The sequence below is a fragment of the Lonchura striata genome, chromosome 6 (genome assembly GCF_050655825.1).
Source record: "Lonchura striata isolate lonStrDom1 chromosome 6, ASM5065582v1, whole genome shotgun sequence".
NCBI lineage: Eukaryota > Metazoa > Chordata > Aves > Passeriformes > Estrildidae > Lonchura > Lonchura striata.
In genome coordinates, this window is record NC_140708.1 from 22,363,903 (window position 1) to 22,505,337 (window position 141,435).

Genomic DNA, 141,435 nt, shown 5'->3' on the forward strand with positions numbered 1-141,435 from the left:
CTTTCCTGTGATGCCCTCTCTCAGCATAAGCCACGCAGTGCCACACAGGAGACATGGTGCTGCAGAACCAGCAGTCCCAGCCATTGCTGCTGTCTTTAAGTGTTACAAAACACACAGAACTCATAGGAAACCTCTCAAAACTAAGTACAACATGAAAGATGAAGCATTTGAGTGCACACAAGCTACCAGCTCCATCCCAGAGAAGACACTGTAGGAAGAAACTTCTGATGTTAGGAAACCTGAGAACAGACTTGTTCCCAATCTAGAATCAAGCATCAACCAGAGGGCCTTAATTTCCCCTGGAAACACCACCCTGGGCTTGTGCCATCAGGCTTTTTTAGTATGCTGTGGCTCCTGCCCCTGTCCATGACACAATAATTCTGTTGCTGCCCCTTCCCAGGAGGAGGTGCTTCAGGGTGGTGACCACACTCCTCTGCTCTCCACCTTTGTGAGCCTAACCCTGTGGGGTCTCATATTCCTTTGAAACCTGAGTTGTGTTGATGGATATATTTGCTGGGTGCCTCCCGTCTCTCCTGGGCTCAGGCTGCCCTGTCTGGAGGTTCTGTGAGGGAGAGGGGTCTGGACTTTAAGAGCGTTATTGTTACCGGAGGAAGGAATTTTTGGTCCTATAAATCAGAGGCAGGCAGGAGTAGGGCCAGCATACTTGGGCTCTGTGAACAAACTTCATTTCCTGGGAGACTGGCCTTCAATCACCCTCTGTCATACTCCACTGATCAGAGGTGGACATGAGAGGAGTTCATTAAGGTGGAAGAAAAATAATATAATAGGTCCTCCCCATGCATGCACTATTCCCGACCCCTGGGGGTGGCAAGACATCCCTTCCTTGTGCTAAGATCCAAAACACATACACACACAGAGCCACTCACCCTGAATATGCTGGTATTCCTCTCCCTAAGCAAATTTCCTTCTAAAAATGGACACCTCGAACACAGACCGAGGGTTTTTTTTCTGGCTACTTTTCAGATGAACTCAGTTCCACTGTCTGTTGACTCGCTTTGTAATTCTTGGCTGCACTCTGTCGGAGAAGAATCAGGTCCAGCACTTGAGGCAAAAGGAATCGACAATTTTCTGAGCAAAACAGAACACTCAAAGCTCTCCTTGTTGATTTGGTTTCCTGGCTTTCTGAATGGATCTTTTTTTTTTTTCTTTAGGAGATTATCTCTTCTGTTTCTCTTTACCATCCTTCAGCACTGATGGTTTTGATTGGAATCAGGAAAAAGGGCAAGAATGTTAAGTAGGCAAAAATTAGAAAAATAAATACATTTAATTAGAAGATAAAATATTTTGAGTTAAGGATATGGAAAAACCTCGAAGAGGAAAATTGTTTACAAAAAGTTTTGTGTTTTCAAGAACAAATTGTGAGCCAACCTGCTGTATGGAAACACAGAAAATAGCTCTAGTAAGGACCGAGAGATTGAGCTGGTGTCTAACATGGACTGGTGCAGTGGTGATACCACATGGAATAAAAGCCTTTCAGACTTTGAGCTTGGCTGGGTTGGTGCCATCCATTTATATGCTTGTCACGGAAAGCATAACTGAAAGAAAGATATAATTTATTGTTTTAACCACTTTGAAAACATTTTTCCTAGCAGTTCTTAAAAGATACAAATACAAACCAGAGCTTGCGCCACAGGACTCAGGAAACTGATACAAAACAAATACTGTTAATTTGGAGGTGCTGCCCAAGTACAGCTTCAGGCTAGTGGACAGCTGGTGCTCTCACCTCCTGTGTGACAGAGGCACACATTGGTTAGGGAGATCCTTGGAAGCAGTTTTAATCCATGTCTAGTTATGCTGCTGGACTCAGCTCCTGGAGAAATTTGTGGTTCTTTCCAGGCAGACAAGGGAGCCCAGGGACTGCCATCCTTGGTTCCAGTGTCTTGCCTCTCTGTCTGTGATGCCTAGAAAGACCAAATCCAGCAGGAAGTGAGGAGGGGTTTGTGTGAACTGGTCCTGGGAACAGAGGACTCTGGAACATAAAGAGTGCACTGTGGAGCAGGAGCCTCTTACTATTACCATGACTTCACGTGGCAGTGCTGCACGTTCCTCACTTTAGCACAGTTCTGCTGTTGACCTTTGTGCACATCCCAGCAGAGGTGGCCAACTGCAGCAGGAGCACTCCTTCAGTCTTTGCTTGTTAGGGAAAACCCAGAGACCTGCATCTTCTGGGGAACAAGCAGAAGGTTGGTGAGCTTACAGGGGCTGAGGGATACACCGATTCAGTGAATCCACTGTGAAGATCATACAAAGATAATTCTTCTTCCTTATGATCTCTTATGGTCTCTAAGGAAGGTAGGAAGGAACATCCACAAGCAGATGAGCAATCCTGAGCAGTAGCAGATTGCTCCTGGTTTGAGAAGTAGCTCTTACATTGTGGGGTATAAAATGAGTCATTCCTGGTTAATATCCAGAGGCAAAACAGGTATATTTCATCATCCCAGAAAATGCTGGAGGATATTCTCAGAAGATTTCTTGTAAGGACAGTTACTGCATAGAAGACATAGAACTGTCTGGTGCTAACATCTCCTCTAAAGAGAGAGATCAGACATTTCAGTGGCATTTGATGAATAGGCACTGAAGGATTTTGTGGGCCTCCCATATGAAAGAGGTTTTTGGAAAACAGGACTATGGGGGCTTTTCCACCCTGGTTGTTCATCACCAGAAAGGCTGTTTGCAAACCTGCCTTTTTATTTACTGCATGAAACCTTTCTGAATGGATTTTTTACACTAATATCTAAAAGGGAAGTTGTACATTTGTTAATGGACATAGGCCTCTGTTGGCTCTGAAGCTTCTCAGCATATCTGCATTAAAGAAAAGTTCACTGTGTTTGTTGAGAAATGTCAGAGAACCAGGATATAAAAATTCTATAAGCTCTGCTGGACTGAAATGCAAAGGGGATAGAACAACTGAGCTAAAAATCTAAGGCCATCACTGCAACAGAGAGGAGAGAACAATACACAATGCTGATAATGCACTGGCTGGGGTCAAGGGACTGTGGCTGGAGATACGCAAGAGTACTGTCAGAACGAAGTATATGACAGAGGTGTACCCTATACCAAACACAGCTATATGCCCCAGCCCACTCCCACTACATCAGAGCTCTCTTTGGGTCATTAGTGTTTGTTTTAATTTATTTCGCCAATTTTATCGCTGGAAACACAGTGATTTACAACCCTTCCTGAGTGCACAGATTAATAAGTCTTCTTCTCACTTCCCCTAGAGACAATTAGCACATAGCCATGATGGGAAATGACTGTGAGGAGCACACAGGCAATATGCTGTGAGAGTTAGACATGAGGCTGAATTCTGCTTACACACAAGGTCACTTGAAAGCCACTACTCATGCTTTCCTCACCTGGAGAGAAAAGCCACCCTCATCACTGAGCAGAACACACAACAAAATGGACTGAACCATCTCTGGGACACATCTGATCCCAGGGTACAGTTTGAATGCAGAGTCCTCTGGAAAGCTGGTCAGGAGGAGGAAGATACCCCAGTCTCCTGCGTGTTATACCACTGATTTTGTGTGCCCTCAAAGCTGCTTCTGCCTGTCTTTTTGAGTTGACCCTTTAGGTGGAGGTGAATTCAGACACCTCCGAGAGTCTCTTCCAATCTGAGTTTTTTTGTGACTGGGACACTGCTCTTAGCACAACAGGACCCCAAGTTGTAACTCAGCCTGGGAAGGAGTTATGGCAACTGCCCTTAAGGGTACAGACTTGCTTTCCAGCTTCAGAAGGCTTTACTATTAGATGAAACATAAGCAACAGATTGGGGGGGAAAAAAAAAGTTATAATCTTCCTCTTCTTTTTCAGGTTTGTCTGTTGCTTTCTTTACCAAACCATCACTCTCTCTCACTTCCAGGCAGCTCCCTCCCTGCAAGCACTCTTGCAGACTTGGCTTTTAAATCAAGAGCCAAAAAACCAAAGTCATTCTTTCAAAATAAAAGGGGGAAAAGATGGCAAAAATATGCTGACAATTTTCTTTCTTTTTTTAGCTTACTGAAACATCTTTTCTCCAATTCTGGTAAGTCAACAATTCCTTTATTCTTCAAAACAATTTTATCAAAAATTTTAACAAACTTGCAGTCCTTTTTATACCCACAGGTATTTTTTAAGTAATCCTTTCCACATATGTTATGATGAAGATGAATGTGGTAAACCCCATTTTACAAGCAGGAAAACTGAGTCAGATACACATAAAACCAAATATGGTACTTCTGCCTCACTGAGGAATCTTCTTTTTTTCTGCAGAGTCCCATAATTATTTACATAGTGTGTTCTGATCAGCTTGCATAGCTGGGGTTGTAAAGGTGTTAATAACCCAATGCTTCCACTGCTCTGCTGACCAACACTCATCACCTCGCTAAAGGGAGTCCTGTAGGAAGCTGAGCGTTCAAGAGCTCTGAGGCACCGTGTAGGTGGTGCAGAGCTGTGAACACAGGAGTCACCAGAGATGACAGAGGAGTGTGTCCATCATTGTCCCTCAGCGAAACCCTTGTCTGCACCTTCCTGTTCTCATGCTGTCTTCCTGAGCAGTTCAGTCTTGGTTCTCTTCTGAAATCCCATCTCGGAGCATCTCAGACTAAACCAGTATGGTTTGGGAGAGACTCAAACTCCTAGAAACTCCTTGGAGTTTGCTAGTCTCCTCTATCTCCTGTTCCCTTCCTATGCCCTGGTGAACGTGGCCATTGCCCACCAGCACTGTGTGCTCGCTGCCTCCCCAGCAGGTGCAGCTCACAGGTCTTGGGGGGCATATCCCACAGCAATTTTATCACCTCTTGAATAGCACTGCTGCGATTTTGCTCCCCCATTCAGGTTCCAGTGTCAGCATTGTCCTGCAGATTGTGCATTGGAACTCATTGCCATGGCAGGGTTCATATGGAGGTCTGTAAGGACAGTTTCTAGTACTTAAAACATCGCCGAGTAGTTCAATTTCTCTTTGCTCAGACAGAGCCTGTCCTCTCCTGGGAGTGTGTCATCTCATCTCTTTGCTACGGTTGCCCAGGGTTGCTCCCACCCTTGGTCTCCACAGATCCCCTTTTCCCTTCCCAGAGCAGCAGTGAGGCTGAGGCAGCAGCAGGACTGCAGTGTGTTTCTGCAGAAGTTGATGGGATGGAGAAGCCAAGGGGAGCGACTTTTAGGGTGTAACAGTGCTGACTGTGTTGCCTTTCCCTCTTCTCTGAACCCAACCCTGCTGATAGACATTAGTGGGTGGGAGGCTGGCTCACTCCAGAGAGCCTTTGACATAAAGGGAGTTTTCACCCCACCTCTTCATCAATCAAAACTTAAACTTATTTGTGCTTATATGCTACTTCTTAAGTAGAGAAAATAAAAACTGGGTTTAGGAGAGTGCAAATATTTAACAATAAAAAAACCACATTAATTTACCCTTTTTCATTTCTACAGAAGGATCCTTAATGGAGTCACATGACTCTTATTCTAAGTGATAAACCACAGGTCATAAAGCACCACTTTATCACTCTGCACAAGCAGTATAAATAACAGCTATTACCCAACCTCACTCCATCTGATAAGCTCAGAGATTTTCTAATATACATTTCTGATTTTTTTAAATAATATTCATGATCATTTCCTCTTGAGCGTTATGAGTCTCTGGCTATGTGGCCCTTGAAACCAGGGCCCGCAAGCCCTTGTACCATCTCCCTGATTTATGGCCACGTTGGTCGGGACTGACGCCCTAATGAAATCTGTGACACTGCATTAATGGGGCTGTTTGTTACCACCAGAGTTCAGCAGCTGGCTGTAGTCTCGGCGCCGTGCTCAGGATGGTACACGCAGAGTCTATAAAACCCACGCAGTGGGCAGCAAACCTACCCTGCTGCACACACCGTGGCACCAGAGCGCAGGGGCTGCCTGGCCGGCCCACTGGACCCTGGAGGGTGCAGGTAGGGGGTCACGGCTCTGCACCTCCCGCCGCAGCTGCACGAGCACACGGAGCGCGTGACAGGCTCGAGGTCTTCCCCGGCCCACGGCTGCACACACGGCCACACGGCTCTCAAGCGTGTAATTAACAGCCAGCCCCCGGTGCGGAGTCATTGAGTTGCACCAGCCACAGCCACTGTGCACCATCAGATTAGCCGCTAACAAGCGCGTGCGTATGGAGTGCATCCGACACACATCCCTTGCACCTGCAGCAGCCCCGCAGCCTCAGCGCGACGCGTGGGCGAAGAACCGCTGCCCGCACCTCTCCACCATCCTGCCCAGGCCTGCCTCCCTCTGGCTCCAGAGCAAAGCCACAGGCCAGCACCAAACACCCTCCTGTGATTGTGTGTGCTTCCCCTACGTTTTACAGTGTGATCTACTTCCATCGACTGAGACATCTAAGTCAAATGGCCACCCAGTTCTCATCAGCTCTGATGGCAGTTTGGAGCATGATTCATGTCCTCAGCTCAGAAAAACTGAGCCAGCATGTATGCAACGAAGATCTTTCGTATCCACTGCACAATAAAACACACCTGCAAGACAGTTATTTTAATACCAATATGCCGTGTATAGAGATACATTATCGTGAGCTCAATCTTGGACCTACCACAGCAAGCAGAGAGAACTCCAGCTTTCTGTAAGCAGGGAGTGTTGGAACCTTTCCTTGGGCTAAGTAATCACCCTGAAGTTTTTACCACAGGTATATGCTTGAGTATCTAGGTCTAGTAATAGACCGATTGAATAAGCCCTTTTTTGTTGCAATCAGCTACCATCAGCATATGCCTTCTCTTGAGTTTTATTTGCTCTGTTCATCTTTGTTTCATTTTTCCTTTTTTAAAATAGTGTAGGAAACTAATGCAAATATTCATGTTCATGCAATGCAGACTCCTATGCAACAGGAAATAAAACATGCAAAAGTGAATATTTTGCCTTAATTCTGCCCTGGAATAAAACTCTGTCAGCTGCTATAACTTTATATTACCTATCAAATAATTCAACACAGTACACACTTTCCTCCACCTTAGGTACATACAAGGAAGAATATTAGTTCCTGTGTGCTTTATTTGACAATTTTAAATGCAGGTCTATTAATTGAACTGAAAGCCTTCTTCGGAAACATTTTGATATGAAAAATGGCAATGTTATGTAATATATTGTTGTGCCTTTAAAATGCAATGCCTTTTTTCAGGATTGCTTCTGTAGTATTTTTAATAGTCAAAATGCCTTAACAAAAAAATGGGTTCAACCAATTCACATCTTCTGGAATTATTAAGTAATTATATAAATAATAAAGCATTGAGCTTAAAAATGACAATTTAAAATCAGTAATATTGATATGGCTGAGTTTCATTTATACTGGAAAGGAAACAGCTTTGACATGATCATATTTTTTAATAAAATGAGTGTGATATTTTTCTATCAAGTCTCTTTAATTCCAGTATCATAAAAATGTGGTATATCTTTATTGATAGACTTTAGATGGTGCATTCTCTTCTCTACAGCATATATATGTTAATGATTTTCTCAGCACTGACATACAATATGTTTAACCAGATGATTTTTCCTTTCACTCAGAGTTATTTCTCTGAGCAGTAATTTAGTGGGCAGTTCTCAAATGACAACTCTGAGAAATACACACACCATGTCTTGTTAAAAATGTATTTTAATGATATCTTGCTTGACCATGTTTCTTTTTTGTAGAATTGTAAATAATTCCTACTTTTTTTTTGTAGTATGTAGCTGTAGAGACACAGGACTGGAGGAGACCAGCTATGCAATCAAGTCCAGTGCATTTGCAATCACTGCAGCAGGTGTTTAGTCAGAAAGAAACCACAATTCCCTCCCTATGCTGCAAACCTCAGAATAACTCAAACCTGCTTGTGCTAAAAAGACACACACACATGCACACAAAAACCCAAAACCAAATGCTAAAGCCCCTAAGAAAAGTAATAACACATCACAGGAAAACAGCAGAAGATACCTGGAGCCAGAGCATCACCCACTGCTGGGAGCTGCATGGGCAAGGGAGTGTGGTATGTGAATAGGCACAGCTGATCTCAGCACATTGCAAATGTAACTCTAGTCAGGCAGTAGATGTGCTCTCTTTAATGATATTACTAAACAGATTACATAAATGAGTGAGAATTTATGTACAGAATTTGCATGTGTTTGCAACTGATCTGAAACTTATAAATACATTTCTGTATTTACACGCACAAGTAAATTAATATTGATTTCCAACCAGCAAGCACCACGAGAATAGCATTCAAGTGCATGTTTCCAGGTGCAAAGTATTTAGCTGGAGAGCAAAGCAAGCAAGTTTGCAATGAGAACAGTGAAAATGTGGATGCACTTCTGGAAAGAATAACTTGAACTGTTTGTGTTGCAGTGGTGCTGGAGGTTGCAGGCACCCTGAAGATCTCCTGGGCACAGCACTCTGCAATCCTACTGCAAAAGAGCTTCTCTCCAGCCTGTGCTAGTGAGACACGTGCCTCAGTTTAGCAACATGGATCTAACTCCCAAGTGGCTCATTCCCTGCCCAGAGAGCTTTATTGGTGCACAGCTCAAACCTCTGGGTAGGCCATTGAAGGTTTACAAGCCACTGGCCTGAGCTAGCTCTGGGACATTGTGGCTATTGCACATACCAAGTCTGCTCCTACATTGCTTCATTTTCAAACCCCTGCATAGCCTCCATCTGCACACCCTCAGCACCCCTGACCCCCAGCCTCTCACTCCCCAAGCTGTAACACATTGATGCATTCTCCAAAGAAGAGACTCTCCCTGACTACCCACATTCCGGAGCCTGTATCCACTCCTTCCCTCATCTCCCAGCACTGCCTCCTTCCTATGCTAGAGCAGGGCCACTACCCTGGGCAGACATGCTGGGTTCCAAGGCACCATTCCTCACTGACCGCCCGCAGAGTGCCCAGTCCAAATTGAGGATTTTGGGCCAGGGCTGTAGAGGGTAGGGGGCAAAATAGCTGTTGGAGCTGCAAGAATCAAGTCTAAACCCTTCTCTTCACCAGAGAAGGCAATTACTTTACCAAGGATTGGGTTTTTAACCAAGGTATTACCATATCTCTCTGGATTTGCTTTTGTTTTTTCCTTCTCCTTTCCCTGAAACTTCTCCTGATGTTTGGTGCATTTTTCTTGGGTATGCTTTGTTGTTTTGGGGTTATTTTGTTGCTATTGTTGCTTGCAGCCACCAGAGAGTTCCCTTCCGCTGGTTAATGGCTCATTAACTAGCTCTCTCCATGCAGGAGTAGGGCCTGGGAAGTGCTGAATTCTGGAAAATCCTCACCAGGAAGGAACCATTTGCCAACAAGAAAATCCTCTTTTCAGAGGGGGCCCTGTGTCATGGGGCAGCAAGGGGAGACAGTCCGTGGATGGGAGGGACAGGGACAGAGCCCACAGGAGTGTGGGGCACAGGCATTGTTGCTGTTTCTTGAAAAAAGGCACTGCCTCTTGGGAAAAGGGGGGAGAAGAGACAGGAGCTGGATTGTTAGAGGATTCAATGAGCTGTGCCCAATGTATTCGAAAGGTGCTTAAGACAGCCAAAGCTCCTCACCAAACATTCACTGCTGTGAGCAGCACAGCAGTGCCCACAGGCTGCAGAGAGGCAGCCCAGCTCCCCCGCCCCTCGCACAGCACAGCCCAGACAGGCACCATCCATCCATCCCCTGCCCCACACCACCACGGCATGGCAAAGCTGTCAGAGCTTCCACACATGCTCACACATGCTGGACTTCTGACTATCCCAGAAGAGGTGTCCACCTCAAACCCTCCCCATCCTTCCCATTTGCACCCTTCCAGGTAGAAAATTACTTGCAGCTTTAGATTGCCCCAATCAAGCAACCCAATGGCTAGGCCAGAGAGGAGGTAGAGGATTTTCCATAGATATAAGAAAGAGAATTCAAAGCAAGTCTTGGGACTGACAAGACTAGTAAAACCTGTTTTCTGATAGCTTTGTGTCCTGATTCCTTTGTCCTCCCTCCATCACCACTACAATACCTGCAGAGGACAAATTCTCCAGTGCCTCCCATTGCCGGAGGAGGACTCTCAGCTTGCGTGCTGTCACTAGCTCCAAGCCTCAGTTTGGTCACTGGGCATGGAGGGGTGCTGAGGCAGGAGAGAAGACCGAGTAGTCCTAGTGCTGACATCAATGTGCCAGCTTCTTTACCCCATCATTAATTTAAACACATTTTGTAAGCATAGAATAGTGGTCTCCATCCATGTGTCAAGTATGGCTGACATTGACAGGTAGGTTAAACATTATGGAGAGGATGGGGACAAGTGACAGACAGTGCAATTGCCTCTGCTGGGTTACCTGAGCTTAAACTTAAAAAAGGTGATAGTTTCATTTCATCAGTGTCAAAAAGTACCCTCACCTACAGCTGCAGAACAAAGCACAGCTCAGGCTCATGAACATTAGCAATCAGTTTGTCACACTTTAATCAGGTAGCTCCCATCAGCAAAACTGCAGAAATCACTTTTCTTGGGGGTCTTGTGGCTCAGCTTCACTGCAAAGATGAATTTTCTTCACCCACAAGGGCTGGCACCTCAGGGCCTTCTGAAATACCCTGGGGCAATCAAAATTGAACCTACTTCCAGAGTTGCTCAGCTTGCCAAGCGAGATCCACAGACACAGTAGAGATGTTAAGATCTTGATGTCACACATGCAGTGACTGTGGCATTGCTTATGACCAAGCCCTGTGGCCATAGTCCCATCAAGGCCAGTCACCTTGTTACAGGGCATTTTTGGTCTGTGTGGTACCAGCTCACCTACCAGATTACCACACCTGATAAAAGCAACAGTTTCTCACCATGCATTTTTCATACACCTCCAAGTTCATTACAAATGAAGTACTGATGAGTACTGCCATTTTAAAGGCAGGGAAACTGAGGTATTGCATGATGCGTGACCCAGTGTCTCCCAACAGACAGGGAGAAAAGATACAAACAAGTTCCCTAAATTTCAGTGCAGGAACTAGATTATCATGTGGACACTCTTCACTGTGTGATGCTCACACTGGTCTCAGGGGAAGCTTTGTAAAACCAGCTTTACACCCAGGGTGGTCTAGGACTTGAGAGTGGCAGGGCAGGAAGGAGACATTCCCTGTTAAGCTTTTGCCTCAGAGAAAGACTTGAAAAAAGTTCAGCTCAAGGTCCTTGTAAAAAGGACGCCTGCAGGGCCACCTGCACCGCTCTCTAGTTGCTCCCAAGCAGTGAATTCATCTGGCCAAAGTTCTGGGGAAAGTGAAAAAAAAGTACATATGAGGAGACAGAAGCTAGCCCCATCGACCACTCACACTGTTTGACATTAAAAAGTGCTGACAGCAGAGAGGGAGGAAAGGAATGGACGAGGGGACACTTTCATCTCATGACAGTCTCCTGCCAGCCCCAGCCACTGTGTCTCCCTCTCACCCCCCCCTTCTGGCCCTTTGCTTTCCTAGGCATTTTATTAAATGGGGTCACAGCCTGCATTAGAGTCCCTCCCACAGCCCTGGCAAAATGAAAACACTCGCCCATCCCCATGACCCCCACCCTCCCAGATCTCCGTCTCCTTCACCGTTTCCCCCCACTCCAGAACTGAGATCTCCACCCCACAGCAACCTTGGCATTTCATAGCCAAACATCAAGGCTAAGGGCTCAGGGGAGGATGAAGGTCTCCCCCCTTTATTTTTTTCCCTCTACATTAATTATCTCATTTAGTTGAAAGAAAAGTCCAAAAATTGAGCTTTACCTTGGCAATTTATGACGCTAGATGAATAATTTATGGCTTGATACAACTTTATTTTGTTCCTTCTTTACACACACACACACACACACATACACAGACACACAGACAAACAGACACACACAGATAAACACACACATACATACACTTAAGGAGACACTGAGCTGAATTTATCACATTAAGTACCTGCCTGCTAAAAGGACAGGGCTGGACATAATTTACAAGGCAGGATAGGGAGGGGTTCACATGTAGGGGGAAACATTTAGAAGAGTTAATGTTTGAAAGTTGGGCTTTGAAGGCAGGAGGCTCCTCTAGACAGAAAAAGAAAACCTAACTAATTAAAACTGATGTATCAGTTTCAGAAGAAAAATGTGCTGGGAATGAAACTGTGCATGGGCAAAAACAACAGTCAGCCGGGTTAGCCACGACAGTGTAGATACCCCCAGGGAGAAGGCCTCAATTCCAGCATCAAACCAACAGGGTGTGAGATCTCACTCGCTGGGGCAGTGGCCAAAGCCCCCTGCCAAAGTGGCTGGTCTGATGCAGGACACAACTTAGGTGCAGAAGCAAATGTGGGTCATCTGTAGGGTTTGAATCATGGCCATGGCATGCCAGCAATGTGACCCACTGAGCTCTGCTTGGAGGAGGAGGGAGGGGACCTTGGGCCACAGATGTGCTGCCGGTTGTTTCATTAGCAATCCAGCACTGTGGATGGCCAAAGGAGAGGACTTGCCTGTCCCAGAATGCTGACCAACTGCACAAGCACCAAAAACAAAGGAGGGCACAGAGGGGTAAGTGACTGGTCCAAGACCAGTGCACAGCCACAGCTGTGCCAGCATTCACACCTTCCCAGCCTCGCTGTGTCTCTCTTAGTGAGTTCAAGCAGGAACATCCTGGCTCCATCTCTGAATTTTACAGTATACGTTCCTGAAGCATCCTCCTCCCACTTAGGGATACCTGGGAGGCCTCTCCTAGCACCTTCCCCAGTTCTCCAAACCTCTGTAACTGAGGTCTAGGGGGGAGGTGCCTCCAGACACTAACCAGGAAAGATGAATTTCAAGTAGCTAAGTATACTGAGATAAGAAGCACATGCAGAGCATCTCAACTGATGTATGATTCTCTTTTGTGCATGTGAATTTCCCTAATTTCACAATGGATCCCTATCTTCCACATAGGAATCTGAGCCATTGAAGACATCCAGTGACTTGGACCTGGGTCACAGTGCAATTAAATCTGTCAGCCAAGTGCCAGGTGAGCCCCCTGCAGCCAGCCAGTTCTTCTATTCCAGGGACCTGCACCTGATATGGTTAGGCACTGACTTTAACCCCTCTTCCACTGCCTTTGTCCAGGACTGCACACGTTATTTTCTTTGAGTCATACAATTCTATTACTTCTACAATCCTCAAATCCTTTAAATTATTAGGAGGAAAAGTAAGTATGGGTGTGGGGTAAAGAGGCAAAAAAAAAAAAGAGAGAGAGAGAATCATAAAAGTATTTCAGAAATGCCCCTTACCTAAATGCAGATTCTTTAATTCTTTCCAAAATGTGTCATGATGAAAACTGGTCAAGCTGCGAGTTCCCTTTTATAGTGCTGGGTCTGTGCATCAGGCAGAGGCACACCAGACAATAAACAGCCTCTGCTTGTCAGTCCACATAGCAAATTTCTGGAGCCCACTGAAAAAAGCCCCAGAAGGTGATTTGTATGTAAACACAGAACACCCACTCCCTTTGGTAGGGAAGGTGTTCTTTGTCTTACAGCTTTCCCTGTAGACATCAGCTTGTTTACAAATCTTACAGCAACCCACAGCCGTGGCATTAAACAGGTGAAGAGAATAACGCTTTTTTCTTATTGATCTAGGGTCGGTTTCATTTGTAAGCAAAAGGGCAGCTGTCAATAGACTGCATGATCTAAGGCACCAATCCAGAGAAATCTTAAGCACGTGAACGCCAGGGAGCAAGGATGGGATTCAGGGTTGTTGAACTGGGGCCAGGAGCCTAAACCAGGCTTTATTTCATGTTGCATCATAATTCTATTGTGTGAATGAGAGGGAAGCATTAATAAATGGGAGGATGGAAGGAGAAGAAGAAAACATGTCTACTTCTTGTCCAATAATGTTAGCAGTGTATTTATAAAACTGAAACAAGACTAATCTTCACTCCTCTGTGCCTCTCAGGGAGCCTTGTCTATGTTGTCTGTTTTGTTTAGATTGTGCACTCTTCACGACAGAAATTATCTGCATTTTGTGTCTCGTAAAGCACTGGGCACTTTTATATAATAGTAATAATCTATAAAATGCACAAATAAAAATATCAGAGGCAACAAATGATGTTGCAGAATTGTTTCTGCCTAAAAGGAGCAGCAAAATTCCAGTTAAAAATACCCATGTCTACCTTGATAATAAAATGTGTGTGATTGTGCATGCACATGCAGACACATAGGTGCATACAGTATGGAAAAAGAGTCAAGGAAGGAATAAGTTCATCAAATCTGTAAGTATGTGGCACCTCAGCATCATGCAAGCTACCCTGGGTGCAATCAAAGCCTTCCGACACTCCGAGGGACTCAGTGGAAGTGTGCAGGATATTAAGAGTGACAAGCCATCAGGACTGCACTATCAGACCAGTAGGGAAGGAAAACTGAAGCAGGGTGTCAGTTTGAATTGTTATTATCCCTGTTCAGGAAACAGCATTGGGCAAGGCAAAGTAATCGCAGGAAGAAAGGAGGTTGGGACATCTGGGGACTAATCCCCCATCCCCCAGGAATTCTGCACCCATTCAGGACCCAGAGCTAACTGACCTCTGCATCGCTCCCTGTCCTGCCTTTGTCATCTTGAGAAGGGGGTGACTGCTCCCGGGGTGCTGGGGTGGAAGAGCAAGGGGGCAAATGCATCCCTGTGCCCAGGGAAGGGTGTTGGGGCAGTGGGAGGAACTCTGTGGTGCAGTGGGAGTGTGCAGCACTGGGCAACACCAGGGATGGAGGGGAGGAAGGGAGGGTGGGGAGGGAAAGGCCTATAATCCCCTTGGTAAATCCATGCCTGAACTATAAAAGGATAATCCATGTGCAACCCTGGCCCCACTTATAGGATTTAGCTCTTAGTGTAGAATACTAATATTTGGCTGTTTGTTTACCCCTGTGAACTAATTTGGCAGATTCTTATGATTCTCACAGGGAGAATTTATTTCGATTTTGATATTACTCAAAGCCTTGGGTCCTGGAGTCATAGGATTATATGCAAAGCTCTGAGCAGACTTTTTTAATCCTTTTTCTTAAGAAATAACTATTTGTTGTGGGTGCAGCAAAAAGCTTGAAAGCTGGCCTGCTGTTCCACAACACAATGGCATCAGAAAAGAAGCCACTTGCTAATTCTCTCTTTTTTTTTTTTTTTTTTTTAACATGGTGATTTTTAAGCCAGTTTTGCAACTGTGAAAGGTGAATGGGGATCAAGCCCATGATTTTTGTAGAGTCGGCACAGTCAAGCCGGGCTCTGCTTGTAGATTCACACTGGCTTGGTGAGCTTCAGTGTCCACTTTCCTGCTCTTAACCCAGTGGCACTGCCTTGGGAGAGAAGTATCGCAGGCAGAAATTAGATCCTTGAGCAAAAAATAATGTGCAGAGTCTGGGGAAGAAAAAGAGTATGTGTTAGGATCAGGAATTCAGCCTTCAATTAAAAAGTAACTTTCTAACATTCGACAATGCAGAGAATGGCTTGAAAATGTGATGCATGCATCCCCTTTGCACAGAAAGCCAGTACAAGAATCCCAACTATGTTATTTTTATAATCTTGCTGGTTTGAGGGCTTGCTCTAGGATTCTTGAACAGTTAAAGTTGTTAATACTAGGGGAGAAGTGTCCTTTATTTAAATGCCAGCTTTTTTTTTTTTTCTTTACCAGCCTTTGTGGTAAGGTCTAAAGAAACAGAAGGAAAACAACAGTTTTCTCTAAATGTATTTGTGGCTGTTCCTCTCCCACTCACTGTTCTGAAAGAAATTAAAAGTTGCAAATGTAATTCCAGCTAGGATCAAGGCAAAACTGGATATGTGATGAAGATTTGACTCTCAATTTATGAAAATATTTATTTTAAATTCTGTGCCCAAGATAATTTCTTCTGAGATGATTTAAGCACATGCCTGGAGTGGAGTAACTGCAGAGGGAGTCCACCAAATCAGGGCCTTGAGGAGAAAGCTGACAGTAAACCCAAAATTTATTATAAGAAAAAAAATCTCTCCCTCAGTAAAACCAGAAGCAATGCCTAAAAAACCCAAACCTTCATAAATCAGGCAAACAAGACAGGCAGATGAGAATCTTATCAGGCAGTGGAAATGAGGCAAAAATAATTCAAATTATTCACACATTTTGAAACTTTGCTGGACTGAGAAGAAAGGGTGAAATCTTGGTGAATAAGAAAACAAGTGATATTTGTGCCTCACAGTTTAAGCTGGAAGTGTACTAGGCACAGATCCTGGAAGTCCAAGAGCAGAAAGTTTTTAGAGGATGTATGTGCATCATTGGTAGCTGCCTGATATTCCTCCTTCTCAGGTCCTGCTGTGTCTGACTCTTGCACAAGCCCAGCTTCTCGGGCTGCCTCCCTCCCGAGCCGAGCGGAGAACAAGCTCAGCTCCTCAGCTCCGCCAGCTCTGCCACAGAGAGGGGAGGCCTGGGCACTGCACAACCCCTCCTGTAAATCCTGACAATACCCTGATACCTACATGTGCCTAAATACACTGATTTGTTGTCATTTTACCTCTCACTCAGATGCTGATGGCCAGTTCTAGCTCTGGTTATAGCTGTTAATAATTAGTCTATAATTATAGAGATTGAGAAAATATCTTTTAGATTAGTGGTATTTTCCTAAATTTGTTTCAAAGATAATAGGAAGGGAAACAATGTGTTTATGCACATTGAGACAAAGAGAAGGGAAGGTTTGGCTATCTGATTTTCTAGTGGTTTGGACTCATTCCTATGTCCCCCTCTTTCTGTTTCAGCTTGTATTCTGGTAACAGGATAGAAGAACCCCAAACATTACCCATACCTGGGGGGAAAATGCACTGTACCAAAGGGAACCATTTATTGAGTTTATTAAAAGGATCAAGAGGTGACTTGCTTCCTATATATAAATGTATTTCTAGGAAAGAAATACCTGATACTAAAAGAGTCTTTAATCTGCCAGAGGAATCTGTAATAAAAGCCAATGAATAAATGCTGAAGCCAGACAAGTCCAATTAAAAATAAAGTGCTGGACCTTTTAAAATTTTGTTTCACTTTGTCTGAGGAAGTCAGGGTGACTAACCATCAGAGCAGCTGTTACGGGAAGCACTGGAGTTTCCCTTTCTCAACTTCTTCGGCTCAAGACTCATATTCTTCCGGGAAGGAAGTTATTGTATTCAATAAAGGGGTAGCATGGGGACAATCTCTGCTCTGTTTTATGCAGGCAATCCAGTCAAATCATCAAAAAATGTTTTGTAAGCTTAAACTGAATAAACAACTTAGCACCCCTCAGCTTATTTTTAAGCAGGAGGCTTATTTTTAAAAAACTGGGGAAGGGAGAATAAAAATCCTCATCAATTGAATAATTTTTCTTGTTACAGAAAAAGAAAAAAAAAGGTGAAAATTTTGTAGAAACAGAGGTATCTGGAGCAAAAAGGATACCAGGATCTGGGGCAGAGCAAAGCTGAGGGCTCACTGCTGGTTGGGGCTGGTGGGGTTCTCCCCCAGCACCACGAGCCTTTGGGGAAGGAGCTGCTCAGGCTCCATGGAGAATCCTCCCTCGCTGATTTCCAGCTGAGCAGCTTTCCACACTCAATGGCCGTCCCTGCTGCTTTCATGCAGGGATGTACTGTAGCTCGGAAGAGAGCGGTTCTGTTTAGATAGCCCCCAATCCTAGCTTTACCTCATCCCTTCCAGCAGAGTCACTGTAATTAAGATTTGTTAAGGTTTGGAAGAAATCTCATTAATCAGATAAGATCTGAACTTTATTTTCTTTTTAAAGACCCAATTTGATCTCTCTTGCTTGTGGTAATTGCTCTCCTCTTCTGACATGGAAATTCATTTTCCAGGCACATAAAACACAATAGATTTCCATTGTCAACAGCAGCAACCCCAGGAGATTTGAAAATATTCCTCCAAAGGCTAAAAAGAGTATTGGGAGCAAATCCAGACACAGGCAGGGAGAGGAAGCATGAGACAGGGTGCTGTCAGAGAGATATGGGGCAGAAGAAAGGGGTTTGTATGGTCCAAAAAAGGATGAGGGATGCACCAGGGGCGGGAGGGGCAGCAGGACCCCACTGTGACCCTCAGTAAGTCAGGCTGAGCTGGCAGGGCCCCTGCACAGAGAGGAGAAAAGTTGTTCCTACTCCTGGTTCCTGACCTGGGTTGGTAAAAGCATCTTTCTCCTGAGTTTATCAGAAACCAGTACTTCAAAGAGCCATCAGAAAAGCGTCCTGGACGGCTGACATTTCACATGAGGTAGCACCAGGATAAATGACACAGTGTGAAATATACTCCACCACATCAAATCCTATCCATCAGCAGGATTCCTGGTTTCTAAATGTCAGGTATAGAACGGGAACTCCTCAGGAACATCTGACAGAGGGTGGATTCCTTCTCTGCCACCTACTCCCCAGCTCCCCAGCTTCTCATGGCCTCCACCATGCTTTGGTGAGCTCTGCTTTTTCTTCCAGGCAAGCCCAGGCAGCTGGGTGCTGCTGCCAGGCCGGGAGATGTGTATGGATAAGGCACACACCCTGAACAGGGCTGGGTGTACAAGCAGCACTTCTCACCTGGGAGACTGCAGTCCTCAGGAGAGACAGGACGGGGACACATGGCAGCCCACTGCTGAATCCTTCAGCTGGGTCACAGCATGTCAGCCCAGTGTGTGGCCATCAAAATTGGCATCACCATTTTCCCCCTGCCCAGGGCCCCATACCCTGCCACCCCTCTCGTTCCCCCCAGCCCCTGCCCTGCTGCTTGCACCACACTATCCTTGTGTTTGACCTGACCAGCAGGGGCTGAGCCCCAGCTGCACCATGAGGCCAGTGGCTACAAACAGCCTCCCTTGTCCTGAACTCACACAGTGAGAATAAAGCTGAGCCACAGTTTCCCAGCACTTTCAGGGGGTCACACAATCCTGCAGCAGCAGCAGTCCCTGTCACAGCTCAGCCTGGCCACCTTCCGGAGATGCTGAAACTTTGGTGAAGCAGACAGAGACAGGAACCACTACCAGGCACAATGTGGGCTCCCAGAAATGGGCAGTCCTGGACAGCTGCCCCACAAGGATGGCTGTGGGTGACTGGGGTGGCCAGAGCAGGGAGAGTCCCCTGCACCGCCGGCCACGTGGAGGCACAGACTGGGCACAGTGAGTGCATGCAGAGGTACTAATAGAGACCTAGAGCGAGCATCCCAGCCCTGCCTGCCTCTCTCATTCTCTTTGCAGAGAGAATCTGCAAACATATTAATCTCATCTCACACACAAACCCTCCGTCCTGATCCCAGAATCCATATATTAGGAGATTTACATAAATTACCAGCTATCAATAGGGCACATGAGGTGCAGGGGCTGAGAGCCAGCACCCTTGCCAAGAATACAGTACAAGAGGATTGGAAAGAAGGGAATGGGAGGGGGCTGCAGAGGAGGGTTAGGAGCACAGACCTGGTGAGCAGAGGTCTGGAGTGACAGTATCTGGCTGTGCTCTCTGGGTCTCTGAGTAACTCACTGCCGCCACTGTATTGCTTGGCTGCAGTGGTAGGTACATAACTAGCAGGGGAAAAGGTATGAGCTCTTTCACAGCACTGCTTTGCTTTATTTGGGGCTTTGCATTTGCAGCCTAGGTCAGAGCTCACCTTAGCCACTGGCATCCCCAGGTCTCAAGAGCATTTGGGAATCAGAGCTGTGTGGTTCACTGCAGAATTCAACATATCCCTGACTCCCTTGTTTCCGCCTGAGGGGCTTTTCCTCTGCAGAGAGAGGAGGAAGGCACGAGTTCAGCCACTGACCACACCACCTGGCCAGAGTGAGGATGCTCTCTCTTTAGATGCACTGAAAACGGCATTCAGGCTTCTCTGAGCCATCAGAAATACAGGTGATGCTTAGCAAGCATTGTGAGAGCCACGTACAGAGCCCTGGCATGCACACGCAGAGAAAACCACCAAAACGGATTTCCTTCCAGTGTGTTTCCCGGGACAGATCCCTGCACAGTGGGTGATGGCCAAGCATAGGGCAGACCCAGACGTGCTCCAACTGACACCAGGGCGAGGACACAGCCGTGTAATGCTGCGCATTTCTAGATCCATCCCCTTGACATCTACCTGGGGCACAGCCCCATTCCCATGATCCGAAGTCTCAGCCCCTGGGCAAGCCTGGGGCGAGCCCTGGTCCCAAGAGATGGGTCCTTCCTTCCCTAGACAGGCAGTGTGCCTGACCTTTTCCGCAGCATCTTCTGAGCGTCCTAGGCAGCAGTCCCGGACTCCCCTGCCTGTGAAAAACCCCGAGTCGGGGTCCCTTTTGTCACCAGCCCGCGGCCACCTCGGGCTGAGCCCGCTTCTCCCGCAGTGTTCTGCTGCCCTCGTGGGTCCCGAGCGCTCATTGCAGCCCCGTACCTGCCCTGCAGAGCCGGCGCGCAGGGTGTTCGCTCCCCTGCCCCGAGGAGAGCAAGGCGACACAGGCAGGCAGCTCCCCGTTTTGGGTCTGGGCCGAGGGACGTGGGGCAGGGAGCGCTGAGAGGGGCCACAGGACGCAATTCCAATCCTGCCGGTGGTGTAAAAAAGGGTGCAGAACAAGAACCCCCTGCACCGGCAACAGTGATCACAGTAGTTAGAGCAACCCCCCATCGGAAGGGCATCACGCGTCACCTGTCCCTCCGCCTTTCCTGGACAGGCAGACATCGCAGCTGAGGCCAGTGTGGCCACAGTGCTGGGGCTGTTCATAGCTGTGAGTACAGAGAGGTACTGGAAGCTTCTTCCAAGTTGAGGTGAGGCACACACCAGTGTTTTTTTCCAGTTCAATTTCCAGTGCAGAGAAAGATAGAAAAGTAGCCAGTGGGCCAAAGAAAAAAAGACAATGCAAGCCATGGAAAACACGTCTGGATTTGATTTATCTGCTAGAGAATTGGATTAAACAGAGGGAAATTTGTCTTTTGCTTTATGATAGTGGCGGGGGGGAGGGGGGGGGCGGGGGGAAGAGGAAGGGTGGAATAAGGAAAATGGAAATAACAAAAATTAGAGTTCACATATACCAAAATTAGATACAAGATCTGGCAGTGTGACTAGAGTACACACAGACCTCAGCAGGTTTGGTTTGTGTTGGTATATGACAACATATGTGGCACAATGAAAATACGACTTGCACCATATGCTTGTATTTGTACAGCATCTAGCACAGCAACCAGCATCCTTCCTAATGCCAGTGTTCAGGTGTAGGCGCCTGGTCTCACGTACATCCCCAGAAACTCTAGGTATGGTTGAGAAGAGGCAAGTCCAACCCAGGACTAGCAGATAAATTCCAAACTGAGGCTGAAACTGGATTCAGATTCATGCCTGGTGTACCTGAGGCAAGGGCTCTGTGCCAAGGGAGATTTCCATGGGAAAAGTGCTCCTAAGGTATCTCAGCTCAGAATTAGATTTTTGACCCTCCTGACGGCCCAGCCTGAAGCCCCTGCAGCGGCTGGCGCCGCTCGGCAGCCGAGAGCATCGCCGCCGGGCGGGCGGTCCCGCGGCAGCCCCGGGCCGCCGCACGGAGCGCGGGCTCCACGGCGCGGCCGTGCCGCGGCAGCGCAGCGCAGCTCGGCCCGCGCTGCGCTCCCCGCCGCTCCCCTGCGGCTGAGCCGCGCTCACCCACCGCCTCTCGCTGCGCGGGTCCCTGGAGCTGCCCGATCCCTGCCCGCTCCGATCCCTGCCCTCGCCGTCTTTCTTACAAGGGGTTGGTTTGGGTTGGTTTTGTCTGTCTGCCTTGCTTTTAGCCGGGTCTTTCCATTGCTCTCCCCCTGCACTTACCTCAGACACCTTCATTAACACCATTGTCCCCAGATTAGATCACAGTCCAGACACTTCAATAACCCGGCCCCTTTGCGTCTGAGCTCTCTTTCGCATGCACAGGATGGCTCTCTATTCACTAACTGATTATTTGTCTGCCGTAAAGCACTTGGCAAGCACTGCCACTGTCAGATCCCAGGGCTTTCATTTTCCACCCCAGCCACCCCCTTTCACTGTAACCCTCATGCAGGGCCAGAACATGGGAATTTGCTCACCCAACCCTGCTTTTTTGTTGTCCCAGTATGCATAGGCACTTGCAGACACATCTAGCATCAGGTAGATACATTTTGTCCAGTGCCTGGGAACGGCTGGGCAGTGTTTGTCCAGCTCTGCCTTGGGTGCAAGACCAGTATTTGACAGAACCCTTCCAAGGCAACATCTAAGAAACCAGCAACCACCATCCAGTCTCTTGGATGCAGGAGGCAATCCCAGCATCAGCAGGCATCAGCATCAGCTCTGTCCTGCTGGGGAAGGAGAGAGGGAGTCTGACAGCTGTTCAGCAGCTGCCAAAGGTGACAGCAATGCCTTGGCCACTGCACCAAGAGAGAGCTCATCACAGCTGCTCCTGAGGAGTGAAGTCCTCCCTTGCAGACCTGGAGAGTCACTTTGGGAAAGGCAGGTTGTCATCATAGCATCAGAGACTGCAGATACGGAAAAGGCAGCAGCCAGCCTGATGGCAAATTCTCCTGCAGACAGGCCAGGCCAACCAGCAAGGTCTAGCTGCTGTTCAGCAAGGGCAACTGCAGCCCAAATAAACAAAAAATCAGCGCAGCAGCTGGAGCAGCACTCAGAGGTCAAAGGCAGCTTGAGTATTGGGCGCCAGGGGAGTGTGACCCTTTCCATACAAGTTTCAGATGCTGACAGAGAAAGATAAGAGCCTATAGTAAGCACAGACAAATTTCAGTCAAAAATGGGATTCGGTGATGGGTTTTATATAAAGTGACGGGAGCCTTTCACCTCTGCAGCAAATTCTTCAGAGCAGCAGTAGATTTTCTGTCCCAGTGCCTTCAAACCCTGACAGGAGCCCCTTTGGGAAGGAGGGGTTTAGACAAAAGAAACAAGGAGAATTCCCTCAGTTATCCACCAGCTTACACCAAGTGACTGAACAGCTGCTTTTTGACTTAAAGCTCTCTCCCTGGCTGTGCTTGAGCTGCACAGCTCTTTCAGGTGTGACAGGCAGACCTGCCTCAAGTACCATAGCTTCCATGTGAGTGGGGACAATGGGACAAGTGACTCAGGTGGTTTCATAATCTGTCACAGCAATAGCCAGCACATGCACTCTAGCAATCCTACCATCTCTAGTTTGCCTGTTGAGCATCAAACCACCTGCTACAGCAAGCAAGTAAAGTTTGCTGAGGAGCATCTTTCTGTTCTTGACCTGTGTAAATGGCACCACCATCAGTTGCCGGTCTCAGAGAAGTGTTTGAGTCACAGGAGCAGTGGAGATGACTGTACCTACTCAAAGAGAGCAGTCTTCTGGTTCAGCTGATAATTGCAGTGTCTCTCACACAATTACTCATGGACTTTCTCCCCTCCTGGGGTCATAAAACAGAAGGCAGATCCATGGGTCATCCTTCAAAGGACCTTCACCAGGGTGACAGCAACAATCCTTGGACACAGAAGCAGGTGCCAATGCAGGTAGGACCTTCAGGGCCAGGACAGATACCAGGTGTCCACTGGGAACCATAAAGCCTTCCCTCTCTTAGTATTCCTCAGAAGCACCTCCCCTTGTAAGCAGCACAGCAAAGGATCTCCCGACTAAGCCCACATTTTCCCAGCAATTCCCTGGGGAAACTGTGCAGGGTCCTGCATCAGCCTGTAGTTCATTTGCTCATGCTGAAGAGCAGTTCCATGACTGAGAGCTCACCTGGAAGCCTCCTCTGATGCCAGAGACCTCTATCTAGGCCAAGGCATGCCTCAGGCAAACACATCATAATAAATACTTACAAGAAAATCCAATCCAGCCATCACACATTTACTTCCATCTGCACTTGAATCCGCTCAACCCGGGACCACAGCTCTGTTTTTTTCATCCAGAGGCTTCATACCTGATCTGACCCAGGGCAGGATGAATGAAATTACCTCTGATGCATCTGAAATCCATCTGAAGCAAACACAAACCAGAGTGGGGGGCTTTGAGTAGTCCACAGGTCCTGAGGATAAGTTTTCATCTAACACCATGCATGCAAGGTTCACAAGAGTATTTATGGGTAGACAGAGAAGAGAGCAGAGAGTAGCAGGACTAATGATACCAGGGTACCCAGAGAGGGAAAGCCTTAGTGTTCTTTAGTCCTGCCCTTCCCCATGGAAATTGGATGGTACATCTCCACCCAAAACCCAGCAGACATGATCCTCTCTCCCAGCTGCCAGGAGGTAAGAGTTGCTGTTCTCAGCAGAAAGCTGACGTAGGTAGGTAGGCAGGTAGGCAGGTAGGCAGGTAGGTAGGTAGGTAGGTAGGTAGGTAGGTAGGTAAAGACTGCTGCCCTGGACATCAAAGGTACCTGATCTAGGAGACCTCTGCCTCCAGATCCATGTGCAGACTGATGACATCAAGCTGGCAAAGGACAGGGATTAGCAACCCCTTCTTTCATGTGAGGGAGGGAGACTCAAACCCACTGGGTTTAGTGCTGCAGGAGCATGGAAATACCCATGCCAATACTGCAGCTGGCAACAAGCTACAGCCTACAGATAATGAAGCAGAGAGTAGAACAGGCAGACAACTAGTTCAAGAAAATGCAGAGTCTTTGAAAAGGGATAAATCTTGAGAAGAACTTTACATTCAAAACAGACCACAGCAGAGAGCTTTGTGAGTTTCCTGGACAATCTTTGGAGGGCTGGCTTCATCTGATTGTTATAAGGACAGGGGAAATCTGTAGGTAAATGTATCTGCACTCAGTAGTGCTAGACATGCCTCATCAGCTTGATTTCCTAGTTGTATGACTTCCCTATGGTATTTATGTACCAGAAAGAACAAGAATGCTTACAGATGTAAACACCACAACTGCGTAAACCAGCAGGTGACACAAGGCAAGAAATACAAGCTTTCTTTCTAATACACCACATTTAAAGAGATAAGATTAAAACCAATAATGTTTTAAATGGATAAAAACATATACTGAAAATAAACTTTATTTAATAACAATTCATTAAAAGCTTCTCCCACCATTATTTTCACCAATTTTATACAGAGTTGAATATGCAAGTGAGGCAGGCATGTTGCCTTACCAAAATCCAGCCCTAGGCAGCCTGCTAGATGAAGCCAAGGACACCATCACAGCCCACTGTGTTACTTGGATTCCTGGAAAACAGCCACTTATGGCCAAGAAAAACTGATTTTGTCTATTTTTATTTCACTTGGGTTACTCACAGGTTAGTTTGAGAAGATTTCTCCCCAGACAGCATTGGAATCAGCCAGGCTTTGCTGGGCCAAACTGCCAATATCCTTGGTTTTCCTAGTTGGTGCCCTCTTTACCCTTTCAGAAGCTGTTCTCCATTAACTGCTGTGCAATTTTGTCTCCCAGATCCAGGACCTCAGGGCAGTCAGTAGAGCCACCAAAGCTATATTCCTCCTAGTATTCCAGCTACTTTCCTGTGTCCTTTGGGAAAAGTACAGCCAGGTGACACTGGCAAGGTGCTTTTCTCCCCCTACTCACAGGTAACTTTTTTCCTGTCAGAAAAAGAGGAGTCAGCATTTGGCAAGAGAAGAAAAACACCTTTCTGGTACTCCTGTCACTCAGGTAAAAATCATTTTCACATGCTGGCATGTTCCCTGTAAGTGGTGGGAGCAAAGCAACAGGTTTGGAGACAGACACCCTCTTCAGGCAGCGATTCCCATGCTTTTAGATGTGCAAGATCCAAGTGCAGTTCCAGTAGATGACAGAGCTCCTTGGCAAGATGGAAAATAGTTGCCCTGAGGAAGGATTTGGACTGCTGTGTTTTCTGCTGGAAAGGTACTATCCTGGGCAGCATAAGCAGATGGAGCCTGAAGGCACAGGAGATGAACAAGACCCAGCTCTCCCTTTCTGAGGGGCCAAGACAGCCAGTGACCTGCAGTGCCTTCACAGCTCCCAACCTGAGCCAGGCCTGATCCACCTCGCCCATCAGTTCTGCCTCATTGACCACACACAACCTCTTCCAACTGCTGCTGTAAACAGCAGGCTCTTGGAGAGGCTGGAAGGTGGCAATGGTAAGGTTCATGAGCCACCTCCTGGCTCTCTCCTCTCCAAGCACTGCCATGTGGAGGAAACCTTTGGCAGCTGTTTTGTGCTGGGAGACAGGGCTTGTTGAGCTTGGCTGAGTAATCCCAGCCACTCCTGTCACTGCAGCTGCATGCATCCTTGTTCTCCCAACCCAAGGATCGCTGCCTCGCTGAATCACCCCATTAAATTGCTAATATCTTATTGTTCTTTAAGATTTTGAAACTTGCTGCGAAACGTTTACAGATAATTTTTTTTAGCCTGCAGTCACTGTGCCTAATGCCCAGTCATTGAGTGCCATATGTGTTTATATGCACTGCAATTTTCCACTTGATTACATTTTACCACAAACACTTTCATCCACTCCGCAAAGACAGCAGCAACACATCCATAATGCTCAGAGCAGCCCAGACAGACAGAGCTCAGACACAAATGTCTCCACTGGATGGACACTGCAAAATGGGAGATTCTTAAAATCAACTGACCCAGTTTCCAATTCTGAAGTCTCCAAGGGCACAAACACCTCAGTCACCTAACAGAATGTGCAAAGTTAATGTCATGCTCCAGCTTTCCCATTAAGCACCAGGTGCTGCTTGTAAGTCTGGAACAGCTATACAACATGGACATGCTTGCCAATAACCAAGGGTATCTCAGATTTTCCAGGAGACAGGGGATGCCTGCTACAAACCCAGACTGCTACAAAGTGCTTAACACCTAAACCTGAAAAAATCCATTGGGACAGCAATGGGACAGCAACGGCACAGCACGCAGCACAGACAAGTTCTGAAATTAGATCCTGAACCTCGAAAAGTTCTCCTTCAGCCTTCAACTAACTGGACATAGTCCAGCTTGTCCATTGTGGGGGATTTCAGTTCCTGATGGCTGCACCTTCCCATTTGCAACTAGGCAAGTCACCTCGTCACCTCAAATAGTACAAAGCATCCTGGCCAGAAGGTCAACCTCTACCTGAGGACAGGGGTCCACTTAATTCTACCTGGCTCAGGGCCACAGCTGTACTGGTGCAACCAGGTCAGTCTTCCAGGAGAGGAGAAGCAACATGATCTACACAGCAACAATGGCATCCCCGTGTGAGCTTGTACTTTTCACCAGTTCAGCACAGCACAGAACAGGGAATGCTGGCTCAGCTGCAGCAGCGAGCCAAGCCTCAATACTGTGCTGATGTGGCAATAGTGCTTTTGCTTCTACAGTCCTTGCCCTGCCATGTCCCACCCTCTCCACTGCCTGGTGTGGGCACTCACTGTGGGGAAGTGGCAAACATCTGCCATGTAATGATCAACAGCTCTCAATCCATTACCATCCACCTGAGCCTGCATTGCTGAGCAGCTCTGCTGACAGACATAAGGCTAGTTTGATGAGGAAGCTCTTCATAACTCTGGAGACAAAAGAAAGTAGCCTACAACATCCACAAAAAAATTTTACATAGAGAAATAGAATAACCTGGTACTTTCCTTACATCCTGGGTTATCTGGGATAACCTCTGCCTTCAGATCTGTGTTCTGCCTTCAGACAGTTTCTTGTGTTATGCCCAAGAAAGAAATGTTACTACCTCTTACTGGATGCAAACTGTTCGGGGACAGGCCAGTTTGCATGTCTGCTGCTAATGAACATCCTTGATCGAACTCATGGGAGCAAACATAACCACCCTACACTGGAGAAGAGGCACTAAAGCTGTTAGTGGTCACTAGTCAGGCAGCCCAAAGCCAGTGTTCCTCACCCTGGACCCATGAGCACAAGTGTGCAGAAAACAAGGCAAATGAGTGAGTCTAGCTGCCAAGAAGGGCCACCATTGTTCTGCCAAGCATTTACAGCCTCTTTTTCAACAACACTGATTAGCACCACCAGCACAAAATCAATATTTACTTGTGAGAAATGCTGGTTGAGAGAAACCCAGCAGTGACCCTGGCAGAGGCCACTCCCAAGACATGGGGCAGCATGTCTGTCAGAGGGAGCACACACTGCCTGCTGGAAAGTGCCTGTTAACTCCTCTTTTGTTTGAGACTTCCTACCTTCCAGACATCTGATTCAGTCAGCCCTCAAGGGGCACATGTGTTTATTCTAGATGAGCTCATTGCCCTCCCTTGGGACTCAGGTTATATCAGTTTTTAGGTCCTTACCTAAAAGGCAACTTTTTTGAGGAGAAAACAAACAACAAGAGGTGTAGGAGTGAAGATTGTGATTTTTTCCTTGGCTGCTTCACTGAACCCATTCAGCATGCTGCTAAAACTCCCATGCCTTTCATGCAGGGCAAGAACTCAAGCTCACATGGCAAATAGTAAGAGGGTCTGAGCTGCCTAGACTCAGTTGAGAGCTACCACCTGCCTGGCTGTGTCTCACAGAGGAGAAGCTGCATTGAGCTTTGGGGTTTGGCCCTGTGTTGTTGCCTCCATCCCACTGCAAGATGTGGTGACTTCAAAGCACAGCTCGTTCTATCTACCACGCTCCTTGGTCTAATAAAGAGTTGGAACAGTCTCATGCTGGAGCCTTTTATGTGGGATGAGCCTATTAACTCTCTTCTAGGCTCAACTCTGGGCTTATTGACTTGTTTAATGCACGAGACTAGAGAGGATCCCTTGAGTCACTGTATTCAATCTCCTGCCTTATGATACTTGACCACTTTGTCCCAGATCTTTCTATCACATTCCATCTGAATTCTAGCACATCACCTACAACTTCTTTCTCTCATTCACAATCTCTTCTACTTCTGTAAATGTTAGTTACAATCCATCACCCTGCACAAAGGGTCCCTAGACATCCCCAGAGCCCTAAGGAGAATGGTTATTATTATTTCTCATTCCCACTGTGGAGGATATCAGCTTTCATGCATACAAGGGAAAAAATTAATTCTATATGTACAGCTTCCATGCTGATGGGACAGTGGGTACTGTAAAGCTTGATAACAGCAGATGATAAAATCCTTTTGGGAACATCATGCATCTGATATACCACATTTTCATCCTGGTCAGGTGACAGGGCATTTGCAAGAGCAGGTACTGTGGCCTGTGAGCTTCTCAGGCTGCAGGTGAATAGAAGGCATCCTTGTGACATGACAAGTCCAGGTGAATCATGACAGAGACTTAGAAGCAACTTCCTTCCTGCACATGACAAAAGGGAGTTTTCCAGGAATACCTCCACATCCATCTGCAAAATCATCACCATCCTTTTTCACTTGATGATCTCAGCCTGCTCTTCTTTCTCTTCTGGCAGCTTTTCCCTCCAGTCACACTGTTGGAGGCTGATATTTTCCTGAGAAGCCAAATTTCTTCTCAACTGTGTTTGCACTGAAACCAAGATTTGAAGGGGAGCCTCAGGAGAGTGAGGGAGCAAAGTATGACACATTCAAGCTATAGTGAAATGACATATTCATCACAGCTAATGGGGGCCCACATGGCACCCCAACTGGATGCTGCCCCACTGGCCATTTCCCAGCTGACTCTGCTGGAGTTTCCCCCCTGCTCCCCTCTCCATGTTTCTGACGGTGTCACTCCAAGCGAAGTGGCTGATCTGACTGGCGAGAGAACACGAGGGGTGTCAGAGAAGGTGCTCACAGACATTTCTTGGCTGCCTCAAGGAAATAAAGGCCATTGCTGAGCCTGTCAAAATGATTAATCGCTTACAGAGAATGAGGGGGAGGAGGGAGAGGGAGGGAAAAGGAACGGGAGGAAGGAGAAGAGATAGACAGATGGGATGGGGAGAGCTATAAACAAACAGCAAAAGCAGGAGACACAGGATTGCTTCTGTGCTGGAGAGGAATTGGAAGCAAGAGGCCCCAGGCTGTGCTTGGAGTGAACTGGTGGCAGATGAATGGGTCCTTCACAGCCCCCAATTCCACTTGGAGATTTCTTCCTCAGGTGTGCACCTCTCCCAAACACAGGCTCAAAGAGCACTAAGGCCTGCTCCACCAGAGCAGTGTCAGACCTGACAGCCCAAGTAACACGGTCCTGTGACACCCGAGTTCCACAAATCTCTGCAGTTCCCGTGATATGACAGACCAGAAACTCATTACCTCAAATGCCAAGCAAGGCCTTGCCTCCAGCTCCACAGCCTGTAGTGGCTGGCATTTGACCCAAATACCCACCAGCACCAGTAATTCTTTGCTGCCAGAAGGATTTTAACCCAATGAAACACAGATGGTTGGGAGCAACTTCTGAACATCAGAGGTCCTGGCAAGGGAGCTTGTAGCAGAATCAGCCCATTGCCTGTGGTACTAATCTCTTCCACAGAAACTACCCCCTTGGATGCTATTATAAGCCTGTGTGCCCTCTCTGTGGACATGGGGACTGTCCTTTTATAGAAGCAAACAATTTGACCTCACCCCTTTAGTTGCTTTTAGCTCCCTACATGAGGCCAGTACGGCTTAAGCAGTTCAAGGGGCACAAAGCATGCAGCAGATCTTGTAACACAGATTACCTACACACAGGAGATCCTCCCTTCCTGGCTTCCCAAGAGGTTAAGTAACATTCAAAGGTCCTCCACATCAAGGCATTCAATGGGAAATCCTGACTATCCAGGAAAAAAAAAAGCCCACAGCTGACACTGAGACAAAAGTCACACTTGTGCTCCTGCCATCCAGTAGTGACATTTCTTACAGAAAGGGCAATGCCCTGCCATGTCAAAGTCTGGGATTGCTCAGGGTTTGCTTCAAGTTTGTGAAGTGAATTCTGACTCCACTACCTACTACACCACAACTTACCTTCCCCCTCTACAAAGAGCATAAGGTGCACTCCAAATGTAAACACACATTTTAAAAAGTCCTGTAAATGAGAAACAGCCTTCCTCTTGTGTTCAAGAGGGAATAAAAGACACTACCTGACATACCATCCTAAGCAGTGTGACCCTAACTGCTGTCATGATGAGCTCTGGATGAAAAACCCTGTTAGATCCTGTCCTGAGATCTACTGTTTTCTCTTTCATTTGAGTTCCTGTGGTGAACACTAGCCACGGGAAGAGGCTGAAAATCCAAGCTGCTGTCATTTGTCTGAGCTAGAGCCAGAGCCAGCTGGGAATGAGACAACATTGCTTCAGTTCTTCCCTTTTGTTCTGGTTTAGGGCAAATTTGGGAGAAAACCTTGAAAGGGGTTCCTCTAGAAAGCAGATTCAAATAAGCCCCTCCCCCAACTGGTCCAGGAAAATATTTCCTTGGAGAAAAGTGGAAAAAAAATGTTTATTTAACAGGCAAAGTATTCACGAGCACAAAAATGAACAATACTAAAAATCAAAACCTCTTGCTGCTCTGAAGAGATGGCAAATTCAGAAAGTCCTCTTCGTGGGGCTATAGCTCAGCTCACTCAGTCTGTTAGTCCCTCCCGTGCTGGAATGCAGTGTCCTGGGCCCCATGGGCCACAGGTGTGAGCTCTGGGGTTTTACCTTTGTATCTGCTTTGATTCCCAGTCACAGAAAGAGTAATCACCCTGATGGAGACCTTCACCTCAAGTAAATGACCCAGCCTTGCAAAGACAGGAACTGCCACTGAAGTCAATGGATCCAGTAAGCTTAAGTCTTCAGACGAACCAACCAACACTGTATGCCCCGCAAATCATCTGTCATGCCCCCTCCCAGGTTAGAGCTGTTGATTTAATCAGAGGCAATGTCTCTTCGTGCAAACTATACCAAAGTTTTTAACCTGACAAGACCATGAATGACAGCTGTAGGAAAAACAGGTAACATACATTTCATAGGTACGATAGTTTGATCAAAGCCAACGAAACCCAAACAAAAGCATATAGTGGATTGTGCATGACTGGATGATAAGACAGCAAATGACAGACACAGAGAAGTCACCATTGCCTTCTTTTCTTTACCTGTCATGTAGTCCATCAGGTTCTTCCTCACTCTTGTAGAAAATGACATTATCAGGAAAAGAGCCTGAAACTGCTTTCATGTTGGCTATCTATCCTAAGCTTTCTGTGTGCCAGTCAGCTTTCTTGCCTGCTCTCTTCCACACCACAAACTGCAGGCAAGATGTGGAGAAAGGAGACAGAAAATGTAAGATGTTGTTTCTATGTTTTTTGCTGTCAGTTTGTGGTCAGGCACTGAGATGGAAGCGCAAGGTGTCAGTGGGGAAAGGATTGGTCTCCCAGATATGCTCTCTCCCTTACTAAGTAGGACTGGAAGGATTTTGCTATGCTGCCTTCCTCCCCAAGCTTTCCAAGCCAGACAAAACCCTCTTTGCTGCTCTGTACCTAGGCAGAGATGGCTCTGTGGAGCAACATGAGCACTTAGTTATGCATCTTGTGGACTTGACTGTGGCTCTAGTGGCTGCCTCCATTGTTTGTGGGATATTCTCCCCCCCTTCCCTCCTAACAAAGATTCTGATTAATGATCGCTCATTCCTAATTGTCAAATTTCTTTTCCTTCATCCTGTGTCTAATCACCAGTGACAGAAGCCATTACGCAAATGAGAGCAGACGACTTCCCACAACTGTTCTCGTTGGTAAAAGCCTTGTAATTTAAAGCTCTGATTTGTAGAGGAAAGCTGCGTTTCCCCAAGGCGTCCGGGCATCTGTTCCACTTACACTCCAAGAGCCTCGACTTCCGCTCCCTCCCCCCACAATTAGTCCTCTGCTTGCAACAAATATTTGACTTTTCAAGGCAGTAATTAGAACTTACTTTGCATGTGTTTGTCACAGTAACAGCATCTTTCCCTTTCCGTCTAGGCAGAAGCAATGCAGAGACATGCCCAGGGAAGATGGTGGCTTCATGGCTTCCAAGGACATTGATGGGAGAGGTGCTTTCTGTTCCAAAACGGGAACAGAAGATGAAAACAAGAAGCAAGAATGCAAGGAAGCTTCTCGCACGCAGGGCAGAAATGCATTTCTCTAAGTGCAGAAACACACGAGCAAAGGCAGTACCTCTGCTGCAATTGCTGCTATGCTTCCAGGGCTGAGACCGTGCATTAACAAAGGCCTGCTAGGAGATTGCTGAGACCCTGAGAGCACTACCCCCATTCTAGGCTTTACAGCACAGTTTTGGCTGCGTTCAAGGTCAGCTTGGTCATTGATAAGAGCCCTTGCAAACAAAAGAAGTCTCGGCCTAGGCCTGCCCCTCTCTCTCAAGAGCTGCTTTGATGCCAAGGGTGACCCCTTGCCCTCAGCTGAGTTAGATTGCACTGCAGCTGTGTCTGATACATCCTCAGCCCAGGCCTGATTCTCACCTCCTGGCTTCACCTTGGATCTGATTTATCACTCCAAATTTCCCTACAATGAGCATGACCCTGCTCAACAAGGATGTGAACAAGTGGATCAATTCAAGAACCCATGTGCTTCTTCTTACACAGGAAAGATTCTGCAGCTATGATTTATAAGGATTAAGACTTCTCCTCAGAATAATTCCGCTTTTTAAAGAGCAGGGAAATGAGAAGAAAAAAAAAAAGAGAAGAAAGGTATTAAGGGACCTAAGTTAATAAAAGAAAACAAGACTATATGTAAAAGTGAAAAATCTTGGCCTCTGACCTAGTTTTCAAATGACAACATTCTCATCCCTCAGTTTCCTCTGCTCTTTGCACCTAAATATTTCTAAGCTCTGTGATGCCACCTGTACATTATCCAAGAGGCAATGCAGAGCTGAAAGGATCAGACATAGCAGAACACAAAGTTCAGCGGAACACAAGCAAGGGTGTTCAGAGATGATGATCCCAGCAGGCACAGCAGGGAAGGGTGAGCACTCACAGTCAGGCTTCCTGCCCTTGGCTTTCCTACTCCCTTCACATTCACCCTGTCCCCCAAGGGTCTGAGGAGAGTGCCATTTGCAGTGGCCCAGGCTGAGGCATCTCTCTCTCCCACAACACCAAACATCCCTCACCTACTATTCAACTCTTCCCTGTTTTACTACATCTTAGCCATTTGCTCAATTTAGTCAACATTTCACCAATGGTTAATTTCAAGATCGCTGTGGAGTTAATATTACTGTAAAATAACTTCTCTTTACTAGGTAGAGAGGACTCCAGCTCCCAAGGCTGCTAACATACAGCACAGCACAGGTACACACAGGAAGCTTCCCCCACAAAATCTCTATGACAATAATTGAGTTCATTAGGCCTGCTTGTGTAGTTTGCTCTGTCATCCAGTCAGAGTATGGTGACACCAGGTCAGCAGGGAGGGGAATTCTTCCCTTCCCACCAACACTTCTTGTTGACAGGGTACAAGCACACCATCTTATTCCCAGCTTTCCTTTCAGGCTTCTGAAGTAGCTGGAAAAAGTTGTGAAGACACATAATATTGCAATTGGTATTGCTGTATTGAAGGCAATTCTGGAGACCAACAGCCTTCACCAACAAAGAACACAAGTGAAGTTGTCAGACTGAAAGGTAGCTTTATACACACATATCCTTATGGAACTCTTCTACACAGCCACTCACAAAATAAAAGCCACACCATTCTGTTGTTCAACATTGGTTGTATTTAAGAACTACACTTCAGAAGGTACCATGTGTTTGTCACACCCCACCCCCTGCACACACACCCCTAGCAGAGAACACACAGCTTCCCAATACCATGGCAAGGGGCATTGAAAGCACAAGGTGAAAAGGGAAGGGGGAGGGAGTCAGTCCATCAGTGCATTGTAAATGAGCTTTCACAAAGTCAAGTGCAGCAAAACCTGTTCAGACACTTTAAAAGTTAGACCTTTGGCAAATAAAAGAAAAAAAGGGATCCTAAAAGTTCTGCAAGTACCATTCTCTCTCCACATGGGATATAAACTCCCACCCTGAGCTTCAAGAGTTGATGGTGTCTAACAAGCAGTACTGAAGACTACCATGTGCTGAATAAATAGCACAGAAATGGGATTTAATTTGAGCATCTTTCTACAAAGGGCATGTGCCCAAGATTCCTGGGAAGGCCTTGCTTTTGGCTAGTCAGAAGGCTCTTCCCCAGTGTCCAAAGGCTGAGCATTAATAAGCATTCAGCTGAGTGACCTTCGTCTGGATCTACCCACAGCTCTGGAGAGACTGTAACATGACAGTCAGACTACTCAGTGACACACATTTCTTGAACAAGGACCCTGTAGCTGCCAACTAAACTTCATTTATTCTGACCAGTAAAGCAGCCAGAAAACTTGCCTCAGGACCTCCTGTTTGAGAAACATTTCACTTTTGTGAAACACAAGCCCACTGCAAGTGGTACATGAACTGTCCCAGCAAAAGATGGGACCTGAGACCAAAGATGGAGCACTTCTCAAGTAGCACATTACACTTTCATCAGAACCCACATCAGAAAAAAGCCCAGCACAACAGGAAAACACTGGGAAAGTCTCAACAACACAAATTTTACATTTTCTGGGATGAGATATGTGGGCTATGAAACAGCTTCTCCCACCTCTAGCTTTTAGAACCCATTACAACCGCATCAAAAGTACAAGACCTTTGCACCACCCCCCAAACCAGGGACAGCAGTGCAGCACACCTCAGGGAATAAAAAGCCAGCTTCCACATGAGCCTAAGGCTTCTGCATGGAAGAGAAGGAGAGCCAAGTTATTTTTCAGAGTGATTACTGAGGACTCAAACAGAGGCTTATCTGGTTCCTGTGCTCTGGTCTTGTCACTTCCCAGTCTGCCATGTCAAGTCCCAAAACACAAAAAGGATCAAGATAAACTTAATCACATTTAAACAAAAAGCCCTGAACTCTTTCACATGACTGTACAAGGAAGAGAACCACACACTGGCATGGATTTAACTGATGGACAGGAGCCTCACAAAATCACACAAACATGTGCACCAGTGCGCAGCCACACACACTTGAGTTCTTGCAGTTTCAGTAAAAAGGGCACTTTCCTGTATTAGTCTCAGGAGCCAGCACCCTGCTGGGGAGAAGTGAGGCTCTGTACCTATCTGACACTGTGTTTTGAGCTCAGCATCCCTTGGAAACTTAATTTAAAAATGTGGCTTAATAATTCAAGACTTGGAGAGTGCCCTGGCATTTATGCATCTCCCTTCATAATGCTACATCCTCTTTTAACCATACTGCAGCTTCAAAAGAGCAGGAGAGAAAGCTTCACTCCCCAGAAAAAGCTGTCAGAAAGGAGGTTTATCTAGACTCATACAAGACAGATGTTATTTGGACAGCATAGGATTTGGTGCTCACACACAAGATAAATTCATTCTAATCTCTACCCTGTACCACATCCAAAGCATTGATGTCTTAGGTTGAAGTAACTGAATCATTTGTCCAGTTGCTCAGTACACACAGGCCATCGTACATGTTCATTTCCATTAATAGAAAAAGGTGCCAGAGTTGAGCAGGGACAGGTCCTCTAACAACAGAGGACTGTGAAACCTAACATTTCCCACCTTATATCCACTGCCACCACCAACACACAAACCCAGCCAAGAGGTCCAAACCCCATGAGGCTGAGGAAACAATATTGCTCCTGGTTATCCTCCAAGCTCTTCTTCATATGCCTGAAAATCCTGAAGTAACACATCCAAGTGCCAGAAGCCATGCTCCTTGTTGTGGCAAACAGGGCAGAGGGAAGAAAATAAACAAGTTAGTGAGCATGAATCCAGCTTCCAGTAAGTGCAGACTCTTTCTTGGGAGGTTCAGTTAGATGAGAGTGGAGGATGAATAGGGTACTAATGGTTTTGCAGTTCCAGTAGCCCCTGTAATGTAGTGGGGCCAGGATAGGCCAGGAAACCCATCAGTCTGTTAAGTGCTGCGTGCAATACTAGCGCTCAGTATCTTCCATTGCTTGTGAACAAAGCAGCTCCAACATCAGCCAGGGGCACCAGGCATTAGTCATACCGGCCCTTAATCATCATATTCAACAAGGGACCCACCTGTTCAAAGCAAAAACAGGTCATTAGCCAGGACAGTTACACAGAAATGACAGTGCAGAGCCTGCTCTCTCTGCATCACAGAGGCCCAGGATACACCTAATCACTTTCAAAGTATTTTCTAGAAAAACAGTGGGACACCCATGAACACATTCTTAAAATACCCTACCAAAACTGCAGGGTTCTCTGCCAACACGTGACTTCAGGTCACAACAAAACATTCCATCCAGAGTGGAAACATGCTTGAAACATTTTCACTTGCCACCCAACATTTGTGATTTCTAAGTAGATGCTATTAAAAGGAGTCAATAGTCATCATGGGTTGCTTTTTTCAGGGAGAGATGCAATGTTCTCACTCATTGAATCCTCTCTGGTCCCTGGGGTCAGTAAGAGGTAGGGGCTACAACTGATGATTTTGCTAAGGGGTTTTTTTCGGTCAAGACCATTCCCACGTCTCAGGACTGCCTAAGCATAGAGGGAAGTTCAGAATACTATGGCAGTAAAATAATCTCAGGGGAGAAGCTAAAAAAGAAGTATCTTCACAGCGGTAAGGATTACAGACCATGAAAGTATTTCTATCCTTGACCTGCATTCCCACTTTCAGATGATCAGATCTTCAAACACATACTCTTAGTACCTCAGTCTTTATAGACTTAGTACCTCAGGGCTTTTTTTTTTCCCCAGATAGTTAAGATTGCAAAGAAATCAGAGATGAGCAAGAGATATGCTAAAGATGAAGCACATGAATTAATAGAGATTTCTGCTATTTAAGACACTTGGATTCAACAGGTGAAACAATTGGGGTTTTTTGTTTGGTTGGTTTTTTTTTTTTTTTTTGCAAATAATGGGTATCATTGCTGCACAGAAGACTAAGGAGTGTTTGAAAACAACACTTTCCTGGAAGTGTCCAAAGTCAAAATACACCTTTTCCCATATACAAGAACAACTACTTCATTGTTTGTAGTGGTCCTTCCCAGAATTATAATTTTAAGAGCTTGCATTTTTGTAAGCAAATGACCTTTAGAAGACTGCAGGAGGAATCAGCAAAAGAGCAATCCTGCTTTCTCCCACCCTCACTGTGGCACCTAGAGAGCCAAGTAGCTGTCATCACAAGTTTTGCATTATGCCTTAACGATTTCAACAGCAGTGACCACGTGATTCTTTCCATACCTCTTGTGGATTTCCTAAGGCTTCTCCCAGCATCTTCTCAATGTTCCTCATTATTGCCACTTTCTGATGAGCCTTTAATGGATACTCAATTCTCTTTGGGGTTGGGGCTCCCTGAAATATCAAAAAGAGCTCATTTGCATGCTTCCTGTATTGGCAGCTTATTCCACTGTACCCCAGACACCCAGTTCTTCACACACACAACTCTGAAGAGGAAAAAGAAGCTTCCAGAAGCAAAGGACTTGGTGCCATGAAGTTCTCATATTGACAATGTGCGCCAATACATCTCTACCTGAAAAAATCATCTGGAACGGAGCTATCCAAGCTGTGCTTGTACTCACCTTGTACCAGAAGTTCACAGTGATGGTAATCCCCCCATTCAGGAGAGACTCAATGTGGTGCCACCTGCATGGAAATCACATAAAAAAAAGAAAAGAAAAAAAGAAACTATTGCTGAAGCTTACAGTGAAATACCTTGGATGATGAGTTCAGACAGCACTAGACAAGTCTGGCCCTATACCTCCTGCATCAAGACCTCAAAACTTCTGGAAAGCTCTCCTTATTCAAATATAGATCCTTTTATCACACATGTTAGTGAGTACATGTACAATTAAAGTAGATGTTAGGGAGAATTACTATTCCCATCCAACAAACAGGAATTAGAAGCATGCTGGCCCAAGATATCACAGAAAATATCACAGTTGCTGGAGAAGTAAAAACAAAATACTCTTAAGAGCCAACCCAGCACTAAGTATAAAACATTTTAAACCTCTGGTTTTTTTCACAGTGCAGTCCTGCCATCCTTCTTACCAGTACATAGGTATGTACAGCACGTCCCCAGGACCCACCACTGTCTCATAGCCAACCACATTCTGGAAGTTTGGAAACTTTTCATAGTCAGGATTGTCAAAGTCCACCTAATAGAAGAAAACATTAAGAAACTCAGAACAATTTCCTGCAATGACAGTCCTCATTATTGGCTCTCAGTGTCAAATCATCCTGGTTTTCCTTACATGGCTTTTACATTTCTGTTTGTATCTAAACTTTATTGTGAGGTCCTGCAGTACTCTCCAAGTACCATGCAGGTAGGATCTTGCAATTTGTCTGTCAGCTAATCTGTGTTTGACCAAATGAGCAATGAAACAGAAGAGAGAAGGTAGCCAACTGCAGACTTGTTGTGTATCAGTAAGAAGGTTTTTATGGCCCTAAAACTCGTGAGTCGGAACCAGATACAAACAGAAAACCACCAATGCATTCCTCACTTAACAAAACTGAGCAGAGGTTTTGCAAATGCTCAGCAAGTGTTTTTACAGCTTTAACTCCAGTGCAGCTTCCTCCCACCTAGCATCTTTACAAATGCCCATTTTTGGCATGGAGCAGAGAACAGATCTGCTACTCTCACCTGGCTCTGTCTGTCACATGGATGGTGCACAGGATAAGGGTAGAGGCATTCAAACTGATCAGGAGGAAACAGGATACACCTCTTGTAACCCTTAATCTGAGCAAAGAAGTTCTGTTGCTCGTCATAATGAGCTGGTGTCACATTCCCTACACAGAGAAAAAAGATAATCAAGACACTTTCAGGTATGAAAGAGAAACAAGTTATATTCCTTGCTGAAGACAGAAAATATACTCCCACATATTAATAAACTAAACAAGGAAAATGACAATAGGAATGTTACAAACACCCTATCAGTCAGCCTTTATTGAGGAGTTGCTACTCCACTTAATTTCCATTCTAAATCCATACTCAGCAATTTATGCTCTACAGGATTAGGATTTCCAGCTTGTTTCAATGAACAGCAGATGCTGAATGTTGATAGGAAGCTTTTTCATAAAGCACTTTGTTTAAATGACAAGTTGTGGAACAGACTGTCTAAGATTATTAGTCTAGAGAAAAGGAGTTCAGTGGTCGGATTTGAAGTCCCAGAAGTTTTTCAAGAAAACAAGTAAACAATCTCTATCACTGGAGCTCCCAATAGCACCCGCTCAAGTCTGATTAACAGTGCTTGACTGTTGCCACTAGATCTTAAATTTAATCAAATCTTTAAATACAGTGGCATCTCTTTTGTACCCCTCACAACTGTTTTTCAGGCTGTTTGCCAATTCAGATATTACTCTCTTGGCCTGCAAGAATTAAAATAACAGCTAACCCATTAACTGTAACTTCATTAAATAGATCATATGATCACATGCTGCTCTAAAGACATTCCTCTTTCTAGCACATGCTGCTTCAAGACAATTCCTTGGTTCTTGTGCTAACCTGTTAATAGGATTTCAGTGATTATATGGCCTGTAAGGAAGTGTTGGTCCACTGATTTTATATTATGTTCTTTCAGCTAGTAAAACAAGTGGCAAAGACAAATCAATGTAGGTTGAGTATGACTTGGTGCAAAGGGAAGAAAACCACCCAAGGTGTGTAACTGAACAATTATAATTGGATATGTTGGCTACATTGAGTATAGGCCCTCCCACTTCACAGAACAGTGTACATTTCTTCCCCAGTTATTGAGATTACTTTCTAAAAGAATGTTCTCCTTGTCAACAGCCTACTGGTACCTCTGTCTTCTGAGGCATCTGCCTCTAAGTCAGGCTCCACATAAATTTGGAATTCTATTCTATCCAAATACTTTTAGAATTTACCCATCTTCAAGTTTCCTACTGTCCTCTAGCCTTTTAAGAAAAAAAAAAAAAAATCAGGTCTTAACCAAAAGAGAATTCTTCCTCACAGTGTACTAGCTCAAATAAAAAAAAAGCCTTCACAAAATAATCAGATTTCCTCCTGGGCAGACATTGGACATACTCAGAAAAGCCCAGAAGTCTAACACTGTTCAACTTGCAAACCTTTCTGCATTTGAATCTGCAGGCTTCAAATCTACAGAGCTTTTTAAATCTATAGTGCCTGAAGCATGCAAGCAGCAAACAGATCCCAAGGTATGATTACCAGCTACTAGAAACACAGTCCCACCAGCATCACACAGAGCCTTTCCATGAGCACTTTACATTCAGGCATTCACAGTACATCCCTGGCAAAATGCAGATTATTCCTTTCTTTCTTTTCTCTTTATAACCCAAGTTAAGGTGTGACAACAGTCTCCTCCCAGCACAAAGCTTTACACCACCTCCTCTTCAGGAACACAGAGAAACTAGGGGAAAATCCATTTGAAAGACCTTCTGGAACTAAAATACAGAACTGCTGATGCAATCTTCTCTCTTTCTCCTCCAGTCTGAGGAAGCTATTTACCTTCCATGCCAATAAGAAGCAAGTTAGAAGTCAGTTGACCCCAGCCACGTTTCCCTTGCTGCTTGTTAATCCAGTTCCAGTTGAAGCCAAGGAAATCTACTACAATCTTCCTTCCAACTGTGTCATTCAATGTTTGCTGTAGATATAGCCTGAATTGTCCAAGAGAGAAAGCAGAAATCAAGTATTAAACTTTGTCATGAGCACAGACATACTCCGTCTCTTCAGGAAGATTTCAAAACAGAAAAGTACTTCCTAGAGATTCTGTTCTATCACTACACAGCTTCAACACCTGTGGAAGGAAACAGTTTCAAAAAGTCTACAAACTTTGCTGTAAAGTTCCCCAATACAGAAGAGAACAGATCTTGGTTCAACTTGAACAATTACAAGGGAAAAACATAATTTTAAGGAAGAATAACCCTCTCACAGGGCAGGAGGAGAAACCTCTAAACAGATTGGCCATTATCAAATATCTACTCCCTAGACGAATCCCTCTAACTCATCTGCAATATCAGCTACCTCTTCTAGCAGAACTAAATGAGGGCTGAGAGGGCTCAGGAGAGCCTGCATATTTCAGTATCCAGTTACTTAAAGCCATGGTTACATTCAGACATAGAGGATCAGAGCAATCTAACATCTGCAGCAACAATCACAGTATTACAGACTGTTGTCTGCAATGCGGGAAGAAAACACATTTTTAAGAACAAGGACTGACTTCTATCTTGGAAAAAACACACCCAAACCTGAGAAAGAAGAGAAAGGCATAGATGACAAATGGGCATGGGTACAGTGCTGCTTCCAGTCAAAACACAATTAAGCACCTGTAAGTCCTTTTAGAGGGCTGTGACTGGAAACACTAAGGGTTTAAGTACAGCTGCTGATAGTTATATTCCATGTCCAGTTGAAGCTCATCTCAGTAACCTACAGCTCTGTTAGCTGTGAGTGGCACAGGCCATCACCCCCAGTACACGGCCCGTGCACAACCTGGCCTCGTATTTCCCAAAGAGGGTTAGCTCCAGCTGCCCTGGGATTCTGTGGGAAATGCCATAGCCTACACCCTTTACATCAGACAACAAGCTTCTCTACAAATACCACAGTCTGACAAAAAAAAGGTGAAGTTTAATTCTTTCTCTATACAAATCCTGGCTCACACAGAGGAAAAAAAAAATCCCACAGCCAGTGTAAACAGTTTGTTTGGTAAGACTTTCCTAATATGGTAATAAGGCTGCTGTCAACTAGAAGCCCTGCAGGAAAAGCAGGATTATTAACAAGAAACAAACAAAAGTCCAAAAAGTTCAGGATACTTTAATCATCAACACCCACTGAAGAGAAACTTAGGTTTGACAAAAGAAAGAAACCTCCAGACTCCACTTATCACTTACCTCTCAGCACTCCCTTTTTGTTGTATTTCTTTGAGTCTGTCCACAAATTCAGCAAACTTCATTTCTTCTCTGCTTGACTTGGGTTTGAAGTTCTTAAAATTGGCCATTTTTTTCTCATCATAGTACAAAAACTTGTGTGTGCTGGCACTATACACTGAGAAGTCCCCATTGCCAATGTTTTCCTGGAGGTAGTCCAAGTCCCATTTCAGGGCAGGATAAACCAGATTTGTATCTGTCAGCACCACTGGCTCCTGGAGAGAAACAGGAAGTTTATTAATTCAAAGACCTCTTGAACTGAAGAGCAAACACATTCATTACTGCACCCACAAAAACTCCCTTTCAAAATGGGGAATTGGAAAAGGCATTTGAAGTAATCATATACCTTGTTCTGGGGAGAAAACCAAGCAAGACATGATAGGAAATTTTAAGAAAGTGGTGGCCTGGGGCTACAGTCAGCTCCTGGTAGCAATGGGACAACAGATTATATTATCTACTTAGCCAATCTCTATCAGCAAGATTAGACAAACAATAGCTGGCAACACTTCTGGGCCTGCTTGGCCCTGCCACGTAGCCAGGACACACAGGAGATTCTGGCTGGTCACTTCCAGCCTCAGCTGTGAAGGGGTTCGTGCCAGCAAAAAGATCCCTCTGAATCCAGAAACAGGACTCATCTTTTTTCTCACAGGACTGCAAATAACCACCATCAAAAATCTAACCATCTCTTCTACAGCAAAAGAAGAACCTTTGCAAAGGGAAGACAAAGTACATTACCTATGTCCTCATCTCCCTAAGCAACCTAACCGAGGCAGCACTGTGTTTCCATGCTGTGCATACACACCTTGCCTTCTTGCGGATTTTTCTCAAAAAAACCAACTACCAAACCTACCAAAAGGAGACAGAGCTGGTATAGAACCAATACGAGAGCCACCACTGCAAAGCAATATTTACATGTGTGGTCGCTGGCACTTAGAAAACAATCAGTATGTGCCTAGGGCTTTACACAACGTTCCCACAGCTTCCATCCCGATAACAAAGGGCTTAAATCAAACGTTTCCTGCAATTTCACAATTCAACGCTGTAGCACCGAAGAGAAATGTCCAGTAGAGCAGAGGAACGGGAGAGCGCCTACACCAGAGCCCGCGCGGTGCCCAGGACGGACAGGGCCGGGATGAGGAGGTGACCGCCCCCGGGACCCCCTCACCTCGTTCTCGATGAGCTCTTCGGCGCGGGGGTCGCTGTGGCTGAGCCGCGGGATGGGCCGCGTCTCGAAGGAGTAGCGGCGGAACTGGGAGTCGCTCCAGCCGGGCCCTGCCGCCACCGCCGGGCCCTCCCGGCAACCCGCGTGGGCCGCCGAGGAGGAGCAGGAGGAAGAAGAGGAGGAGGAAGAGGAGGAGGATGAAGAAGAAGAGGAAGAAGAGGCGGAGGAGGACGAGGCCGCCGCCATCGCCGCCTCCACCGGAGAACCCGTACCAGGGAAGCCGGAAGCGGAAGTGCGCACCCATGGCAACGCCGGAAGCGGAGGGCGAAGGCGGAGGGCAGAGCGCCTGGAGAGGGAGGAAGGGAGGGAGCGAGGGGCGGCGGCGGCAGCGCCCCCGCGCGGGCGGAGGCTGCAGGGGCCCCGCTGCCCTTGGCCCGCTCCCTTCCCTCGGGCACCGCTGGGAGCCGGGGGCGCGGCAGGGCTGGCCCCGCTGCAGGAGCAGAAAGGATGGTTCCTGCACTGGCCCCGCTGCCCTTGGCCGGCTCCCTTCCCTCGGGCACCGCTGGGAGCCGGGGGCGCGGCAGGGCTGGCCCCGCTGCAGGAGCAGAAAGGATGGTTCCTGCACTGGCCCCGCTGCCCTTGGCCCGCTCCCTTCCCTCGGACACCGCTGGGAGCCGGGGGCGCGGCAGGGCTGGCCCCGCTGCAGGAGCAGAAAGGATGGTTCCTGCACTGGCCCCGCTGCCCTTGGCCCGCTCCCTTCCCTCGGGCACCGCTGGGAGCCGGGGGCGCGGCAGGGCTGGCCCCGCTGCAGGAGCAGAGGATCGTCCCTGCAGGGCGGCGGGGCGGGCGCTCCATCGGCCCGAGGGAACGGCGCTGCCCCGGTGCGCCCGCGGGGCTCTCGCCTGGGAACCAGCGCCGTCATTTACACCTGCTGAAAAACCAGTGCAGCACTGCTGCTGCAACCCACACCCGGCCTGTGATAGCGGCTACATCGTTTTAGCAGGATTTCGTGAACTGTGTGACTGAAGCTGGAGCTGTTGAATTATTTTCTTACCGTGAAAAACGCCAATCACTTGGTTTTTAACATTTTTAAAGTTTAATAATGATAAAATGGTTATAAAAATAGTAATACAATTAGATAAATAAAGTTTAGAGTTAGGACAATTGTAAGACAATAAAAAGCAAAGAATTACGGACGTTTGGATGCTCTTGGATACTAAATCACGAAAAGCATACTTTGTGAACAAAGGAATAACTTTAAAAGCAATAGTCTGTTGCATATTCATGCATCTTTCATGGTTATGCATACATTTATTTAAAACAAGAACTCTGTTGCATGTCAACTGTTTCCTTTAATCCCCAAGGCGTCTTTGAGTCTGAACAACGCCTGAAGAAATTAGCTTCTGATAAGAAAACCATAAATTCCTTTTCTCTGGAAGATTTAGGTGTTCTTTGAAACGAGTATCTCATTCCTAAAACAAACAAACAAACAAACAAAACAACTCCCCCCACATACATAGTCTCTATTTTGACATTATATTAAAGCCTAAAACTATATTTAACACACTACTTAGGAGAATTAATACAACATAACTTTCTAACATTGCACATATAATATTTATTGTAATATTTACAAAAAGCCAATCACAAAATATACATTTTTCACAATATTATATGTTTAGTAAGTGAGAAAAAGTCTACATTTGGCTTTTAATCTGCAAACAGCAAGACTGATGATCGCTGTTTCCCAAGAATGCGCGCCACATTAGGCATCAGCTCTGGAGAAAATTTTGGTCTCTGGCATACAAGGGTTTTCATCTTACAGTAGCTGGGATTTGTTCTGCCTGCATAGATCTTTGCCTTCATGAGAATAATGCCGTTTCCCTTTGTCCTCGCAAAATTTATTAATATACTTAATTTCTGGGGAAATGAATGCCCTCCCATCTTTTAAATCTACAGCATTTCTGCTGTACAGGTTAACAACATTTTTACTATGTATTTGCAAATATATTTGGGTGTTTAGGAAACTTGAAACACAGCTGTGGAAAACTCAAACATAATTTAGAAAATAAATACCCAGTGGTGAAGAGCTGATGTAACCCCAATCGAGGCACCAAATGCTGCTCCATGGAAAACAGCAGCAGCATCTGCACGGGAAGGTTGGGCTCTGACTTTATTAGATAACTGAGTAACTTCACTGCATACTCGTTTGTAAGGGAGTTGGCTGAATTAAGATACTGTCCCTAAATTGACATCAATAGGCCTTTCTTTGGGGTAAGTAAAAGGATCCTCTTCTTTATCTGCAACAAAGCCCCCACCTCAGGCAAGCTGTATGTCAGCTACAGTTTTATGGTTCATCACTATCTTCCTTCAATTGTTAGGTTTAAAAGTAATGTTGTTATTAGAAGGAATGGCTTAAATGACAAACTGTCTGTGATAGTTTTTGAGCTGCAAAGCTTTATAATGTAAATCGTTATAGAGACATTACCCATAATAGCTGATGCGAATAACTGAAGGAAAATGAGTTCAACTGCCATAGAGTTTACATAATGAAGTAAACTGCAAAATCCTTTAATGCTCATATTGATTTTATTTACAAAAATACATCGCTTACATTTGAAGAATCCCATTGCTAAATTAACATGCCATTTCTGCTGCCCACCATGGAGAAAAGACGATTACATTTGGGTATTGACTTTAATAATACTGATGCCGATACAAAGAAGGCGATTTGCACAACGCCGCCGGGCACGGCATCGATCCGATGGAGCATCGGCGCGGCTGCTCCGCAGTGGGCTCCGCGCGTCTGCAAGGCAGTTCCTGCCATACGTTCCTGTTGCCCCGCTCCAGACGGTGATCCACAAAGCGGAATATCGCCCCGGTGCCTTTCCCGTCCATTCGGCCCCCGTCAGTGGTACACCCACGGCCAGCTCACAGCCGCCCCGGCGGGGGCGGACGCGGCCCCGGCCCGAGCAATAGCCCCGCAACGCGGCCCCGCCCCGCAACGCGGCCCCGCCCCGCAACGCGGCCCCGCCCCGCAACGCGGCCCCGCCCCGCAACGCGGCCCCGCCCCGCAACGCGGCCCCGCCCCGCAACGCGGCCCCGCCCCGCAACGCGGCCCCGCCCCGCAACGCGGCCCCGCCCCGCAACGCGGCCCCGCCCCGCAACGCGGCCCCGCCCCGCGCCGCCCGCGGCCGCGCCTGCGCGCTGGGGCGATGGCGGCGGGCGCTCTCCGCGGTGTCCTCTGGCCCCGGGCGGCCGCCGGGCTCCGCGCGGCCCGGGCCGCCTTGGCGGCGCCTGCGGGGGCGCGGGCGGGTGAGCGGGAGGCGGCGGCTGGAGCGCAGGGCCGGCGGCGGGTCGGGGTGTCTGGGGCACGGGCCGGTGGTTGCGGGGTCGGGGCGGGAGGGCGGCGCGACCTCCCCGGCCCGGCTGGGCCCGGCTGCCGGCGGGGCCCGCGCCCACTGTGCCGCGTTGCTCTCTCGCAGCCTCGGAGATGTCCAAGGACATGATGCCCGGGCCGTATCCGCGGACCCCGGAGGAGCGGGCGGCCGCTGCGAAGAAGTACAACATGCGGGTGGAGGACTATCAGCCCTACCCCGACGATGGCCTGGGGTGAGCTCTGTGGTACCGTTGTTCCGCAGCCGGGAGCGGGCCGGGGCCCGTAGCTCCTGGCTCTGTGGGGACGTGCTGGAGGCTCGTAGCTCCTGCTGAACGCCTGCCTTTGCTGTACTGTGAGCTTAGAGCTTTGAAGACAATTCAGTGTTTTAAAATAGGAACGAATTGAATGAGGCTTGTGTGAATAAAACACAAGAGACTTCGTGAGAGAAACTTGAGACACTTCATATGCTGTTGTACCTTACGCTAAGTTGGATGAACTGAAAGCCGTGTCTAGAATAAAGGTTTCAGGAGATGTTTAAATGTTGGGGAATACTTTGACATGTGCTAAGATAACTACGGTTCCATATTTTAGTTAAGCTTGCATTTTCTTTCATCTAGTAGAGCCCAATAAGGCCAGTTTGGCGAATGCCATTTGTTATGGTGTCTGGTGTCAAGGTAATTACTGTTGTGCTAGTTGTTCTAATGTATTTCAGAAATATATATACATAAAAGCTATAAAAACAAAGTAGTGTTTAATTCTATTTTCTGTCTTATCCTGTCTCCTACGAATTATATCTAAATTAGTACAGATCTCTTTATGTTTGGTCTTTTGTTTGTTTCTCATAGGTATGGTGATTATCCCATGCTCCCGAATAAGTCACAATATGAGAGAGACCCCTGGTACCAGTGGGACCAGCCAGACATGAGGCACAACTGGGGAGAGCCGGTAGGAGCAGCAATTCTACTTCTCAAGTTGCTCATCAATACTCCTGTTACTAAATTCTAACATGTGCCTCTCATTAGTGCTTTCTGTTGAATCCTTTGTGTAATTTCATCACCAGTGCTGGTGTGTGTTTCCTGTGCAAGCAGGGACAGTCAGTTCAAGGCAAAGTTAGGCTTTGGCCATCTGGGTAAATACTGTGACAGTACTGAGGACAGTTAGCTATTACATATGAGAAGGGAGACTTTACAAACTTAACTTTCCCTGCAGGAGTAATTTTATTTGTCTGATTAGACTCAGTACGAGAACCTGGTTCAGAATTGTTTAGCAAAGAAGCCACTGTTTGAATAAAGTCCTTTTAGTGCAATGGAAGTAGCTACTGTTGCTTTATTACTCCAGGGCTTTTTTGAGGTAGACTACAAATAAGGATGTCCTCTCTAAAGGAAGTTTGCAATTTGTCTTTAAGATAAATGTGAATAGATCATCTGTGTTAACTTTGAGCTTAACTTGAAAATCTAAGCTCCTCAAAATCCTTTCAGGAGTAGCTCTTCTCCTAGTGCATGGTCTTTTTGTGAATAACTGCAATCTGACTGCAGTTATTGAGCTTGGTAATTGACTTACGATCTCTTCTACTAAAAACAAGAGTTCATCTAAGTATGTGTGCTTAATATAGCGTAGTAAAAACGTGTCAGAGCATTTCAACATGCGTATCACAGCAAAGTGCATGTTATAATGACTATAAAAGCACATAAAAGAAACCATGTTGATCCTGTGTTGTTGTAGTGATTGCTGCAGGAAGGCTTGTGTGCAAGCCCTTGCACATGGTGTGGCAATCAGGAACGCAGAGGACTATACTGGTGTTTTCCAGGTGTCAGCAGATGCCTCTGTTGAGGCAGCTTTGATTTCTGCTCATTCTAGCTCTGGGTTTGATAGGAAATGGCTCTGGAAGAACTAGTGCTGGGAATCTGGAAGCAGTACTTGAGCTGCAAATTAATAAGTTCTCTGCATTTATTAATGTGAAAGGAGACTATGGGCAGAAGATGCTTGAGACTTTTCTATTTATAGTTCTCAGGGCATTAGCTTGCTATTAACCTTGCTCTTGTCCTGGAGTAACAGCAGCAGGTCCTCTCCCTCTTTTGAGGGACCAGCTTCCAAGTGTCAGGTAGTTGCTTCTTTGTTTGAAATAGCACCACTTCTGTTTGGGTATGTGATTGAGCTTCCATTAATGAGGGTTCCAATTAATACCATGCCTTGTGGTAATTAATACCACTGCTCCTGCGGAACAAAGCTGAGGTGGAATGATTGACTACCCATAGAAATAAAAACTGCTGCTAACCTATATTTCAGTATGTTGTGTGGTATAAGGATAGGATTAAGTGTAGAGTCTTTTGGGTTTTACTGTAAGCAACATTTTTTTGTGACTGTAGGTAAACCATATACCTCCTATGTGGCTTTATCTCTACATTTGACGTGGAGATGAAACAGTTTCTTGCAGTTTTGTGAATGCTGTAATGTGCTACTTCCCTTGAGAGAAGCAGCTTGACCACTGTTGGTAAATGTGCACTTGTTTTCCTTTGTTTTTTAGATGCACTGGGATTTTGACATGTACATTCGGAACCGGGTTGATACATCCCCCACTGTCGTTCCCTGGCACACCATGAGCAAACATTTCTTTCTCTTTTTGAGCATAATGCTGATCATGTTTGGTCTTGGAGAAATCTACCCATCCTACAGGCCTGTGGTGAGTGAAACTTAAGGGTAAAGGGAAGAAAAGTAGCTGTATTTCTTGTCATTGCCAGTGCCCATAAGAGTGGTTTTGCTGAAGTGATGGGTGTGAGTGCAAAAATGCTGCTGGCAGTGGATTGGCCAAAGGATATCCCTGTGGCCTTATCTAGCCTGAATTGTTCTCTTGACTGGCCTGGCTCATTTCACAGATGCTGCTTCATAGTGTGCATTTCCTGTTCACAGGGAACTAATTTGAACTATGCTCTTACAGTATCCTATCTGTGGTCTAGGTATTCTCCTTCCCTATGTGTGCATCTACTCAAGTGAGATGCTTTAATTCTTCTCTTTCTCTGTGTTTTAATTATATCTCATGAGCTATATCATTTGGGAAATGTGCTCTTGAAAAATGTGTCTGAATACACAAGCAGCTTTTGCAATATATTATCCTCATGCTGTGAGATAAAATGTTGATTAAGATTAAAAGCAAGACTGCCTTGATGTTTCTGTTAAATAAAATAATGTATGCAAGGAAGCCCATATTTCTGAATTAACTTTCCTTATACTCTAATACTCTAGCTGAAACACTTAAGAAATAGAAATTTAGGTCATAAATTACAAGCCTTCATTTGGGTGGGGATGGGATGGGATGAGACATTTTCCTCTTACCCCTTAATTTGCTTGGTGAATGTGGTGAATTTACCACTCTTTGTCTCTCCTTATAGGGACCGAAGCAATATCCGTTCAATGACCTGTATCTGGAGAAAGGAGGAGACCCCAATAAAAAGCCACCAGCAGTGATACACTATGAAATTTGAAAGTTGTTCAAGTGCTACATTTCCGTCAGTTCTGCTGGGGAAGGAATCTTGTCTAGTGTTCACTGGCATATGTTAACACTTGTTCTTCAATGTTCGTCTGCTAACTGCAGTGAAATATATCAATGACACCTACTGTGCTAGTTGTCTTCTGTTGGTTTGTGACAGCTGAATTATAGCTAATGAAATGGAGTGACTTTTGCTATTTTTCTAAATGAGAGAGTATCTATAGGGCAAAGTTATGAGTGCAGACCTAGGACTGCTGGTCATTTATGTATCTTGTGCACAAACATTCCTCAGCTGTGCCTGTTTATGTAGGCAATACTGCCTGTAACCAAGGCATTTAATGCAGATGCTGCTGGGATTTGAACTGGAGTGTCACTGTATACTGTAAAACGACAGAAATAGATTGGCAAGTGCCAGTCCTTGGGAGTCTGGTACTGTGTCTGCCCTTACTGGGAGCTGACTTTGATCTCTACCAGGTCTAGAAGCCCTCTCAAGTGAAGTCTGCATAACCAGTAGGAAGCACTTGAGAGGCACAGAGCCTTGCAGTGTGTAGATGGAAGCTGCCAGCAGAGCTGTGTGGACAGCAGCTGTATGAAAAGGCTAATGAGCAAGTTCACTGTGGCCAGATCTGCTTTGATACAAGTGTACAGGTGCCCATAATTATTGCTTTATGGCTTGAGTTCATCCACCTGGCCTGGAGTTATATCTGACCCATGAAATTTGCCTGTTTTGCTGCAAACCACTGGTCTTGGACCTCCTATAGCTTCAGCAACAGTGTGATTGGGAAACTTATACATACAGTTATATTAAGTTCCTAAATTTGTCCAGCTCCGCTCTAACATAAGGGTTTTTCCTCTTGTTGCTGGAGGAAACAGTACCTTTAGTACTAATTTACAGTGAATCTTCTCTCAACTCTGCCATGCGATGTCCTAATGCCACTGTTGAGTTGCAGGAGTGGGTGGTCACAGAAGGCTGAAGGCTTGGGCCATTCTAGGTGCTTCCTATAAACTGGGTGCTGTGCTCTGCTCTCTGCACCCTGTCACAGCTCATAGTTTTGTGCTTTAAGAGAAGCAGGTGTATAAAGACAGTGATTCACAGTTTTTCCATCTGTACAGATTTTAAACCCTAAATTCTAAAGAGACTGTTAGCTTGCTTTTGTGTAGGGGTTTTTATAAGGATATATGTTAAAGGGAATTACAGAATTGAATGCTAGGACATACTTTTATTTACACCTAAATATTTACAACTCCTTTGGAGGTGGTGAACAATCAACATTCCTCATAGTTTTTGTAGTGTGTCACCTTCTCTCCTCGTTACAGAAATTCTTGCTTTTAAATTATAGTCAAGGATGTTTTATCTCAGAAGGGGTTTCAAGTGTTTTTTATGAGCTATGGGGACCTTAAAACTGATTTCTGTTTTGCAGGGTAAAACACTCCTTAGGGACGCTTGAGTCGAGAATTACCATTCCACAGCACTTACATGACAGCACTGTATACAATGTTGTGAGAGTGGTAAGAGTCTTAAAGTAAAATGGAGGTGATCAGAGCAGTACTAGGAGCCTTGGTGTGTGTGGTAGTGTAGCACTCGCATTGAGGCAGGGCTAGCCCCATCCAGCTCATTGTGCAGCGTTCCAGTGCTGTTTGCCGCTGTCTGCTTTGGGGACTTCCAATCCCAGTTTGTTCTAAACTGTAGCTTAATGATGGTTTTCATCATGGGGAAGGAATAATGGGTTGGGCAAATATGCCTCAGAAATCCTAAAAAAATTGAGTTTATAATGTAGGCAATTTTTTTCTTAAAGCAGGAGAGATGTAAGGGAAGAAGGCCTATGTCCTTCTGCATATTTTTTCCTGTCAATTAAAATACTTTTAGAAAAACACGTTCCATTCCTTTCTGCACACCCTCAGCCTGCATTACATTTGTAGCTAAGGCAAAGTTCTGAGGGGGGCCATGGCAGCCGCAGCAGAGCCCGGCTCCAGCAGTGGTGTCCTTGGCCTCCGGCGTGAAGCAGCCGGTACCGATGGACGGAGCCGATTCGGGTACCGAAAGAGGGTGAAGCTGCCCGGGGCAGCGCCGTGCCGGGCCGGGCGCGGAGCGGGGCCGCGCTCCGGGGCCGGCGGCGCGGAGCGGGGCCGCGCTCCAGGGCAGCGCCGTGCCGGGCCGGGCGAGAAGCGCGGCCGCGCTCCGGGGCCGGGCGCGGAGCGGGGCCGCGCTCCAGGGCAGCGCCGTGCCGGGCCGGGCGAGAAGCGCGGCCGCGCTCCGGGGCCGGGCGCGGAGCGGGGCCGCGCTCCAGGGCAGCGCCGTGCCGGGCCGGGCGAGAAGCGCGGCCGCGCTCCGGGGCCGGCGGCGCGCAGGCGCGGCGGGGCGGGGCGGGCGGCGCTCGGGCTCCCCGCGGCCACCGTCGGAGCGCCGGGCTGCGGAGCGAGCGGCGCGAGAGGCACGGCAGCCAGCCGGTAAGGGCAGCCAGCCGGTAAGGGCCGCCCCCCGACCCGGCCCCCGGACACCGAGCCGGGACTGGCCCTGCCCCGCCGCGCCCCGTCCCCCCAGCCCAGCGCTGCTGTGCTGCCCTGCCCGTCTCGCTGTCGAGACTCCGCTCCCGGTTCCGTAGCCCCTCCTTGCCCCGGGAGCCGTGGCTCCCCTCTCCCGTGTCTCCTCCGCCGGCCGGCGGCGGGGAGCGGCCGGGGGAGCTCAGCTGTGTGACCTGGGCCGCGGAGAGGCCTCTGGCGTGGCCCGCAGCCCGCGTCTGACACCCGCTGTCCGAGGTCAATGCTTTCCTCCCAGACCCTTGCTCTTTTTCACCGTCCCACGGGGAAATGCTGTTGTGCGGACAAGCGCACTTGAGACGTGTGTGCGCCGCCGTCTGAGCAGCGCTGTGCAGTGGGCAACAGCTGCTGAAACTGCGCAGAGCGCAAGAAGTTTCTTTATATACCACTGGAGCTGTCATGGAGGAATGTGCTGAGCCCTGCCCTGCAACAACCCCACCTTGCACACACCAGTGATTAGCTGAGATTAGCTGAGTGTGGCTCTGCCTTCTTTAATCGGGGTTTATAATAAGCACATACGAAACAGCCTGGCTCTGGGGTGTTGGGGAGCTGCAGAAGGAGCATGTCAGAACAGTGCAAAGGGAAGGGACAGTACAGAGACTTTAAATCAACGCTGGGATGTGGAAACTCTAGGGACAGTTTGTGTCTTAACCATTGTGTCATGGCTGGGAGATGTTTTTCAGGTCTTAGGGTGTCTACTTGTCACCCAGGTGACCTTGGGGAAAAAAAATCTTTTTTGTTCTGCCCAAGTTTCACTTTTTCATTAAGTGTGGGGAGATCAGCCTTTCAGGTCCTTTGTGTGCAGTCCAATATCAGCGAGGAATGGTTGAGTGCCCTGTGGAAGGAGGACTGGGAAAGTCAGTGGGAGGGGATTTCTGATTGACAGTATTTGGGTGGTGCAAGAGAGAGAAGGCCTCACTAGAGTGCTATCAGGGATAATTATTATGGCAGCTTTGAGGGTCAATTAGTTCATACAACAACCATGGTCTTATTATAATGTTCTATAAGTATTTCAGGTTAGCAAAGGTGAGAAATTTTTGCCTCAGATGGCATTATTTGCATGCTCTAATGTAATTTGGGAATTTTCACTGTTTAGCTGCATACTCTCTATTTCTCAGTGGTGAGGTGTGCTCTGACCTGTCAGGTTTTGCTTTGCAGTCGTTGTTACCCTTTGAGGTCTGTGGAGGAAGCCATTTCTGAGGAAAGCCATAGGGGATTGCTACTTCTGTCCACTCCCTTTGAGGCTGAGATCCATTAATATATTGGATCTGTAATTGGATGGGTGTTTGTAGAAGAAGGGTGAGGAATTGTTATGATTAATTAATAAGAAGTCCTGAGAAAAGCATGAGAATTCTTGGAAGTCTTAGATGCTATTTTGAGCGATGACAGCAGGTGGCAACCTCTCCCTAAAAATTCTACTTTGGAAGAGTTCAATACTTGCAAATTTTTCTCGGGCAGCCAGAAGAGTTTGCTAAAGAAGGGTTTTTTCCTTATTTAAGGATTATGAGTACTTTCCTGGATACACATATGCATAGTGTATAGAAGGATCACTTCTCTAAAAGCAAGACTCAAATCAGGCTTTTTTTTTTTTCTTTCAAACTCACTGACTTAAGGAGGAGGTGCTGCTGTATCTCTGCAGATCCTCAGCTGCAGTGGACCTAAACTGCTCGGACAGTCTTAAGACACAGTGTGATACTGTGATCCTTTAGCTTCTTTTGCATCCTCTGTGGGCCTCCTCAAGTCTGTTGGAAGCACTGCTGGTTTGCATTTAGGGCCAGGGACACCTCTTTGGTACCTATGATCCAGCACTTCTGCAGTTGTTCTGTTGACATTGAGCCACTTTAAATGGAGTGTTGTTTGGTTTCCTCCATTTGGGTGGGTTACCATGACCAAGACACTTCACCTTCACATTCTGACCAAAGTTTTCGAAAAGAGAACAGTAATTATGCAGGAATTGACTTTCTTATGTAAAATGCTCTATTGACAAGAAAAGTCAAACAATTGATCAGTACTGTTCCGCACAATTTTTGCAGCTTATCTTTATTTGCACATTAAAGGTAAATTATTTCAGGCATGCAGTCAGTCCATCACAGAGGTAAGGAGGGGGAGCTTGTGCCATTTACCCAATTGAGTTTGTGATAGTTGTATTCTTCACTGATTCCTTACGAGCTAATTTTGTGTAGGGAAGAGGTCTCTTGGCCATTGTCTATTAATGTTATCAGAGAAGTTGCTCTCTCAAAAGCCAAGAAGCAGTGAGGCCTGAGTGTACAGCCAGCTCCTACAACTCATAGGTTGTAACTGGAGGAGGAAGAGGCAAGGAAGGGACTTGTAAGGAACATGGCAGTTGTCCTGTCCCCCATAGTGGTGGAGTCGGCTAGAACCTTGTGCAATTGACTGTTGCTAGAAGATTCGCCTAAATTCTGTGGATATTTTCACTCGCCTCTGCCAGCGAAGGGGGAAGACCTGGACAGGGTTTCTGCAGTAGTATGGGAGGCATGAGTAGGTGCTGGAACATCTAGAGATGCACCACAGAGAAAGTATGGTAGACCTCTAACGAGTACCCCACAAAGTGTGTACTGGAAGATTGGAAAGTAAGCTTTAGAGATTTGTTATAGTAATGAGGAGATGACCTTTCTACCTCTATTCATAGGGGGCATGAAGAAATAGTTGCACTTCACTTTTTTTGTATAAGAGTTCTGTTCAGATTCTGTTGAGCTTTAACTAAGTTGGGATAAGTTTAATGTGTGAATAGCAGTTGGCAGTTTGAGCTTTTGGAGCTACTGCTGCAGACTAATGCTAAAAAAGCATTAAATAGATTTTAGTCAATCAGCATATCCTAATAGTGCATGGAGGACAGAGAGAGAGGATGTCTTTAACTTCTGACTCGTGAGGCAGAAGAAACCCTAAAAAGAGGTGTAGAATTATTAGCTAGGGGGTCCAAGGCCAAGAAGTAATGCTGACCAAACTTCCCCCTTTTGTGGGCCCCGGGAGGCCACTGTTTCTTATAAGCCCTGCATCTGAACAGAGGGCCATGTGATGCACGTTGTAGTTTACAGTGTCAAGTAATCAGGAGAGGTTAATCACAGCAAACTGACAAGATGCAGAGAGTTTTGCTGTGCTGCCTGCTGACAGTTTTACTTTATTCAGCATGGTATCATCTAAGCATACAGTTCTGTTTAGCTAGAGTTAAAAGACTGCAGTGCAGCCAACCTCAAAAAGTTTAGGCACTGCTCATGAGAGTGACCCCACTAGCCTGTGAATGTCCACACATCATTTATGATGCTTAGAAGGCCTGTTTGTAGTCAGGAATGGAGCACAGGATACTTTCTCCTTAGTAAGAATGGGATCTTGCTCAGAACAGTCATTATTTGTATTGTATTTAGTTGACTTTATACTCAGTTTTGCAGCCTCCCAGCTGCCTGCTGTTGATGTTTGATTTTCAATTAGCCTGCTATATTGTTGCCCAACTAATCTCTCTCCAGAGACTTGGGCAAATTTTGGTCTTGTTTTACAGGTGTCGCTCCATCTATCCTGAGTAAATAAAGAGTTGCTGTCAGTGCTGAGATTGAAACTCAGTAGTTATTTGTGGATTACTTCTCACCTTGTACCATTTGCTGGCTTAAGGAGAAAGTCAAATGATTTTTTTTTTCCTTTTGCTTTTTGGAGGAGCAAGAACAAAGTACATTAACTGAATTGGCACACGATAGCATTGCACTTTGTTTTCTGTTGCCACGTCACTTTTCTGCTTGGAATTTAGCCTGCCCTGAGATTCTTTCTGCTCCCTCTTTGCTGATGTATATACATAACATTAGCTTGTTTGGAGAGAGCAACTAGTGCTAGATCAAAATACATTTGTTTAAATAATTTCTGCAGCTGATTTAAACCAGCCTGCAGTGAAGACTTGAGTATGTTAATTTAGATCCCCGTCTTTTTTCTGAAACTCTCATGGGACACATGAAAAAGAGAGCTGTAAAATCTGGAGTCAGACAGTGGGATTTTGGGTGGGGTTTGGGGGGGTTTTAAAGAATTCTTAAATATCCTGATTTATTCCAGTATTCGCTGCCTCAAGAAGTAGCAATTAACTTCACTGTTTTGAGAGCAATGTGTTCTCATCATGTTTCTGATGTGAATATCTTCACATCAGCTGTATCTCACTGTTCTAAACTCTGTAAAATTTCTTTCAGAGTCTAGAAAATGAAGCTAAAAGAAATTGAGAGAACAGCTGTGCAGGCATGGAGTCCGGCAAACAACCACCCTATTTACCTAGCAACAGGTAAAGTTCTTCACAATTTGTGAGTATTAGAGTATGAATCACAGAAAAATTTTATGTAGAGTTGTATGGATGTTAGCTTTCAACAGTTTCCACCTTGATAGTCTCTGGAAAACTTACAAGCAATATACCAAAAACATTACAGCTTTTATGTTTTTTTAAAGTAAGTGGTAGAGAATTACTTCTATGCCCAACTTTGACATTTTAAACATGAGTGATTTTTCAAAGGTTGAATACATGATTTTTTGATTTCTAATTAAGACTGTATGGACTCCAACACTGTTTGCTGTTCTGTATTACACATATCCTGTGCCTGTGGGGGAAAAATGTTAACACAAGTACTGTTTGTTTAAGGTCACTTGTACTTGTCTGTCTTCAGTCATAATCATGTGGCTTGACAATCAAATACTATATACCTCTTCTCCCCTAAAGTTGCCTGTTTTGGTTAATATTCCATTTTCAGTACTTTTACAAGACTTCAAGTTTTATTTTGTTGATTTCATTAATTAATCACTCCTCTTACAGCAATTTTATTTCCTGAAGCAGAAAATAAGCCTGTTCACTGAGTTGGCAGTGGGCAGGTTTTTCTGTGTGGAGCTGATGGCTCTGGTGGTTTGGTTGGGTTTGCATGGTAAGGCTTTGGTAGCTGGGGTGGCTCCTGTAAGAAGGTGCTAGGAGCTCCCGCTGTGTCCACTGGTGCCAGTGCCAGCCTCCTTCCAGATGGACCTACTGCTGTCCCAGGCCGAGCCCCGCAGTGGCAGTGCCTCTGGGATAACATAGTTAGTAAGAGGGAGAAAAAATGCCATGTGCAACTGAAACACACGAGAGGAGTGAGAATATGTGAGAGAAGCAATGCTGCAGTCACCAAGGTCCATGGGCTGGAGGTGCCTCAGGTGCAGAGCAGAGATTCCCCTGCAGCCCCTGGTGAAGACCTCAGTGAGGCAGGCTCTCACCCCCACAGCCCATGGCGGTCCATGGTGGAACAGATACCCAGCTATAATCCACCCCACTGGAGCAGGTGGATACCAAAGGATGCTGTGACCCCATGGAGACAGGAGCCCATGCTGGAACAGGTTTGCTGGCAGGACTTGTGACCCTATGGGGAACTGAGGTTGGAGCAATCTGTTCTGAAGGTCCACCCCATGGAGGGGAACCACACACTGGATCAGTTTGTGAAGAATTGCAGCTTCTGGGAAGGATTTACATTGGGGAAGTTTGCAGAGAACAAGGCCAGGGTTTTGGTTGAACCAAAGGTCTTGGCTTCAGTTTGCTTTAGATCAGAAGCTGTGTGGTTTCATAAATTGTACTGCTTTTTAATAGTCCTTTGGGCACTTCCCATGCTGTAAGCATCCCTGTGGTAACTGGGGGACAGTTTGCCTGGCAGTGTCCCACTAGGTAATGTTAAATCAGCTTGTAGCTTTTACTCCATAAGAATAAGGAGAAGGAAGGAAGCTACCAGTTTGTGACTGCTAGCTGTCTGTGGGTTGTTCAGGCATGTTTAGTTGGTCACAGTTGAAGAACTTACTCTGTAGAGTAGGTTTGCAAGGTCTGATTAAGACATGTAATGATTGAGGAACAGTATGCAGAAGTACTTGGGATGATAATTGTAGCTGGATTTCATGATGTCAGTGCATTTGTAATTTAGAGAAGAACTTAATATCAAAAGCCATAGTTTCTTGGAGGAGGGTGCATGAGTTGCATCTATACCAAGAAAGTTATCTGTGTAACAGTAACCTTGGTGACCAGAATTTTTTGAAATTAAAAGTTCTTTCAAAGTCATTGTCTTAATTGTTGATTCCTTTTTGTGAGGTGTTCAGACATGTCCTCTTTTGAACTAGTACAACACCAAGATTGTGTTGACTATGAAGAACAGGTTTTCAGTGCTTTTCTCTTTTTTTATCTTGTGCTCTTGGTAAAAATGCCCACTTGTGTTGCCCTTGTACTTCTGCTAGGAACATCTGCCCAACAGCTGGATGCATCCTTCAGTACAAATGCCACCTTGGAAATATTTGAAGTTGACTTCAGGGATCCCTCCCTGGACATGAAGCAGAAAGGAGTACTTCCTGCCTCAAACAGGTACTAGGGGCTCATACTGATGTATCAATTAATGAAACTGAAAAGGGTTTTCTGGTGCAAGAAAGGAGAGGAGGAGATGATGTTTACAGCATATAATGTGATCTTTTGAATCAGTTGACCTCTCTTCAAAAATGGAACATTTTTGTTGATACAGATCATATTGGGTAAAAAAGTAGAGCAGGTAGACTATTAGAGAAATCTAAAATCACTTGTATGGTAGTCAGTCAGTAGAGACATTTTGTATAATGTGAATTTGCTGGGGCTAACAATTCGCCCTGAAGAGACCATAGAGAGAGTGAAACTTACTTTCCAGCTTTTTAAAACAAGATGATTTCTTGGGCTTATCAGTGGGTGACATCTGCCCCCAGCATAAAACACAGCCTGGATTTCTAACTGGCAGGTTTTAAAGGGTGTAAACATATTTTTCAGATAACAGCTCTGGAAATGAAGGCACGTAGATCTCTTAATTAATTTTCAGTAAAGTGTAGGCTAGAGGATTTCACCCATCAAATCCCATATGAAGTCCTAAAAGTTTTAAACAAACAATCAAACAGCCAAAAAAATAGAGATAAGCTCTTCCTTTTTAAATTACCTTGAAAAGTCATTGGAAGGAAGCTTATTTCTTGTTTTTGCATGCGAGAGCCACAGTCCTCTTCTAAAGGAGATGATTGTTTGAAGTGCAGACTCATGGATGTGTTTGATAGGTTGAAATGTGGATGTGAGTTTTGGTAATGAGGAGGGTGTTTTGCTTACCACCGAACATCATGGCCTATGCCAGCATTATTTTCTTCTTATTTTAGGTTTCATAAGCTGATCTGGGGGAACTTTGGAAATGGGTCTGCAGAGTGCTCTGGAGTGATCATTGGTGGAGGGGATAACGGAGTGCTGACAATGTACAGCGTGCACCGCATCTTGGCTTCGAAGGGTGACCCTGTCATGGCCCACACAGAGAAGCATTCAGGTCCTGTTCGAGCCCTTGACTTCAACCCTTTTCAGGTGTGTAACATTAAGATATTAAAGCAAAGTTAATCTCCATGTTAGAAAATACATTCCTCTGTGTATAGATTCATAAATAAAGGAACAAGTTTTAACTTAAGAGGTGCAGTAGTTGTTACACAAGACAGGTTTGAGACTCAGATTTCTGTTCTTTTCACAGCTTTGCCTCTGAATTCCCCTGTATCTATAAAAACATGTCTTGTAATATTGTTACATGTCAAACCATTGTCCTTTCAAAATTAAAACTTTCATTCTTTATTTATGCAGTTGGTGTTTAATTCAGTGGGGCTCTGATCATATTTGAAAGGACTGCAACATAAATGAGGAGTGAACAGAACATGTTTCTTGTGGTAGCACAGAGGCAAATGGAAAATTGTCTGCAGTTGGTTGTGGAAACTTGCATCTTCACAGAAGAAATGTCCTTGATGCCATGCAAAGGCTCAGTTGGCCAGAGATGGTGGCTTCAAGGCCTGTGGCAGAATTTCATCATGATTAACAGCAGCCATCTGCACAAAATAGACACATTTTATATGTGTCTGTACTATGCTGCAGTGGATGGCACAGAGGCCAGAGCTGTGCTTGGCTTATAATCCACTTAGTATCTTTATGCATGCCCGTGACTGTGAAATGCAGCTCTCATCTCACTTTGGAAGAATTTGGGGTTTTTGCTTCCATTTATTTTTAAGAAATCTGTGATCAGGAATCTCAGCTGAGCTTTTCCTTTATTTTTCTACAGAGTAATCTCTTGGCTTCCGGAGCCAATGATTCTGAAATTTTCATCTGGGACTTGAATAATTTCAGTGTGCCTATGACTCCAGGGACTAAATCACAGGTAAATGAGTTTTCCTCTGGGCAATACTCATGCAGTTTTGTATCTCAGTAGGCAAGACAAAAAGATGTGTGTGGACACATCCTAGCCTAGTCAGTCTGTGAAATGGGAATGACTTTGAAGTCTGTCAGGAGAGAGATGAATCAGAAAAGACTGATTGGTTTCATTCTTGGGGGTGGAAGAAGTGTTGTAAAGGGAGGGGAGGTAGACTGGCAAGCTCTGGAAGGATGCGCTTTGCATGGATGGGTAAGCTCTTTGTGGATTTGAATCAAGTAACTGACCAGTTTATCTTGTGATCCAGCTGGGGCATGTGTGATGGAATAAGAAGGTTTATTGGACCTTCTCTGAGGAATGAATTTATTTCAGGCTTCAGCTGAGGCTTTTCATATCTCATGAAAGTCATATCCCTAGCAGAGCCAGTGAGCCATTAAATGCATCTTGGCTATTGCTCCTAGGTAATATTTCCCGAGTTTGAAGAGGAAGAAGTTTCTGATCTTCTGATGCTTATTATATTATTCAGGGCAATCAACTCCTGAAAGTAGAAAATTTATAGTAAACTTCAGTAAATGCAGGCCAGTTTTTTCCTCCTGTAAGTCTCCTGTTTGTTTCCTTGCCTATCTCCTGCATTGCAGTAGATACAGTAACAGCAATTAGTCATGAATACTTCATTGTTTTCCGTCTCACTTCACTCCTGAAATGTTGCACAAGGTCATTTTTCCATTTAAGTTCATCTGAGAAGTTTGGGTAGAAACATATATGTGTGCTTAGCTGTAGTTCTCTTTGGAGTGATTTATAACACATTTGGCCTATGTAGAATCCAGTGCCTGTTCCTCAAATGCAGAAGTACTTTTCCAGGTGACATTCCCCTATAGAGTTTTACTGTCCACTGTACTCTGAGTAAAGGACTTTCCCTAGTCTTTCTGGTTAGTGCTGCTGGTATTTCCAGTTAGATGATAAGCAATTGAAGAGAGGAATCTATGTATCATCAAATCCCTAATCCCTCAGTTAAACTATTGACAGACTCCTGTGAGTGTTCCCTCAGCTTGGGAATAATGGATGTGTGGCTTTTCCTGTCTTGGCAGCCACATGAAGACATCAGTGTGGTGTCCTGGAATCGGCAAGTGCAGCATATCCTGTCCTCCGCTCACCCCAGCGGCAAGGCTGTGGTTTGGGACCTCAGGAAGAATGAGCCCATCATCAAAGTCAGTGACCACAGCAACAGAGTGAGTGGAGAAAAGGCTGCATTTCTAACTAGCTTACAATGTGCCACATGTGACTACAAAGCAGTGGCACAGACTCTTGGGACAAGTGTATTTATTCTAGGAACTGTTGGAACTAGTTCTCTTGGAGACGTAGCATCAAGGCACCTCTTTTTCTTCTTTCCTGAGTGACATGGGGAAACAAGACCCCTTACTGTTCTTAAAATTCATGCACTCTTGCATTCCATTTCCATGTTCACAACTCATTTTTGAGAGGCCTCCCAGCTTTCTTTCTAGGTCAGCTTTGGAATTTGACTTCTGTGTGGTTAGTGGGGTTTCTTTTGCTGTGAAGAGACAGTAGAACTACTTGCTGCCTGGAGCAAGACATTACTAGACTTGGTTTATGTCAAGCATTCTAGGCGAGTTCAGTACAGAATGACATGGCTTTGGCCCATTTGTGCTTTTGCCAACTTGCATTGCTGAATTTCCAGCCTGTGCTATTTTTGTCCCTAGATGCATTGCTCAGGAATGGCCTGGCATCCAGAAGTTGCAACCCAGTTAGTCCTTTCCTCTGAGGATGACCGTTTGCCAGTGATCCAAATATGGGACTTGCGCTTTGCTACCTCTCCTCTTAGCCAGCTGGAAGGGCACACCAGGTGAGGACTTGCATGTTGTGTTGCATCTTTTCAAGGCAGATAGCTGGGATTCTAGACTTAGGGGAGCTATGATTTTCTCCTGGGCCTGCTTTCTTTCCCAGGTGAATCTGGTTGAAGGTAGAGATGAGAACTAGCATTTCTGAGCCAAGGTGCTGGTGCATGGTGCTTTCTTAGTGACTGGATGGCAGAACAAACTATACAGGAAATATGACTGATTTCTTTCTGATCTATTTTAGGGGAGTTCTCTCTGTTTCTTGGTGCCAGGCTGACCCTGAACTGCTGTTGAGTAGTGCCAAAGACAACCGGATCTTGTGCTGGAACCCAAGTCTGGGGGAGGTGTGTAACCACAACTATCAATACGCATGGTCTGCTTTATATTGTGTACTTTGTTGTGTGTGTGTCCTTCCCTTTATCCTTGTGGAGTGCCAATGTAATTCCCTCAAGCATGTCTTGTACACTCCTTTCTGAAGTGAATGAGTGTGGTCCATATCCAGACTGAAATAGGTTTTTGCTGATACATCTTTGTCCAGGTATCAGAGAGGGAAGAAAACTTTTAATTAAAATTTAGTTTAAACAATTTATGATTACTCTTGCTATGCTCACACTTTAGTGTTCTCTCTTTCCATGTGCTTCTTCTTTTTCCTTCTCCTAGAGTAGCAAGTTCATTTGGGAGGAAATTTGAAGCAGACCAAGGAGCATATGTTAGAGAGGGTCACTGAAAAGGGAACAGTGTAGTTAAACAATGCATGTAGACTTTATTTGTAGTAAAATGGTTTCATGTGTATGTGCTTATCCAGTCATGTATCTCAGAATTACCATACTTGGTATATTTATGTATCACCTGAATTTAAGGGGGGCTGTTTAAAATTTTTTATTGCACACCCATTCATTCAATGTGGAGATCCTGGATAAAACTGAACTTTGGACAATGCAGTTGATCTTGATGATAGCATGGGGAAAGTGCTCTAACAATACTGAGCAAAGTCCAGATGGGAGCCACATGCTAGATTAATTTAATGGGACAGTATCACTCAGCTGACCACTTTTGCCTTGGAGACAAGGAAAAAAAATAATCTGTTTTCCTAAAATGCATGCAATGCTGCTTTTGTAGTTTCATGGGATTTGATGCTCACTTAGTCTAGATCTCTAGTGGTTAGAAGAGATTCAGACTCTGAAATGTTCCTGATGTCTAATTTTTATGAAAATATTTGCATTGTCTTTTAGTAGAAAACTTAAAAAAAATTAGTGTGGCTGACTAATTTTTATGCATGCTGCTCTAGATTTGCAGAATCCAAATTAAAATTAGACTTTTGTGTATAAACTACTTTTAGGGGGTTCTTTTTGACTTGGTACCAATGAACAGCAAATTTTCAAGTGAAAAAGTTGGGAAGCTTTGCAGTATTAAGGATTAATATAGTTATACAGAATGGCTGATCTCATAAGTTTGAGGGAAGTATTGGTTACTTTGGGTTTGGGGGATGTTTGGTTTCTTGGGATTCGTTTTTAGTTTTTCTGTTTGGCAATCTAGATTTTCATATAAGCAAATTATATTAATTTGCTCCTATCTGGAACAGAAAACACAGATCATGTTCCCACAGAAAATGAAGCTGTGATTGTCTATGCTTTGTTTCTGTAAACCATAAAGGAAATATGTTCATTTTACATATGGGAGGTTTAAAATCAAGGTTGTGTTAATGAGTTGCTCAGCATCAGGCAGGAAGTCTGTGACTGGGCCATGAATTGAACTTTGGCTTTTTGCATGCTGAACCATAAACTTGTTGGCTGCAATGTCCTTCATAGTTCATGTGCAGCTATTACATTCCTCTCATTCTATTTCTTTTTCTTTAGGCTCTTTATTTTCCTTGTCACATTTGTTACTCCACACTATTCTTTCTGTGTTCTTGCTCATGACACATTCTTGCGTCTTGACTTCTGTTTTTATTGTGTTATTTTCTGGCATCTCTCCCTTGATTAACAGAAAATGTGACAATGCTATAGTACTCTGATACAGTAGTACTCAGAAAGCAGAGCAAAAGTGACTTCTCACTTTTGGATTTTTGTTCTACAGTCAGAGAATATCCAGTTTAACATGAGTTTTCTGTGATTTTCAGCTATTTGGACTCAAGGTGTTATAATTTGGTTTCAAATGCACCCTTCAAGAAGCAAAAATAAGAGATTTGTATGCAATGGTGACATGTAACCAAAGTGACAGGCTTGCTGTGAGCAAGTAATTTGGAAAAAGCAGGAGACTATTTGTGTTGTGCTCCTATCTCCTCTCTTTCTGTGATAGGTGGTGTATGAGTTGCCCATTCGGAGTCAGTGGTGCTTTGATGTCCAGTGGTGTCCTAGGAATCCTTCAGTCTTCTCTGCTGCCACTTTCGATGGGTGGATCAACATTTATTCTGTTATGGGTGGGAACTTAGAAGCTCAGCAGAAGACACAGGCTGACAAGGTAAAGTCCTGTGACTGTGTTAGACTTTGACAGACTGGCAGTTTCTCTCATGACTGCTCAGAGTGGTGGAAGCACACATGTGTAACAGGGTCACTTTTAAGTGATGTAGTCTCTCCACACCCCTGGACCTATAGCTGTATGGTGTGGGAACCAGAAGCTACCTGTGTGGGGGTTTAATGATCCCATCAGCTGCCAAAGAGAGCCACGTTGCCTCTGACAAGGTGTGTAAAGAGAACCAAGAGCAAGTGTAGTTGTGATGTTAAGATACATTTTATTGTCATTACTGTTAGACTAAAAATAAAACAGTACACAAGCTTTTCTTGTCATTTGGTTAACATTAAATACATTGATACTAATTAATAGGATATGTTATTCTTCATTAGTTTAGAAGGTAATTTTATAAAGTGACTTATAAACCACTATTAGCAATTTTTCTCAAGTCTTTTGACTACAACTTTGAGCATGTTAATATTTTTGATATTGAAACCCATTACTTAGCTAATTAATAGATGAGCAAACTCTGAACAGATTAAATGTCACTACTGTCTAAAATTTTAGTTTTAATCTGCTGTCTAGTCTTTTAATTCCCTCCCCTCCCAGCCAACAAATGCCTTACAATACAGGTTTTAAGAGAATACATATGAACTGGCTTAAGTGTTATTTATGTAGTCATTTACAACTGACTGAGTTCAGTTTCATAGGATTTGCAAGAGACAGAAAATACTTTATCAAGCAACAGCTGCAGGAGATTAAGGATTTATTTAACCCATGGAGAATTTTCTTTCTCTGCATTCTTCATGCGTATGCACCACAATTCCACTGTTCAAAATTGGGGAACAGTAGTGTTGAATAATTCCTGAATAAATTGAATGTCAAGAACACAAGCAGGAGATAATGACAGTTATGGTGGCAGGGAGTTCATGACCAAGAGGTCTCTCTCTTATGAATTCAATAGTCTCAGGGCAGAAACTCTATTGCACACCTGGTTGTGTATATTTTTCTTTAAGGTTTAGGGTATTTGATATGTTGGATATAAGCTATTCCTCAAGAACTATTCTTTCTTTGGAATTGGTTTCCTCTGAAGAAAGACAAAACATTGCCTGTGATTCTAAGATTTGGCAACCTTAGCTTGATCAGCCTGATGTTGCTTCTTTTCAGGTATGCTGGTTAGCTGAATTATAAAGCTATTCCCTATGGTCCAGTCAAACTTGAACTGGATTATCTATAGCAAACAACAAATCTATGCAACCATGGTTAAAAATGAAAAATGCTTGTGAACAGCATTGTATGTATGTTCACTGACTCTCTAAATTTAAGAAATCTGGCTCAGGGGCCACTTTTGATACTCTTTTGTCTAGACAAGAAAGTTTTTCATCAGTCTCATTGAAGCCAAAAAAGCTTGAGACAGTCCTTGAAACTAACCCATTTGAAAGACTCCAGCACAAAAAGGGAGTCAAAATTCCTTTGTGATAAAAAATAAGAAATAAGTTGGAAAACTTTTGACCACATGTTGTCACTATCTTGCATAAAGCAAGTAATTTTGCAACTCCTCTGTTTGAGCTGGGTGCTAGGCCTAGCAATGTTTTTTTAGGAAATTTGCATCTTGCTAAGGAAAAACCACTTGAAAATCTCTTAGGGTAAAACTTTCTTGAGAAACGATTGCTGGAACTGTTTTGAAATGCCATTTCTCTTGCACAGGGACTTGGTGGTATTCCAGAAAGAGGTGCTGTACTAGCCTCATTTTTCATCAGTGTGGAAAGTAACTAGTTCCTAAGCAACAGTTTTTTGTACTTAATCCATGCAGAGAGGAATTGAATTATATTTTCTTCTCATTTCCATCTGATTCTAGATCTCTTCCTCCTTCAACAACCTGGATCCCTTTGGCACAGGACAGAGCCTTCCTCCTCTGCAGGTGCCAGAGCAAGTAACTCAGACCACCTTGATTCCACCATTAAAAAAGCCACCCAAGTGGATTCGCAGACCTGTGGGGGTTTCATTTGCAGTAAGTGAATGGAACATCCTTAGCTGAAAATGCAATACATGTGTTGTCTTGTGACACAATCCTTTGCTTTCACTGGAGAAACATGTATCTTCCTGTTGCTAGTTGTTTTAATGCCTGTTTAAGGTGCATTGTGGTCTCCCATGAAGTGAAGTTTGTTTACTCTCAATATTCACATATATTTCCAACAAGAAAGAGTCCTGTAGCAGAGAATGGGAGATTATAAGTAGAAGTTAACAAAATCAAAGAAAAATTTGTAAAAGCTGTCCTTGCAGGCTGGCATGTATTCCCATTCTCCTCTGTCTGTCTCTTTCCTATCCAGGCATTTAATTTTCCTCACATCTTTGCTCCTAAATTGGATGGCTGAATTGTTCTTTTAGCCTGTTGCTTGACTTGTTCTTTGTTTGTCTAGTGCCTGCTCTTCACCTGATAGTTTTTATCAGTGCAGTCTGCCTCTCCATGTAACAAAAGAACTAACAGTTCTGTTCAATGGCACTTTTTCCTCTGTGCCTCTCTGGCACTTGCAGTTGGCTAGGCCTGATGGGATACACACAAGTGTCAAATTTATCAGTGTTCAGTTCAGCCGAAGGGCTCATAGTGAGACCTCCCTCAGTGCTCATCCCATCCATGCACACTAAACTCTTGGGTTCCTTATGATCACTGCTGGAGCTTGGGTCTGCCTTGCTAAATGAAGAACTCTGAGTAGCTTTTACCTTTGTTTATAAGAATACTTACTGTGTCTCCCTCTGTCATTCTCAGTTTGGAGGAAAACTGATTACCTTTGGTCTTACCAAAGCTCCTGGACAGCAAATGCAGCAGACTTACCCACACCAGGTATTCATCAGTCAAGTCACTACTGAAACTGAATTCCTACTCCGATCCAAGGAGCTGCAGATGGCTTTGCAGTCAGGGAACCTCCTTGATTACTGCCAGGGCAAGATCCAGACAGCCAAGTTGCCATTTGAGGAGAACCTTTGGAACTTCTTGAAGGTAGGATGGCTGTGGTGAAATACAGAGGTCAGTTCTACTATGATCCTGGGATAGAATATGGTCCTCTCTAGCCCTTTATATTCCTGTTCTTTAAAATATAAAATGGATTTGAATGAATATGCTTATTATTTTTCTAAAGAAAGTTGAGGTGCTGGAGATTGTCTTGGTTTTCATTAGGAATGGTCTTTTCAGTGGACTTATTTGGGCTTCCTGAAACAGGATCTTTTCATCTCAACACACTACCAAAATATATCTGCCCGCAACCTGTGGAGCTGTACATTATTATTTTTCAAGGTGAAATCTGAATGGACAATGACATGCCCTAGAACTAAGGAGAGAGCTGTGCTGGCATGAGGACTGACTAGCCTTCATGGACAATTTGGTAGCATGAGAGTTTGGTAATAAGAAGTTGTCCTTCTGAAGAGGCAGAGCTTAGTCTTGGCAGTGGGTTACAGACACTTGTAGCAGACTGTGTGGAGGGCAAAATATTGAGATACTTGCCATTTTATTATATTTGAGTGGGGAATCTTGAACAGGATGGCCAGCTGTCAACCTAGGTGGTGAAAGTGGTCTCCATTGCAACAATGTCTTCAGTTGCATTAAATGAGACCCATCAATCTGTCATTTTTTGTCACCTTTTATAATCCATCTGGTGTGTGCTCCCGAGAGACTGCTTCAGCACATAAACATGTATTACAATTGACTATCTTAAACTATAAACTAGGCTTCTGTAGAAAAGTGTCCTGCAGCACATTCCTACTTCTGCAGGAACAGCTTCTGAAATGGACTCTTTACAAGTATCTTATACATGTACAGTTTGATCATTTATGTAGAAGAAGCAGCATGGGACTTAACTGAGACAGATTCTCATTGCAGAATGTAAATCATGCATTAAAGCATATAAATAGTGCCTGCCATTTTGACTGTGTGCTGCCTGTGGGAATTTTGGGGAGTGTCTGAAATCCTCACCCAGGGAGCTTCTGTAACAGTTAACTAATTCTTGTGAAGCCAGCTAGCAATTCAGGCAACCACCTTGTCTGAGTTTCATCCAGATTCAAATCAATCAATTTTCTTTATTAAGAGATTAGCTTGGCAATTCCTAGACTATCCAGGGAATTAATGACCAAGTACACTAGGTATGTATACAGTCATGGTCTTGATACACAGTTGTACCTCAGTTGTAACTGTGGCAAACTTGAGTTTTGCCCTTTTATCATGATTGTAACTTAAATTCCATACATCTTTACAGAGTAGTTACAAAGTGGACTGTTCATAGTTGAATTCTTTATCTATAAACTGAGCTCTGAAATTTGCTGCTGTCAGTGTATAGATGTCTATGATTTTACATATTTTTTTGTCTTTTTAATATCCATTGGCACTCAGGTGAATTTGGAGCAGGAGGCAAGGGCTAAACTTCTCAAGCTGCTGGGCTACAGTAAAGAGGATCTGCAAAAAAAGGTAAGGGGTATTTTCAATAGATAGAAACCTTTACAGGACTAAAGCTGCTGCAGGGGAGTTGTAGGGTCCTGCTGGAACTGAGTAGGTGATCTCATAGCACACAAATGACCAAAGTGTGTGAAATTTCAGCTGGGAGTCACATGAAGTATACCCTACTACAAAGCAAATGCAAGCACTTGTAAGGGTGTAACTGTAGCTGTACTGAATCAAGCCAAAGGGATCTTGAGCCCAGTTATCTTGCTTTCAGTTGTTGGTGCACTGGGCAGTGTTCAGCAACAGTGCAGTTGTGAGAGCTTCTTTTAGCATTCAGCTCTCTATCTCAGGGGATTCTTCAACCAGGAAGAAGGTGACAGGTGGGGACAGTCTGGCATAGTACTGATGGCTAATGCTCTGAAAAGGATGAATAGTCACTGATAGGCAGCCAGCCAGGAATAGGGTGAGGTGGAAGTTTTCAAACAGGTGAAAGAGTTCAGGGAATTGTGTCTGAGACTTGCCAGTCTCTTGGTAGTTTTGCTGTCCAGGTGCTTACTTTGCTTTATTCTATGTGTGTCTTACTTTTCCAGATTGCCTCATGTTTGAGTAATGGGATCCCAGATAAACAGCCCCTTCCTGAGGCAGGTGATACAAATGCTGCACCAGATCAGGTATGTCCTCTACATCTTGCCAGCTTGGGAGAGCAGAGGAGGGCAGAATGAACTGGAAGGTCTAATTCCAGCCACAACTCGGGCTCAATGCTGGCATTGCAGAGGGCAGTTCACAGGCCTGTCAGACCCTCACAGGGTCAGCCTAAATGATAATTTCCCTTCTGGCTTTAAAACTAACCAATGAACAATGAAAAACTCTTGGCTGTTATTCCTGCAATAAGGTTTGCTTCACCTGTGTTGATTTCTTCAGTGATACAATTAGCCTCACCTCAGCTTAACTTGAATCTACTGTTCTGGATTTCCTCTGTGCAGCTTCTGCTGTGGTTTTTCTTTCTTTTTCACCTCTATCCTCTGGAATGAATTTTCACATAATTTTGGGATGTCAATCTTCAGATGCCTTCCAAGGCCTGGTTCACTGTAAATTTTTCTCCTCTGAGGTATCTAAAATTTATATCCTCTGATTAGTAATCATCTTCACAAGCCTCAAACACTGGCTGAGATATTCTAGGAGTTGCAATTGTGTTCTGCATTTCAGTAAAGTACCACACTTGGCTGTGATCCAACCTGTTATTTACAGATTTTACTTGTTGTTCTTGTCTCTGTTCCATCTAAAATAGTTCAGCTTGCTCAAGGGCTGACTGTTGAGTTGACGAATGCTGCCCAGCAGTGCTGTTGGTATTGCATGTCTTGCACCATCAATCTCCTAAGCTTTGCCAATTGCAGCACTGCTCTTGTTGCTTCCCTTGTGAAACTGTGCAGATTTATTGTGCAGTGACAGGAGTTTCCAAATTGAAATTAGATTTATATGAGCATGCACAACCAAATGGAGAGCAGCCCCATCCCACCCTGTAATCCACTGAACTGTTTTGGGTAGAATATATGTGTGCAGTGAATGAAATAAGCTCTTTCACTTTTTGCACAGCTTTTGATGAATTCCAGCGATGATGTAGCTGCTGTTTCTTCCTCTTCAGCCTTTTTTGATAACCTCATCCCACAGAATATGAGCATATTGGAGATTCCTGTCACAGAAGGTATGTTTCATAAAGAGTGTATCTGCCCTTTTAAGAAAAGGGGAGAGGAGGGAAGCCCAGAAAATTTAGAGACCAGAAGGAATCTTGTTCACTCCAGCAGATGGATACTTTTAAAACATATGACCCCTTCAAATGTTATGCAGCATATCGCATTGAGCATAGAAACACTTCTCCCAGGTGAGAGACCCATTAAAAATATAGAAGAATCTTCTAGATGATGGAAGACTTAGAGTCAATTCAGTGGCTTTTTTTTGAGTTTCCAAATTTTCTTTGCACTGTTACTGCTTTTTACTGACTACTCTTTAAAACAAGCATCATCAATGCTTCTGAGTGATGACTCTTGGGGTTGACTTTGCTTCTCACCTCTGTAGATACAGATGGACTCATCAGCCAGGCCCTTTTGTTGGGGAATTTTGAGGGTGCAGTGGAGCTGTGCATGCGAGCAGAGCGCTTTGCTGATGCCATCATCTTAGCTATAGCTGGTGGGGATAACCTCCTAAAGGAAACCCAGAAGCGCTACTTTGCCAAGCGGAAAACAAACCTCTCTGTGGTAAGTGATGGTTTTGTGTACACAGTGAGCAGGGGAAGGTGTGCACTGTCTTGCCAAATGTTTCTCTGAATATATGTGGAAATGCTTTTTCTTCAATGAAGGAAGTAGAATGTAAGCAGAATCTGTGCATCTCCTATTGCATTTACTCTAATATCTTGGTAGTTTTATGACAATCTTATCTACACAGTATGTCTTTGTACTCTATTCCTTTTTTTTCATGGTTTCTGTCTCAGCTTCTCATGCTTGCAGCCTGTGGTGCATATGGCCCCTTTGCAACTCAACTAGGAAGTTCATAGCTTGTTAATTTACAAACAGGGAAGTGTAACAAAGGTTGGGATATCTTAACACTGTACTCCCAGTCATTGATACCAGCTGCTCTGAAACAAGATATGCGTTAGATCTTGATTCTTGTCTAGTGCGGCTGTTTCCATATTCTTTTAAGTGCTTTCTTGGGCTTTTTTACTTTCCTTAGAGGCATCAGGTTCCAGTTACTGTTAACATTGGGATGCTGAGATTGTTGGGCCTTAATGTACAGTGAGGTAGTCTCTGCATGGTGGAAAGCATGTTTGAAAGTGAGCTGTTGTTTAGACTGTCAGCTTATCTTTTTCTTCAGTGACTGTCAGGCCTTCTGCTTCCCTTACAGCTGCTTTCCTGCATTGTGCAGCAGAACTGGCAAGATATTGTTTGCACGTGTGATTTACAGAGCTGGAAGGAGGCACTGGCCATCTTGTTAACATACTCAAAGCAGGAAGACTACACTCATCTCTGTGGTATGCAGTATACTATGTTTTGATATAATTTCTCTTGCAGAGGGTACCTCTGGGCTGCTTACAGAAAGAAGTGGATAGACTTAAGAAAAGGAACCACTTCTTAGTCGTTACAGTTATCTGGAACTTAAATAAGTGTGGACTGTTGAGTTAGGAGAGTGATAGGTGCACACTGTAGTTGAGAATCATGGTGTAAACTTGTCTGTGTGGGTATTTCCTGTGACCTCTAGAAGTAGCATAGAAAAAAAACAGGATAGGTGCTATCCCTAGGCTGAGTCATGAAGAGGGTGATTTTTATTCCATAGAGTAGGGCATTTCATTTGCAGTAAAAGGTCCAGCGGGCTTAATTCCACCTAAAACACGTTTCAGCACCCTACAGTTGCCTGGAGATTCCCACACCTCTTTTGGAAATTGAAAAAAAAAGTGTTGGATTTTTTTTTCACTAAATTCTTTTGTCATTTCTTTCTTTTATGTGTTTGGGCAGACATAAAAATTGGCAGATGTAGAAAAAATTTTTTTCAACCAGGTTTGCTCTTGGTTTCCTTCCCATTTCTCTGTTATTCAACAGTTATGCAATGGAGCTGGTGAAGGGTCTAGATCCCAAGTCTTATGAGGAGCAGCTGAGGGAACTGGGGATGTTAAGCATGGAGAAAAGAAGGAGTGGAGGGACCTTACTGCTTTCTACAGCTACCCAAAAGGAGGTTGTACTTCTCTGAAATAGCAAGTGATAGAAGAGGAAAACAGCCTCAAGTTGCACCAGGGGAGGTTTGAATTGGGCATTAGGAAAACCACCTACACTCAACAGGTTGTCAAGCTTTGGAGCAGGCTGTCCAGGGAAGTGGTAGAGTCACCATCCCTGGAAGTTATTTAAAAAACAAGAATATGTGGCACTTAAAATCTTGATTTACTGGGACTTGGCAGTGCTAGGTTTATAGTAAGACTCAATCTTAATGTTCTTTCCTGTTCTAAATTATTCTATTATTCTAATTAGGTGCATTTTTAAAGCACTGGGGTTAACGAGCTCTTCCAAAGGAGAATGTGTTAAGTGTTGGCTACATCTCTTCCTCTCTAGACATGCTGGGTGCCCGCCTGGAGTCAGAGGGAGATGCAGCCCTGTCCAATGATGCCTGCCTCTGCTATATCTCATCAGGCAATGTGGAGAGGCTGGTGGAATGCTGGGTAAAAAACCATGAGACTTCATCACCCCTTGCCCTACAGGTACAGGCACTATGATGTTGGTTTGACTCCTCTTTAGGCCAGTCTGGTAGCCCTGAACTGTTTGCATTTTCCCATTAGGGTATTTGGCTTCCAGTGGACAGGTCTCCTTCTAGACTGGATAATGGGCCTACTTTGAAAGGAGGCTTGCACTCTGAATCAGGGTTTGTGTGTTTACTTTGCACATAAATCCAGCTGTGGACAGGAGTTACTTGCCTCACATACTGATGCCATCACTGAGCTTCCTCTTGGTCAGGGAAGTTTGAGCTATACCTTCTTTTTTACCAGGATACATTTGCTGCTGTGCTTGTCCTGTATAACTTAATGCTGCAGTTACCAGCTGTACCTTCAGAGCAGCCTTAGCAAAATAAGATGAAGTCTGGATCATGATATTCCCACTGCAAGTAGAATGATCACATATGGGAAGTCACACCTTGCAGATAGATCAGGACTTCTAAGTCAACATTGTTATCTCCCTTTCTTCATTCCTATTGATTATTTCACAGAATCACAGAATAACCCAAGTTGAAAGGGACCCACAAGGATCGAGTCCAGCTCTTAAGTGAATGGCCCATATGGGCCCATATGAATCCCATCTACCGCACAACCTTGGTATTACCAGCACCATGCTCTGACCAACTGAGTTAATCTCAGTAATCTGTTACACTTAAACCAGTCCTGGCTAGGTCACTAAGTCCAGTCCTGTTGTGTCTGTCACTTGCTAGACAATGAGCTAGACTAGTTTTACACTTGGATATCTGCAGATTATGCCCTCTGCTACAGAGTTCCCAGGTTTTGAAATCCCACTACTGAGTAAAAGCAACAAAAAGGCATCTTCAGCACTCCTGGTTGTTTCTGAAACTGGCCTCCTCCTGATTCCCATATATCAGCATGTTTCATTCTACAGCTGTAAACACTGCTTTCATTTCTATGATTTGAAGGAGTTTTGAGTAACTAAAACCCTTCTGGTCCTTTTGCCAGCAGTACTAGTTTTTTCTAGTGAATTTCTCTTGGTATGGTTTTAAGCCTTGCTCTTCCAAGTTGATTGCCTGTAACAATAGTAGCTTCCTAGTAAAATGACACAGTTGTTTGAAACAACCTTGTGGCTTCTGATTTTCTTTTTTTCCCTTACTATTAAAGAAGCAATGTCTTCTTTAAGTAAACCAGGGTTTGCTTCCTGGTTCCTGTTTTTCTCCAAGTGCATCTGAGGAAATGGTCATCAGTGACAGTATTTGGTGCAGAGGGGGAGTAACTTCTGTCCACATTGGCCCTGATGTTACTGAAAGTGGGGAAAGCCATCTGGTATTGTCTCAGCATGAGATGGACCAGTAAACTAGTCAGATTCTGAGTAATCTTATTTCTTCCTTCCCCCTGGATTATTCAGGATCTTATAGAAAAGGTGATGGTGCTGAGCAGGTCCACTGAGATGCTCCGAGGCACAGCAGGACCAGCACCAGGCCCTGTCTTGGCAGAACAAATCACCCAGTATGCCAATCTCCTGGCATCACAAGGATGCTTGGCAGCTGCAATGAATTACCTACCCAGCAGCTCTAAAGAGGTGAGTGAGCAGCAAGCTGTTGTGGGAAAGAGTAATATAGGGAGGGAAATTGTATGAGAGAGAGCTGGGTTTTTGTCATGCATCAGGACTTAAAGTTTCACCTTAGTTATGCTAACTTGAGAATAAAGGGGGAGGGGAGAAGGAATTCCAGGATATGGAATATTTGCATTTTCTTTGTAGTGCTTTTGATTCAAGGAAAAGGAAAGAGTTATAGAACTGTAAAATGGTTGATGGAGAACAACATTGGGAACCAGCTTGTTAGGGAAGCTGCTTCTCTTCTTGAAATTAGATGGTAGAGGAAGGTGCTGTGTTTCCCCCAAATGAGGAGGTCACCTGGCAGTTTGAAATAAATTCATCTAGTGCCTAAATGTGGGTAGGGGTTGGGGAGGGAATAATATAAAGACTGGGGGAAGAATCAGGGAGCCTTCATCTGCCTGATAGTATGGCAGGTGATGTCCTGGATTGTCATTTTCCATTTGTTGAGGTTTTTTTCCTCATGACTGTTGGGGACATGGTTAGTTTTGCAGTTTGATTCATGGTGCTTTAGGTCAGGGTCTACTTTAAATGCCTCCTCAGTATTTTCCAATTCTTCTAAAGCATAGTTTGTTTCAGCTCCTGATTGAACAGCTCCGAGACCGGCTCTTTCATGCTCAAGGAGAGAACATGGGTAATCAGCAGCCACCCCCTTTTCCCTACACTCGTGTCAATGTAGGGGTCGTTAAGCCCACAGCAGCCAAGGGTGGTTCCATCCTTGAAGGAGCAGCCCACAAAGCAGGTCCCAGACATCCAGAGAAGGTAGGCCCTAAACTCAGGTGTTCATGGCTTGGGAAGAGGGTGGAAGGCTACTGGGTTGTGGAAGGCATATGAAGTAGTATGAGATGACATAAACTGTAGACATTGAGGAATTCTCATTGATGACCTTCACTGGAGCAAATGCAAGCTCTGTGACGATCCAAAAGTAAGCTGTCTGGCATCTTTTCACAAAGCCCTGTCCTACAAGCAGTCACTGGAAGAGAATGTTATAGGTGTAGTGATGCACTGAGATCTCAGATCTTAGGGTGAAAGGGGCTGGTGTAATTTTCCTGTGCTCATCTTACCCTGATATCTTAGTAAAATTAGTGTAGTATGGCTTCATGGCTTCATCTTAGTTCTTGCACAAGACTTTGCAAAGTTTTGCTTCCAACCTCTATTATTCCATAATTGTTCCTTCATTATTTCCTCCTGGTTGTGCTTCCAGGAAGTCATTATATGTCAACTTGCTCCTGAGGACTAATCCTTTTGAGAGCTGGAGGGTACTCTGAAGAGTGTGGTGCTCATATTGTCGAGCAAATTATGTGATCGGAAAGGCCTTTGATCAAGTGCATTCAGGGCACCAACAGCAGCAGCAGCAGCTTCTGTTGCCTGAAAAGTGACAGGGATAGAAATTGCATCTGCCAGTATTACGTATGCATATGAATGTCGGCCATTTGCATGTTCTTTGTTTTTTAATTGCAGCCCAACTATCCATCATCCTTTGCCCCTTCAGCACCACCTCAGCCTTCAGTGCCTTCCCTCTTCACACCTCAGCCAGTGCCAGCCATGTCTGTGACACCTCACCACGTTGCCCCTCCCCAGGCCAGCACGGGTCCACAAACAAGTGTCTATTCCAGAGGGCACCCTTATCCACAGTACAACTTGGGCTTGAATCCAGCACCTGTCTCAGGGCCAGGTAAGCACTGTCAGATAGTTTTCTCCATTTCTAGGTTCTCTGGGACTAAAGCCTTCAATGTGGGTGGCTGCTCTAGTTTTTTCTTCACAGGCCTATTGGGAGCAAGTCAGCTGTCTAAAAGGCTTTCTCAGTGCTTCTGACAGATGTAGTTTTAGTAACTGTTGCTGCATATGTGCTGATACTAAGCATATATTGGGGTGGAAAAGCCACAGCTGGTTTGGTGGCAGTTTCACTGATACAGCCTGGGCTAGGGGGGCACGGATATTAAAGGGCATGGCTTGAAGAAGGGAAGGCTTATTACCAAGAAGGATAGTGTTATGAGTAGTTGGCACGTGAAACAAGTGATGCTGATACACTCTCTTTGTTGTCTGTAGCTGTGTCACAGTCTCAGCCATTTGGACCATTGGGAGTTAGACCTGTTGGTCCTGCTCCTTTCTCCAGCCAGCCCTCTCTGCCAGGACAGTTGATGCCCATGACATCTCCTGGTGTTCCAGCACCCAGACCTGCCCTCTTCACTCCAGCCTCAGTCCCATCATCTCAGCTTCCTGCAGCCTGCCCTCTCCCTGTGGCAAGCCAGTCTCCTCTAGACTTCTCTTCACCACCTTTCAGCTGCCCCATGAACATGGGTTATCCTCAGGGAGGTCCAGGAGCCCCATCTACTAAACCACTGCCAGCAGCCATTCCTCCTCCTCCCACGGGTAAGTACTGCTTGTGTGACTTGTGTGTCCAGGACAAGCCTAGCTGGGGTTTCCAGTGTGTAATGGACATGGATCTTCTGAGGTCTGGTCTGTCTCCATTAAGGCTGGATGTGATGTTGAGGCAAACCTTACAGGCAGAGAGTGCTGAGTCTTGCTGTGGTGGTGAAAGACAACAATGGTGACAGCTTCTTTCAGCCTGCTCAGTTGCTCTGAACAACACAACACCAGGTTGTGTTTGCAAGATGATGTCTCTTCAGGGCCTCAGAGCACCCTGAATAGTCATCTCCTCCAAAGGCATCTGCTCTGATGGAAAGGGGTGGTGGTTCCCATGGAACGCTTGATGGAAGGTTTGCTCATCTCGCCCTTGCTCAAGCAACTTACATTAGAAGTGTAATGAAATGGTGGGAGAGCTTTCCTGTCCATGAGATATTCTTTATTTAGCTTCAGGATTAAATTCATCTGTCTGCTGTGCTCTAGTGCTACCATTTTCTTCCTGTTGTCATAGAGGGCTTGATTTGGGAATCACTTCTGATTCCTCTCTGCAGTGTTTTAGACCCCTCTGCGTCTATAGTTTGAGTCCCGTCTATTGTGTGAAGTCCTTGCTAGCATGATGAATAGAAAGAGTATTGTTGGACCTAGTTCTCCATGGATAGGTATTCCTTCTATTTCCTGGAATAGCTGGTGTTTATTAATTCTCTGTTTACTGTCTCAAGGGACAGGCTTAGCCAGGCTATGGAAATCCCTAACAATAAGGCTGATAATCCATAGATTTTTGAGTAGATGCTTCTCCAAGCCACATGTATGCTGAGAGTGAAGGAACTGAGGCTATGATGTTTGCCTTCACCTGAAATCCTTTGCTGACCTGTGTTATCCAAGAATAGCAAATCCCACTGTGTGAAGTTTGTGGGGACTACACACCAAAACCTCTAAGCTACAGCTGGACAAATTCCTTCCTGAAAAGGTTTTTGGTATAGTAGTCCAGTGAAATTACTCACTGAATTGATGCTGTTGGTGATTATGCCTTTTCCACCCTGCCTTGATTTTCAGGTTTCTTCCCTTGGCTAGATCCCCACACGGATCATGCAGGTAGTACCCAGAGAAACCTCCAGACCTGTGGGGAAGGCAATGTTGTTGCTTCCAGTGAAATGCATGTTTCGTTGTGTGTGCATGCATGCATGCATGCTCACTGCTGTTTGTTGTTCCCTGCATGCCTAGGGAGCTATACAGGTGGGGTAGGGAACATACCTGTCCTGGGGACTAGTAAATGACAGCTGGGGATATTGGAAGTGAAATAAAAGTACTGTGCTATTTCTCATGATTTTGGGTACAGAAAATAAGGTCTCCCACTTCTTCCTTCTCTATTTCCCTCCAGTTCTGGAGGTATTAGACCATTTTCAGTCTCTGTCTTTTCAGGCAGTTGCTGGGCCAGCAGGATAGGGAAGCAGACAGTTTTCCTGTCTTGGTTCTCTAGGTAAGGAGCAGGCCAGTGGTTGTAATTCATCTCTCCCTGTCACTCTCCCAGCCTTGTGCATGGTTTTGTTTGTGCTTTCCTCCTGTGGTTTGGAAGAGGTGGAGTCCCAGCAGAAGCAGTGGCAGAGAAGAGCTTCCCAAGCAGAATCTGGGGGCTCTTTTCCAAGGGAAACTGGAAATCCCTTTTGGCTTTAGTTAAAGGGTGAGGTTTGGCTTTGAATATTAGTTTGTAGGAGAAAATTTGGACCCAAGGGGTTTTCTGACTGATACTTTGTACTGATTTCTCTCCTTGGGATTCATTGGTGTTGGAAGGTAGTTATGTTCTACATTGTCAGTGGGGTAAGGCTTAATGTCTTTGTGGTCTGTCATTGTTCTGATTACTGCTCTTTGGCACAACCATCTACCAGGCACAAATCTCACAGCTTTATTTAGGAAATCCAAGTACTTACAGGCACTTACATCCCCAAGCAGTCTGGCTGCGTGGAGTGGGAGTTGTCTGTTCAGCAGAGAAACAAAATAGCTCAGTTTCTCCCTGGTAAGGGAAGATGATTCCACTGCAGTGATTTCAAGCACTTCTTTAGGCTGAAGATGCCCTTCAGGAATTCACTACTGAGAAATTCCCTTCTCCTTGGCAGCATGTGCCCCCAGTTTTAGCATCAATGTATGGCATGCTTGGTTCAGCAATGCAAACTGGCTTCCTTGAGAGTGCTTTCTTGCTTGCTATTATTGTTCTGGTTTTGATTTGTATTTTTCTTAATCTGAAAAGGGACAAAGGGACTGTAAAATCACTCAATCTGACTAGCTAAAGTTGCTTGTTTTGGAAATTCCTGAACATAGTATCTACAGCTCATGAGCATTATTGCTGACACAATGAACAGACACCTCCACTTGCAGAAATTCCAAGATCCTGAGAGTGTCAGGGACAGGGAGAAGGACAACATGTTGGCTCATCTCCTTTCTGGCTGGGATAATCCCTGATTCCAGCCTCTGATAGTCTTGTTTTTTCTAGGACAGGCATTGCTGGAGACTGCTGCCATGGGGCACTTATTTCAGGGATGGTGATAAATCCTATTTCACAACTAGCATAGGGAAGATAGCATTTCACTCCATCAAAATGCACCAGGGTCTGTTGTCTCTCATGTCTGATGATTAAGTGCCTGGCTTAAAGAGTATAATTTAAATAGCTGTTTCCAGTGAGGATACTGAGTGCCACTGGGTTGGAATAGTGCCAAGGACTGCTGGGCCACAGACTGAGTGGGGGCCAGCTGAGTTCTAGGGCACAGAATCCCCAAGCTAGAAATAGGTGCCAACTTAATTAAACTTCTGATCCAAACTCATCAGAGAGCAAGTCTTGAAATCATGGGAAAAGGGAGGGCAAAAAGAGGCTGCCAAAATTTTAATAATAAAGGTAATTAAAGTAATGAAGCACCTTTTCCATCTTTCCCCTGTGATTTTTAAAGCTCAGTTCAGGATCAGTAGCTCATTAAGTGTGGCTCTGAGCTCCAGCAATTCTGATATTGCCCCCATAGAATTCCTCTGTTTTCTCACAGATTATTCCTGTTTCATGGGTTTGAGGTTATTAATACTGGGGTTTTGTCTAAAGATGCGGGCACCTTTACAGAACAGCAGCAGACAAGGTAGTTGCAATTTGACCTTTGCAGAATGAAGAGTGATATCTTTTGATATCATGTTGTCTGATGGATTTTAAATTACCTGGAGTGAGGTTAGAGTACCACAGAAGCATCTGCTGAGACACCCCTCTGCTCCGAAAGCATTTACTGGTTAAATCTATTTCCTTCTATTTCACAGTCAGCAAAGTTTGCTAAACTTTGGTTCTGAACATAATTTTAGAAAGGAACCCACCCCTAAATCTCTCTGCCTTTATCAGAGCAGCCTGTATTGCTTTGGACTGCCACCATGAGCATTCCTGTGAGAAACCCTCTCACTGTAGCATAGCTCTTGCTGTGCTACCAGAGTGCTAGATTCTCTGGGGAACCAAAGAACTTCCTGAAATGTGAGGTGCATACTTATGAAGGTCCCCACCAAGGTTCAGGCCAGACTCTGAGACTGACTTCTGCAGCTTATACAGAATCTAGAAAGCTTCAGGTAGTTTAGAAAAAAGTTTCCTGTGTGGGAGTGGGTATGTGCCAGTTCAGTCTGATCAGACATCACCTCATAAAGGCTGTGCACACACTAGGATACTAAGAATGAAATTAAGAAAGGGAAGGGGATGCAAGAGCATCTCATGAGCCTGTGAGCTGGATTTGAAGTTCCTCAGTTGAAACAGTCTAAAGATGCAATGACAAGGGAATTGGAGACAAAGGGCCTTCTTCTGAAGGAAGTTCTAAACCATACATGAATTGTTGCTGCAGCCAGCTGCTCACAGTCTGAGGTTTGTGCTTTGTCCTCTGTCCTGGCAGCTCAGGAATCCTGGAGTGACCCCTTTACTGGAAGAGGAGGCCTTCAAAAGAAAAAGGTAAGTTTTCAGCTACAATATGTTGGTTGTCTTTTAGCCAGGGAGTTCCATGTGACAGATACATTGCTATAAATGCTCGCTGTCAAACTCTGCAGGTCTCTGTCCCTGTTGCTCTGTCTACGTCTGCACTGCATGCATGGCTAGGACTGGAGTCTAAGTAATCTTGACTCTTTGCCATCCAAAGTCACGTGCTGTTCTGCAGGGTGGCTGTTTTGTAATATGGTTATCAGCTCTAATGTTGCATCCTCTGTCAGTACTTCCCAGGCTGCCTACAATAATTTGTTGTTAAAAATATGGATTTAATGTTATGCCCTTGCCTACACAATTTTTTTGATAGTGGCTGAGGAAGTCACATTCTCTTCACACCTGACAGCTAGGGGCATCATTTTCCCTTAGAACAGTGAGACCAGCAGTGATTTTCCTCAGATGCTGATACCAAATGATAAGGCACTTGTGCTGAGAGAAGTTGGGACAGGTGTAGCTGTGAGCTACCTGCTGTGTTAGTCCTGCAGCTCTCTGTCTTTTCGTGATTGCACTGGAGGGCCTGTGAGCTGAGCTCTTCTGCAACAAATGCTCTCAGTACCCTGTTTCTATCACTGGTGCCTGCTGGCAGGTGTGATGAGAAGCTTCTTTGGCATCCTTCCCACCCCCCACCCCTCTTCTTTAGCTTGGAACAGACTTCTCGCCCTTTTTTCTGGCAGCATAGCTGGGAACCTGCTTCAGGCTGTGCTCACTACAACAGGATTAGCCTCTTGTTAAAGCCATCTCCTTTTGATCTAGCCCTGTTGGAGAGAATCTGTCATGACTCTCTGGCTTAGCAGGGGCATGATGAAGTGTTTGCAAGAGGAATCTCCCCCCCATGTCGTGGGATTTTCCCCAATACTTGCTCAGTTGGACACTTTACTGCTGCTAATCTCTACATTCAGGACTCGTGCCGCTGCAGAGACCAAGCAGCTTTCTGAGGACCAGTGCTCTCAGGGGTAACGGATCTGTTTGATTGAACAATTCCAGAGGGCTTTTCTTGCTGTCGCTTTGACTGTTCATCTAGGATGGAAGAGGAAGGGCCCTATTCTCTGAGTCAGGGGGCTGAAAGAGCAGGGATCTGTCCTTTCATCATCTTGAGAACTGAAGATTCTTCAAGTTAGAAAGGATGTTGAATTTTTCTGTGGAGAAGCAACCAACCTTTCTTCCATGGACTTGGTTTTCTTGATTTTTTTTTTCTTTCCTTTCTTTGCTGACAGTTGTCTGAGAAATTTACTCCTCTGGCCCCCATCACAACTCCAGTAATGGGTGTGCCTGCTGAACCCCAAGGGATCCATCCTCAGCTATCCAGGTTGCAAGAATCTGGCCAGTCACCCCCAGGAGCACCCAAGGAAGGCAGCCTACAGGTACCAAGGAAAGTGGGGCATTCCCCAGCCACCAGCATATTTTCAAGTAGAAAAGCTCAGCTTTTGAGGTTCTTACTACTCAGCAGCTTCAGAGGGCTTATGCTGCTCCCTAGCCTCTACAAGGCATCTCTGCTGAGCATTAGAGAAGTTGCCAGGTTGGAAAAATGGCACCTGGGTATGGGTGGGAGAGAGCAAGGGAGACCAGGCAGGCTGTCAGCCTGCTGGGAGTTGAGACTCCACAGAGGCCTGGAGCTGTATCACAGTCTGAAGATAACCTAACTCTGTGCTTCCAGATACTCTCTAGGTTTAGGTTTGTGAAGGGGTGAAATTCTTTCTGTTCTCTAGTTTGAAGAGGGGAATCTAACTGCTCCGGCCTTTCATGCTCCTGTTGCATTCATGAAGCTGCATTCTTTTTCTGTCAGTATCACCAGCTACCTCGAGAAGTCATTGAGAAGAAGGAGCTGCCCCCTGAGCACCAGGCTTTGAAGGCTACCTTTGAAGGGTTGGTGCAACGCTGCTCGGCTGTTGCCACTGATCCAGTAAGTCCTCCCTTCTCTGATCTTGGACTTTTTATCACTTATAGATGTTTGACTGGTGTTTCCTTCTTTTGGTTGGGTAAAGAAAGGAAAAGTCTTGTCCCTATAACCAAGTTAATCTGTATTTGCCTCTTTCCTTTAGGCTGCAGGCTTGTTCAACTTTGGGATCTGAGATGCATTCTCTAACTTTTAACCCCTGCTTCTCATTGCCCTCTTGGAGCAATGATTCTGTCCTCCTGGCGCTTTCTTTTAAGGAAAGTAGAAGAATTTACTCAGCTAATTCAGTTTCACTGGCCTGATCTGCAGATAGTTCCTGCAGAGCTGGTATTACCAGCTGTCTTTAGACCGTAGAGAGAAAGGCTGAGATATGCCAGGTGGAAGAGAAAGCCAATCAATCTTTATGTCCAAGTAAATGTAATTTCTCCACCCTGGTTCCTGAAAGGCTATTGGCACATCACACTGGGTGAATGTGTCAGACCAGACTGTCTGGAAGCAGAAAAGCAGTGTTTGCACATGGTGTTAGGTTGCTAAGTTTTCCAAGGGCTTGGGGCCACTAAGAAGCTTCCCAGAATACCTCTGCTTGATAGGTGTTAGGACGAGCACTGAGCCCAGACTGCTATGCCAGAGTCAGGCAATTAGAACAGCATCTTCAGTGTGTTTGCTTGTGCTTTCTAAGAGTGCAGCATAGCAATTTCTGGGAGCAGAATCTAAGGTTCCCTCTATGGACAGAAAGGCCTGTTGGTTTGGGCTTAAGCACTTAACTCAGGTGGTGGTTGAATAGCTGGCTCTGTACAGCAGTGCAAGGCACCTGAACTCCTGTGGCTTCCAGGCCTATTCCAGTAGTGCCCAGAGCCAGGCATTTGTATTCACGGAATAAGTTACCCATGAGTGGTTTATTCAAGATGGGGGTTTATGAGGTCAGTCTTATCAGAGCCTCAGTACTCACTTCACACACTTTCCTTGGCGGTTACCTAGAGTGGGAAGGATATTCCCTCTTTTCACTAAGGAGACCAGGAAGAAGCTCTTTCTTGGGCTGATCAGGGTGAGGCTGTCTGAACACCCCATGGGTCAACTAGTGGTTGTCTCTCACACTTTGGAAGTCATCAGTCTATCCTGTGGTTTGCAAATACCGGCAGAAGGGAGGAATGCTTGGACTGGGAGATGGGAAAAGGGGCAACCCATCTTTCTGTGTTGGGGAAAGAATGTGTATATGTGTATGTGCAGAGTGAGGGCATGGCTGGCTTGTGTCACAGACCCTGGCTGTCAGAGGCTGAGATGCAGCTGAATGGTAAGGTGCTGTGGAAAGACAGAGGAAGGGAGGGACTGAGTGAGAGTGCTTTGGCTCTGGAGGGGTGGCTTTGAACAAGCAATGCCTATTTTGCTTCAGAAAACGCGAAGGAAGCTGGAGGACGCGCTGCAGCGGCTGGAGTGTTTGTATGAGAAGCTGCGCGAGCAGGCGGTGAGTAGCTGCCACCATTCCTTGTGGTCCTGCTGGGTCCCTGAGCCCACCTTGGCACTGGATTGAGGGTCTTGGTGTCTGTACCAGTGTAACCACCACATATTCTCTTGGAAGACAAGGCGAGTGCCAAACCTTGTAGTGGTCATTAATCCAGCCTGCCTTGTATCTTCTTTCTTAACTTTGGCCTAGACATAGTGTAAGGAAAAGTTGAGGAGGTATCTAAAAAGTGCTTTTGCCCTTCAAGACTGGCACATAGATCCTGGATGAGAAGGAGCAGTTGGGTGTGGTTAAGTGTGAACATAGTGTAACTAGCTTGGAAAACTCTGAAGCTGGTGATGCCAATTGCTGATGCCAGCTGGCAGTTGTAGTCTGGGAAAGCAAGGGGAGAAGCAGATATCCTTCTTGCCATTGCTTGACTGTATAGGTGCTGTTTGGTGAAGATGAAGTGGAGAACAGTAATGAAGGGTGTGGAGGAAGAGAGACCTGTGTTATATCACAGAATATGCTGATTCATTTCTTCTCCCTCTCCACAGCTCTCTCCAACCATCCTCATGGGTCTCCACGAAATTGCCCGATGCATTGAGGCTAAGAACTACCCACAGGGTCTCCTGGTTCACACCCAAGTTGTGAGCAGCAGCAGTTTCAGTGAGGTGTCTGGTTTCATGCCCATCCTGAAAGTCCTCATGACCATAGCAGGCAAGCTGAATGTGTAAAGTGTGGAGCAGCTGGAACAGTGCACACCAGGAGCTGGTGGACTGCCTCACCTATTGATGTGCTGCAGGTTGTGGACTCTCCTTCTGACTCTGGAGAAATAGGTCTGTGCCAGTGCCCGGAACTGTGCTAAGCCAGCACGCCTGGCCCCATCCACTTTCCAGATAGCCCACTGGTGCCTGCAGTTCCTAGAGACTGTTCTTTCTCTCTTCTTTCTTACTAGTCTGAGGCCACTTTTCAGCCCAGGGATCTCAATTTCAGGCTGTCCAGGTAGCACAGAGGTCCTTCTTCTTCCCTATATCCCCAGCATAAAGGGGAAAATCTTTCCCTTCTAGGTTGATGTTGCTTTTTATTTTTCAGGAAACAAACAGGGCTGGTACCTGCAGCACCACCACAGAAGAGCCTCAGGCTCTGTTCCCTGCTGCAGAGTAAACTTCCTGAGTGGTAGCTGGGCTGCCTTGGGAATCTAGGCTGGTGTGTCCTCACTCTGCTGGGCTGCAGCAAGGATCTCTCCTGGCTCCTTCTTTCTTTTCATTCTCATCCTTGACTCACCCTTCTACCCCTCTGCACCCATATCCTGCTACAGCTGGGGCTAACTACTAGTCTATTCTGGGCCAGCTTTGGTTCTCTTTCTTCTTCACCCAGCTCTCTTGTTTTTAAAAGTCAAGTCTCCTGTTTGCCCTCTATCCACCTTCCTTTATATCTTTTCCCCCATCATCTGCAGGCTCAAGCCCATAATGTTTCAGACCCAGGGATGATTTCCATTTCCAGTTCCTGGGACTCTCCCATTCAGGAATGTTGGCAGGTTGTGCTCTGTGCACTTCTCCCCAGAGCCAGTCACATCCTGTCTTGGGGCTAAAAGCTGCCCTTTCTGGCTCTTGGCCTTTTTCACTTCTTTTACTTTAGCACAGCTAGACTGTTACCACTGGTATTATCTAAAGGCTTCCTATTTCAGGTTTTTCAGATGGCCTAGGGACTTTAAGAGCAGCAGCGATTGTTAAGACCCTTAAAGGTTTCCCTTGAGCTACCCTGACCAGCCCAGACTTGAGCAGGGAGAGACAGCTCATTGCTGCCAGTATGGTGCATTCATACTACCTACAGTTACAGATACATGAAAACGTGGTTCTTAAATGTCCATTGGCACTGTAGTAGTAGGAATATGCTGCAGGAGGTGATCTTGTTAGGACTTGAAGATACGGATTGTGCTGAGACTTGTCATCACTGTGGCAATCCTCTGGACGTAGATGGATGAAAAATATCTGTCCTGAGGAAGAAGTCTGGGAAGGCAGATGGGATTTTAGGGCACATCTTTCTGTGTGTTTATTTCCTTCTCTTCCTCCCTCCTTGCCTTCTCTCTCAACATCCTTACTAACCAGGCAGCATAATCACTGATCCATAGCTGAGAGCAAGGCTTATTCCCAAGATTTGGATGCAGCCAGCCCCTATTTGCTCTTCTTGCTGCTTGAGTGATAATGCTATTGTGGGCCTGCGGTTCTGTGACGTACACGAATCAACCTAGTCTACCATGAGACTTAGGAGGGAGGAGAATCACAGAAGGGAGGAAGAGGACATGTCTCATTGACTCCTTTCCAGGTCAAAGTGCCTCCTTGTTGCTGCTGTGTTGTTTCTATTGCTGCGGTTTGATGCACTGAGAAATTACAGAACAGTGAAATAAAAGCTGTGTTTTGTGATGCTTTTTTTCATTGGTTTGTTACCTCTGGCTGCATGGGACTTCTTCACTCTGCATGGCCACCCACAGAGAGGGCAGTTGAGAACCATGTGGGGCAACCAGATTTTGGGCTCTGCTGCTATGGGTGGTATCCATCCTGCTGTGGTGAGACCTCAGGTTTTACACACTCCCTAAGGCTGCAGGGTCAGAGCACTGATCTCCAGATCACCTGCATCAGTTGTGACTGTTCATCTGCCTCAGACACAAGAAGGCCCCAGACTCAGGTTGTCTTGAGGAATCTCAGCAGTGTTTGAGATTTTGCACTTGACATCAAGAGTTGGAAGTATGTGAGTAAACCAAGAGCCCTTGATGACATTGTCTCCCATTGGAAATAAATGTTGCACCACTGAAGCCATGCAGCTTGAACGAGGATAAGGATTGGACCTGTGTGGAAATTTATACCCTTGAATTGTCAGTTCTTATCATTAGTTAATAACTTAGGAATCTGTTGGCTGATTTAATCTTTTAAGGAAGTAAGAAGGGCTGAATTGAAACAGTACTGAGATAAAGGTTGGGGAATTAAACTTCTTTCTTACAAAAGAAAGAAATTCTGGGGTTTTTTTTTCTGTCAGCTAGCTAGTATGTATGTACAACCCTGCCAGTCAGCACATATGAAACTCTGAAATATGAAGGACTGTATTACATGACCCAAGGCTGGAGGACTTTGGAGGAAGCAAAGGCTTGAAAAGATTGTTTGAAAATTTGAAGGGCTGTTGCTGAGAAGGGCCCAGGGTTTTTGGAAGTTATGGGTGTTAGGGACACACCACATGCATTCAAGGAAAAGAAGCCTTTTGTAGTTCTGTTGCTGGCAGAAGCAAGCACCCAGTTTGGAGTCTTGAAGAGCTTTTGGTCTGGAGCAGTTAGCAAACAGCCTGGCCTAACAGCTGTCCCCCAGCAGGGACAAGCAAAGCTGATTGTCAAAGGTAACACTGGTGCAGCATCAGAATGGGGTTATTACACAGCCCAGGTGGCATACATTTGCTTAATGAGTATATAAGGGAAGCCCCAGCTTTCTGAGATCACTTAACAAGCCTGGCATTTCTTAGATTCTGGCATTTTGGATTCAGTTATGCTACCCTTTGCCATCCAGCCCTTTGCTCTCTTTAACTCTGGCCACTTCTGCTGCTGAGAAATAAGCACAGATTTTCCACATATCTCTCAGATACATATGACATTAGTTCCCTCCAGCACTCATAGCTACTGCTACCCAGTACTTGTGCAGAGACTGGCTGTTTATGCTGCCATCCCACCTGCCCCTCTGTTGCTCTGTTTTGCTTCATGTTTACCCCTGTAAGCACCATCCCTGAAGCTCTTTGCTTTGAAAGCAAGCCGAAGGGGGAAGTGAGGTGACTCGCTTGAAAGTCTTGGAGAGGCTTGTGGCAGAGGCCCTGTCCCTGGTGTGGTATATTACCATTCAAACCCCACTGGAAAGTGCTCCTCTGTTTATAGCACCATCTCTGCTGGCTGGCAATATCTCAGCCTACGGGCAGTGAGCATTGCTCCATCCCGTGTGGGCACATGGCTTCACAGCACCCGGGCACCAGTGAAAGCATTTTCAGTTGTGTGAGAAGGCCTTTGGCTTGACAAAGAATTTGGGGGGGAAGGGGGCAGAGGAAAGGATCCCTGGGCACAGAAAACAGAGCTCTAATCCTGTGGCAGATAACATCATGTCTGCAGGCTAGGCTTGTGTGTGTTTGGGGGAGCTGGAGGGGCAGAGATTGTTAGGCAGTATTTGTTTGTAAAGCCACTTGCTCTGAAGATAATGCTTGCACTAACTTCTATTGAGGGAGCAGTGTGAGTCCCCACAAAGTCCTTTCCCAAAGTGTCTTTGAAGCCAAGAACCCATTGAAAGGAAGAAAGGCCAAGAGAGGGGATTAGTTTGTTCAGCAGCTGTGAATTTCAGTGGGAGGCTGATGAACTCCAAAGTCTTTGTTGAGATGTTTTTTGTAAGGAGCCCTGCTGGAGGGAGAGACCCACACCGGGGCCGCGGCCTTAGACAAGAAGGAATCTGAAGCGGCGGGGAGCTGTAAACGGGCCACAAGGACTTTTCCCAAACACTTTTCGGAAAAGGTGTTGTAAAGAGATCGGAGGGGGATTAGCATGTGAAATGACACTTTCCATTGACTCCACTGAGGGGAGGGGAAAAGGGCTGGCTGGCTGATTTATTAGCATTTTGTTCCCTTCTCTATTCTGCTCCCCCAGCAGCCCCCCTCCGTTGTCTCCCCTCCTCCCGAGCCCTCTAAAGAGGTTGGATTGGAAAAGGGAGCGGGGGGCTGCCTGTTTGTGTGTCATCTGGGCGAAGGTGACCACCTGGGAAGCTGAATGTAAATATTTCTCCTCTGAGGAATGCGCCTTCATTAAACCGAAATGAATACATGGAAGCATCCAATCCTGCCCACAATGGCAGCAGGGCCCGTACCGCTGCGGGCTCCGTGCGCCGGGAGGGGACCCGCTGCTGAGGTCAGCGCATTCTGCAGCTGCGGGCCGCCGCTGCCCCGGCGGAAGCGGCGTGGGGCGGCGGGGCTCCCCTGAGCCGCCCCGCGCGTCCCCCTCGCCCGCAGCCGTGCGAGTGGGAGACAGCGCGAAACAGCCCTACAGCTTTTCCAGCCGACTGTGGAACGGCGAGAGCCAGAAGGAAAAGGGAGGCCCATGTTGGAGCTTTCCCTGGTGGTCGAGAGGCTCTTGCTTCCTCTTTCCTGGCCAACCACAGGGATAGGGGAACTGTGCTGGGGATGCAGGAGACCTTTGGCAGGGTCACCGTGCTAGTAAGAACTTCTGTGCAAACAGTGGTAGTTTGTGTGTGAAGTGGAAGTGTTTCAGTTTTCACTGAGAATGGGCCAAGGTTTCTTGCAATTTTTGAAAGGGCAGATTCTTGCTTGACAGGAATGCTCTTGCTCTCATGAGACCCTAGGTCCAAATTCCTGCTCCCCTGTGAGGTAGTCCTAGAATCAAGGGACTAATTGATAATGAAGAGACAAATATAGGCTGCTGAGTGTTGTTAATATATCTGCTGTGTACTAGACAACTGGGCCCTGTCTGCCCCACTCCCACCCCATTTCTTCCTGGTAGTTGCATTGCAGTTGGATGCATCATCAAGCAAGCTCAGGAGAGAGCACATCCTTTTCCCTTGTGGTAGAGGCTGAGGTTGTGCTGGCTGGAACTGGTTGAGTCTTCCTGAGCTCAGATGGGTAAGCAGTGTGTTTTAAACTCCAGGACTCTTAAATTTATACATACACACAAAATGGGACAAAAGAACACCCAACCACTTAAGACACAACAGCATTTTGCAAGCACTTGGCTACTGATTTATTGCATTGGCTATTGGTTTACAAATATTGTCTACAAGATTAGTCTAATGGCCAGTAACAGCTCTGCTGGCTTCTTGTCTGGCTAAAGGACACTTCAAACAGCAAAACAGATGATATTATCGCAGCTCAGGGGAAGATTGTTGTGATGGTACAGTGAGCTTCCCCAAGTCCCGCAGCTGGCAGCTTCTTACCTCCCTCCCCTAGCCTTAGCAAGGGAACAGAGATGCATCAACCAAGTCTTCCTGCTGCTTGCTTAGCCTATAGAATATATACAATAAGTGGTAGAGGAAAAACTGTTATGTATACATCACAGTAACTGTGCAATAAATTAAACTTCAAAGTGCTTCACTTTCCTATTTACACCACCATTAAATACCAACTGACATTTTTTCTCAGACTAGGAAGAAGTAGTTAGTTAGCTGACAGGGTAAGAGTGCTTGGCAAGTACACCAGGACATGGGGAATAGGCTCAGCTCAGCAGCTCCTCTCTGGGAATGATCTGGGAGGAAGGAGGTAGTGGAGAAGTATGAGGGCATCTTTATGGCATCAGTCAGGGGCTTTGATAGGAATGCTGGCCTAAAAAGGGGGACCAGACCTGGGGAATTGGAAGACACAAAGAAAGCGTGTAAAAATCAAGTGATGGGACCCTGATTTTGGACAGTTGTGTAATGGGCAGGTCAAGCAGCAGTTTCGATCTTGCTGCTGCCATTTCAAATGCAAAGTAAAGCACTGGAGAGCTTAGCAAAGCTGTCAAAGTGTGGGAAGCAAAGCTGTGGGATCCCTGGAGGCTGGCTTGCTGAGAAAGGAGTTGTATGTCTTTTGTATTTCCTCAAAGTGTAGGCCTGAGGCAATAACTGTTTTAGTACCTCTGTTTTTTAAAAACCTCTTCTCATTTACTAATCCGAGTTGCCCAATTGTTGGTGCCATCTCAAGTTCCTTGTACTTTTCATCTCACTTACTCAAAAGCCCAGAGCAGGTGCTTGTTTGAGGAACAGATAAGCTCAAAACCACAGGAGCCACCAAGACCTCCTGTATTTTCAGAGATAATGCCATAGTCACTGGATAGAGTGACACTGAGCTGAAGGGACCCAGTCTCACTTTGTTTTGTGAACACTTGAAGGTCTCCCCAGAAGACATTGCCCACTGCACTAATGCCCTTCACCACTGCAAGGCCTGAGAGCTCATACAAGGCTCTTTTGCCTTGCCCAAGCCCCAGTGAGGCAGCAGTGGGAATGAGACAAAACTATGCCAAACAGAAATGGTGCCAGGAGCTGATGGGAAGGGCAGGAGAGGAGAGGGGCAGACAGAACTGTGGAGGAGCAGAAGCAAGTTAGAGCTTTCTCTTGAGCTTGCGGCTGGCTCCGCCACCTCCGCTGCGCTCCCGCTTCTCCTTGCGGACGCAGAAGTACTTGGTGACGCGTTTGCGGCACTGCTCGCAGCGCACAGCACAGCACCAGTGGAACTTGCAGTTGCAGCTGGACACCATCTCGGCTCGCCTCTCCTCCACCGCCAGCCCACAGTCCCCACACAGCCGCCGGCAGCTCCGCTTCTCCCACTTGCTGAGCGCCTTGCCCCTCTTCAGGCACTCCCTGCCCTCTGTGCCCAGCAGCCCCAGTGTCTTGTTCTCCAGGCAGTAGTCGGGAGAGTCTTCCAAATGGACCAGTTCCTTCTTGGAGATGGAGCTGAAGGTCTCAGCAATCGCACCCCGGCTGGCAGCGCTGTTCCCGGCTCCCTGCAGCAAGTCTACCTTCAGGGCTTTGTGGTACCTCTCCTTGAGGTAAGTGCCCACCTCCCGAAACTCGGGCAACTGCAGCCAGCAGGTCTGGGTGGTGCAGCTCCCTGACACGCCGTGGCATTTGCAGGTCCGCTTCATGGTCCCTTTCACTGCCTACAGGGTGAGCAGAGAGAGGGGCTCAAGAAAATAATCCCAGCGGGATTATTATATATTGTTATGTATAAATAAATTTATTATTTATATTTTTTATAAATATAGAAATAAATTATATACTTATTATATATCCAGAGGGATAATTATAAAAGGATTACTTCTGTTTCTGTGCTGCAATGCATGCAGAAATATGGCTCCGGGCCTGCGAAGGAGTTTGGCATCAATTCTCCATGCACAGTAGTCCTAAAGCTCACAGATCTGCTTTTCCACAGTGCTCCCCTCATTGAACTGGGAGAAAGAGTACTGCAGACAGTCATTAACACCGTAACACAGAAGCTTTGCTAGCTTAGAGCAGACACCATTGTACTGCTGCCATGCCCCCCCCCAAGAAGTTGTTTCTTCTGGACATGTGTTTTTAGCCACATCAAATTGTGACTCTCCACAGTGAATCCTCAGAGCCAATTTGGTATGCACTGTCAGCTCTGGAGGGAGAGAGGCGCTCACCTTTCTACCTGCCTCGTTGTTATGCAGGTTCATAGCAGCTCTGGCATCTTGTCCAGTCTCCAGGGCATCCACAAACTGCTTGGAAATAGCTTCCCCAAAGCCCACGTTATCGCTGCAGCCTCCCCACAGCCAGCCTTGTCCCCCTAAGAAAGGAGATGAGATGTGTTCTGTCAAAGAACCAGAAGAGGTTTCAGAAGTGATGGGAGGGAATGGAGGCTGTGGGGCAAATCCAGCCTTTCACCACACAGTACTCCTAGATTCCCTCCCACTGAGTTCATGACATTTCTTCTGAGGCCTGGATAGTAAATGGCTCAGGCAGGCAGCAAAGGGGTATGTACAACAAATTCAGGACTTTCCAGGTTTTCTATGGAGCAGGATTTAGAAGCTGTCAGTTATCATGCATTAGCAGACATGCAGATAAGCCTTTGGGTCTCTAATCACTTCTCAAACCCTGACTTCAGCTGATTCAGTGTGGCTTGCAGGGACAACATCTTGCTAACTTGGATTAACAAACTGGTGGAGGCATCCTGGTCAGAGGCAAAAGATTCCCCTCTGCCTAGAGCAGCCCAAACCTGGCACATGTGCATCAAGGAGGCCCTGGTTTTGGCACACCCAGAATTCTGAGATTATGTTTGGCATCTTAGAAGGGTCTGATTTTCTAGTTACCATCAAGAAACAAGGGAGTCAGCAAAGAACTGTGAAATTACACAAAAATATGTGGAAGGTACTTTTCCTAACTGAATGGGACTGGAAAGGCATAATGCATTTTTTTTTTTCCTCCTACAGAAAGATGCCAAAGTTTTAATGAAGATTTGAAATCTGGAACATTCTGACCCTGACATGCCACATTGATACATCTTGGGAGTTGTGGTTTAATGGCCTTGTGCCTGTCTGGAAAGGCCTGGCCCTTGCCTGGACTTCCCCAGGGCATTGTGATTCCCTCTCCCAGGGAAAGACAGGAGTGTTTCATGGGAGGTGGGTAGTTGCAGTGGATGATGTAGTCCAAATCAAGGACTGGGACTGAAGGAAGTAAGAAAACCTTTCACCAGCTTGGATTCAGTCCAATGGCTGAACTGAATCATGCTTTGGTCAAGCCGAAAATTTACATGTGCCTTACAAGGCTTTTAAGTCCACAATGGAAAGTTTTTTATTAAAAACAGATATATTTGGGGAAAAGAAATGTAGCATGACTAACTTGGTTTTCCAGAGAAAATAGAATTTTATGTGTTGCTGCCCAAAAATCTTGCTCTGCTAGAGACAGGCATTCCCAAACCTTGGACACCTTTGCAGTAGTGGCTATCAGCCAGGACAGTAAATTACTAAATACTGGACACTCCAGAGGAGTTTGTCATAAAGTCATACATACTGACTGCCTAGTGTGGCTGGGCAGGGCATGGCTTTTAAAAGATTTTGATCATTTTGATCATTTGAAATTTGACCTCTTTGTATTCAAAACAAAACCCCTAAATGTCTGTTTTCTGTGAAAGCTGAGCAGAGCTGGAGTGGTGCAGCCTGGAATTCCCCACCAGGGGTGCTTGGTGGCTGAAGGCCTGGATATCACTGTCATGTGGAGGGTGTGATGGCTGCGTGCTGCCACAGTGATTCTCCTGGTTGTGCTCTTGTGTTCTAACGCTCTGTCATGCTGACAAGTGTTAGAGAAGTTTATGAATGCCACCCTGCTTTTTCTCATGGTCATTCTGCTGTGGGGCCAACCTGGTCCTGCAGACCCTGGGAACCCTGAGGTCCTTGACCTGTGCTGCTATATCAGGATCTGTGCTGTTGTACCAAGATCATTTAGGTGCATGGCACAGATCTACTCCTCAGCCTATATGATATAGTCATTCTCACCAGCAGCTTAAATAGAGTTCTTGATTTGAAGCAGGGAAACTGCAACCCCTTCTACTTTCCTGCTCATTTAGAAAGTAAATGGAAAGCAAAAAGAGCTTGGCTGGTGTAAACTGGAAGTGGCTCCATTAGCTTCCACAGAGCTACTTTGGTTTGAACCAGGGAAAGCTTTTCTCTGAGCATTATTCCCAGGTGTGGGAACCAGGATGGGGAGGTGTTTCTACAGGCCTCAGTGGAGGAGAGACAAGCTTCTCCTGCCACCTGGGATGAGCAGCTCATCCCTCCTTACCCAGCTGTCCATTGCGGGAGTCGTCACAGCCACAGTTGTCAAAATCCCCCAGGCTGCAGTTCCGGGTCAGCGTGTACATGACACCTGCAGAGCTGATGGCGTGGACAAAGGCTGTTTCTCGGTTTGCTGCCAGGGGGGAATACAAAGAGAGCAGATGTGCAAAAGATTTCATGGCAAGGGCAGTGCTAGAAATTGTTCCTACCGTGCAGGAGTCTGCACAGGACATCTGTAGTGGGGAAGACTTTGTGGGGTGGAGAAGAGGCACTACATGTCAGATTAGCTTAGTTTTGGCTTGAACTGCATGAAGATAGAAGCTCCCAAATATGATCCAGACTGACTCATGTCATTTGAAAGGGTGTGGAGGAGACAGCACCTGGCTGTCCTTGTGGGAGCTCAACAGTGGTGATACAGCACAGACTGCCAATGTCCCCCACTTCTCACTAACACCCCCAGCAAGAAGGGGTCCCCTCCAAGTATTGAAGAGCTCCTTCCCCACAGTCCCCTCAAGCCATATCTTCTGCTGAAAAGGCTCTGAGCAGTGACCATACCTACCCACCAGGATAAGTCTGGGAATCATCAGTTGGCTTCACTGAGCCTTTAGCTTTCCTTTAATATCAGCAAGGTGTGGATCTGAGCAGATAACCTTGACAGGAATGGTCCCAGGACCTGCTTCTGGTCTCAGAGCAGGCCTTGTGCTGCAATTGTCTCCTCAAGGTCCCGCTTGAGGAAACCTTTGTCCATGTCTCCCTGGAGCTCTGGTCTCTTGTCTGCTTCTAGTCCCACCAGAGGCCTGAGCTCTCCTCCACACCCAGGTCCTGCTTTTACAGAGCAGGTATGAGCCCAGGCCAGCATCAAACATAGGTATAGAGGGCAAGATATACACTGAAATATTTCCTGACACCTGCAAATAGGTAAGGAATAGGATACAGTGACAATGACCACTGCTCCATGCCCTACAGTGGCACAGGTCAGGGATGCTAGATATATGCCTAGAGTGATTCTGACATCTGGAAAATGTAGAAAAGCTTTTGTCCTGCCTCTTGGCCAGAGCACAGCCACTGATGAATTTTCCTGCTCCCTTTAGCTTTATCTTTCTGATTGCTATCTAGCCAGCCTGTGCTGGTTCTTAGCCTCCCTGGAATACCCTGGGACACCATCTAGGCATGGTGTCCAGCAGGCTATGTACAGGTCAGGGGGGTGCATCCTTGTGGGGAGACAGTTTTGTAAGGGCTGGTCCTGTGTCAGTTGGAGTTCAGCAGGTCCATGGGCAAAGCTGGCATTGCAAGGAGGCCTTGGAGCTAGATCCCAGTGTATCTGGGAGCTAATGGGTGAAGGGGTCTCCTGGGAAGATCCCTCTGGGGGATTCCTGGGAGAGGCACTTCCCAGGTGGGAATGGGGAAGAAAAGGAGACACTTGGGAAGAGAGGAGGGGGCTATGGGCTCTAACCTGTAGCAAGGGGGTCCCAGTAGTGGTATCCAATACTTTCCTTACCACTGCGCAGCCCACCGTGGCTGGAGAGCTGCAGTGCCCTCTCCGGGCAGTTCCAGCGGTCCCAGGCGAACTGGAACTTGCATTCCTCGATGCCGCTCTGCGCCCCAGCCGCCACACTGCTGGAGTAGATGAGATAGGCCTAGGAGCAGAGCTGGGGGTCAGCACGGGGACGATGCATGTTTTCAACTGAAAGTAACCTGTGTGCCATCTTACAAAGACAGCACATACAGAGCTCAGAAGGTCTCCCTGGCTTGGCTTCCTTGGGAAGCTCACCACCACCAGCAACAAACCCATTTCCTGCTGAACTGGGTCAGAGCCTGAGCCTCCTGTGGGAGAAAGCTCAGCTCTTGGCTGTTAGCCACAATAGGGAATGTGCCAGTCCACTTCTGCCACAGGGAACCCTTTGTCTCTCCACCATGAGAGGAGACAGAGCTTTCTGCTCAGATCAGGGAGCTCCAGGCTAGCAGATGCCTCAACCTGCCTTCTTCTTCACCACAGCCCATGGGGGAGAGCTAGTGCATTGGGACAAGCTTGCTCCAGCAGTGTATTGGGAGCTAGATGGGCCTGGAAGTGTTCCTGGGGAATAGCCAGAACAAAATCTGGGTAAATTTTACAACTGGTCATGGCTAAGAAAAAAAGGCCTCTGAAAGAGGAGCATAAGGATGTGATGGGTCAAAAATATAGAACAAAGTCCTGGCAATGCTAGTTGTGCTCCTTGAGGAAGTATGTTTTACAGGGCCTACAGAAAATACTTTCCAGCTGGATCAGTGTGGGCCCTGATGCCAACCTGATCCTCAGGAAGCAATAGATGTCAGGTGAGAGCCTTGGCCAGTGAATATAGACACATCTTCAGAACCTGGCCCCAACCAGCTTAAAGGAACCCTCGGTCAGCATTGCTCAGGGCTCATGCAGCCCAAAGAACTCACAAGTTCCTGGCCTTTCTCTGCCTTATTGCTGGAAACCTGGGGGTGAGGGGAGCTCTGGCCAAGGCTGGGTGGAGAGGAGTGGGAAGCAGGAGCCCCTCTCTCTCTCTCCTTCCCTCCCTGGGTTTAGTGGAATCAGGGACAGAGATCAAAGGGATTTCTCTTACCTTGGGGCCCGTCATCAGGAAATTATTCACTGACCTGGAAGATAGAGACAGTGTCAGCAGGGAGGGGGTGATGGTGGAGGGGTCTGGGGAATGCCAGGCATCCCAGGGCTCTCCTCTCACTCCCCCACAGTCTGCCTGTCTCCTGGCTGCAGGCACCTCTGGTCTTTCCCCCATGTCCCTTTGCTGCTCCCTAAGGGACAGGATAGTGCAGTCCCCTTCCCCCCACCCTGGTCCCCTCAGTCAAGCTGTACTGGGCTACAGTTCCTTCACTGCTCCCTCCTTTTGCTTTCCTCTGCTCAGCTATCCTTTGTACCAATCCACCCCTTATTTAGCTTTCTGGTTCCCCTAGCCTTGCTTTTTACCTCACTTGACTAAACTCTGGGTAGCATTTGCCCCAGCCCCAGGAGTAGGACCATGCTGAGGGAAGGAGGGCATCGCACCACTGCTCCTTTGCAATATGTATCCAGATGGATCTCTCCACATCACAATCTCTTGTTTTCCTGTGGTGCCATGTCTGACTGCCCATACTCTCCTCAGGTTATGGTGATGGCTAAGCACAAATATACCTGTCTTTCCCATCCTCCTGGACACTTTGCAGGGGACCCTGGGGGTTTGGGGTAGGTGGAAGGTCCTAGACAAAACGAAGCTTTCTGCTGTTCCCACTGACGGTGTGGAGGGATCACCTCCAAGGGTCAGGCAGTGTGGCTTGTCTCCAACACTGTCCCTATGGCCTTGCAGAACTGATGCTGTCTGGTCTTTCAGTAAGAAAGACTGTTTCTGTGCAAATGGTCAGTCAGCACTGGGACTCCATATGGGCAATGACCACCTGCAGAATTTGGAGAATGGCTGGGTGAATCCTGCCTAGCTGCATCATGGCAGAAAGGACTGACACTTTGAAAAATCCCAAGAGCCAACTCAAAATATCCCAATTCAGAAATGAAGTAAGAAAAGAGAGTCTCCTAAAAATACCTAATTCCACTTTCTCCCAATTTGTAAAATAACACTCATCACTATTTCTGGTGAGTCTGTGGAGCATTTTCCCTGCTGGAACCCAGCACTTCAGAGAAATGGGTGACTGCTGTTATCACCCAGGGAGGACACTGGGGCCAGAGAGGTGGAATCAGTGGATTGAGATCTTGCAGTGAGTGACTGATTGGAAAAATGACAGAGCATGCACTGATAGAAACTTCTTCGTCTTCTTCTCGAGATTATGTTCTGCTTCAAATGAACTACAAGTATTCCCTCATAAAGGAGATAAAGATACTGTCTGTGCTACAAATCCAGCAGAGACACTGTGGGGGCATCCCAGGGTGGGCTCAAGCACAGGAGGAAGCAGGCAATGCTGTCCAAAGCTGAGGGTCAAAGTGCAGCCCTGCTATAGACACAGGGACAGACAGGGTGGCAGGACTGGTCCACAGACATCAGACACATGAGAGATTGAGAGAGGATGCTGTCCTGCCCTGGAAAACCACTTGTGTAGTTAGCAAGCCCACTTCACCTCCACTAGAACTGCACCCACAGAGATCCTTTCCAAAGCACACCACAAAAGGAGATCTCATTACTTCAGCTTGGTCAAAATCACAAGAAACCTGATCTTTGCTATTACAGTTTAGAGTTTGGAGAAATGAGTTTGCAACATTTCATTCTGGTGAGTCTAGCTTTCTTTTGTTTTGGTTTGGTTTTTGTGGGTTTTTTGGTGAAAATGGGTTTATATTGATGAAGCTTTCTCTGGGAAAGATTCCCCTGGGTCAAAACAGGAGTGGGCTGTGAGAACAGGAGATTCTTTCCCTTTGTTCCAGGCTTGGGATTCAGACACGGCTGTGCTCCAGCCCCCATGGGTACTTTAGCACGAAGTCGATGGTTGTATTGCAGAGGAATTTTCCTTTGGAAGCTGCTTCTGCATTGTACAGCTAATTAAATATTTCCTGGGACTTGGAGAGACGGCATCTGTAGCCGAGTGATTAGAGCATCGGGTGACCTGAATCACACAGGGCCATGAACCTGGGGCTAATCAGACTGTGTAAGCTCCATGGGTCCCCATCCTAACGCAACTGGGTAGCAGCATGAACAAGTCATTTTTCCATCTGGTTTCCCTTCTGTCCATTGCCTTGACCTTAAGTGCTTTGCTATGGGGACCACACTCAGGATGGTGTCAGTGTGAATCTGGGCCCCTGGTAGCAGCTGTGAGAAAACTCTGGTAAAATGCTCCTGCGTAGGCAAGAGCTAGAAAATTGCAAGTCCTCTCTTATCTTGTTTTTGTCACCAAAAGAAGATATATATGCTGTCTGCATTGCTTCCCATGTGGGTAGGAAAGCCCAGTTTCACAGTGTATAGAAGGGATTTGCCTCAAACACTTGGATTAGGAACATATGAGAAGTTGCAAGGACAGCTTTAGGAGGAGGATGGTAATCCACAACATCAGTTTACAGCAAACCAGCCTGTTAGCAGGAGTCAATTGACATGACTGCATTGAAGCAGAGGATCTGTTTCTTCCAGGATAAACTTCAAGGTTCACAAAAAGGCCAAGTTCAGGATATGCCAATTCTCCATCTGCAGCTGAGCAAATGATACAGTAGCAATTTCCCAGCAGGATATTCTAAACCGTTAATAAAGTCAGAGAGACAGAAGGCATTTTCCTTGAGCTCTCAGATCAATATGCAGGCATGCTGCTGGCTGGGTTTATAGGACTTAGACAAGTGAAGGATTCACAAAGTTTCAAGTGTTTTGTGCACTTGACACCCCAACATTTAACTCTTGCAGTTTCCCTTCAGGAGAAGGGAAGACGGGACTATCATATGGCTGGAGGCTGGCTGAAATTTTTCTTACTTGTGTTGAAGGGGAAGGAAAGATATGAATGGAGAAAGAATCTATGTGCTTTTCTTTGCTCTTATAATTTAGCTAAGAAAAATGCATCTCCGTTCTGTATATAGTCTCCAGTAAGGGCAGACAGCAATTAAGCCACTACTTACACAGATGTAGTACAATAGTGACAGTGTCTCTAGAATCATTTCTGTGCTGCAAATAGGAATCACTACCAAAACCTCTCTTCATTGTTTTCTCTGTAGTGTGATTTTTTAAAAGAAATTATGTATTTTTACTACATTTTCATTCCATTGTAAAGGAAAGTAGAATGTAATACTAAACTAAGTAGCTGCATTCATAGCTGGTGTTAATCAGCCCAATTCCTATGACATTGGTGATTTTTTGTATCACACACTTGTAAAGAGACACTTGAAGTAATTTCTCTTCTCTGAGAAAGCTCAGGGAGTTTCTAGCTGTGTAAATCTCTCTCCCTCCATCTTCAGACCCCAGGACAGCATTACACAGACTGAAGCAGAGCAGGCTCATAGCTGGGCAGGTAGGGGGAGGACACCCTCGAGTTCCTCTGCCCCCTCCCCAGGCTGTGCAGGGCACGCTGCTTCCCTCAGCCCAGCTCCATATCTCCAGGTAAAAAGTAAATCCAGGGCAAGAGATTGTAATTGGATCCAATATTAGAAAATTGTCTCAAAGCTAGTGAATATCTTCAGCAGGAGTTTTCTATCATAGTTTTATTGAATCTGAAAGCAAAAAATGCTGCCAAGCAGCTGTCCCATTATATTTTATTCATATCAAATACTCATAAGCCTCTGATAATTCTGTCTCAGTTACAACTTTAACCAATAACATCACACTCATCAGTTTAGCATCACACTTCTCAGTTTAATATGCCCTGAGAGCCTTACCTAATCTGTCATTACAATATTTGTCTGATAGCTTACCACCCACTCAGGCTACTGTGCTGTCGGTTCTGCTCTTTAGAAAATGATAAAGCTGGATTTACGTCTTCACTGTCATTATTGTAAATAGAGAAAAAGGATAGAACTTCCTTTTGGATCTGAGTTTTGTTCTCAATATGAGCTCCCCAAGGTTATTAGAAAATCAGGGAGACTGGAAACCAAAGGCAGCTGAAGTGTAAAAAATATATTTAGGAGAAAACTACTGAGTAAGAGATCTTTATGTTATTCCCACAGGAGAGGAAACTGAACAGCAACTCAATAACATTTGTATCATTACTTATTTTTCCTTCATTTTTCTCTATTTTATTGTATTTATTTTGAGGATTTTGTTCCTAAATGCAACCCTGACATTTTGATCACCTAGAAATAATACACTGGTTGAATGGTCCATTAAATGGTAAAAGCTAATCCACGTGCAAAGAAGGGAAGTGGCCACATATATATATAAAACCACTTTTTGTTGTTGTTCTATATGGCTCCCCACTATGCTCCCACTCCCAATTCTTGTGATTAAATCACAGGAAAAAAATAATGTTTTTTTAAATAGTTGGATGAGATAGAGAAAACCAACATAAATTTCAAGTAGAATTATTTTACGATTCCCACAAATTTGTCTTTTTTTCTCCTCAAGAGTTAAGGGACAGTGTCTGCAAAATGATAATTTCAAATAAAGGTTGCAATTTTCCTTTCTCTATGGAACTCATGACCTATTAGCAACATGCAGAGAGAAGCGGGGTTGTCTTGATCTATAAACTTTTCTCTTAGATAAAAACTTCTGAGAGACAGGAATTTAAACATCCAACTTTGGACTGAAAATATCTTGGATTTCTATATATAGCTCTACTTCGTGTGCTGAAATTTCTCTCCTGTGTACTGTTTCTTTAAAATGTTATGTTTTTTTCTTTTAATGTATTCTAAACCTGTTTTTATTGAGGAAAGCAAGACAAATACACAGGAAGAACAGAAAAATAACAATAAAATCAGCATGAGTTCTTGCTTAGCCTTTCTGTAGAACATACATATTACCCTTGTTCCAGAAGGGAGGTTTATCTTGAGTTTGCTCTTTTATAGTATTTAGACATATACAAATTGTTGCGTATTCTTTTAATGAGGGGAGTAGAAAATCTCTGAAATTCCACACTAACAGGAATGAGCTCCCATTTACTCTTTAGTTTCTCTTTTTCTCCATCCGTGGTAATAACCCTAGAGATCTGCTATGTAGAAGGCAGGGGATTTTAGTAATTGAGTGGTAAGAGACTTTCCTTGCCGTTAGAGATAAGTCTGTAACCCGCTGAGCAGATTCCCCAGGGCATCACAGCAACTGAGAAAAAAATTTTGGGTACTCAGTAAAAATCACATAGGAAAAATACCTGCAGAGACCATTTCACTTTCGGAATGGGACTGATATATCCCACAAGGAATGATACAAGATTTGATGCAAGCATAATCTCTTTCTGTTCACCCTTAAAGAACTTTTAAGAAATAACTATAACACTGCCCTCAGGACAAAACAAGAGGTCCACAGGAAATGGCCACAGATTTGTGCACAGCAGAACTGGTCTGATGGGACTCAGGTGGTTGGAAACCGAGCTTTAGCAATTGCTGTAGCAAAAGCAGCTCCCCAGGAAACCCTAATACATGAATTTCAGACAAGTAATTCTGCCCCTGTATGTGCCAAGGAGCTTGGCTGTCAGGCTGCTCATCCAGAATGACACTCCTGTGGGTCTAACTCACCCCTGTGGGCTCTGAGCTCTTAATCACGGACTGTCCTCTTTGGGGAGTGTGAGAGAAGCCCCGCTTGATTTAATTAAGACAAGAGACGAGCTGACTGGGAGCCTTTGGAAGAACAGAAGTCTCTGACTCTTCCGTTGGGTTATCTTCCCACTTGAAAGTGAGGGGCTAGGTCTCAGCATCCACTCTCCCCTATTTTGCCCCAGCTTACAACCTGGCCCCTAGTTATTTTTGAAAGGTGCAGGGGAAAAGAGAGACTTTCATAGATCTAATCTCTCTGCTAGTGAGTGTGTAGGGACTTGGTTAAATATCTATTCCATTAAAGAGAGAACTGAGGTAAGTGAGAAAGAGGAGACATTTAGGAAGGTGAAGAGGAATTTCCTTAGGGTATCTGGGAAGAGCACCTGCCTGTGACACAGACTGTGATGCTCTTGATACTCACCAGGCATAGCAGGACTGGAAGAAGGGAGTGAGGAAGAAGATGCCCAGATAAGGGTCCATGTGAAATATAAAATCCAAATAAAGAGGGAGAAAGGAGATCCTAAAAAAACCCCAAACTTGGGTACCACCACCACCAGAGAAAGGGAAAAAAAAAAAAAAGAAGCACAACTAATTTAGGGAAGGGATGGAGTTATATTCCACCCGGCAGTCCTGGTGTGATGAAGAGGCGGATGCCTCCTGAATCCCACCTTCTGCGAAGGATAACCAATCCTAAAGTAAGAGCTAAAGGGGGCTGGTGAAATGGAGCCGCAGAACTTCCTAAGAAGAGATTATCTACTTAATTAAAGATTTTTTTTCCCCCTAAGTCCTTCAGCCAATCAGGACTCAAGTGCCAGAGAGAGATTGAACTGATGAAAAGAACACCCCAGGTTCCTCGAAGACAAATGCACCACGAAAGGGATAAGAGGGAGGAAAAAGGAGGGGGGAAAGAAAAAAAGAAAGAAAAAAAAGAGAGAGAGGGATAAAGAAAGAGACAGCAAATCCCTTAAAGTAATCACTAGATTCAATCTCCAGCAGCACTGCCCTTGCTCTCCATTCCCGGCAAAGGCAACTGGAAGGGCTGCTTTTGAAGTGTCCTCTCCTTCTCCTGCCTTGGAGATGCTGCTGAGCTGGGGTGCCCTGGGTCCTCTGGGGTGGGGGGATTGGGTTCAGGCTGTCTGCATCTTCGGCTTGGGTCACAGATATGAGATCATTGTCTCTGCCTCAGTATCCCCCGGAAGTTTAAGGAGGATCAGGGACAGTTCCTACCTTCATCTGCTTCTCCTTCATCATGGTGACCTGCTCTTTCTTCCCACCTCCTGTTTGCATCAGGCCATCCTCTCCCCAGAAGAAAGGCCTCTGGCTAAACCTTCCTATTCCGCCTTAATTTTTTGCTTTTGGCATTTCCTATAAAGTCCATAGGAGGGGGTCTTTGGTTTGGGTTAACAGTCTCTCACTAAGGGCTTATCCCAGGCCAGCGGCTGCTGGAGCTACTTAGAAGTGCCTCCAGCCTGTGGCAGCTGGCTACATGGGACATCCCACTTACTGTCACAGCACCCACCACAGATACCCTGACTGGCCCTAAAGCAACATGAGCAGTTGTGTCAGCATGTCCCAAAGCCATAGGAAGATCTTCTCCACATTATGCAATTGAATTTTGTGCTGTGGACATGATCAGCCAAAACATGGGCTGAGACCAGTAAAACTCATTTCATCCAGGGCACAACTACCAAGCAGAAGTGCTGGACCCAGGCAGGATTTGAAGAGGACTGAGATGGTGTGGCTGAGCCATCAGGCAGGGCTGGCAGCAGGTTGAGCTTTGCTTGGGGACACTTCAGGTGGACGAAAGTCCCTCCTCGGTTACAGAGTCTCAGGAAAGGAAAGCTGCTCAGCAGAGATTTGCTCTCTGATGGATTTTGGCCGTCTCACACTGAGCCCAGCTGTGCTGAAGTCAGGGAGCCCTGGCCAGGCACAGCACGTAGGACACTGCTGGCAAAACACTGCCTTTGCCCAGGGCGCTGCCTGTCCAGCCAGGGCGCTCCCTCGCCCCAAGGGTGGCTGGGCACTTTCTGGACACCTAGAGGAGAAGGAAATGCAGGTGGCAGCAATTTATCCCAGGGCCAGCTATGCCCCCAGCTGTGTCCTATTACAGCAAGACTGATGGTATTTGCACTCATTAAAGCACCAGGTCTTGGAGCACTGAGCATTTTAAAAACTAAGGTGTTATGTATGCTGAGAAAAAGCTTGAGAATTTGTCTGGTAGAAAATAAAACCCCAAAAACGGAAAGGTGAGGGAAATGAGCCCTTTATTTATTCTTAAATTATTTTTTAAGAATACTATTTAAAATTGTTAATTATATTGAAACAAAATTTCAATGCTTAGATGTTTAGCACAGTTTAACAATTTTGATGATATAATTCAAGTAGTGGAGGTAGCTGTGCTCCCACCCCTAGGCTGTCCTGGACTGAGTGTAGAGAGCAGCTGCAGAGGCTGATGCTGCCTCAGAGGAGCTGAAGGTCTGCCAAGGGGCTCAGTCTCACTGGAACAGCAGTGGTGAGATGCAGGAGATGCCACCATCCTGCATTTGGCATCTATTTCTGATGGTAGAAAGGGGAAGAATTTTTAGTTGTTTTTTGTAAATCTCCAACTATCTATTTCAAGATTCTTGAGCTGAAGTTTTCACATTTCTCAGGTCCGGCAGCAACAGCATTTTGAAATCATGCAACTCTTCAGATATTTCTTGACCAATTGGAAAGGAAAGGCTCCATTGGGTTCACTGGGGTGAGCTGTTTTTGTTACTCCACAACAAATTAAGTAAGAAGATTACAAAAAGTAGGAAAAAAATAATAGTAGGTGGATCCAAAATAAACAGATGCAATTAATTGTTTTTATTTGCTGTTGCAAGAAGCACCCAGGCCTTTCTCTGAGCTCACAGAAGCACCACCAGCTTTGGAAACATCAGCCTCCTCTGTCAACATCTAATTTCAATTAAATGCAATACTCACTTTCCTGGAAACAAGCCTGTTTTTCAAACCAAAGGAGCTGGAGGCAAAGTCTGAAACAAAACTGTTCCAAACATGTTTCAAAGTATTTAATTACAGTTCTAAAAAGCTATTAAAAAGATTCTAAGAAGCACTGTCTAAAGAAGTGAGATGGGAAATTGTTTATCATGTTCCTAAAATTTTGTTATTGTTACTGACAAAAGCTCTGTAAATTTACTAAATGAATGCAGAGAGAAGTAAAACACATTTTATAGCCAGATCTGGAACCTTACCTCACTTGACCCGCTGGCCAATACAGATCTTTTCTGACCTTTGCACTGAGTACTGTGATGTGTGTTTGAGTATTTGTTCATTTCCCAGAATGGCAGGCAGGGCTTGAGGACAACAGCAGATAGAGAACCTGCCACCATCTGCAGTAATTACTTCCAGTTTATTAAAAAACAAAAAAAACCCCAAAAAACAGCAACAACAACAAAAAAAAAAAAACCACCAAAACAAAAACACACCAAATTTTAATATAGTATGTCTAAGTTTAATTTCCAGAGTACAGAGAAAATCTGAACTATCCTAAAAGAACTTGTACAAGTTATCACAGAAGTCAGAGAAAAAGTGAAAAAGAAAACCTGTAACACTCCTGCTTCCTTCTACCCCAGTACCAATGCAACAGATGGATATGGAAAAAAAAGTTAAGAAATGGGGGTAATAATTCCATGTATGGCTCACAGATATCTCAACAGTTTCTTGGTGTCAATGTAAAGTGCTCAAAGAACAGATTTCTTTAAATAGAATTGGCATTGAAAAGGTCAAGAAATAATTTGACATTTCTTCTGTTAAAAGATATGCAAATGTATGAGATCAAAAGAAAATGAAATTAATCTTATCTAGGCAACACACTAGAATTCAAACCTGAAAGGCCTGAAATAGTCACAGGAAGGTCTGGCTTCCAGTGCAGTAAGTGAATTTCAATTGTTTTGACTGTAGCTTTGCCTTTTGGACCAACTAAATGCATCTTTAATAGTGCCTAAGGTCTGTCAAAACATCCACCAGCAGCCCAAGAAGGAGCACATGCTGCTCACAGTCCTGTACTGGACATGCCCTGTAGTATTCTGCTTTAGTCAAGTGGCTCCAGAAACAAAACCAAATAAAGGCTGGGGAAATGCAATAGCTTTCATGAGATCAACTAACATGCAATGGAAGCAAACATGGACTTTTCAGCATTTTGGCTCTGAAAAGGCAAGAAAGGTGCTGGTGTGCCCAGAAGCCTCTCTGTTTATTATTGTGTTTAGCTGTATCAGTCTGAGATTGTGCCATTAAAGACAGTATTGACACACCAGAAAATGCCAACAGTGATGCGACCTCTTTGCTGTAAGCTTGATTTTGTAACTTAGCACTGCTCCCCCACGCTGTTCTGTGCATGCAGAGCAGCCTCCTGTGAGGTCTGCTTGTGCTTTACCAGTGCTGAGAGCATCCTCACATTTGTAGGTTCTCCATAAGGTTCATGCAGGGACAGCTCAGTGGATCCTTATCCACTGCAGTGAACTGTGGGATGGGACACATCCATCATAGATCATAGGAAGTGACTTGACCTGAGGAAGTAGACCTGAGGAACCCACAAAAATCTACTTGGGGCCAGCTTAAACAGGTCCACTGTTGCACCAGAGACATATATTTTCTTTCCTTTTCAGGCTCTCAGTGCTCCCTTCAATAATATTGGGAATATTTGTAAACAAAACTACATTTCAAACTGTAATAATGAAGCATTAAACAGACTGCTCAGTGACATGCTTCAAACTTCTTTAGCTGAAATTGTTCGCAAGCTCTGCAAGAGCCCTAAATAACACCAGCTAACTTACAACTGGATCTCCTTCACCCAAGTCAGTTTGTTTGGCTCTAGTGCAGAAAGACTGGTTTGGAGGCCCTTTTGTGAGGCTGACAGGAGGAGGTTTAGCTGAGGGATATTTCCAACCCTGTGATTTTTTCATCTCTGATTTTCTATGCAGTCTAATGACTGTGCAGCTCTGGGTTACCCTGTAATTTGTCCCTCTGACGAGGCAGCCTGCTCTGTCAAAGCCGGCAGATGGTGCTCCCAGCCTGGCCTGTGCTGGGCTGCGGCTCAGCACTCCTGTGGAAGAGCATCCCTGGATTGCAGGGGTGCAGGGAAATGCTGCTCTTCTAGGCATGGCCATGTCCAGCACAGACAACAGGCTCTGCACAAGATCCAAGCTTAAAAATTGTCCTTTCCTCCTTCCTGTTTCTCCAGACAGAGGACCTTGAGGCCTCAGAGTAGGTAAAGTCCAAAGATTGATTCTGACTGGCTGTGTCACAGCAGTGGTGTGGAGCTGTTGGTGGCTGTGCCCAGAGCTGGAGGTCAGTGCCACGGTGCAGCTGCCACCTGTGTGCTCTCCACAGCCAGCCACTGCAGTGGCCGATGAGGCTCCTCCCAACACCTGGCCTTAGCTCAGGGATGAGCAGATGCTCACCAACTCTCAGCAGGAAGGTGGATGTAAGGCTGTCAGCAGTATGCACAGATCTGTGTCCACACTTCACTGATGTGCCTTTTAACAGGTCCTGGAACAAACCCCAAGGTCAGAGACCAGCAAATCTGGCTCAGCTCTTTGCCCTTCAACAGCAATGAAAACTGCACTGGGGTAAGTCCAGTAAGGTCCTTCCTCTTTGCATACAGCTGACTATCATGACTAACCTTCTGCATTTATCTGGAATGAGTCAGACCGGTAAAATCATGAGACCAGCTTGAAAATAATACACAGTGCAAGCTATTTGTGTCCAAGTCTTTAATGTACTCTTGGGGCTTGTTTCTTCTGGAAATGGCAGAGCTGGGAACATGCTGTTCTCTTGTAAAAAAGGCAAGTTGGGCTCCAGGCAATCGGACTTTCCAATGAACACCCAATGTCAAAAGACTTGCCAGAAATTATGGGGGTAGTGACACTGAGCAGGCAAATAGGGCCTTTCTGTGTTGAGCAAAACTTGCTGAGTGTGAGTCCGGGCTGTTTGCCTGAGAGATCTCACACGTTCCATGTTTGTACATTAAAATACTGAATCCTTTTTACTCTGTTCTTAGCTGAGAACTCCACTTGGCCTTGCGTGTAATACACGTTACTACTCTTCACATTGGGAGTGGCTGCATTTTAGTGGTGAACATCAGATCAGCCCATGGGGTGTGGTGGCTCCCAGTGAGCTGTAAGGAAAGCTGAATCATCTCCCCATAAAACCCAGGGTGCAGGATCTGGCTCCAGCTCCAGCGTTCCCCGGTGTCATCTGCACTGACTAGGGCTATTTCTTTTGTCAGAATAGTCAGCCAGTCCTAATAAATGGTGATGATGATGATGAGTTTGGAGGCTGAATCAGGGAGCCAAGATGAAGAAACAGGTCCAAAATGGTCAGGATAAACTGGCACCACAAAATCTATCACCAATCCTTTGCAAATGTCATTGCTGACAGAGCCACTATCAGGCTTTCTGTCACAATCTTAAACACAAAGCATTTTAATGACGGTTGTTGGAAAAATGTTACAGACAGACTGTTGTTGGAAAACCCTGACCCATTTTATAAGTGTCCCAAGAAAGAAGCATAAATAATAAAGCATTCCTTTTGCTTGCCTGTTTGGAACAAGCCCCTTGGCTTTCATACTGCCAGCCTGGTCAAGGTTTCACCACTGATGTGGGCCACCACAAAGAGGTGCTTTGTTGAAGCACAACACTCTCTGAAGGAAATGTTTCTTTTCCCTAAATGAAACATCACCTAAAATGAACCAGTATTTCAGTTACAAGTTAAGAGCATGGTCTGTGTCCTAATCAAGATTTTTGCTGAGTCCTAAAAACCAGAAATATGGAGAGTGAGGGAAAAAGAATTGTGGCTAGAAATAATTAGGGTTTTTTGAGTGCCACTGTTTTGAATCACAGGTAGAAAAGAGGGCTTTGCGCTGTCAGGTGCTGCTGAGGGGAGTCAATACATGGTGACAAACTTTTGGCTTGTTATATTCATTTGTCACAACTGACAGCAGTCAAGCCTACTTTGTATAAATCTTTTACAAAATTGTTCTTATCTCACCTCCATCACTGCAGCATCCCAGGACATGGGCTACTGAAACCCCTCAGTATATTTATGGAGTGTCAGCTGTTGACTAGAGGCTGGTAACTGAGGCATGACATAGATAGTGACTTGCCCAGGCTTAAGCAGCCAAATGGTGTCTCATATGTGCATCTGAGCTGAAAACAAACCAGGATATAGCCTGTTAATAGTGAGAGGAGGGAGCTGAGGGTGCCCATACAACAAATGCTCAGAAGGAGGGTACCTTATAGCAGAAGATGCAAGAACATCCTGGCTTCTGGACAGAGATTGCTATGAGCTGAGACCCCAGTACACTGGGATGGCACTGCCTCAGCAGTACAAGAAGATCCTGTATAAAATCAGCTCTTTACAAACACTGGCATTTATATGGGGACCTGTATCTGGTGTCAGAATGAAAGTCAACATCAAAGTTTGCACTGGTTTCACATTAACATATGCAAAGTAGGAATGAGCCCTACTTTGTGGAGGAAAAAGTATTCCTTGCCATGAGAGAAAGCGGCAAAACCCCTCAACCACCACATTAGAAAACACTATTTATATAGTTTCTTTATACAAATGTTCATATTGATCCATCACAGAGTGGTATTTTTTGGAATAGTGTACTTTACATAGCTTTATCCTTACCCATTGCCACTGTGAAAGACAAGCTAACTCCCAGACTTTGTGTTGTCAGATTGAAGTACCTTTTTGGACACAGAGTCAAACCTTCCCTCTCCTCAGTTTTGAGAGATATGGCAACATAATTCAGACTTCATGCCATCTGGGTGCCCGAAGGGAGTCTGTGATTCAGACACATTGGGCCTGCAGTTCCCTGTCCGACTCCAGGGTGGCGATGCTGCCTCAGCTCTTACTCCGGCTAATAACGCTCACTGTGCACTCTGCAAATGGATTTTTTTATTAGCACCACTGAGTGTTCTGGAAGATGATTGCATATGTCAGGAGTCATTCTTACAACCACGGTCTGCCTGGTTTTGCTACATCTGAAGCCTTGCGTGTAGCTGCTGCAACATCCCCTACCTGCCCATGGATTGTAACCAGGGGAAGAACAGATTGTCCTAAGAAATTACACGTGTCTTGTTTCTTTTTATTATTTTTTATTACAGATGGTGTCTGTCATTGGTAGGTGGTTATGCTAAGAGGAGATAACAGATCCCACCCAGGACACAGGCTCTTCTAATTCCAGCTCAGCCTTTGATCATGGATAAATTATTCTTCTTTCACATGCTTCAGTCTCTCTCCCCATTCAAATGTCTGTTTAGACTGTAAGCTTTTGGAGACAGTGGGTGTCTCATAGCGTGCAGATACAGAATGTAGTAATGAAACTGTACAGCACGCAGAACAATGGAGACCTTGATCTTGATGGAAGCCTTCACCCATTATCTTAATAGAAGCATCCAAGTCTATATTTGAAACAATTTATCTGAACAATCTTTTGGCCATAATGACTCCAGATCAGACACATGATAAAAAGTGACAGAGGAAATTGTGTATGTAAAGCCATTTTATGTCTTTGAAATGACTGAAGATGTAACTTTTGCAGTCCGAGTGGAGGTTAGTGCCCTCCAAGTGGCAGCGCTGCACCTCAGACACAAAGTATGTGCCATTTCCATTGCCGGCTAGAAGCTTTCTTCGGAGTAGGGAAAAGAAATTAACTCCAAGTCTTGGATCCCAAAGGGCAATTTTGTAGCAGTTGTGGCTCTCTGCAGGGAGCAACTCCTTAGAGGGCTGAGTACTATACTGGCACCAGAGAGGGAATTTGTACCTCCGTTATGAGGGAACACTCTACCCATCTGAAGAGGGAGCAAGAACACAGGTTTGAGGAGACTGGACCTTTCATCCCTCCAGTCCCTTTTCCATTTTAAGAACATGCTAAAAACACCACGGGAAATAGGAAGCGTCAGTTCTTAAGGAAAACTCCCTTTTGACTAAAAACATCTCTCAAAGGACATTTCAATGGGGAGGTTTTGAGCATAAGTAGTGTGAGGACCATTAATACTGTTTCACCATCACCTCGAGAGTGAACTTCCCATCTTGTGTGGCCGAAGAGCCAGTGTGCAGATCCACAGTGTACCTCACCTCCAAGAGTAAATCTTCCAGCTTTGCTGGGCTGCAAGGAGCACATCTGTGTGCTGCCTCTAACAGTTTATTTCATTGGTGTACTACTACCTCTCTTAACCAAGATATCATTCTGTCATTCAAAAGACCTGGTAGTGCTTCTTTAGGCCAGTTTGGTGTCTTATGTGTCTCCTCCCCAACTCAATAGACACATATTCACACTGTGCAGGATCCTCCTGGCAACACTAGGCATACCAAAGCAACAGTGAACCTCTGTTCCTCATTAACTAGCCACTTTCTAATCCAAGCCTTGCTATTTTTATCCAGCTGAGATTTCTTCACTCCTTTATTAGATAAATAATGTGGCAATCTCTCAAATGTCTGGCCAAAGGCAAAACAGTTTGCAGTCATTTCTGACCCTACTGCCAGAAATCAAATGGCATCTTGCTTGCTAAGCTGATCCCACTAATAGGTTTTCCTCTCCTATCATCTGGATATCAGGACTCTGTCAGCATTTCCACTAAACTAGGGGTCTCTTTCCCCTTCTCTCCCAAAACAACTGCATTAATGACATAGTAGAGGAGAATTCAGCAGCATCCTACTATGTTCACCATCTTGCCAAACACCAAAGGAGCAAGTGCCTTATGTGCCTCAAGGGAGGTTGTAGGAACTCCAAAAAATCACTCAGTCCTCTGAGATTTCTGTCCTCAATGTCACAACAAATGGGAACAGTGTCCAGTGCCCTGTCCTCTTGTGACCTTACCCCCAGTGTGCCCTAGAGGTGATACCTCTCATTGAGAGCTGCGTGACCTTTCTGGCTTGGACCACCAGCAGACACAGCTGGGGCTTCCTCTGAGGTGTGTCAAAGCACACACATCCAAAATGTGCTAAGCCCTACAATAACAGGGAGAAGGTGGCCCCAAATATGTTGTTTGTAGCATCAGCTAAATGCTAATTTGGAACTGATTTTCCTCCCACTTTGCTGGGCTATCTTGACAGAATAAAAGCCAGAATTCCTGAGGAACTAGAAATTACTACCAAGTTTCCAAGGGCAAAACTCAGAAAACATCTTAAAAAAAAAAAAAAAACCAAAAAACAAACAAAACAAAACAAACCAGTCATAAAAATGTCTGGTTTCTGAAAAATAAAGAACCCCTCCCCTATGAAAACTCTGCTTCACACTGTCTTTGGTAGGATTTCCAAAATCACCGGTATATACATAAAAGCCTTGAGCTGGGTGTCCTTTATGCAGGGCTAAGATGGTGGATCATTCTCTCATGGTCAGTCAAATATGTTAATAAATTTATTTCATGCCTAGGGGCTCAGCCTGTGCATTTTAGAGTTTGTGCTGAAAGTAGCACAAGGTGGAAACTACTATGCTGAAAAAAGGTAGACTGACCTCCACTGAACCTCTGCTATGCCTTGTCCCTCCTTTCAGGTGGGGGGATTTCTAGGGAATGAAGGGCAGCTGAGCAGTTGGACTTTCCTATAAAAGGAGACTATGGGGGTAGATCATCTGGAAGACTTGGAGATGTGAGTATCGATGATATATATGTACTAGAAACTACAGAAAGGGTGGCTTGCAGCAAAACTGTAATGCAGGTTTGGACATTAAGCCTCAGAAGCTCTGCGGTTTGGGCCATTGTTTAAGGCTGGTAAAGCAGCTGCTAGAAAAAAGGGGAAATGATGAATTTGCATACTACTTATTATAACTGTGGAGGGGAAGGGGAGCAAAGCAATGCATGGTCTGCTCTCGGGGAGGGAAACATACTTGGTTGAGTAGAGACCTAGCTTTTTGAATTTTCCCTTGTTTCTATCTCTTTTCTGTAAGTAACTAGGTATGCTCTGGATAGTGTAAAGGAAACTTTACCACTCTGATACTGGGAGCCTGAAGCAACCCTGAGTCCCCAGAGCCTATAAATGTTTCTGAGAGCTCAGGGTCTCCTGCTGTAGAAAACAGTGCCCTTGTCCCTAGCCTTACATGCCATGAAGGCTTGTGAAAGTCTCTCTTCTGATGATATGGCAGTCTGACCTCCCATGTGGCCTTTCTCTACTTATTGTTGGGATATCATCAGGGTCTAGAAGTTTATTAATCACTTCTGGGGACAGAGCTGCTATTTTAAGTGCCTTTATTCCCTCTTCCAGAAGCACAGGAAAGCTATGGAGCCAGACCAGAGACACTTCTCTGAGGGGAAGGAATGGATGTAACTGGAGTTTAACTTGAGTAGGTGTATAAATTTCCTAATACAGGTTCCCTTTTTAGGTCTTTGAACATCTTAATAGTTCATGGGTAGGCTCTTCCCTATGCCAGAGCAGGTCTGTTGTGGGATGTCTTTGAGCAAGCCAGGAGTATTTCTCAGCTGATGACCTCTCAGATACTGGGGTAGAGGGGCAGAGCTCCAGGAAGTGACATCAGAGGTGCTGGAGACTGAGGCCATCCTTGGATGAGGTCTGTCACTGACCTGCTATCTTGGTTGGGTGATGTCATCCTTAGTGAAGGTTGGTGTGCTGGCAGTGCCTGCTCAGGACACTTCACTGAAGTAACCCCTTGTTCCTCACATGTCAGAGAGTGTGGTGTTCATCAAACAGCCATTTGCCTGGCACCACTCTTATCTGAGGGTCACTGTTCTCAGGTTTCCATGCTCAGCCAAAGATTTGGCAACTCCCTGGTGCTTGTCATCAAACAGAAAATCTGGCACTTGTGTTAGTGTGACCAGTTATTCCTTTAATGGGTGCAGCAGGACCACAGGCTGCAGCAGGGGTTTGTTGCATAGGACTAGGAGCAGTGGGGCTTAGTAGTGAAGAAGGAACAGGAAGATGTGGAAGAGCTTGCACATCTGATTGGTGGCAGAGTGGAATAAGCTCCAGTTCATGTTTTATGTATCAGAGGGAAAAAAACACGTTTTAAAAATTCTCATTAGACTTTTACAGGGGTAAAGGAGAGTGAGAAATTTCTGCCCTATTGATGGAGAAGGTGATATGCTCACCTTCTTGCATACAGAGCCAGACCAGAGACACTTTTCTGACAGGAAGGAATGGAGGTAACTGGAGTTTAACTTGAGTAGGTGTATAAATTATCTCATACAGATTCCCTTACTCTGTAATTAATTTAGGTTCTAAAGTGATGGGATTTAATCTTAGTGCTCTTGCTGGCTCCCCTCTGGCATTTCTGGCAATATAGCCTTGGAGAACTCTCACTTGATACCTTAAGGCTTTCTAGATGTCACAAGAGGTGACATCTGTTTAGGTTGCTGGCAGCAGCAGTGGGGAAGCTTTAGAGGGCACTGGAGTCATGCCATCAGCTGCCACACTTGCTGGTGCATGGGGAGAAGTGAAGGCATGTTGCATTCTCAAGCTGGGAGGTTTCTGCTAGAAGTGTGAGGATTTGACAATGTTTTGGCACTGGTAGAGAGGATTAGAAATTAGTTCCTCTAGCTCTACAGGTGCTTACACCCCAATGGCTTTCCTTAAAGTTTGAGGCAGAAGTGGAAGTAACAAAGCTAAGCAAAGTTTTCAGGACTGTCTCAGCAGGACTGATATCGCCCATTTCACACAGATGAAAGAGATTAGAGGAAAAAGGAAAGCAAGAATTGAGAACACTGAATGAATAAACTTTCATTACTAATATCATTAAAGCATAGCTGAGCCAGCTCATTTCCCTGTTCTTCAATCACACACTATTTGTCTTCTTTCACTTGAGCACTAAACAAATCCAACTGCTGTAGGCAAAGTGTAGGCCCAGGAGGTCCCACAGCCTGAGGGACCTTCTTTTGCCCTCAAAATGAGGTGCTGGGCACAAAAGCAAACATTTCATTATCTGCCCATGCAGGCAGGTGACAGTGGGAATTCAGCTGCTGATTGCAAATGTTTGCTGACCACAGCTTGCCAGCTCCAGCTGCCAGCACCCAGAAAGCTCTCAAAGCCAGAACCTCACCAGTGATGACAATGGTGGGGGAGGGAAACACTGGGAAAACTCTGTTGCATGTCTTAATAAATCGTAAAGTTGCTTATATCAGTGTGCTGGTACTGAAGGAGTTACTGGAGGCAATAAGCTCATCAAGCAGGAAGTTTTGCTTCAATGGCTGGGCATGAGCTAGCACTGTATTCATGCACACTTGGAGGTCAGTTGTGCATGAAGGATTTCAGTGATCAGGCTGAAACAGCACCAGAAAATCTGGAAGAAAATTTCACCTGTCAAAGCTTTTGTTTCTTTAGTTTAATCACTATTGCCGTGTTTTGGACAGATAGTTTTGAAAATATAATCTAGTGGCAAGAGACTGCATTTGATTCTCAGCTTTGACATGAATGTTCTGGGCTGCCTCTTGCAAGGCAGCTCTGTGCCTGTATTTATAGATGGGGATTTTGCCTCTTGGGTGATAAACTCTCTCTGGGGAGGAGCTGCAAAATTGTGTGATCTGCTCAAAATTTTCAGTACTTACATGGAAGAAGGGCTTCACAGAAGGTGAGGTTATTGGTAGTTATTAAAAATAGAAGTTCAGATATAATCTGGCTGTTCTTCTATAGCATCTTCAAAGCATCTGCTGCTGCCTGTGCTTAGTCAGAAGATACCTTTGGTCTGGCACAGTAAAATTAATTTTGTTGCAATAGGTAGTCAAACAACTTCACATTCTTTTTATAGATGGAAAAATCTGGCTGTTGCTTAATTGGAGGTACAAACTTCAGAGCCCTGGAGAGATGGGAATGTAGATTACCTGGAGGCAGATTAAAAGAGAAGCTTATTAAGATAAATTGTCAGGGGTCTCGTTTATTTGCAGCAGTGTGACTTCCAACACTTGTTACTTTTCTGCTTTAGAAGTGATGAGTTTGCACAGATTCTCCGGACATCTGTGAAAGCCACAAGGCATGTGGAGATGCTTTAGTAAAACAGCAGACTAGAGCAATGCCCATGTTTGCAGAGTGACTAAGTAGCAGAGTTGGGTCTGCCAGTTCATGGTCCCCAGCCATGCATTGAAGCATGAAGGGAAGTCAACATGTGGATGATGGAGCAGAAAGCACTTACGGCTCTTATGTGGGACCTTCTCCTTTTGAACAGATCTTGCCCTTACAGACATGCACGTGGTTCCTGTCAAGTCCCTCCACAGGGTTGAATTTGACTGAGTTTCCTATAGTATATTTCTGGGGGAGGAACATGCACCCCACAGCTACCAATTCTCTGTGGCAAACAGTAGCATGGGCCTTTCACAAACCATTTAATGGTTTGTTTCATCACAGAAGCTGTCCTGTGCTAGCACTGTCTGTCCTAGCTGGATCTGCAGGTGCCACTATGAAGTTATGCGTGCCACACTCTCTTTAACATGTTTTTCCCAAACAGGTAGTATAAGGTCCTATTTTCTTTGATATGGGGAAAAACTCAGATTATAACAGTCAAACAGCTCTTTGGCAGCCAGGTTATTTCTCAGTCTCTGCTGCTGGTTTCTCTGCAATGGTACTCTTGTAATGGCTATCTTGCAGTAAGAACATTTTTGGAGCAGTGTCCCTATCTCCTCCAACAGGAAGAGCTGCCTAACCCTGTCCTCTAAGCCACAGAAAAGCTATTTGCAAATACATCGTGAAGGAGGCAAATTTTCAGTGGTTATAAATCTGAGCTTTTACTGAGCTTTTATTTATGCCAGCTAGTCTACAGTGTCTCAGTACTTTACACTGAGGACAAGGGTAATTATCTTTAAGCTAACTCACTTTCTAAGTGGGCACTGTTCTCTTTCACTGCTGCACTGTGGTCTCCTCATGACCAGGAATCAGTGCTTTCTCTGCAGTAGTCTTCTCACAGGAAGGAATTGAGTGCATTTAATAAGCTAATGTGTTCTGAAGTGGAGTTTGTGTTAAAGATCCAATACCTGATCACAGACTGATCTTATAAATATTTACTATTTTATATGCCTGGAGCACTCTTATGCATTTAAATATTGACAGTGAAGAGCAAGCACACTTATAAGAATGTGTGTGGTACCAGCCTCGTGCTAGAGCTGATGTCATGAGGCCAGGAAAGTTCTCTGCCCTGTCTCTTGGGGGCAAGAAGAGGCTGGAGGCCATTGGCTCCGACACCATACACAGTGCCCAGGCAAACATTTGGGTTGGAAATGTCTGTATGTGCTGGCCACATGGGAAGGAGGTGTATCTTTAGGGTGCAACTAAAGGGCAAAGAGGCTGAGCTTAGTGCTCTCCTGTGCCCCAGCTTAGTGGCTCTAGTGCTGCATGGCAGAGCAGCACTGGGCAGGATACGCAGAAGTGTTTCTCCAGCCAAACAGAAATCTATGACAGCACAGCCCATACTGCAGCTGAATGAAAGTAACTCACCAGGGCAGGGAAAACTCAGCTAAAGGGTTACTGACAAAGATGTGTCAGGCAATTAGTGATCCTTGCAGAATATCCTGTACCTGCTCACATAGAAGAAGGAGCTGACAGTAAGAATGCTGTTAAGAAATTAGATGTGTCCAGTTCTCATGGCAGAAGCATTTATTATCAGTCTGTGCCGTTCTGTTAGCTCAAGGCATCCAGATAAGGATAAAGGCAGAGAACAAGCTAGGAGAGCTGTGCCTCAACCCATCAATCATTCAAAAGCATTATATATGTCCAATTGGAATTTATTTGAGTCTTGAGAAAAAAAAAACAACTCTGCATGCAACTCATAAGGTGGCTTAGATTCACTGTTTCAGTGTCTTTCATTGCACAGGAGTTTTGTTATGGCAAGGGTTTCTGTAGTAGCAAAGGATGGGATACTGTGCTCTGGTTTTCCTCAAAGGCCTGAAGACCTGTCTTGGGAACTTCAGAGAAACAGGAATGGCTGAACTCTAAGTAAAGCAGGTAAGATGGAAGGTTTATATGACAGCTCTTTGTCTTAAAACATCCCTAACCATGCCCTGGCTTCCCTGCGCTGGATGTGGAACATGAAGACTTTTGTCCACAGAGGACAGCAGAAAACCCAAGAAGGAGGAAAGCAGAATTTTCCCATTTCCTGGAGGATTAAGAGACCTGCACATCATCACGTAGGAAGTCAGCAGCAGAGTGGGAACCAAACAAATCCACTAGTAGTGATTCAGACTAGAGGCTGGCCCAGCCCATATAAAACTGCATCATCCTTCTGACTGGATAAATTCCACTGTGAGAGCCACCTGCCAGCAGAAAATGTGGTCATCATAACTGAAACACTGCTTGAAACCAGAAGGAGAAAAAAAGACATTCTGGACATTTTGAAATTTCCTGGTTTGGGTATTTCCAAAATGAAGTGCTTCTAGATGTTGCTTGGAAAAGTATCTTCAGCTGTATTTGTGTGCAAAGGTGGTGATCTTATATACTATTACATGGAACAGGAGTCAAATCAAAGACAAAGGAAGGCTAACACTTAAGGCTGAAACTGCCTCATGAACAATCAACCACATAAGATAGCTAGAAGCTTTTTTTCTGTTTTCAGATAAATCCAAAAAGTTTTTGTAAATTTTTCCTTCAATTTTTCACTTTTCTGAATCCAAATTAAAGCTAGTTGTGAAAATTTCCCTTGGCAAAAATTTCCCTTTTTGATGCTTCTCTTCTATAACCTCTTATGCTCTGCCAGCATATGACTCAGCTTAGTTGGCATTGGAGAGGCTAGAGACAAAGAAAAATCTCATAAACACAGAAAATAAATCCCACACAAATATTAAAACAAAGCTACTGCATTGTTACTAGCAGTTCTAGAGACTTATTTCCTGAAAATTCTCATGTCTGCAGTATCTTCCACAGCATCAATCCCAGTATGTTACATGGTCATTAGTCCAAAGAACTTATTTATGAGTCTGAGATGGCTTTGTTAGTCAGGAGTGGCAAACTCAGTTATGAGTCTTTCCCAAGGATGCAGTATTTATTGTGTGCCATCAAACATCTTGATAATTTGATGGTTGGCCTTCTTAGAGGCTTGGAGTGCTCAAACAAAGCTTGGGGAAGAAAACTGGATGACCTGGAAGGAATGACATGGAGGAATGGGAGTGCTGCCTCCAAAGCTGGGTGGGATCATGGGATCCCACAGTGATTCCAGCCCTCTGTGTCCCCATGCTGTAACAGGGGCTGTCATGAAAGCAGAATTTAGAGCAGGGTAACTACTGGCAACTGCTCCTGATCCCGCTGTACATGCCTGACATGTCATATTTTCCATCAGCAGCAGCCAGAGAGGCTGTTTGGGAGAGCCTGCGAGCTGTTTGAGGCTGTCCAGGTCTGCTCCACTCAGACCCGTGTCCATGAACCTTTTGTGTGTGTGTCAGGGGGCACATCTTTGCTCTTACCATCTGGTTATGGACCTTGTTTGCTGTGAGTCTCCCTAAAGCATTGGTGAACCTGTTGATGCTGTGGAAATCGGAAACAATTTCCAGAAGTTAATCACCCCCAGGAGGAAAAACAAAAGTATGCTTATATATCAAGTGCATTTCAAATATTCAGTAATTCTTGGGGCATTTTAAAACTCCTTAGCTTCAAACAAGGAAGCTTGGTCATAGGCCAAAGCCACCAAGATGTCTCAGATGACATTTCTCACTCTGAGCACTCAGAGCCCATGCTTACAGTTGAGGACTCTCCTCATTAATATCCTGGTGTGGAACTCATTGCACCAAACTCATGATCTAAAAGACAGGCATTCAAAAACTAATCCAAGTATCCGTGTATAGAAGTTCCAGGTGCACCACCAGCAGATGATTCACCCTTTTCTAAAACAGGTATCTCAGACTGCTGCTGTGAGTCACCATGAGCACCACCTCCATGTCTCCCCTGACTAGAGGATGCTTATTTAACCAAAGTGGATTTCACACATATTTAAAATTGCTGAAGTTAATTAAAACCTGTCACCACCATCTTTGCCCTGTGAAAAGACACACAAATTCTGAGTCACCTTGAAAGACTTTTGGCTGAAGGGGGATATTGGACAGGTGAGTGAAGAGCAGCCTGATGTTCCACACCTGCTTGAGGTGAGAAAACACTGTGACCTCAGTCATAGTTGTAATCGTTCAAGGATTTTAAAATAATTATCTTGGTTTTCTAATGATGCACTTACCAGTGACCACCCAAGAACAACATATCCAAGCACAATTTCTTTGGGATTGAGGATCAGGCCAAAGCTATTTTAGCTTAGTAAAATGTGTGATATTTGAATCACCAGTATGTAATTAGACAACTCAAAAAGACAAGGAAGAAGGGAAATACTATGATTGTGCATCTCTTCCTGTTTCTGAACATTAAAAGTCACATGGCAGGGGTTACTAGAATTATGTGATTAGCTTAGAAATTTTTAATTTTATATAACTGTATATGCGACAGAATGTTAGACTTCTCTCTAGATGAAGGAACATGTAATTAAGATGATTTTGTCAAAATGACATCTTAGCATAGAAGGTGCCTGAAGGTCATAGGTAGTTTCAAAAAGGATAGGCATTTCTTCTGTTTGAGTGATAAAGACCAGAGTTTTGTAAAAAAGCTATTTTAGGAGAACTGAAAAAAAAAAGTAAAACAAACAGCTGTGTTTGTTACAAAGCCAAAGCTGCATGTAAGAGCTGTCGTCACTGTGTTCACTATTATGAAATACTATTTGTTCTGCAAAGTGTTGTATCTTTCCATGCAGTTTAAAAAGAAATAAAAGACACAATTTTACAAGGTGGTATTTTTTTTTCAGTTAAGAATTAACTGAATAAAAGTGAGTGAGGATTTGATTGTTTTTGCATGTCAACTTTCAACACACAGTTACAAAACTGCCAGATTATAACATAGTTAACATTTATATGAATGAAAATCGTACTTTTAAGCCTCTTTCCCAAGTCTAAGTATTCAGCTTTATGAGTGATACTTTTATTTATGTATGCGTATGTAGGTCCGTACTTGAGTGTGGCTACATGCGTCCACACGCATACTGAATGACAATGTCTTGCCTTCCGGATTTTTTTCTACCGTCTTTTTAAAGCTAAAAGCGGAGCTCGTTTTCAAGCACGAGTCGAAGCGCTCGCACTTCCCACGCCTCCAGCATCTGGCTCCTTTTTTGGGGCAGCCCAGCGCGGAGCGGGGCGGTGCCGGGCCGGGCCGGGCCGGGCGGGATTGGCCCGGCGCGGTCAGGCGCCGTGGGCTGTTGCGCACACGCGGCTCCGGCCGCGGTGCCCGGCAGTAACCCGGGGAAGCCCGGCCCACTGCGGGTGTTCCCCCGATCCCTGCCCGGCCTCCCGCCTCCGAGGGCGCTGCTCGGCCCCGGAGCCAGCTCCCTCAGCGGCTGGGCTGGGGCGAGTGCCCGCCCTGCGCATGCCGCCCCACCGTCCCTCAGCGCTGCAGGGCGGCTGCGGTGCCATCGCCTCCTCTCCTGGGACTTTGTTCCCTCTTTCCAAAAGTCCCCACGGGCTTGTGGGGCCCGCATGGAGGGTCAGCAGCCGCTGGTGTTCTCTGGCTGTGGTTGGAGCGCGTGGCTTGGAGCAGAGCTGGTACCCAGTCCTGCTCCTGGGCAGTTCTGGGGGGATTGCTGCCCGCCCTAGGACACCCTCCCTTGTCCTGCTCCCATGGTCCTGGGCTGGACACTCGGGGTTCCTCACAGCTGTGTTCACTGAATCCCACTCCTGGGGAGTCAGTGGATTGCAGCTGGAGCATGGTTTCTCCTAAGGATCACATTGGCATCTTCTGCATGTTGTGTTCAGAGCAAAAAGATGCAGCAAACTCTTCCCTGATAGCCTGCAGCCCTCCCGGTTCTCCCTCCCTTGGGTCTGAACAAGCAGGCACTTGTTTGCTTGCTCTCTCCTACCCAACAGAGCTGGCTTGTACATTAACTCTTCCTTTCCTCTCTCCTTCTCTGGTGGGTGGGAAATTTTCAGAGGAGCAAAGTTGGGGTGCACTGGAATTGCAACCCAAATGTGCAGATTACATAGGAAACCAGGAATAGAAGTGGAAATACTTCTAGGCAGTGACCTAAAATGTTGAGCTGGCACTGCTGAAGGGCTTGATAGTGTAGGAAAACATATTTTGGGCAGGGGATTTAATAACAGTCTTTAACAAAGAGAGAGAGGTTGCGATTGGAGTTGCACTCATTAAATCCAGACAGAGGGATCATTAACTTTATTTTTAGGCTTGGCTGAATAATAGGGAGTTTTGAAGACTTGACTTGCCTTCTCTGTTTCACTTGTTTTAGGAGGGGCTGTGCTGTCACAGCTGGGATCAAAAGTGCACCAGATTACGAGAAGCAGCACCTCTCTGTCACTTCCAGGGACATGGTGCTGTGACCAGCTGATGAGCAGGAGCATTTGCTTTGCTTTTTTCTACAGCTCAAAGCAGCCATATGTCAAATTGGTTGGGTTGGTCACATACCTCCAGGTGGAAGAACACAGCTGCTGGATGAGCCTCAACCTTCTGTCTTTCTTTTCACCCCCCTGCTCCAACTTGCAGTGTGCTGGCTCTGGCCCTCCCACCCAAAGGGCTTTCCGGCAGCAGTAGCTGCAGCTGGAAACCAAAGCTTGGACCTGTTTTTCCAAGGGATTCAGCATGCCCAGCTGCAAGGGTCTGGCGGTACCAGCAAACATGGGCTGGATCAGGGGTCCCAGTGTGCTGCAGGTGGCAAAGATGTCACCAACAAAGCCATCCCCTCTGCCTGCTTGTGCACAGAGCAAGCTGGTGCCATGCGGAGATGCCTTACTCTATGCCACTATGATTGAAAGGCGTTTGGGTAGGGGTGCAGGGAAGCTACTATCAAAGTGATACTTGGTCAGGGGATTTCCCCTTTCCTTTCACTTCTCTCCAGCTGCGGAAGGGGTGGGGATAAGCAGGGACACTCACTGCTGCATGAGGAAAATTCCCCTGCTGAGGCTGATGAACCCGCCTGACGGGAGGCGGCTGCCGGTATTACGTGTTGTACCGCATGTGTATCCGCCAGCCACAAGGTCCTGGCAAGGGGCCCCGGCTGGAATTAACCTGCAGTAACCCCAGGCACAGGGCAGCCTTGGCGGGGTGTGCCTGCCTGGCCTGCGCTGGAGTATGAAAGCCATTATAATCCACTCATTCATGATGCTTAAAGAGCCAGAGGAGTTTTCCCCTTGGTTCTCCTGGAAGAGAGAAGGGTTTGGAAGCAGTAAGGCACAGCTTCCAAACTGATGGAAGTTGAATTCCCATCCTGATGGAGCATCTGGTGCTTTACCAAGTCATCAGTCCAACAAGTTTCAAAGTAACATCATTTTTATTATGAACAAATAAAATTTCAGATCAGCACAACCAGATGTCTGTTTCCATATTAGTAGAAATTATTTCAAAAAGTTTTTGTTTTTTTTCCACAAAACAGAGATACTACTATGCAGAAATCCCTAAGCTGTGAAAAATCTTATCCTACTCACTTTTCAACAGTGACAGAGCTTAGACAATGTGCAGATTCAACTTTTCCAATCCTTCCCTGAACATTCAACACTTAGATTTCTGCTCCTCACAGTATCAGCAGGGCTGGCAACGGTTTTGGAAAACAAACCAGTCCATGCTTCTGCCAGCAGCGGTGTGTGTGGTTTGTATTGTTCTTTCCTGTGCTCGGCTGGTTGGCAGCGAGCCTCACCCACACCTCTGGGAGGCTGGGTGTAACGCCCCATTACAGATAGGGAAACTGAGGCACAGTGTTTTTAAGTGACTTTGTCCCAAATCACGCAAGCGAGCGAGTTGTTAAGCTGGGAACAGGCCCCAGCTGCTTTAGCCATGAGGTCCCACTGCTGCTTTTTCTGCTTCCACCTTTCACAGACTCATTTAAGCTAAACATACAGACGATGCGTCCAGGACACAAACATGCCACCAAAAATATATATATATTTATAGGTATATATATATATCTCAAACAAAGTTCTACTTAAAGTGTTGTATCTGTTTCTTAATCTAACAAAAATTCTAACTCAAATACATTCAAAATCACCTGCACCCACAGTTCAATGTAGGCAATTAAATAATTAAGAAACCCCTTGAATGTTCATAACTCAGAAAAAAAACCCCTGCAAATAGCTGTCAATTCTTCTATGTATATTAAAGAAAGATTTAAGGCACCCAGAGATATTTGCCAATCTACCTTTAAAGTGACTGGACAAACACCAGGACTGTTTGGTTACTGCTCCTCAACTTCCACTCTCATTCCAGATTCTGGACCTGAATCAGCACTTGAAATTTGAAAGGAACCCTTGATGTCAAGCCCTGCTTCTCTGCTGAGAGGATGTGAAATACTGCTGCATTTCACAGCACACATCTCTACTGTAGAGTATGTCATACTACACCTTAAGGGCACCAGGAGCAAGGAAATAATTCTCCCCTTCTCACCTCCCCTCACCCCTTTCAAATTACTGGCTGGAGCAAATTCATCCTCTCTGGGGACTTCCATGAGTTCAGAGGGGTTTACACTAGAGCAAACTCAGCCCACAATTACAGAGCTAACAATGTTTTTTAGAGGGCTTTTTTTTTCTTTTTTCAAATGGTAGGATACAGCTCTAGCCACAACTCCCTTTGCCTCAGCCAGCACCCAGGAGGTCAACAGCCTCAGAGAAGTGAGGACACTGCCTCCTGAAAGCAGCTGCTGAAGGATTCTCTTCTCCATTTGTCCTTGTTCCTCTTGGCTGGAGACCACATCACTCCTTATGTCTCAAAAACTCAAAGGGTCCCATTGCTGAGCAAAAACAAGGTCATGGTGGTGGTGGGGAGGGGAAGGTGAGGAGACGGACTCATTTTCTGAGTAACAAGCTTGTTCTTGTTAAGGAGAACATCCCAGAGCTATCCTGGCTCCTGGCGAGTTTCACTGCAGCAGGAGGAAGCAAAGCTGCAGACACTCGCTCCCGTGAAGCTTCCCTGGCTGCGACGTGGCAGAGCTGAGGTGAGGAAGCTGGCATCTGCACTATCTCTGCCTTCCCTGGCCTGCCTGAAAAAGGGAGACGCTGCAAACCCCACTCCAATATCACTTTGTTCCAGCTACCTCTTGTGCTTTCCTCCAGCTCCGATTGATGCATTGAAGCAACAAAAACAGTACTATTGCTACAACTAATAATAATAGTAATAAAAATTAATAATAGCTAGGAGAATTAAGGGGAAAAAAGCATGTTCAGCTCAGTGAGGAGCATGATGCCATAACATCCAGAATGTAACCAACTGCCTGAACTCAAGCTGGTCTCTGCAACTTGCAGGAAATAACATCCACATGGATTTTTTTCCCCAGCACCCTCCAGCTGCATGCCCACATGGGCTCAGTAACGTAACTGACCTTTCTGCAGGCTCAGCCACCCTCGCTGCCTGTCTCACTGGCAAAGGAGTGAGGTGGCGAGATAGCTCGCCGAGGGGGCTGGGAGGCAAGCTAAGGGACTAACAAGGAGCTCATTTTGCCTCTCTTTCCCACTCCCTCTGGGCAGCAGGGAATGGCAAACCAACCCAGCAGACCCTGGGCAAGAAAGCACAGAGGCAGCTCACACTGGTGGTAGTGTCTCACCTTGAGGTCTCGACTTCCTCAAGCCCCCTGTGCCACCTGGCCCCACATTGGTGTTTGTCAGGCACTTGTTGAGTGGAGCCCCCAAGGATGAAAATACCTGGTCCTGCAGAAACCTTCACTCCTCCCTACACCTGCAGGTGCTGCCTTGTCCTGCCTCTACGCTCAGCGAAGATGTGGATCTGTCTGCCACCCAGAAGGGACCCTTTTTTCCAGCACATAAAGCAGCTTAGCTCAGAGGTGGAGCTTTGGTTCACATCCTTCTCCTCCTCTCCATTTTAGCAAAGTCCCATTTGCCAGCAAAAATCTAAGTGGTGGAGGTGAACAAAACTCACTATGGGCTGGTCCTGCCCTTTGGCAGGCAGCGGCACACCCTTCCATCTGTCCCCCTCCTCACTGTGGCTCTCCAAAACAGCTGTGGAGCTCAGAGTCACACTCTGCCTTCAGTCCCTCGTGGCACAGAGGGCAGTGCAGGGAGGGAGGCTGGGAAACCAGAGGGAGTGCAAATTAAGGCCACCAGCACTCCCTCTCCAGTGCCCACTGCTGTTACCGCATCCCCTGGCCAGTGGTGGACCTGGGGATCTGAGGGAGTCTGGGCACTCTTCTCTCCCCAGCCAGAGTGGCTAGGTGATGAGCAGCAGTGGAGAACACTCCCCAAGAGACGTCTTGGAAAGAAACAACTCTTCTTTCTGATAGCAAGAGCAAGGGATGGGGCTGCTTTTCCCAGGAAGAGCAGTTTAGCCATGACATATCTGTCAGCAGTCCTTGAGAAAAGAGGAGGGACAGTGGCAGAAACTTTGAGGGGAAGGTAGTGGGGAGAGGGTCACTGACTTTGGCTCAGCTCTTCATCTGGCTGGTTCAGGCTTCCCTTAACTAAATAGTACATAGCCAACTGCAATGGGCCTCCCCAGGCCACTTCCTACCAGCTTCTCTTCCAGGCAGAGACTGGGAAAATGTAAAGCAGGAGACATGTTAGAGAGGTTGGAGAGGAAAACAGAAAGGAAAAGGAGAGGAGGGAAAGGGTGGCCTTGTGTAATTACGTCAGAGTCCTAGATCTTAAATACATCACGCAAAATGCAGCGTGGGAGGGGGGTGTTAAAACTCATTATCATTATCTTAAGCAAACTGGTAGCATTATTCAGTAGTTAGTTAACAGAACATTAAACTTTTGTCCAGCGCATTTGGAGGGGGTGGGAAGGGAGAAAGGGAGAAAAAAGGAGGAAGGAGGTGTGGACGTGTGTGTAAAAGGGATCAGGAACTCAGCCACTCTTGTGACTTCCATCTCCAGTCCGCATTTTCCGAGCCAGGATGGCCTCCTTGGAGACCTTCTTGCGATCACTGGCCAGCCCCAGGAGGCACATGAGGTCAATGAAGGCTGTGGTTAAGTTGAATCGCCAGCCAAACTCACTGGTGGAGTAGTCATAGGGGAAGGTGTGGTGGTAGTTGTGGAAGCCTTCTCCTGAAAAACATGACCAGAGAGAGGATGTTGCAGAGCTCTAGGTGATAGACCCTTTATCTTGACCCAAAGCACCATATTCTTGTAATGGGCTTTGGATTGAGTCCAGGTTCCTCTCTCCTCTCAGCCCAATTTCACCCTTCTGCAGTCTACCCCATCTCATTTGGGCATGACCCAGCATGCCAGGGCTGAGGCAATGACAATCACAGAGTATTTTTGGTGCTTTAGAGGAAAGTAAGCATGTGGCAAGGAATGGTGAAAGGCCCTGGTTCCCCAGCTGCACCAAAAAATCCCCAGAGGATTCCTAATTGTTTTTCCCCTCCCACTACAAGAAATTTTCTAGTATTAATTCAGCTACCAGCTAGACCAGCAGCAAACCCCCAACAAACCAGGCTAATCAATACTCCTACAACACTGGCAGTCCTAATGTCAAATCCAAAGGACATTTCCAGATGGGGAAAAAAGCAGATTAATCAGACACTTCTACTAAGCAATCTACACCAGTCAGTCACTATCTGTTCTGGACACTGTCAACATAGGCTTCAATGCTCACCCCTTCAAAGACACTGCCTCGACTCCTGCTCCTACCACTGAGTCTCTGCAGTTCAAATCCCTCTCTACTAAAATTCAACAAGCAGATCCTTTGGTGGTGGAAATCAGTGGAGCCCCACTGAGGTACAGTGGTGCAAAACAGATGAGGATTTAGGCAGGGGAAAACAGATAAGCACATATGCTGAGCCTGGGATGTACTTTCCTAGATCTCCAAAATTTCAGTAAAAAACATGAAAGCATCTATCTTGTCTTACCCTCAAGTACCCCCAAAATCACCACCTGTCCTGAGAACATGTCAAAATGTGAACCTGTTGGTTTTCAAGTTGACAGATCTCAGACAGATATGCAGTGACGGCAGCACACGTTTTTCAATCTAGGTTTTTCAATCTAGTGAACGTGGCAGAGAGACCTCTGAACAGGGTAAATAAATATTGCCATTGAGATAAGAAGGTGGTAAGTGTAGCAGAGTCCTTTCCAGCCTGGAAAGAGTCTGATGGGAGCTGATAACCCCACTGCCCTTATGTACTCCACTGGCCAGCATGGGAAAGACCCTCAGATGCACAGGCTGGAAGGGAAGGGTGCAAGGGAAATAGGGACACCTGGATTGACAGAAATTTCTAGAAGCAGTTGCAGCCCCAGGAGGCAGTCCCTGCTCTACAGTCCCCCTGCAGCAAAGGCACAGATGCTGAACATACCTAGGGCCCCCAGGCTGACCAAGGGGTTCTCCCGCGGGTTGATGTTCTGGTCATACGGCCGGTTGCCAAACATGTGAGCAGCACTGTTCACTAGCCAAGTGGCATTGAGCCCTACGGTGTAGCGCAGGATGGCTGGAATGAAGAAGCTGATGATGATGGATTCATCCCAGAAGTACCAGGGCACTACAGCTGGCAGTGTGAAGCACAGCAACACCACTGAAGGCTTGTAGTATCTGGAAAGGAAGGGACCAGGAGGAAGGTGATCAGTGACAGAGGCAGGACAGGAAGGACTGATTCAGTCCTCCATTTGAAGGATTCATTCTCAGCTATACAGGGAAAATCAAGTGCAGAAATGCCTCACTCCTGAGCCTTGTATCTTTTGCTCTGGATGTGCAGAAGCCATGCCTGGAGATTCCCAAGTCCTGTCATCAGGCAAGAGACTCAGACTAAATCCTGCTCTCCTCACATCTGCTCAAAGCAGTGCCCCCATCACCATAAGTCGAGACACTCAGACACCCAGAGAAGCTGCTGCTTTTGGCCTCATCTGTCATTTGCTTCTCAGCTATATTGGTTCTCATAAAGGCAACCTCATGCTTCCAGGGTCCCACAGATGGTCCTTTCTCTATCTTTGGCCCAGTGCTGCAACTTCTCCTTGCAGACTTGGCTCTGCCTACAAATACACCCCAGCAACAAGTGCAAGCAAGTGGCACAGATGAGCATACAGATGAGCATGTGGGTTCTCTCACACTAGAAGAATGGGAACAGAGGAAGGTGAACCACTCTGATGACCTGCAACAAAAATCAGTCTGGCACTGTGCCTGATTTAGGCTGGTTACTATATGTGTTCAGTCCCACATCCCTGAAGCCCTTGCAATAGGCTCACCTGCTCTGGGTCCTGCTCCAGATGGCTGAGAGATACCCTACCCAAGAGGCACCAGTGAATCAAGACTGTTCTTCCCAGTTACTGCCCCTCTCACATCTCCATTTTCAACCCTTCTTTCACGATACTGTTTCCAGAAAACTGAGGGAAGAGGGGCACACACATGGCCTGGAAGAATTACAATCTCCAAGGATGTCTCAGAGGCACCTGTGTGTGAGCTCTGGGCCAGCCAAAGCAGCAGCTGGGCTGTGGGGTGAGCAGGTCTGGGGGGCCTTTGTGGTGGGAAGCTCAGCCTGTGGCTGGCAAGATGCTGCAGGGTAGGCAGGCAAGAGAAGGGTGTGGGAGGGCTAGAGGTAGCACTGGATACTAAACATTTCCCATAGGAGAGGAACAACTCATTTCTCACAGTTCATCTCGCAGCAAAGCCTTGGGCATGCTGAAGAGTCACATTTCTCACATGATGCTCCCAGTCCTTTCACATTCCATCAAAGGCACTTGAGTTCCCAGCCCATTTGTCCCTGCTCCTCTCCCCATGGTTCCCCACTAGGGTTGACCCCAGTACTCACTTGCGCTGGAACATCACAACTTTGTCAGCTTTTATGTCACTCAGGTCCAGCTTCTGTCCCTTCTCGATGACGTCGGGGTGCTTGCGCACAAGCAGCCAGCCAATGTGGGAGAAGAAGAAGCCCCGCATGGCATTGTGTGGGTCTGCGTCTGTTTCGGAGAACTTGTGATGCACACGGTGGTCCCGGACCCACTCGTAAATGTCATTCTGTAAGTCAACAGGAGTGCAAACCTAGGGTCAGGGCTGGGGACGTTCCCTTCACATTACAAAATGGCCTGAAATGTTGAAATACTTCAATCCTATTGACCTGAACTTGTATCAGTGGCATTATGCCTCATTAGGGTTTGGGGTTCCTGGCCTTTAAAACAGAGGTTGGGTTTTAGCTGCACCTCTCCAGTTTTTTGGGAAGCAGCTCCAGTTCAGTGCTGCTCTTTGACTGGCCAAGTCCGGGCTGGGAGAGTTGCACCACACCCATGGTGCTGCAGGCTCTGAGTGGTCAGTCTGTGCCCCACCCCTGCAGCAGCCACTCTCACTGCCTGGTGCCTCTCACCTATGCTTGGCTCCTGTCCCATCCCCATCCCTGTCCCCGCACACTGCCAGCCAGAGCTTGACCTGCCCCTTCCCTCTACCTGACATTTCCCATATGTCATCCTGCCTTGCTTGTCCTGGGATTGCCTAATCAGATGTTTAACTTCGGGGGGTCAAGGCTTCTTTTAACTTTTTTTTTTTTCCATTGGAAATCAAATAGTCTTAAAATTAAGGTCCCTTTTTAGAAGGAGAACAAAGACAACATTTCAATGACATTTCTCAAAAATACCTCTCTTCAGTCACATTACTGTTCCATTTAAGCAGAAAAATCAATACTGTTTGGAAAATGGCAACGCTTTTATCATTTGTATTATGAAATGATTGCTTTGGCTGATTTTAAGAAAAGATTTTCTTAAGCCTGTGATCATCACTTTGTATCAGGATTTCAACAAGCTTAAAGCCATGTATTACAACATCCTAGAAAACATGAAATACAGATCTAACTATGGCTCTATTACCTGTATTACGCAAGAGGCTCCTTAATCTCCTGCATACTCAGGACTCTTCCTGAAAACACTTTGAAAGTAGGGAAATGGCTTAACCATCCCTATTTCTTGCCTAGAAAGACTAAGGGACTTGTCCACACAGGGAGCCTGTAACAGAGACATGACTCCTCAAGTCCTTTGCAAGTATTGTAACCACTCCTCTTTTAACTGAGATAAAATGATTTACCTGCAGGCCATTCAAGAAGACAGTGATAGACATGGGCCAGGGTTAAACTCTTGCTTTTTTCCTAATAGTGGGAACTGCCACCTTTCTTCCAGCCAAATATCTCCAAGTATCAGCAACCCTTGCTGATCTTGGCCAGAGTTTGGTCTCTCAGTATTCCCCCAGAAGAGGGTGGCCCAGCTGCCCTCCCTAAGTAGAGAAACTCAACCAGTACCTATGCTGGAAAATTTCACCAGTAACCCAAAATCTCTTTCACATTCCAGACCCTACACAGCACCATGTAACATGAGAAAGCCCAGTCTAAAAGTTGAGAGACAACTTGGGCTTGCACATATGGGAAGGTTTTCCCTGTCTTGCTGGAGACAGGAGGCACAAACTTGGGAAGAGACCATTCAACACGGCTGGAACATGGTATGAGTTCATCCACCACATCCTGCCTACAAACAAAATCAGGAGTCTCAAACAGAAAAATCTGTATCTTAACCCAAACTTTAGCTCATTATCTTTTCTACAGGTCTTATTTTGGGACCACCTCTAGCTGCAACCCTGACTGAAAGTCATGACTTTCTGAGAAGAGTAAGCAAAGCCAAGGAGAATGTCTTCTTCCTTGGGAGTTTCCAGCTACAGAATATAACCATGAGACCCTCTGTTGTGCTGCAGCTGACAGGTCTTGCAGGTGGAAAAGCCAGTTGGAGGCAGAATTCACAAATTCTCTGAAAATACAAGTCACAGGTCTCTGAGCAGGCAACAGGCATTTTCTGGAGGATCTAGGTAAGACCTAAGACAGTCCATAAACTTCCATGATCTTAAAAGTTCCTGATCTCCTCTGCTGCCACTAATAGGAATGATATAAATTCAACATAAATCTTCTCTTGATCTCACTGAAAGTAACTAATAAAAAAAAAAAATCCATGGGGAATAGTATCGAATTTTCAGTAAAACTTTGGATTAGATCCTATTGAAGCTGAAATATCTGTCTGTCTCTCATCTTTGTCTATTCCTATCCCCTACAGCAATAGCTCAGCAAATTCTTTCCCCCTCTGCCCTATAACCCTGTGAAAGATTGTCTTTGTACAGGACTAGCTAATACACAGCAACCCATCCTGTTGCCTTGCTGAGTGCTGAACCACTGGCTGGAATCAGCAGCTTGGAACCTCCCCTTCCTCATCAAAGACTGCTGTTTGGTACTATCAGTGAAGAAATTGAATGATGTTTTAGAAAGTTTTTCAAGGCTTAAAAAACTTTATTTTGATTACATGTAAACAAAGTCATATCCTTTGGAGAATTACTTAAGAGCACCGCACAGATACTTTTTTGTTTGTTCACCTTTTTACGGCAGAAAGTGCTGCATTCTGACACCTTCCTGAGTACTTCCCACAAACAACCCTTCAGTACAGTTGGAGGATGGAGTGTTGTTAGGGCTGACTTATAGCAGCAAGCCTGACAGGATTTATTTTTCTGTACCATGCCAATCTGGGTTTTCACTCTGACTTCTACAGATTTGCACTTTTGTTTGTTTTGGGGACTGTGAAGTACTCTCACAGTAGTTAGGCAATATCCTGAGATTAGTGCTCTTTGAGAGGTGAAGCAATCTCCCAAGGTGCTTAACAGTGCCTGCAGTCACTTGTGCCACTCTTAATGGGCCCAACCCTTCTCTCCTTAAAATAGCACTGACCTGGGACAATTCTCTGGAAGCCAATGGAGTGATTAGTCCTAAATATCACTCTTTTGAACAAGAGAAACATCTCCTAAATCTCAACAAGTTCTTGATCTTTATGAAGTAGCAAATTCTACATCCTGTAGAATTCTATGCCCTTGGCTTTGCAGATGTCTTCTCCTTTTTCAGCCACACAACAAAAGGAGAGTGAGGCAACACCAGGATAACACTTAACACTTCCACACCTCATTCATGGGACCTGGTGCAAGCACAGGGAGACCACACCTTAAGCGAAAGGTATATTCCTGCTCCAGAGAGCCTTCCTACCCCTGGTTTTGGCCAGTTGTCCTCTCAACACTGGGTTTGTCTCAGAGTCAACCTCTGATGGGACAAGGTAAAGACAATGAGACAGACTCTCGCACTGCAGTGTTAGATGGAAAGGGCCGTCTTTTTCCTAACAAGAGGTAGTAGGAGAGAAGAACCTCTTCATCAGATTGTGTCCCATATCTGAGACAGGGATTCATAGGAGCGCTTCCTTCTGAGGACACCAGTGTTACGTTGAGGAAGCTCTTACCTGGAAGGCCATGGAGTTGGCAATAGTCAGGAAGATGCGCAGGGGCAGTGTGGCTTTGTAGGAGCGATGACTCCAGAGGCGGTGAGATCCAGCTGTGATCCCCAGAGCACTCACCACGAAACACAGAAGAGCTACAAAGAAAAAGAAAGTGTTTGAGCAGTTGAAGAAAAGCTTCAGCCAGAGCAATACAAAGGTGGGCCCCCCCCTAAAGCTGTATAAGCAATAGTGGAATCCATGGAGAGCACAGACTGGGGCAATAAAACTCAATGTGAGATTGCCCAAGCTACCAAGGTCTCCTAGGCAATGTGGGGCAAATCAATTCAGCTCTTCATCTCTAACAAGGAAGAAGGCTGCCCCTTAGAAGACTCACAAGGGTTGGTTCTTCAGCATAGTGCCATCTGTCATAGTGCAGATTAGTCAAAGTTGTATAAACTGGCTGCTTTCATAAAGCACTGTGGTAAAAGCACTGCAGTCCACTAGGGAACAGCTTCTCCCTTTCCTTCCACCCCAAATAATCCAGGCTCTTGTTTTCCTATCTCACCACTCCCCACTAAATCTCTTTTGCACTATTTTCACCCAGAGATGGTAGATAATCTTAGCATTCTTAAGAAGGACAACTCAAGCCCAGAGTTAGGCTTTTCTTCTGCTCCCTTTCTCAGCAGAAAAGGAGATTCTTTTTTCTCCCTTTCTGGCTAAAAAAAGATCTAACCTATAATCTCACTGAAGCAGTTCTAGCACTGGTTTAAAATCTGTCCAGAGTCTACCATTCCTAGGGGCAATGATCCCTCCATCTGCTCAACTCTGGCACCTTTCACAGAAGGAAACCCCAGAGCTAATGATCCCATGGCAGAGGCAGATGTTGCTGAGCCCTGTTGAGATTTGAGGCTGCTTCCTGTGTTCCCTCTTCACGCAGGGTAGAAGGAATTCCTTGCCCCTTTGGCATCTAGTAAAAAACAACATCCCTATCCCAATACATCACGAGTTCATATTTGTCCTGGTCTGTGTGCCTGTTTGCCCCCCTGGGGATTCTGGAAATTAACCTCAGCTCCAGCATCTGATCCTAAAACTAAAATGGAGTAAAGACCCCAAGAGTTTCATAGCAGCATTACACTACGAAAGTAGGGTTAGAAGAAAATGAGTTTGCAAATTAACTCTTCCCCTAGGAAGGAAGGGTCAGGAAGTTTGGCAGAAGGAGAGCATTCAACAGCTGGCTTGCTCTGCAAGCTCACACAGAAAGAGGGAAGGGTGCACATCTGATCCACCTCTAGTCCTCTGGGGGAAGCAATGCCTTCTTACCAGTCCCCCAGGGCACACTTTCCCAAATTTGCACATTTCAGCCAATTGTATCGATCATGAAAAGAGTTCTTTATTCCTTCATGTAAGTCCATGGATAGGAATTGCTGGTAGTATGCTTTATGTTCAGCCATTCAGTCCAGCCAAAAGGCTCTAATCAAGTTTTTCTTGAATCCAGAAAACCAGATACTCTGACAGAAACTTGTCTGGAATCAGAAATCTGAGACCTGTGTCAGGCATGGCCCGGTTCTTTAATTCAAAATAATACAGGCTTTATTTCCGATCATCTGCTTCTTCTTCTTTCTGTCACCTCCTTTTTGTTTTTCTACCAGCCTAATCTCTTATCCACTAAAAGCCTCTCTTGGCTGATTTAACATCATCTTCTGGCCCCTTAAACTTGCATGAACCCTTCTCACTTCCATCCCACTGCACAAGAGTGACCTTCCCTGCCTGCTGATCTGACCGTGATTCCCCATCTTCATCTTCTCCCTTGGTTCCCCTGCCTGCTGCTGAATGCAGCACAAGCCTTGGACCAGCACAACTCTGCCTTGTGTCTCCCAGCACCTTGGCAGACTTTCAGAAGAGCCAAGCATGCAAGTACAGCAGGATCCAGCCTTTGCAAGAGACAACAGAGCTGAACAAAGCTCACAAAGCTGCCCAATACAATTACACAGACAATTCTCAGAATTTGCCTGTGGATATCCCTGTTGGGAAAAGATGACACCAGCAGCAAAGACATAATCAGCAAGTACAGGGAATCACAAAAGAGATGTGATGGGCACACCAACAGACTCCAAACCCAGACAACCCAGTATCTGCTTTTGGGTATCCTTTCCTGGTAGCTTTTGTAAAAAAATTGGAAAAGTACCCACTGCTTTTGGGTGCCCCAGCATAGAACAGACTCAGCCTCCATCCAAAGACCATTAATCTCAGCAGCTCTTGTTGACTTCTCTTGGAGCTCTTCTCAGGTCTCTACAAAGGCCATAACTCTCTGAGTATAATCCTGTGCTGCCTGGCCTCTCGCCTGTGTACAGAAGCTGTAGTTTATCTAAGGGGCAGACACTTTCTGTGGGAAAGCAACTGATTCTCAGTCTATGCATTTGTGGCACCAGCCCCACAGAAAACCAGTCTCTACCTGGAGACAATTAAATCCATCAGCCATATCTAAGAGTTTATGTAACAGTGACAGGATATGCACAATGATTGAAATCCTTGTGGAATACAGAAGAATCCAGCACCCTTATGATTCAGAGTGTTCACCCCCACAAACATGTACAGTGATGATCATTGTATAGTCAGGGAATCAGCATCTCACAGGGAAGAAGAAAAACTCCTCCAAGATCACCCACTAAGAATTCAATTGGAAAGAGAGTAGGGAAGGTGAAATAAAATAGCACAGATTTTCACATCTGCACTGCAATGCTGCCCCAGCCTGAAGGACTTAGGGACCCCATCAGCTGAGAATTCAAAATCATCTTCCATACTGTGTTTTGAACTACATTAGATTCAAAAGATTGGCAACTCACAGGTGATATTCCCAGTGACCCATTCGACTGGAATACAAAGAACTATGACCACTGGCAGTAATAAGCACTCAGTGCTGCAAAAATTAACCAGAAAACATTCTGCATTCAGTCATAGCTATGACTCATTAGGCTTTACTTCTTTAGGGCCAAGATTCAGACCCAAGTTATGATGAGAAACCAGGAATGTGCTGAAAGCATTGCCACCTGCAGTGAACACCAAGGATGTTTATATGAAGAGGTGCTCCTGATCCAGCAGGTGTCCTCGGGCTTTTGCTCAGTGCAGGACTGTTCCCTCCTTGCTGCCCAGTCCCTGTTTGCCAGGTGAGTCCTGCTGCTCTCAGGAGAAAGATACCAGGGGCAATGAAATGTACAGGCTGCATAAAGGGAACAGTGTTTAGGAGGAGCAATAGGCTCTGGTGTCACTGAAACCTAACTTCCCTGCCACACTCAGAGAAGCACACCGCCTGCTACTTAAGCCTGGAGGGAACACTAAGTGGAAAGGTGTTGCCAGCTGTAGTCTTGATGGGAAAGTAAAAAAACCACTGAAAATACTTTGCTGGTCGTATCTCTGGGGGTAGTATTGGCTGAGATTTTTCAGACTGTCAGAATTGCCTAAATTACCCAGCAAGGTTCACCTTGGTCCAAAGATAATACAGCAACAACAAAATATGGTATCTATCCATGCTTCTAGAGCCTCTGGCACTGCAGGGAACTGAGGTGTTGACAAAGCACCATGTCGAGAGGAACCATTCCTATTTACAGACACTGCTGTCCAGGTCAACAGGAGCTAACACAATTACTGTCAGTCTGCTGCATCCAAGGGCTAAAAAGACTACCCACAAATCATGTTTCCAGGGAGGATCTGAGCAATTAGAGAAGAAACTGCCCAGCACCTTTGCATCCTGCCCTTTTAGACTCAGTCTCTGTGCCATTTGGCACATTATGCCCATGATCCTTGAAAAGACTAAGCAAGACTTTGAGAAGTGCAGTGGAAAAGACAATAAATATAAGGGGAACTGACTAGAAAGCCAGTGCTGGACAGGCTTGGAGAGCTCTTGTGATGGTGAGCTCTCTCACCTGATCAACAACCCGAGCTCATTCTGGGAAGCTCTGTACCAGAAAGAGATCAGGGGATACAATGCACACAGCAACGCAGAACAGCAAACAATGATGAAGGCAGGGCTGGGGAGCTTGAGAGACAAAGAGGAATCAGCACATAGAGAAATGAAAACAAAAGAGGACAGTCACCAATATAACTGGTTTCAAAGGGACAAGAACATCAAGGAGACAGTGGCCTGGATGAAGTGGGTATAAGCAATAGATAAATTATAGAAGGTAGATGAGCTACCAGGCCCCAGAGATGCCTGTTGCAACACAACAGAGAACACCGGGGACCATGCTAATTTTATATTATATGTACACAAGCTATCTGAAAAACAAACAAAGAAACAAGCAAAATTCCAGCAGCTCCAGAACTACCATTGCTAGAGCTGGCCTGCCATGAGCCCATGGTGTACTGCCAGGAGCAACCTCAGTCTCTGCTGCACTATCCTTGTGTGTAACATGGGAGCTGTAGTCCTCTCCTTGCTACCAGAGGGTGATGGGAAAAAACAGCAAGTCACTGACATGACAGCCACAAATGCCTCGTATATGCTAAATAAAGGTATGAGCTGAGAAAAGAGCAATGCAAGGAGCAAGAAGCCTTGCTAGAAGGTAGAGATGTAGATCAGAGTATTCCACTTCCAGCTAGTGCTGGAGGAGAATGGACTATGAGGGAACTCCGACTTGGCTGGAAGGTGCCATGAACGGTGGTCCTTTCCCGGAACAGGAGTGCAGGACAGGGAGCTTGGTGGAGCTACTCCAGCTTTGTAAGGCCAGATAGGTCTTCAGCCAGTCCAGAACAGTGTAGTTCCCCCAAACACCATGTCCTTCTCCCATTCCCAGAGCATGTGACTCCAGAATTCACCATGGAATCTTGCAGTGCCTCACAGTGGCAGGAGAGCAACTGACACTTCATATCAGAGTTGGGCGAGCAAGGAGAGCAGGAAGGATTGACATCAGATAAAAACCAAAGCAGATTCCTGGGAAGTGCCATGAGATGCCATACAGACATCCTGAAGAGACACACGGTTGCAAAAACACTGCCTCAGAGACCATCTTGGGGTAGGGTGGGGTGTAGCAGAATGCAAAACAGCATTAATTTTCTGCATAAAGATGCTTAAGGCCCCTTAAGTATTCCAAGGGCACTCAAGGGAGAAGGGTTGGATGGATTTGGAAATCATGGAGTATATCAGCAGCTTGAAATGAAATCAGTAAATTCAACTCACTTTTTTGCCTTCTCCTTGCCCTAACATCCTGAAGTTATCTGATTAGAATTGGAAGACCCAGGCTGTCATCTTAGTGAGAGAAGCCAGCAGTCTTTGCTTAGCCCAGGGATGGGACACAGAACAGGACCAAGTGCCCTGAAATACTCCTCAAACATAATGCTGAGGCTGCATGTTCTGCCCAGCTCTGACAGGCCAAGGGAAAGTACAGCCTGTCAGGCTTTTACAAGGGAAAGGCCCAGCAAAGTCTTCTTTCACAACATCCCCCTGAAAGGCCATGCTGGCTGCACAAGGGAACACATCAAGGCCTCTGCTTTTGCAGATGCTGTAGCCAGACTCCGACTGTTGCCTCCAGTGAAGTTCATCCCCAGACCTCTGCCTGTGAGAGGCTGTTGTGGCTGCAGAGGAAGAGTCAGCCTGGCCATCCAGGAAGCCATCTCCTTCCTGGTTCAGCTGTGATACCTGTTGCACACAGCCATTAGGAAGACAGGGAGTGATACTTTGAGAGAGTGACAGACCAGGTGGATGGCCCCAGGGCCCATCCATAGCCAGGCTGACCAGGAAACAGGAGCACTACTAAACCCAAAAGCCACCCCAGCAGACCTCAATCTAGACTGCTTCTTTTTGTTTCAGGATGTTCTGTTTCACAGGGAGGCAGGGGCTGGATGCAATCTCTTGACCTCCCTACTGGGAGCCATTTGGTTTCTGGACTCCTCCAGGGGTCCACACAAAGGCTGATGGAAAGCAAGGCTCTCCTGCAGAGTGGGCCCTGGGCCCAGCTGTCTTTCAAGCAGTCAGAGGAGAAGTTTGGTTCCTACCCAGGGCAAGATCTCTGAGAAAGCAGAGCTTTGCCTAGCTACCTTCTGCTGGGTTGTGCTTTCCACTGGAATTTGCTGCCTGGAGAGACACTTATTTATTTTCTGAAAGTTGTCAGGCTTAGTTCCGGGATGACAGTGGCTAATCTGTGTTTTTTTACGAATGATAAAAGACCTGAGCTTCAGACTTAATTCTTGACTTTTATTTTCAGCACAACTGTATTTTGTCTCTTTTCCCTCATACATACATTGAGGCTCTGTGGGATTTACACTTCCCTGGTAAGGACAGGAATGGTTCTCATGTCTGGGCAGCAGTCTCATGCCAAATAGTGTTCTCTGCCTTGCCTCCCCAAAAACCCATTAAGGTGCTCTTGCTAGCATCTGTCTAACTTTCTGGCACTTTCA

The 141,435-nt window shown here is 45.6% G+C and overlaps 5 protein-coding genes across 9 annotated transcripts in view; 2 read left to right on the forward strand and 3 right to left on the reverse strand.

The window, feature by feature from the left end:
- Nucleotides 1-34,312: 34,312 nt before the first annotated feature.
- Nucleotides 34,313-43,961, reverse strand: HIF1AN (hypoxia inducible factor 1 subunit alpha inhibitor). The gene is made up of 8 exons (XM_021547857.3): nt 43,695-43,961; nt 42,494-42,744; nt 41,115-41,263; nt 39,273-39,418; nt 38,681-38,787; nt 38,212-38,275; nt 37,874-37,984; nt 34,313-36,706 (listed from the first exon to the last, which is right to left on the reverse strand). The coding sequence occupies exons 1-8, from the start codon at nt 43,935-43,937 to the stop codon at nt 36,662-36,664; spliced, it is 1,116 nt and encodes a 371-aa protein (XP_021403532.1). The 5' UTR covers nt 43,938-43,961; the 3' UTR covers nt 34,313-36,661.
- Nucleotides 43,962-46,891: 2,930 nt separating this feature from the next.
- On the forward strand, nt 46,892-50,682 carry NDUFB8 (NADH:ubiquinone oxidoreductase subunit B8). Its single transcript, XM_021547836.3, has 5 exons — nt 46,892-47,006; nt 47,177-47,303; nt 47,916-48,015; nt 49,595-49,750; nt 50,457-50,682. The coding sequence occupies exons 1-5, from the start codon at nt 46,907-46,909 to the stop codon at nt 50,547-50,549; spliced, it is 576 nt and encodes a 191-aa protein (XP_021403511.1). The 5' UTR covers nt 46,892-46,906; the 3' UTR covers nt 50,550-50,682.
- Nucleotides 50,683-52,891: 2,209 nt separating this feature from the next.
- On the forward strand, nt 52,892-87,919 carry SEC31B (SEC31 homolog B, COPII component). 3 transcript variants are annotated; one of them, XM_085582476.1, is made up of 27 exons: nt 52,892-53,002; nt 57,277-57,365; nt 59,315-59,438; nt 60,239-60,434; nt 61,171-61,266; nt 62,346-62,486; nt 62,976-63,118; nt 63,355-63,454; nt 65,409-65,570; nt 67,420-67,572; nt 68,329-68,559; nt 69,943-70,017; nt 70,581-70,661; nt 71,584-71,692; nt 72,064-72,242; nt 72,886-73,012; nt 74,082-74,227; nt 75,609-75,782; nt 76,395-76,577; nt 77,277-77,490; nt 77,865-78,188; nt 79,236-79,274; nt 82,079-82,134; nt 83,376-83,522; nt 83,945-84,061; nt 85,446-85,517; nt 86,051-87,919. In XM_085582476.1, the coding sequence occupies exons 2-27, from the start codon at nt 57,287-57,289 to the stop codon at nt 86,228-86,230; spliced, it is 3,648 nt and encodes a 1,215-aa protein (XP_085438602.1). In that variant the 5' UTR covers nt 52,892-53,002; nt 57,277-57,286; the 3' UTR covers nt 86,231-87,919. The 3 variants fall into 3 exon arrangements, with proteins under 3 accessions (XP_085438602.1, XP_085438604.1, XP_085438603.1); XM_085582477.1 differs by having other exon boundaries at nt 53,000-53,019; XM_085582478.1 differs by lacking the exon at nt 79,236-79,274.
- Nucleotides 87,920-91,236: 3,317 nt separating this feature from the next.
- WNT8B (Wnt family member 8B) lies at nt 91,237-104,600 on the reverse strand. Of its 3 annotated transcripts, none has more exons than XM_085582480.1 (6): nt 104,322-104,600; nt 98,373-98,406; nt 97,238-97,421; nt 95,792-95,917; nt 93,658-93,800; nt 91,237-93,153 (listed from the first exon to the last, which is right to left on the reverse strand). In XM_085582480.1, the coding sequence occupies exons 1-6, from the start codon at nt 104,378-104,380 to the stop codon at nt 92,596-92,598; spliced, it is 1,104 nt and encodes a 367-aa protein (XP_085438606.1). In that variant the 5' UTR covers nt 104,381-104,600; the 3' UTR covers nt 91,237-92,595. The 3 variants fall into 3 exon arrangements, with proteins under 3 accessions (XP_085438606.1, XP_021403366.2, XP_085438605.1); XM_021547691.3 differs by having other exon boundaries at nt 97,283-97,421; nt 104,322-104,597; XM_085582479.1 differs by lacking the exon at nt 104,322-104,600 and having other exon boundaries at nt 91,250-93,153; nt 97,283-97,421; nt 98,373-98,645.
- A 23,918-nt stretch (nt 104,601-128,518) lies between these two features.
- SCD (stearoyl-CoA desaturase) overlaps nt 128,519-141,435 on the reverse strand; it is a 17,652-nt gene continuing 4,735 nt past the window's right edge. Inside the window, exons 3-6 of the mRNA XM_021547778.3 lie at nt 135,073-135,203; nt 131,586-131,791; nt 130,140-130,372; nt 128,519-128,895 (exon numbers count right to left, since the gene is read on the reverse strand). Coding sequence (XP_021403453.1) covers nt 128,696-128,895; nt 130,140-130,372; nt 131,586-131,791; nt 135,073-135,203 — 770 coding nt within the window. The 3' untranslated portion in view covers nt 128,519-128,695. The remainder of the gene's footprint in view (nt 128,896-130,139; nt 130,373-131,585; nt 131,792-135,072; nt 135,204-141,435) is intronic.

Coding starts and splice junctions, on each gene's coding strand:
- HIF1AN (XM_021547857.3), bottom strand. CDS start 43,937: ATGGCGGCGGCCTCGTCCTCCTCCGCCTCTTCTTCCTCTTCTTCTTCA. Junction 39,419..41,114: donor GCTTCTTATTGGCATGGAAG/GTAAATAGCTTC, acceptor TTCTCTGTGTAG/GGAATGTGACACCAGCTCAT. Junction 37,985..38,211: donor CTGTGAACTTCTGGTACAAG/GTGAGTACAAGC, acceptor TTGATATTTCAG/GGAGCCCCAACCCCAAAGAG.
- NDUFB8 (XM_021547836.3), top strand. CDS start 46,907: ATGGCGGCGGGCGCTCTCCGCGGTGTCCTCTGGCCCCGGGCGGCCGCC. Junction 47,007..47,176: donor GCCTGCGGGGGCGCGGGCGG/GTGAGCGGGAGG, acceptor GCTCTCTCGCAG/CCTCGGAGATGTCCAAGGAC. Junction 49,751..50,456: donor ACCCATCCTACAGGCCTGTG/GTGAGTGAAACT, acceptor CTCTCCTTATAG/GGACCGAAGCAATATCCGTT.
- SEC31B (XM_085582476.1), top strand. CDS start 57,287: ATGAAGCTAAAAGAAATTGAGAGAACAGCTGTGCAGGCATGGAGTCCG. Junction 71,693..72,063: donor GGAGATTCCTGTCACAGAAG/GTATGTTTCATA, acceptor TCACCTCTGTAG/ATACAGATGGACTCATCAGC. Junction 74,228..75,608: donor CATCACCCCTTGCCCTACAG/GTACAGGCACTA, acceptor TGGATTATTCAG/GATCTTATAGAAAAGGTGAT.
- WNT8B (XM_085582479.1), bottom strand. CDS start 98,546: ATGGGGGAAAGACCAGAGGTGCCTGCAGCCAGGAGACAGGCAGACTGT. Junction 97,422..98,372: donor TCCTGATGACGGGCCCCAAG/GTAAGAGAAATC, acceptor CTCTGCTCCTAG/GCCTATCTCATCTACTCCAG. Junction 93,154..93,657: donor ACAACGAGGCAGGTAGAAAG/GTGAGCGCCTCT, acceptor CTCACCCTGTAG/GCAGTGAAAGGGACCATGAA.